The following is a 121,896-nucleotide window of genomic DNA, read 5'->3' on the forward strand; positions in this document are numbered from 1 at the left end:
TGGAAAATAATTGCACACCCTAGAACATCTGTCAACCAATCAGAATCAAGAATTCAACAGACAAACTATACAACTATAAAAACTATACAAACTATATTTACTTGAATACATGATACTGCTGTGAAAATCTTAAAGCACTTTTGTCTTAATTTGTATTTCTTTGTTCTGTTGTTTTTAATTTGTTTCTAATGCTTGTGATTTGTTTTTGTTTTTTTTGTTGCCATTTTATTACAACTGTTTTGTCTTTAATAATTACTTTAGAACTTGAAACAATGTTTACTTAATTAGTATTCGTTTTTGTTGTGTCAAAAATGGTTTAGAGAATCGTTACATTTAACTGGTATTGGTATCGACTACTGACATTTTAGTATTGTGATAATAATGCTTACAATGTAGGCCTTTTTACATTTTGCTTGGTTGATCTTCTTATAATAACATGATGAAAAAGTAGATCTACAGTGTTGAATGTCAAAAATTTACAATTATTGACACCCAACCATTCAATAATTTTCAAACCAAGGTTATGGCCATGTTCAGAATGACATTACTGTGTGTAATTTTTTGAGCAGATGGATGAATTCAATTAAATTCATGATTAATATTCATTCAGTATTTATTATTATCATTATTATTAATACTGTTTTTATAGTTATTATTATTATTATTATGATAATTAACAACAGCAACAACAACCATAATTAGGCAAATAGGAAGTAGAAATTCTTAGTGATTTTAAATATAAATAGATAAATATAAAAAAATAAAAAAATAAATGACACGTACACATATACTGTAATTACAAAAACCTTTTGTGATATATTTGCAACGTAAATTATATTTCTGACTTACATATTCATAATCGTCCAATATACAGATGTAGCAGGCATTAAGAATAAAGTTTAGGACAACATTTTTTGATATTTCTCACTTTGCACAGATTTGAATGAATACGAATGTCAGCCAGAAGTACCTTTCAAAATAAAAGAAGTGGGAGGAGCTTGTGGCTGGGAGCCGCCAATCGCTAGCATCACTAACGGAAGTTGTTCTTCCTTCTTCATTATAAAAAGGATAATATCCATTTAATATGACGTATTTATGTGTCACTGAAATTGCTAACAATAAGGTAAAACTGAACGTATCATAAATAAAATTATGCTTCTGGATTGAACTCATCTTTGGTTTCTTCAGTTATTTTCTTTTTTATAAAATCACAACGGGATCGTCATTTGACTCACATAACAGATAATACTGAGGGCTAGTTTAACGCTAGTAGTTCAAAATGTATCTTATTTATGGAAAGTGTTGGCAAAATTTCTATATGTCTTATAAATGGTTAATTTTTGTGCCCATCATTGACAGTTCTTAGCTATTCACTATCAAACATATACAGTAAATGCTTTGTTTCAGTGGGTAATTTAATAAGCAGACCTTGGTTCAGTAAAAAGTCATAATGCACAACAATAATAACATTTGATGAACAATCTCTTAATCTCAAATTTCTTCACTTCCTGCTGCCAGCTGCCGTTTTTCACTGAACCCCCTCTCTCAGAATCCCATGCAGCCCCAGCGCGACTCTTCTTTGGAAATGAATGACTAACCCTATTGTCTGTCAGTTGAAGTGAAAAGGAGGCCTAACGATTTTTCCTACTTAACCCCTAACCCAAGTCCCAAACCTAAACCTAACCATAAAATCTAAACTCTTACCCAAACCTAACCCTGATTTTAAAAGGAAAATCACTGTTGTGTACCATGGAAGAGAGGCTAGCTAAATTTTGTTGCCTGTATTGTATCGATTTGAAATTCTGTTTGTTGATTGGTTGCTGTATGTATGGTGATAAAAGTCATAAATTTTCTTGCAAGTCAATTTGTATTATATCTTACAATTTCACCATCTCGTACAAATTATTATACAAACTATAATAATCGTCAAGAGACTATGCTGAATTCAAAATATTGCTTGCTGTATTATCTAGTTGTATGTTGATTTTGAAATGTTGATTTTCATTACATTTGATTTCCAAAAACCCACTCAGTCGCTCTGTACAGACACCAGCTGCTTGTGTGGAAAATGTGAAATGTAACTAATCAGCAGAAACATGCATCTCATGGTGAAATAGAATAGCACAGGACAGAAATTGTTAGATTTTTTAATTTGTATGCCTCCTTTTCTCAATAATGCTTTTCAAACAAGTCTAAATGTTCCTAAAAGAGTTTGGTCAGTGCAATTCAGCTGAGACACACCCCCCTGCATTAACTGACTCACTGGAAGGGGAAAAGAAGTGTTGGTAGTGCCATTCCACACTTAAATTTGATCATATAATGTGTTAAAGTTTGGTTAGATTAGTGAACGGGACCAGTCAACAAGTCATGTCCCAGTCAGGCCTCTGGGACCATTGTACAATTAATCATTTTTGTATTTATTTATGTATTCATTGATCCTTTGATAATGCGTTTTCAGGCATTGTGAAACATACAGTACATGTCTTTCTTTTTATGTCAAAACTTTAAATTGATATCAGCATCACTGATGGAGAACAGATTCTAAAGAAAAAGCAAGTATTTCTAAAGAATAGATAAAGATAAGAAATTAATATGACACTGCTTATTTTGAAGTTAGCATTTTCAAATGGCAAGACTTTCGTAATACTTGTTTTGATACCTGAAATATATGTGATAAGTTCATAGCTAATTGTGAGATATATATCATACTTTCTCAGTTAAAGATTCTGTACTTTGTTATATGGCTTTTGCTTAGCAAACTTCTAGTAAAATATTAGCATAATGCTAATTGATGTTATGATACGTTACTGTGACATTTAGAGTATAGTTCAACCAAAAATGTAAATGTTATTATAATTTATTCATCTTCAAACCCGTAGTACTTTTTTCTTCCGCTGAACACAAAGTGCTATTTTAGGTAGAATGTTATTTATTTCTTCTATGGGGTGAATGAACCTTTAACCTTTTCTTTATTCTTTTGATTCAATGGTTTCAATTTTAGGCCACATCCACCATCTGGACAAGACATTTAGTCATCCAGTGTTTGGTGACTGTGTTGACATCTGCTTACAGCAGAATGCCATACCCTGAGATTGCTTACCCACAGCTCAACCTCCAGTAACAATTAATGAAGCATTGTGGTTTCCCAGTAACATGATGTACAAACAATGCTTTAAAGTAACCCAAATATTTTAATACATATTAAAATAATGACATCATGGAAAAGGAGAAAGTTCAGACTTTAATATGACATGTTTTTATTTTGCATTTCAATCATTGGGCAAAAGCATACAACAATAATGGTAACAATAATTACAAAGTGCAAAAAACAGTGTTGTTTGTAATTTTAATTACTTTGTCTTCTGCTGTTTATTTGAGTGGTCTGACTTGTCAACCTCTGGCTCAACCAAAGGTATGATTTTGGGGCGGTACTACCTGTCTGCCAAAAGAATGGCAGATTGAGTGTTTGGAAACAGTAGTTTTTCTAATTTAATTTGGTACTACCAGTGGCACAGTATTTACACGTCACCTTCAAAGATAGAGAACAGAAACAATCTGGTAAGGTTACAGCATACAAAATCATACACAATACAAAATAACACAAAATCTCCAGAGCATTTTGAGGTTTGTCATTGATCCAGTGTTTTGGCAGTAGCAAAATCATACTGTCACAGAAAAGGCATTATGGTCTATAGGCACCATCTTTGATGACATCCCAGTACCATTTGTTAAGGTTTACAAAAACCTGATAATCTTTATTGTTACGTAAATAATGACAAGCGCGGCATGCGTGCTCTATAGGATAATCAACATGCTTTACATCAAAGTGTTTTCGCCAATGAAAATACTTTTTGTATTCTTCAACATTTTTGTCCAATGACAGCAGGTGTTCAGCTAGTTCTTTAGGGCTGGAGAAATCGTCTATGTGAATGAAAGCATCTTTTGGCACAAAGCGTTCATATATGTATCTTGGAACCCCAAGAGCCACTGGGACTGATCCTAGTGTGAGCGGATTGAACAGCTTTTCAGTCATGTAGTCATAGTGACCTTCTGTGTTCTCAAATGATAGATAGAACTTACATCTGGTCAATGTTTTCTTGTATTCTTCATCACCTATTGCTTTTCCAAAATGCCGCCCAAGAGCATAAATGTCAATGTGCTTTTTTAGCTCATTATAATATTTTACCCTTTTGTGGTTGTCATTCCAGTTGCTCACAATCCAGCAAACTAACTTGTCCTTTTTGTCCAGAACTTGTGGGAATATCTCATCTTCAGAACCATCAGTTTTAAACATAATTTGCTCACGAAGGACAATGTCAGCATCCCGCCGGTAATTTAATGTCACATTAAACAAGTTCTCCAGACCCTCAAGTCGTCTCGTGTTTTGTGGGGACTCGAAGTGCATCCATATCCATTTCTGGAAGAAAGGCCGTGGTTGTGTGGGTAAATTAGACAGATCGTCTTTAATGTCTCTGTGATTAATAAGTACTCCATGGGCCTCACTGTAGAGTTCTCTATCTACAGTTAAGTAGCAGCCATCAATATTAAATTTGGAACTGCAGGAATTTAGGTCAAATTTATTTTTAAATGGCCCCAACCATATTAGCAGGATAGTGTCATTTTCCAGAGGCTTCTCTTTAAGTACTTTGGGAATTATGGCTTTTGGTGATTCTTTTTCATGATTTAATATGAAATCACGTACTAAAAATATGTTAAATCCAAAAGAGATAATGAGTAGTACAGTAATACAGTTGCTCATAATCCACCGAACTAACTTGTCCTTTTTGTCCAGAACTTGTGGGAATATCTCATCTTCAGAACTATCAGTTTCAGTGGACTTGCAAGATATTTTCTCATAACCTGTGGAGAAGGAAAATAAAGATTATTATTAAAACACTTTAGAATAGTTTTATAAATATCACTCTTTAAAAATAAAGTTTGTGGATACAGCTTGCTTCCTTATGAAAGAGAGAGAGAGAAAGAGAGATAGAAAGCAAAACATACATAGAAAACCCAACTCTGCACCATATCAACAACACAAAATCCTAGAGGGCTGTAACACCCCCACCCCTAAAAATAAACGTATACATTGGTCAACTTTTTTTTAAAAAAGGGAACGTGACAGAGCATCTGACAATACATTGTCTTTTACATTCTTGTGACAAATTTCAAGATTGAAATCCTAAACAGACAAAGACCATCTTGTTCCTTTTTGTTAAACAGCTGACCAACATATACGTTTATTTTTAGGGGTGGGGGTGTTACGTCCCTATAGGATTTCGTGTTGTTGATATGGTGCAGAGTTGGGTGTTCTGTGTATGTTTTGCTTCCTCTCTCTATCTCTCTCTCTCTCTCTCTTTCATTAGGTGCAGATGATCTTGAGCGACGTCCACATGATTTGAATTTGTCAACACAGGGTATCTGCAGGTTCGAAGGAATGAAATGTAAGACTTTTTAAGACTTTTTGAGGCCAAGTAAAAGACAAATTTATGACCACTTTTGCAACAATAAAAAAAAAAAAAAAAAAATGAATTAGCTGGTAAATACAAAACCACTGAGGCTACTTGGTTGTCTCTAGACATGTTTTTTATATTTTATTGTGCATTTATGTTTTCTTTTATTAAATAAGTTAATACAACATTAAAACTTTAAATGAATTCATTAAGAATGCATGTAGCCTAAAGTATGTAGCCTACAGTTACAATCAAAGTTATTTAACGCCCCTGACCTGCAATACATTCTAGTGATGTGAATTAAAACACATCAACTAAAAACCTCAGTAAACAGTCAAAATAAGTTTTAATACACATTTGAGTGATTTTGAGACCAAACAGTTCAGTTTTCCCAAATTTTAAAATAAAAAATAACTAATTCTCTCCACAAATATCATGTCAAAAATATTCAACCCCCAAAGTCAGTCATTTGTGGAGCATCCAAAAACAGCAAATAAATGTTTCAGGTAAGTGTTCTCAGGCTTCGGACACCTCTCTATTAGAATTTGCACACATTTCTCATGAGCAAAAGCTTCCAGCTCATTGACATTCTTTGGTTTCTGTGCTGCCACTGCTTCCTTGAAATCCCAACAAAGGTTTGCAATGGGATTTTAATTATGGACCGAAAGGGCCATTTAAGGACATTCCACGACCTATCCCTGAACCAGATTTTGGACAACTTGGATATATCCTTGTGTTATTGCCTTGCTGGAAAGTCCAGTGATCACCGAGCTTCAATTTACACACTGAAGGCATCACATTTTTCATGCCAAAATGGCCTGATATCTGAAAGAATCCATGGTGTCAGTCACATAGTCAGGATAGCCGTTTCCTGCAGCTGTAAAACCCCCCCATTACAGGACTGACCCACCTCCATGCTTGACTGTGGGGATGGTGTCGTTCTTGTCATCACCTTGTCATCTTACTCCAGACGTACTGCTGACCCATGGGTCTAAAACTCATTTTCAGTTTAGTGTCATACGTCTATAAAACCTTCTTCCAGGACGCTACAGGTCTTTCCTAATTACTTCTTGAATATTCAAGTCAACATTTCCCTTGGTGAAGTTTTGCTTTCTTCCACACCCCAAGAAGGTTGCTGTTGTACCATATTTTTAAAATGTATGAATGGTGCTGCCAACTTTGTCTATTGGAATTTGAAGTGCCTTGGAAATGTACTTTTTGCCATGACCTTTCTTGTGTAATGAAATAATCTCCTCTATTAGCTTTTGAGACAGCTTATTTTAATTGCACTTTTTGCATAGAAATACATTTTTGCTTACAACGCTAAACTTAAATTTTAAAACTTAAATAAGTGCCATTGCAGATTGATGACTTAATTTTGTTTTAAAACAATTACTTACATATTTAAGAAACAGCTACAAGCAATAGGGGTTGAATAATTATGACATAAAAATCCTGCTTTTTAGAAATATTAGGTTATATATTCACAATATGACTTTGAATATGTCACTCAACTGATATAGATGTAAAGTTTAAAAATTCCGGGTCATCAGAAAAGCTTACCTTTGTAAATCCTTACTGTTTTGGGGGGTTGAATAATTTCGATTGCAACTACATAGTGTGACCTTTCACTTTAGTCACTTGCTTTCCAACAAGACGTGACGCAATAGACCAATGCTTTGGCAACGTCACCGCTTATGCCAAACACGGAAGTGGTGGCAAAAAACATGCATAAAAAGTAAACGTTCATCAGATGTTGAAAAATGATTCCGAGGGCTCTTGTTAACTGCTGTGGCTTCAAGCCATCAACAGAGCTGACTGGACTGAGGAGACCATTTCAACTCACAACTTTGCAGCAAAAATTTATAGTGAACATGATTACATGTTTGTTATTATCTCAATTCATTATAGTAATTGCATCGCTAAGAATATGATGGTTTTGTGTCATAATTTCATTTAATCATCTAATATTTCACAACAGTCAATGGGCTTTCTGCCACCACTTACTGAGCATGCCCTGACATTTTTGTAAATAAGGGGATTGGTCTATAGACCTTATTCACAGTAGCGCCACGTTTGATTTTTAAAGGGAATGGAAACGAGGCTGTGAGGGATAGACTTACAGTCTCTTCAATGGCTTACATGGTATAAAGCTGTAAAAAGCTCCTAGATCACATGTGATTTTCCACAACTCATGTTGTCTGGAGTTTTTTCTACCGAGTGTCCTTGAAAATATATTTTTCCAATGTTTTGTACGCGGAACGATCCAAAAACATTTTAAACTGCAATACAGCCCATTGAAGAGACTGTACGTCTATCCCTCACAGCCTTGTTGTCATTCACATCAAAAAACAAAGATGGCACTGCTGTGAATAAGGTCTAGCATGTGCTGAATAACATTTATATATTTTTTCTTGGCAGAAAATTTTAACAAATACTTTAACTGGCAGTTAAAGCGCAGTTCATTAAAAAATTAAATTTCTGTCATCATTGCTCACCCTTGAGTCTGTATACATTTTTCTCTGCCGTGGAACAAAAAAGGAGATGTTAAGCAAAACGCTTAGTCTCATTCACTGTCACTGCATCTTTTTTTTCATTCAGTGAAAGTGAATGGTGACTGAAACTCCCTAATATCTCCTTCTGATATCCACTGAAATAAGAAAGTCATACAGGTTTGCAACAGCATGAAGGTAAGTGATGACAATTTTCATTTTTGTGTGAAACATCTCAAGTAAAAGCCAAAACTCGTCAGTTACCTTAAAAATGGCTGTTTAAAGTTAACAAGATGTACTGAAAATGTTAACAGATTTCATTATGAAAGAGAACTGCTGCATAATTAGTTATGATGTGTATATTGAAAACAGATAATGTACAAATATTAAATATAGATAATATATATTATGTATATTATTAATATTATAATATTTATATAATTATATTATTATTGTTTTTTATATTATTACAAAAAAATTAAATTGATAGATTCAGATGGCAGAGAAAAAAACTGTATATGTCAGATGGAGCTTTAGAAAGATGAGAGATGTAACAGGTGTAACTCTGCAGCTGAGTAGTTCTGTTAGCTTTACAATTATTGTCAAAGGTGATGTAAAATAAGGATGAGCCACGATCTGAAAGGCGTCAAAAGACACTCCAACCTCACGTGCTAGCAAATTGCAATGCTGACAGCTTGGTCGTTTATAAATAGGAGCGATAGTGTTAGCACCATGCTCGCTTACAGAGACGCAGAATAACGCCATTTGTATTTCGGATTAACAGGTTTATCCATGTGTAACATCGTAAATTCAGTAAAAATGCGCCTCCCTGAACGCGCTCACATTAAACTCAAGCGTCAGCTGCTAAATGATGGATGCACGAGAGAGAGAGAGAGAGAGAGAGAGATGATTTTGACTCACGCAGATTCTGCTGTTTTATGCGTCTCCTCTATTCATGCCCCAAAATTTAAGACCTCAGCAAATTAAATTTAAGACTTCTTGTAATTTAAGATATTTAAGACTTTTTATGGCCTTAAATTTGAAAAAGTAAATGTAAGACTTTTTAAGGACCCTCGGGTACCCTGCAACAGGATGTCGGGGAGCTCATTCTAGAGTGGATCGCATTCTGCGAGAGCTCTAGTTTAAGACAGCTTGAGAGAGCTTTACACATCCAGTTAAACAGAGCTTGTATTTTGACAGAACTTTTATTTTGACGGATCTTTGAGTTTCTCTGTATGTTTTTGACGGTAGTTTTTAATCCAACTTTTTCCTAAATGCGGAAGTGTTCCATGATTCGCCTGTTTTCATTTTCCTGTCTCTAGTGTTTTCACCAGCATCAGCATTTATTCTTAGCGGGTAAAGTATAACATATGCAGAAATTTAAAAAAAAAAACAAAAAAAAAAAACATGTTGCTCTATAGTGCCGAAACTTCACAGAGTTGAGATGACCATTTTTTTTTCAGTGCCTCACCGAAGTATGTAGATGAAATGAAATGACGGTCCGAGGTTAGTTTCGTTGATATCATTCACTACTTTAAGTTAATATTATGACAGCCAACAACTGTACAAGTTGAGTGTGAACTTCATTTTTACTCTAAATAACACTTAAATGGTTGTTGTTCTCCATCTGGATCGCTCGTTTTGGTTAGTTTTACGTTGCATCTCAAGAAGAAAGAGAGCATGGTGGCACCTCTCGTTCATTCTGAAGCGCGCAGCACATGCAGACTGTTTATTTTTTAATAAAATGGCTCACCAGTGCTAGAACGAGTTTTGAGGTTGGGGGGGCGAGAGCAAACTGGACGTCATCTCAACAACATTCCAGTCAATATTGCCAATATATATGTATATATTTAATATGGCCAATTTATACCACACCAGCTTCCAAGATTGTCAAAATCATGGTGACTGACTAGTTATTTATCAATATATACAGTGATTCAAATCTGCTTCTGCGCTGAAACAGAGACTGGCTATACACTTGTCATTGCACAGTTCACACATATCTTTGATGAGGCAGCTCTCTTCAGTTTCAGATACTTCTGGAACACTGTACTGGTTAAACTGCACGTTCTTGTGTATAGGTCCCTCTTTTTTTACATGTCTATTCAATCGTTTGACCGTCATTTTATTGTTTGTGTCTGCATTTAGATCAGCAGTTACAGTAATACTCAAACCAGACCATCTGGCACCAACAATCATCCATGCGATTATCTAATCAGCCAATCGTGTGGCAGCAGTGAGGTGCATAAAATCATGCAGATACGGGTCAGGAACTTCAGTTAATGTTCACATCAACCATCAGAATGGGGATAAAATGTGATCTCAGTGATTTGGAGCGTGGCATGATTGTTGGTGCCAGATGGGCTGGTCTGAGTATTTCTGTAACTGCTGATCTTCTGGGCCAAAATACACAGGGGACTCTTATTTTGAAATGTCTGTGCTCCCAGTTGTGAGTTCACTGATGGCTGATTCGCTGAGAAAGTGAATCTGATTCAAACTGCTAACCTGAGCTCCTGAGTTCAAACCCTCAGTTCTTTTCGGGTGATTCATGAAAAAGATCCTGTTCAAAAGAGTCATTTGTTCACGATTATCTCGCACTGGGTTTGTTGTTGCGCAGCGAGCTCATCAGAAACAGAATGGGTGAAAAGCGTCTCGAGACACACTGGTGGTGCGCACTCTAAATATGTACTCAATAACCCACAAGATGATATCTGCCGAAACCGCATATGAGCGCACATAACCCGACTGTCGCCAATGACGACTAGATTTTAAATGATTGTCGCAATCAGTTATTTTTGGTTGCATTTGCGTCAATTTTAGTCACAGTGAACCCTGCATACCATTTTTTAATTTTTGGTACTATTTCGTTATACTGCGCAACCCTAAAATATTCTAAATCATAAACGTCTCAAAGACATCTGCTGAATGTCTTATTGACATCCGAGACATATTGACACACAACGACACAATGTAATAAACATTTATTTTAGATGTCAACACACACATCAAATGCTATCAGGATCAAAGGCAGATTAAAGCTCAATAAGTAATCACTCAATAAAGAATTCATGTTAAAAAAGGACATATTAGTGATGTTAATTTTTCTATTCCATAATAATGACAATTAAAACATTTAAAAATATATAATAACAGAACATTGTCAGACATATAACATTTTAAATATCTTTATAATAATAAATAAATAATTTTGTATTGAAAATAAATTCACGTTAGAGTCGCGTGAAGACTTTCAAACACAAAATATTACACTATTGACAGATATTTGTTAGAATATAAAGTAAAGGGTGTCCTGAAATTTAGTTTGGTTGAAAAAGTAGTCTATATTTATTCAACCTGGAAGCTGTGTGCACGGAAACTACACGTCAGTATCTCAATTTGAATGATTATTTCCTTCATTTAACGGTGGTGGATCAGACTGCTGTGTTAACTTAACACAAGGATGTAGATAGTAGGCCTAATTTAGTTTTGTCATGTTTCTTATTTTTGCCCCTAAAATACGAGTAACAATTACTTCAAACAATAATTCGATTATAACCACTTTGTCTGGACATTTTTATACCATTGAATTTGAGATTTTAGGCGAATCCCAAGTTGCTGTAAAATGTGCGGTGAACTTTCACTTTCACTTTCCGATGGTGGGTGTCGTCTCTGCGAAGATGTTTGGTGACCTTATATTTGTGAAATAAAGATGTTCGTTTTTATAAGGTCGACACTAATCTTACAGACAAGTAATTGTAAGAGGAAAGGCGCTGTATGGGGTACATGTTTCAAAAATAAATACGTCACTAGCGTTCAACACAACTACTGCACATCTGAATTGTGGATGCCAGTTATTCACTCTTATTAGGCGACTGACTGAGCAACATTCACCGTATTCAGTGGCTGCGACTCAAGTTAAAGATGATGTTGCTGTAACAGTTATTTGGTTCTTCTGAAATGGGTAAAGGCGAACAGACTATTAGCCGGAAGTTAACGTTAATTTTGTGCTATGGGTTTCACGTGTGAGTCTTTAAGTAATTCTTCAAAGTCTAAAAGAAATGGTCTCAACCATTTCTGCAGAGGAAAGAGAAAACAACATGAGAACTTACGTGACATTGGTCGGTGCAGATGTGCTGTTCAAGCAGAGGATCTTGTTGTATACAGTCACCAGTCTACACACACACACGCACGCACAGGCTGTCTTGTTTGGAAGGATGCGTCCTCCGGTCCGGAGGTCGAGGCTGTCTCGTTTAATTTTAATTTTTAATTTTATTTTTATTTTTTATTGGGAATGCAAAAAGGTTAACAACTGAATAAATGTAAGTGCATATACATAAAAGGCTTTGACAATAGATTAAAAAAAAATAAGAAGGAAAAAAATAAAAATAGAGACAGCCTCGATGACGTTTAAGGCCGACAAACGCAGCCTTCCAAACGACACGCACGCACAGACAGACACAGTTGGGCGGTTACACGTAATCGAGCAGTTATTTTAACAGTAGCTCAGAGGAGGAGTCTATCAAGGAGTTACATGTTAAGTGTCTATTGAGGACACAGCTCAGCACACATTTATTTTTGGGGAAAATAAATTAATATATATTTAGACTGCACAGAATGTCACAGCTGTTCCCTCATAATTGTTGGTGTTCATATAAGACTGTAAATATGTAATATATTATGTAATATTGTGGTTCAGTAATTCTGTTGCAGATAGCTTGCAAATTGTAAGCTAACTCAAAAATACAGAGAACAAGAAATGTTTAATTTCACGATCTATAGCTTTGGTAATACATTCATATGTGTAACATATGATTTAAAAGTCATTAAATGTCACATTTACAAAGTTATATTGACATACATCACAAAAGGTTTTTGTATGATTTCTGCTCAGGCAGTGAATACAGTACCCATTCAAAGTTCTATGAGCCAGTGGTATCACTATGATGTCAGATGGGGACTTGTTTTCACTGTGGACTTATTTGATCACGACACCTGTTGATACTTCTGTGATGAACCTTCGCCGTAGGCCATCAGCTGTAGTCTGACGTGCACATCTTTCAAAAAATTTAACAACACGTGTGTTAGGGCCTGGGTAGCTCAGCGAGTATTGACGCTGACTATCACCCCTGGAGTCGCGAGTTCGAATCAAGGGCGTGCTGAGTGACTCCAACCAGGTCTCCTAAGCAACCAAAGTGGCCCAGTTGCTAGGGAGGGTAGAGTCACATGGGCCTCCCCGTGGTCGCTATAATGTGGTTCTCACTCTCGGTGGGGCGCGTGGTGAGTTGTGCGTGGATGCAGCGGAGAATGGCGTGGGACTCCACACGCGCTACGTCTCGGTGGTAACGTGCACAACAAGCCACGTGATAAGATGCGCGGATTGAAGCTCTCAGATGTGGAGGCAACTGAGATTCATCCTCCGCCACCCGGATTGAGGCAAGTCATTATGCCATCACGAGGACTTAGAGTGCATTGGGAATTGGGCATAACAAATTGGGGAGAAAAGGGGAGAAAAAAACAACATGTGCGTTGACGCAGACCACGACAGCTGTGATTGGTCCGCTTTGTAACCAGAGACTGCCCCCCAGCATGACAAGAAATTTTAGGCTACTTTGAGTGTAGTAATACTTCGAGGCTACTTCACAAATGATAAAATCTGTGCTTTTTTCTCGTGTCTTTTACCCGATATACAGTATATTTGGTTTGTGAGTAAAACAATATCATGTTACAGTAAATAATCATATTTCATAAGTTATGAAAATGAAACACCTCTAATTTGTCAGCAGATTAAAAAAGCACCTGTTAAGAGTTGGTTATTTTGCCTAAATGCATAGTAAAGATTATAAGCTTTAAAACGAAACCCATTGTATGCTGGTCAAGCAAGCAGTTATTTATTAATTTGATTAATTTCAGCACGGATCGTCAAAGTATGCCACAATATTTATTTATTATTATTTAAGTGACTCAAAAGCAAGCATACAGTCTATGCCTAATTTATAATCTCTCTGCATAGCAGGCAACATGTATAATAAATAATATGTACCTAAATACTGCATACTTTGATGTACTCGTTTTTAATACTTCAATAATTTAATAAAAACTTTTGAATCCACGAATTGCATTGCCTTTGTTTATTTATGAAATGTACAGATATTTCAGAAATAAAGGAAGTTTCTCTCAATACTATAGCATTTTGGCTTACTCACAGAACAAAGCAGACACACCAACACAGAATTATAAATGCAAACCAACGCGTTGGCCACTACACGGAGCCTACTGCGTAGGTTTGATGCAGAAATATAAACTGGTCTTTAGCCGGATCGGATGTTGAGGCCGATTTACACTTTAAAAATATTTATAAAATTATTGTAGCATTTAAAATGAGTTCATCAAAATATGTACATGTTGAGATATAGGTACATATTTATATATTATACATGTTATTGTATAATATTATACATATTATACATATAATATTTATTATTATACATGTTGCCTGCCATGCAGAGAGAAAATAAATGATATACTCTATGATTGCTTTTTAGTTGCTTAAATAATAATAAATATATATTTTTTTCCAATTAAGTTTTTTTTAATTTATTCATATAGAAGACAGAGAAAAACAAAACATATATACACTGAATCAACATTTAACTCCCACTACTACCCCTCCCCAACCACCCTACCCCCAACGAACATCCCCGTGGTCACAAAAGTATACACACACACAAAAATAATAATAATAATTTAAAAAAAAGTAATAATAATCATACAAAACCACACCTCTCTCTCCACAGCTGCTCCCCAAGAGTACCCCAAAAATGCAACATAACTGCCGCATTTCCCATCAAATGAATCCCAGATCCCCAGCCTTCTAAATGACACCTCCTCGAAAGCTGCCACCCTCCCCATCTCCACGCACCACTCCTGAAATGAGGGCGCTCCAGCCAACTTCCATCCCCTTAAAACAATCTGTCTGCCTGTCATAACACTGGTCAGCACCCAATTTTTTATGTGTTTATCCATTCACATTTACATTTATGCATTTGGCAGACACTTTTATCCAAAGTGACTTACAGTGCACTTATTACAAGGACAATCCCCCTGGAGCAACCTGGAGTTAAGTGCCTTGCTCAAGGACACAATGGTGGTGGCTGTGGGGATCGTACCAGCAACCTTCTGATTACATTCCGATAACCAGATCAGTGCTTTAGCCCACTACGCCACCACCACACCTTATCCCCTATATCGATGACCGCCCCATCACCCAAAACACAGAGTCTGGGGCAAAACGAAACCTGAGTGCCCAACACGTCACACACAAAACTCTGAACCTTCAACTAAAATTCCTGGATCTCTACACACCACCAAATAACATGGGCTGTGTCTCCATCCTCTGATTGGCATCGCCAGCAGTTGGGTGTCTTTAAGACCAAGCCTATCCAATCTAGAGGGGGTCCAATAGAATCTATTTAAAATCTTGAATTGCATTAGGCGCACCCTTGCATCTCTAGATACAGACTTGACGTTTTTTTAGAATCCTAGCCCACACTCCCTCCTCTAATACCAAGTTTAAATCTTTCTCCCATAATCTCTTGATAGAAGTTAAAGCTCCATCCCCCAGACTCTGAATTAGCAGGAAGTAATACACTGATGCCTCATGACCTTTTCCAAAAGCAGTAATCATCAGTAAGCCACGCCACAGAGGATAATGAGGACCAGTTGGTCTCCATATAAACATTGATTTCAGCCTTTAACATTTGTTGGAATTCAGGATTTTGCAAAAGGAATACTTTAAAGTGCCAACTATATGATTTATTTTTCTCTGTATGTGGCAACATCTCTAAACTCTCCAGGGCGTGATATGAGACTAAGATGTTTCCATGTGGGCAATCAACAACAGATGAAATGAGGGACTATATATATATATATATATATAAATCTATTCTACAATAAATCTTATGGACTGATGAAACAAATTTATAGTTCCTAACAGATGGGTTCAAAAGTCTCCAAATATCTGTAAGACCAAGATTTTTACACATCCTGTGAAGTGTCAATCATGCTCTAGGGGGCTTACACACTTTTGCTTCACTATGATAAAGGACTGAGTGCATCAAAAGATTAAAGTCTCCTCCCAATATTATATCATGAGGGGTGCCAGCGGCTTGCAACATCCCTTTAAGATCTATAAAAAAGCCCTGATCATCAGCATTAGGTGCGTAAATATTAGCCAAAATCAACCTTTGCCCCTGAATTTCTGCTAAAACAATAATGATTCTTCCTAATTTATCTTTAATCTGTTTGATACATTTGAATTGTAGATGCTTACTTATCAGTGTAATGACTCCCCTGCTCCTACTTGAGCCAGCACTATGGAAAACATGTCCACCCCATATCTTCCCAAATTTTTCAGCTTCCTGCAGGGAAAGATGCATTTCTTGTAGAAACACTATCATATTTCTTACGTTTAATAAGAGAAATAACCCTTCTTTTAATGGGGTGCCCCAACCCATTCACATTTCACGTGGAGAGAGACAATCCACTCATTTTAACATTTGATATTTTGACATATTAGAAAAAATAGTCAAACACAAACGGTCCATGTATGCCTACGAGAGCCCCCGCGATAACTTTGCCGTCGGATTGCTCAAGTTCGGTGTTTCTATACAAATTTTGTGAGACAGAATTATACAACAGAAGATAATCTATAAAACAAACTCAAGCCAATAGGTGGAATAAACACAAAGAACGTGTAGATTCACAAAAGCAAGCTCCAGCCTCTAGCGGAACAAGCACCAAAAAAAAGAAGCCGTTCAGTTTCCTCGGGCAGTCAAACGAATGAGCCGGCCCATTCGACTGCCACATGATTGCAACAAATGACCCAATCACTCCAATGTCCTGCAAGAAATACTCCACAAAACAAACTCCAACCAATAGGAGGCATAAGCACATAGGATGTGCAGATTCATCCACAACACTGTCCCAAAGGAGTGCTACTACACAAAACAAACTCCAGCCGCTAGTCGGAACAAGCACAAAAAGAAACAAAAAAGGCGCTCAGCTTTCTCGGACAGTCAAGTGAATGTTCAGTGAGTCGGACCACTTGGCTGCAATGTGAGTACCACAAAATAACTTAATCAGTCCACTGACTTTATGAAGGACATCGCTTGCTGGGGACATGTAAATATTTTGCGGCCATCCTTAGCATCTATTCTCAATTTTGCTGAGAACATCAGTGCAAAAGTGAACTTCCGTTGATGTAAGAGTTTCTTGCATTCCTTGAATCAATCACGTTTCTCTCTTTTCGAATTCGCATAGTCTGGGAACAAGAAAATGCTGTGGTTCTTCCAAGAAAGCCTTCCTTTACTCCTCGCCTCACGTAACATGAGATCTTTATCGGATGATCTCAGAAATTTGGCCAGACTTGATCGGACCTGTCTCCCTGAGCGGATTGCCGAGCCGGAACCCAGTGAGCTCGCTCAATTTCCAGCTTATGGACTGTTATGTCGAGCAGACTCGGGAAGAGACTGTCCAGGAATTTCACCATTTCTTGACCTTCTTCATCCTCAGAAATTCCAACAATTCGGATGTTATTCTGCCGTTACGATTCTCCAAGTCTTCCAATTTCTCCCAGACATGCTCCAAATCCACCTTGGTTGCTAGTGGATTAGCAGCTAATTCCCTCTCCAATGACTCCAGATAATCGATCTTTTTCTCGACATCCCCCACTCTTGTAACCACCTCAGTGAATTTAGTCTCCATAGCAGTGATCGATCGACGTATTACAGCAAGATCCTCCAAGTCAGCAACGACCTTTGTCAGCATTGCTGACACGTTCAACAATTCTTGCCAAATTTCCTTCACTTCTCCGGCCAAATCGGCTCCCGGGCTTGTGGCCTGCTGCTCAGGGGCGTCAGCTTGAGCACGTAAGTGTCTTTTAATGTCTCCAGAGCCTGAGGAATTTGAATTCTTTGACATATTGTCTTCCTAGAACAGTTAAGGATCAGGGTGTATCGAATCTCATCGGTTTATGACATAAAAAGTATTAAAAGTAGCAAAGTGCGCAAAGCTTGCCGCTCACACGTCACGTGACTCTCCAATAATAAATAAATATTCTGGTATACTTTGATGCTCCATGCTGAAAAAATAAATCTAATTAATAAATAACACTCACTTGACCCAAAAAAAAAAAAAAAAAAAAAATGTGTGAATTTTTTTTTCATTTATGTGTAAATTGTGAGCTTTTAAATTTGAGTATAAAAAATTGCAGGCAGCAGCCCAAACATGCCCCAGAGTTTAATGGGTTCTTAGAGACTGACTGAGCCGTTGAATTAGACACGCCCCCTCTTTCAAAACACTGCCCTCCAAAGATAGTATTGTGACCATCTCCTTTACTGTTGTGAAACACAACAGTATCAAAACACAGCTCTTAGCTGACATTAAACCTAAATGTTCTGCTTCAGTTAAAATGTCTGATCCAGTAGCTCTATCTGTGTTGCCTCTTGTGGACATCTGGCATTTCTTTTTTGTGGGAGAAAAAAGTGTATGGAGTGATTTAACGGAAATAAATACATAACACTCAATAAAATGTGACCATGAATAAATGATGGAGCTCTCCAGTTCTTTTGCTGTTTTTGTTTGTTTGTCCTGTGTTTAGTCATTTATATCCAATCAGTTTTACCAGAGACAAGCTGCTGAATATTCGGCAGCACACGCCAGACAATCTTTTATGGGTTTTTGATTATTTGGAAGTTCTGTTGGACATTTTAGTCAGAGGAGCAGTGGTGCTGTACAAGCGCATTAAAAGACGCAAACGTGGGAAGCGAGCCGGCACGCTGGTTAAGCTCCGACAGTGTGGCTTTCAAACCGTGCTGCCAAGCATCCATCTAGCGAATCTCCACTCTCTCCTAACAAAACTGACAAATTACTACTCCTCACTCGCAAAAATACTTTGCAAATTCTGCTGCATTGTGCTTCACAGAAACCTGGCTGAATGAAGCCATTCTGGACAGCACGTTACATCTACCGGGCTTCCAGCTGTTCAGACCAGATCGCACCGCGGAGGTAACGGGAAAATGAGGGACGGTGGAACGTGTTTTTACATCAACGAATGTTGGTGTACAGATGTAACGACCTTGAAGAAGATGTGCTGTCCTAATTTAGAGGTGCTCTTCATAAACTGTAAGCCTTTTAACTCACTGTGGGAGTTTTCCTCGTTAATTCTGGTGAGTGTTTATATTCCTCCACACGCGTGTGTGAGCGCAGCGCTGCAGCAGCTGGCTGATCACACCACAGACACGGAACAACAACACTCACTTACTATTATTCTTGAAGGCAAATTTTTAACAAGGCAAGTCTCACACATGAACTGCTCAAATACAGACAGCACATTACATGCCCCACCAGAGACAGAAATACACTGGATCATTTCTACACAACAATAAAGGATGCATATCGCTCTGTCCCTTGAGCAGCTTTGGGACTCTCTGATCACTGTCTGGTTCATCTTCTTCCAATCTACAGGCAGAAACTAAAATCTGCTAAACCTGTAGTAAGGATTTTAAAGAGACGGACCAATGAAGCAGAGCTGGAACTACAAGCCTGCTTTGACTGCACTGATTGGAGTGTTTTTGAAGCTGCAGACACCAATCTGGACGAGCTCACAGATACTGTGACATCATATATCAGTTTGTGTGAGGATATGTGCTTTCCCACTAGAACTTATTTAACATACAACAATGACAAACCATGTGTGAGGGAAGGAGGTCACTGGGACAGGAAGGTTCAGGTCTCAGGTGAGCTTTTAATCACAGACCTAGGGGTAACACAGTCACAACTGATACAGTAACTTCTTCAGCTTCACAAACTCTTTAGCGTCACAGGCTCCTAGTCACAGCTTCTTAATCATCACAAAGTCTTTATCACAACTCTTTAGCATCACAAACTCAGTAGCTTCACCGTGAGATTCTCGTGCCAGACTCTCTCTCTCTCTTCTGGCAGTGGCTTGGCTGTTTATATGCTGCTCTTCCCAAGCTCACTGGAATTAGAGACAGGTGATAGACATAATTTAGCTCAGGTGTAAGCGCCCTTACCGCTTTCTCTCTCTCCGGATGGGTGCTCGAACATGCCCCCACTGCCAAATACCCCCACCGCCCGACTCAGGCCAGGGAGCCATCTTGTCTGTCTACCCCCCCCCCCCCCCCCCCCCCACCATTTCTGGAAAGGAAGTCGGCGACAGCCATCTGCGCCCCCGGTCTGTGGACCACCTTGAATTTAAAGGGCTGGAGAGCCAGATACCAACGGGTGATCCATGCGTTAGTATCCTTCATGCGGTGGAGCCATTGGAGTGGGGCATGGTCCGAGCAGAGGGTGAAGGCCCGCCCAAGCAGGCCCCCCCAGTCCTCTGTCTGAAGCGTCCGTCTGCAATAGGAAAGGGAGAGAGAAATTAGGTGCATGCAATAGCAGCCCCCGCGAAGTGCGGCTTTAATTTGCGTGAACGCTTGTTGGCACTGCTCCGTCCACTTGACCGGGTCTGGAGCCCCCTTTTTAGTGAGATCAGTCAGCGGGCTGGTGACATCCGAATAATTAGGCACAAACCTCCTGTAATAGCCAGCCAGCCCCAGGAACTGTCTCACCCCCTTTTTGGGTCTTGGGTCGCGGGCAGGTCGCAATCGCCACTGTCTTGTCAATTTGGGGATGCACCTGCCCATGACCCAAGTGAAACCCCAGATACCATACCTCCACCCGCCCAATCACACACATCTTGGGGTTTGCTGTGAGTCCCGCCCTCCGCAGCGATCTCAGAACCGCCCTCAGATGCTTCATGTGCCACTGCCAATCATTACTGTAAATGATAATGTCGTCTAGATGGGCAGCAGTGTAAGCCTGAAGATTCGGTCCATGAGACGCTGAAACATAGCCGGGGCCCCAAACAAACTGAACGGAAGCATCACAAATTGGTGCAATCCAAACGGCGCGGAGAAGCTGTTTTCTCGCGGGAAATTGGTGTCAAGGAATCTGCCAATAACCCTTTGTCAAATCAAATGTCAAATAAAATCGAGCAGTACCTAACCGATCGAGCAACTCATCAATGCGGGGCATCGGGTATGCATCAAATTTAGACACCGCATTGACTTTCCTATAATCCACACAGAATTGTACAGACCAGTCGCTCTTAGGCACTAGAACAACCGGGCTGGACCAATCGCAGTGGGATTCCTCTATTACCCCCATATCAAGCATCGCATCCAATTCTTCCTGAACTATTTTCTTTTTGTGTTCGGGCAAGCGATAGGGAGGGCTACGTACCACCACTCCTGGTTCGGTCTCGATGTGGTGCTGGATGTGGTTCGTACAACCTGGTAGAGGGGAGAACACGTCTGCAAATTCTTGTTGCAACTTGGCAACCCCTGCGAGCTGATACGGTGAGAGGTGGTCTCCACAAGTGACCGGGGTGCTATGATTAGGTTTTATATTCACCTCCGGCCCGAGCTCCGCCCTCTCCGGAACTACCATAGTCAACGTCACAGGGACCGCCTCCCTCCACAATTTCAGGAGGTTGAGGTGATATATTTGACTCTATCGGTTCGCTTTACCTCATAATCGAGATCCCCCACTCACCGTGTGACCTCAAAGGGTCCTTGCCACTTGGCGAGTAATTTGGAGCTCGATGTGGGTAGTAATACAAGTATCTTATCTCCTGGTGCGAATTCCCGCAGCCGAGAACCCCTGTTATACAGTCGGCTCTGTCGTTCTTGAGCTTGAAGAAAATTCTCCTGTGTTAGTTGTCCCAAGATGTGGAGTTTTGTTCTAAGATCAAGAACGTACTGAATTTCATTCTTGCTATCTGAAGGTCTCTCCTCCCAAGCTTCGCAGATGACGTCAAGCACCCCGCACGGGTGCCGCCCATACAGCAGCTTGAATGGGGAAAAGCCAGTGGAGGCTTGCAGGACCTCTCGTACTGCAAATAACAGGGGGTCGAGCCATTTATCCCAATTCCTAGCATCCTCGTGCACAAACTTAAGAATCATGTTCTTAAAGGTTTTATTAAAATGCTCAACCAGGCCGTCTGTCTGTGGGTGGTAGACACTGGTGCGTATCGCCTTAATGCCCAATTATTCGTAAAGCTCGCGTAGTGCCCGTGACATAAATGTTGTGCCCTGGTCGGTGAGGATTTCTTTCGGAATCCCCACCCAGGAGATTATTTTGAAGAGTGCCTCCGCCACACTGCATGCTGAGATGCTGCACAGAGGCACTGCTTCCGGATATCGCGCTGCATAATCCACTAGGACTAATACAAAGCGATGTCCACATGCTGACCGCTCTAATGGCCCGACGAGGTCCATGCCAATTCTCTTGAAGGGGACCTCAATCAATGGAAGGGGGCGCAATGGGGCTTTTGGGGTGGCCAGTGGATTCACCAGCTGACATTCACGGCACACCGCACACCACCTGCAGACATCACCGCCAATGCCCAGCCAATAAAAACGGGCTATTAAGTAGTTCAGTGTCTTCCTTTCCCCTAGGTGTCCCGCCATCGGATTACAGTGAGCCGCCTGGAATAGCATTTCCCGGCGGCTCCGCAGTATTAAGAGCTGGGTTGTATTTTCTTTTGTTTGAGTGTCCTGCGTCACTCTATACAACCGCTCATTTATAATCGTAAAATAGGGATATGAAAGTGCGACACTTGGCCGGAGTGGTTGACCATCAATTACTCTCACTTGGTCGAAGGCGTGCTTGAGGGCCTCGTCTCGCAAATGCTCCAGAGGGAAATCCCCTTTGGGAAATCCCCTGCGGATCCCCGCAACCCCAGCAGACCGGCCCAGATGCCACGCCCGCACCTGCGTCCGCGGGCACTTCCACCTGAGGGGGAGAGCGACGGGGCACTGTAGAGGTAGGGGGCGGTGTCGACCTCCTCAGGCGAGGAACTGGCCTTGGTGGCGGAGCTCCCCACCTCCGTGGGGCAGGAACGGGCTCTGGGGAGAGATCAGAGTGAGAGGGATGGCGGGAACACACAGAGGGAGGGGGTAGAGAAGGAGAGAGAGAATAGGGCTCCTCCGCCCTCAGGTACACCACCAAGTGGTCCTCCGTAAGCTGGATGGCTTCCTCCAGTGACGCTGGGCATTGGCACTGGACCCACTCCGCTGTCCCCTGTGGCAGTCGATGAATCAGCTGTTCCAGTACCACCTGGTCGATCACTCCCCCGATGTCACAATTCCCGCCAGTAGTCATTTCCGGCACGTGACTCAGAGCCGTTGGGAAAAGGTAAACGGGCGGTCAGTCTTCCCTGGCTTCAAGGTCAGTATCGCCAACTGTTCCAGGCTACGACCCACCCGCTGCAGGATAGACTTTTTTAGGTCATCATAGGCCAGGAGACTAGCCACCGGCAACTGTTGGGCCGCAAGCTGGGCTTTCCTGGACAGTACTGGGAGGAGCCTGGCCACCCACTGGTCACGCGGCCAGCCACAGATCTCCGCGGTAAATCGAGGAAGGCCTCGGCATTGTCCTCCACAGCCATCTTCAGGAGTGTGGGGGGAGGCAGTTGGCTGTGGTGGTCCGGGGTCGCTGCTTGCTCTCTCTCCTGGCCAAGGAGGCACCAGATCGCGAGCCGAACCTCTGCAGGATCTCAAAAAAAAAACCTGTCGTTCCTGGTATTGGCGTAGCTCAAGCAGGGATTGCTGGTTGGACTGATGCAGGCTGGCGTGGGACTGGAGGATTTCGGCCACCTGGGAGGACTCCATGGGGCGTACTTCGATTCCCGGGTTTCGGCACCAGTGTGAGGGAAGGAGTTCACTGGGACAGGAAGCTTCAGGTCTCAGGTGAGCTTTTAATCACAAACCTAGGGGTAACACAGTCACAACTGGCACAGTAACTTCATCAGCTTCACAAACTCTTTAGCGTCACAGGCTCCTAGTCACTACCTCTTAATCATCACAAAGTCATCACAACTCTTTAGCATCACAAACTCAGTAGCTTCACCGTGAGACTCTCATGCCAGACTCTCTCTCTCTCTCTTCTGGCGGTGGCGTGGCTGTTTATATGCCGCTCTCCCCAAGCTCACTGGGAATAGAGACAGGTGTTAGAAATAATTTAGCTCAGGTATAAGCGCCTGCTTTCTCTCTCTCCAGACAGGCGCTCGACCACGCCCCCGCTACCACACCATGGTTTACAGCAAAACTCAGGCAGCTTCATCAGGATTGAAAATTTGATATGCACATGAAAGCGGCACTGAAACGCCCCTTTTATCTGATTGGTCAACCCGCCCCGTCTTCTGTACTACCTTAATCCTTTCAGCCAGAATTAGAGTTGGGATTTGTCTCAATTTTCATTAAATATTGTCCCGACCAACGTTGTTGCTGCTTGGCACATCATGGTGTTGTTGCCTCTTAATGGACGACGCGTGAGAGATCGCAAGCCACATCATTTAGCCATATGCTGACTGGGAGTTGGTCTATTATATATTATTTTCATTTTTAATAACATTGTATGATTTAGTAGTACCTGTGTATTCATGTCCCATTGGTAAAAGTAATTAAAAAAAGAGTTCTGTTGCTTTGGATAAAAGCGAATGCTAAATTAATGTTCAGGAATCATGAACATGGATTGGAGTGGACATAAAATTCTGATAGCTAAGATTCAGACACAAGGCGTCCCGACTGGTCCATTGGGACATGGTGTGTAAATCAGGACTGTCCCTGTTATTGGGATGTCTATTCACCCTATCTCCATAAGTGCAATGTTAATTTCTGCAAGCCATAGATTGCTGATAGGATGTGCTGCTGACGTAATTGCCTCAGCCTGGATGAACATTTAGTAAATATATTATTAAATGTAAAAAATTAATTAACTTGTTTTAACTCATATTAACTCGTGGGGCTTTTATACAAAGTGACGCAACTTTTTAAAATTACATTTATCAATGGGACGCGGCACTACAGTCACTACAAAAATCATACAATGTTATTAAAAATAAAAATTATATATAGTAAACCAACTCCCAGTCAGCATACGGCCAAGTGATGTGGCTTGCGATATCTCACGTGTCGTCCATTAGAGGCACCACGCAACAACACCATGATGTGCCAAGCTGCAAGATTCTAATACATATGGCATGCATAGTTTACAGTTAGTGGTGGTTCGGGACAATATTTAATGAAAATTGAGACAAATTTGCAGCACATTCCCAACTCTAATTCTAGCTGAAGGCTAGATACAGAATACAGAAGACAGGGCAAGTTGACCAATCAGATGAAAGGGGTGTTTCAGCACCGCTCACATGTGCCTATCAAATATTCAAGGAGTAAATAAATGTTTTAAACACTGAAGGAAAACAAATATTTAGCCTTTCCCCCCAATCTCGTTTTATTCCTTTTTAAATAGAAAATGAAATGGTCAACAGAAAATGAGTTTGTATCTGCTTATTTTATTTATCAGTGTTAAAACCAATAAATAAAAAAAAATAATTTTAGCTTTTCATTTTTGGGCTAAAAAAAGAAAAAGGAACGGACACAAAAGTATACCGACCATTTACACTTGCAAGTCAAATTTTGGTTTTAAAAATAGGCAAAAAGAAACACATTTCTCCTGAAATTCTGTTTTCTCTTAATATCTATTGTTTTAGAGAGATGAAGGCTATTCCATGCATTACTGTTTTGAAAAAAAGAATCTCTAACCAGGATAGAGAGGGAAGTGGATGGCCAGATGCACAACAAAAAGACAAGTAACAGACTCCTCACTGTCATAGGAGGATTCGTTCTGCTGATTTGTTTCTGTGTGTCTCCCTCGTGTTGTTGCTGGTGAGGAGTTAATCACGCGGCAGCGTTCCAGCCGCTGCTTGATTTGCTCGGCACCTGCACGCTATCTTCCCTCTCCCTTATAAGCAGCCCTTTTGTGTGAGTTCAGTATCAGATCATTCTCTTGTTGGGTGCTTTGTTACTCCTGTTCTCACACTGTTCTCTTTATTTTTTAGTCTGGATATTTTTGCCTATTTTCCTGTGCTCCAGCCATTACCATCAGCTCCATTCACCAGGATTTCTCACCTCTGTTTCTCTCTGCTCCAGTCATTGCCATCTCACACTACCTCTACTCTCTCCCCGCTGCAGCTGCCGCCGTCAGAGTCCTGCACCTTCATCTTCTTCCACCTCTTCTCTGGACTGTTCCGTTGTTTGTGCTACTTCATATTTTTTCATCATATACCTGAACTTTTCACTCATTAAACATTGTTATATTTTTACTCCTGCGTCTGGGTCCTATTTATATTCGGACACTCACAGGTCCTAAACTAGCAGCTTCTAAATGCCAAAGACCTGCATTGCTGCAAGAGATTCTTGAACAAACAGAAGATTTTAATACAACATTTATTTAAATAGAAATAGCCATTTGTAACATTCTAAATGTATCTAAATCATCTCTAAACTACATAATGTGCATTGTGACTGAAACACATTCCTATTTCAGGTTTATTCTAATTCACGTATGTCCAAGTATTTTGGCTAATAAATTAACATACTGTACAAAACTAATATAATGCAATATCACAGAGGAGGACATTTATCCTTTATGATATTGCAGCAATTATCCAGATATGGAATGAGATTATTAAGCAAACTGTTATCAACTCTTACATGCCAACTGAACAAAATAAGGCAAAAATAAACATTTCACACAGTGTTTAGTGAGAGATATGATTGATTCAAACACTAAAAATGGTTGTTCTGTATATGTATTATTGTATTACAGTTGTAATAATAAAGTCTTAATTAACATTATGGTTATTTAACATATTGAGATACCATTATTAAGTCAATTGTAGCATTTGGTTGCATTATGTTTTGTGATTTCTCAGACCTATCTTAATATAACATCCATCCCTTGCACACTTTTGGCCTCTAGCGGGTGAGGCTTTTCAGACAGATAAACAGCAGCACAGGGCAGGAAAGTACAGTACAGCACCGTGAGCGAGAGTGTTACCCGCTAGGACAGTTTATTTTGAAGAAGAGGGTCAAACGGTTACAGAATTAAATGTGGGAGTACAATACCGAACTGATGCGGATTGGAAGAAGCGGAGAGAACATCTGTGCGCGTGATGGTGCGAGGAACCGGCAGCGAGGAAAAAAGTAATGTTCCATGAAAAGTCAAAAAAAGATTGCAATGCATGTCATTGTAACTATATCAGATATTATTAATAAAACACAGGAACTCGTTGCGTGGGCATTTTTGCCCCGAGTCCCGTTAATTTCCGACACTCTTGACATTGTATCTTTCTAAGGTATATAAAAAGTTTGTTTTAGACATATAGTAGCAAGTAAACAAGATATCCCCACATATATGTCAAACTACATTGTGTTAATGTTTGACAGTTAAAACATTGCCTACCTGAAAAACAAGTGAAGTTTGATCAGTGGTTAAACATGTTCAGACGGTCCCCTCGTACCTGAATGAACGGCTCCTTTCCAGAATAAAATGAAATATGCAGAAAATCACAGTATTACAGTTCTTGTAGAGTGACAGGGCAGAAAGTCTTGAAGAAGCTAGAAAAGAGAGGACACCGGTGGCAGTTTATGCAAGCTGCTGTGATCATGATGCTGTGACCTGCGGGCTTCCGTCGTGCCGCGCACAGCGCGTTTTAATTTATAAACAGATTTAGTGCTTATAACTTTCTTTTTCCCAGAAATTCAGAAATATTATGGTTTATTTTTATTTATTTATTTTTTTTTGGTACTTTGTAATTGTGGTGAAATATAATTGAAGTTGAATACTTCATTTTTAATCAACTCAAGTAAAAGTACTATTATTTATTTATACTTAAAAAAAGTTGAAAAATGTGAAAAATTTACTGATGTACTGTAACGAGCAGTGGCGGCTGGTCAATAGGGGGCGCTGGGGCACCGCCCCCTTCAAGTTATCCAGAGAAGAAGTGTACTTGGCATGTTAAACAAATGTTAATTATATATTGCAAAATAATTATGAAATACAATTTAGTCATACTATGCGACTAAATGTGCAGGAAAGATTTTTTGAGTTTATCCCTCTGCAGTCAGCTACAGCTGATTCCACTGCTACAGCACTAAAAGAGCTTCTTGCTGCCATCCTTCCTGAGGATCAGAAGAGTAAGCTCATCTGCCAGGCATATGGAGCCAGCGTGAGGGGGGTGCCACTGCAGGTGTTCAGAGGAAGATACAAGATGTGTACCCAAATGCCCACTACATCCACTGCTATGCACATCAGCTCAATCTGATAATCCAACAGGCCTCTTCTCACATAGCCAAAGTGAAATCTTTTTTTTTTCTCTCTCTCTCTCTCACCTTGGTGGATTTGGCAACTTTTTTTCCAGATCACCCAAGCGCACGTGTTCATGATAAAGTAGTGGCCCATAGACTACGAACATCCAGCAACGTTAAATGGAACTTTCACAGCCGTGCCATCAGTGCCGTGTTTGAGCACAGAGAGGATCTCATCCACTGTTTTGAAAGCATACGAGACTCGGGTAAATTTGACCCCATTACTATCAGAGAGGCAGGAGCCTTCACCATGCAAAGGATTTTAAGTTTTTTCTGCAACTTTTCCACCACATCATGCCGCATGTGGACCTCCTCTATGCCAAACTCCAGGAAAGGGACATAGATTCGGTCCATATCAAGGGGAGCATCCACACTGTAAAAAATTTTCACCTACTTCAATTTAAAAATTTAAGTTTAACTGCTACCTTAAAATTCTAAGTCAAATCAAATGATCTGTTCAAGTCATTTAAACTCATTATTTTAAGTCTTGTCAAGCTTTGGATTGCTCTTTCTAAGTGGAAATGACTTAACAGTGTTAGCTGTTACAACTTAGCAAAGTAAGTTAAAAAAGAGATTAATTACTAATGTGCATTCTGTTAACTTGTCCTTATAAGTGGTTTCAACTTATCTATTTCAGTTAAAAGTTAGTCTTAACACTTTTTTTTTTTAGTTATGATAACAAACTTTTTAGTGTTTTAAAGTTAAGATCATAGTTATAAAATCAATAACACCACTGAAACATCAAGATATTATTTTCCTTTAAAAGTTCATACAGCTTTTTAAAAAGAATGGTACAAAGCCTGCCAGTGCGTGTGTTAATGAGTGAATGTATGTTTGACGTTAGTATGTGTGGGGGTGTGTGTGTTTGAGTATGTGAGTGTTTTATTATCTGTATATGCTTATAAATTGTTGATAACAAGAGCACAACAGTAGCAACTTTCATAAAAAACAGGCATAAAAATGTGTTTGAACATATTCATAAACTTCCCTCATGGAAAATAAACTGGAGACAAGTTAAAAACATTTCTTAAATGTCTGTGTTAGTCCTAGGTTCTTTCTTGCAGATTTTAATGCGTAAATGTGCATCTGAGTAAGTGCGTTTAACTGAGTGTGTTTATGTTTTTGAGTTAGTGCAATATCTGTATCTCCTTATAATTGTTGATAATGAGGGCACAACATAAGAAATTTTCATAAGAAACAGTCATAAAAATGTGTCTGCACATATCAGGGAGACTTTAATCATGGAAAATTGTAAACAAGCTTAAAAAACATTTAAGAAATTTAGATTTTAGTCCTTTGGTCCTTCTGGCAAATGTTAAGTGTTTGAATGTTTATGAGTGATTAAGTTTAAAAGAACAGTTCACCCAAAAAATGAAAATTCTATATTATTTACTCACCCACAAAAGAATATCTGAGCTCCTTAGCTCCTTACAATGCAAGTGAATGACTGCCAAAAGCAGCATAAAAGTAATCCAAACAACTCCAGTGGTTTAATAAAACTTCTTCTGAAGTGATCCAATCAGTTTTGGGAGAGAACAGACCAAAACGTAACTCCTATTTCACTGACCATCTTGCTATTGCATTCTACAGGCACTATCATGATTTCAAGCTTGATTACATTTCCTAGCTCCATCTAGTGGCTCAGTGCTTGTGTCAAGCACTAGGAAGTGTAATCAAGCTTGAAATGATGATTGTGCCTGTAGAATGCAATGGCAAGGTGTTTAGTAAAATAAGAGTTACATCTGGAGTTGTTTGGATTACTTTTCCGCTACATTTATGTCAAAGTTTTGGCACCCATTCACTTGCATTGTAAGGAGGTACAGAGCTGAAATATTCTTCTGTGTTCTGCAGAAGAAATAAAGTCATACACATCTGGGATGGCAAGTGAATTTTTATTTTTGGGTGAACTATTCCTTTAAGTGAGTGTTAATGTGTGTGTTTAAGTGAGATTGTGTGTGTATGTGTTTGAGTAAATGCAGTAAGTGTGTTTTGCTTACATGTGTTGAGTGCATAGAGAAAATCTAAAAACTTTTTACACAGCAGGAACTATTCCAAGATGGGAAACTGAATATAAACAACAACAACAACAACAACAACAACAACAATAATAATAATAGACAGAGGGTGTGTTAGTTTGTGTGTGAGTGTTTGACAACACATATGAAATAACAGATTTAGGCCAACATAAGCCTGATAACATTCAAAAATAAAAGCTCGAAACATACAGTATATTCCCAATACCAAGACATATTGACTACTCCAGTACATGCTTGTTCTAGAAGTTGTACCTCAAGAGTTTGTCTCTTAAACTGTGTACCCATGCAGAAGCTTGGTCTGGTTTGATCTTCATCACCACTCTCTGTAAAAACTCTAGAGTACTTCATACATGCTGGGTACTCAAGGTTTACACAATAGGTGATGCCCATAAGCATGGCAAAGCTGCATGATACATCACTGATGTTGTGTAAAACAATGGTCTCCTCCACCACAAATGCCACATTGAAAACATCCTCCGGAAGGTCGTCCTCCAGTGCACCTTCATAGCCTTTTAGGATGCCGACTTGCATTCCCTTAATGGCCACATCTAGTGTCGAACCATGAGCCTTCAAAATCAGGAAAAACCAACCAAACAAACACACACACACACACACACAAAAAACAGTATGTCGGTGACTATTTTTTGTGTTTACAGAAGTTATTCTATAAGGTGAATTTCATTTTTTGTCATTAGTCACAGACAGTAATTTGACACATTAATCTCCAATGAGTTCATTGGAAACATCAACAAATTTAAGACTACTAATCCTAATCCTAACGATTTAATCACCATCCTTCCAGTTGTAAACATTAGGGGTGTAAAATTAAGGCAAAATTATTAGAATTGTTATAGAAAAAGTACAGCAGTTGTGCATTACTAAAATAGATGAGGTCTTACATCACACATCCTGATGACATTTGATGGGTCTTCAGACAAGATGTATGACAGACCAAGCAAGGCAGCCGTCCTTCTCTCACTTGTGTCCTACAAGATTGGTGTAAATTATGCAGTAAGAGATGGAAATTAGGAATGCACAGATATGGAATTTATAGGCCAATACCAATAACTCACAGCTCGCTGTGGCAGAAACTGATAAGGAATAATTTCATTTTTTGCATTTGAGACAAATGTCCCCTAATGAGACAAAAATGCCCCCCTTAAGAACAGGTAAAAAATAAATAAATAAATAAATAAAAAATATATTTTATAATATATATATATATATACACTATATTGACAAAAGTATTCACTCACCTGCCTTTAGACGCATATGAACTTAAGTGACATCCCATTCTTAATCCATAGGGTTTAATATGACGTCGGCCCACCCTTTGCAGCTATAACAGCTTCAACTATTCTGGGAAGGCTTTCCACAAGGTTTAGGAGTGTGTTTATGGGAATTTTTGACCATTCTTCCAGAAGCGCATTTGTGAGGTCAGACACTGATGTTGGACGAGAAGGCCTGGCTCGCAGTCTTCGCTCTAATTCATCCCAAAGGTGCTCTATCGGGTTTAGGTCAGGACTTTGTGCAGGCCAGTCAAGTTCTTCCACACCAAACTCGCTCATCCATGTCTTTATGGACCTTGCTTTGTGCACTGGTGCACAGTCATGTTGGAACAGGAAGGGGCCATCCCCAAACTGTTCCCACAAAGTTGGGAGCATGGAATTGTCCAAAATCTCTTGGTATGCTGAAGCATTCAGAGTTCCTTTCACTGGAACTAAGGGGCCAAGCCCAGCTCCTGAAAAACAACCCCACACCATAATCCCCCCTCCACCAAACTTCACAGTCGGCACAATGCAGTCAGACAAGTACCGTTCTCCTGGCAACTGCCAAACCCAGACTCGTCCATCAGATAGCCAGATGGAGAAGCGTGATTCGTCACTCCAGAGAATGCGTGTCCACTGCTCTAAAGTCCAGAGGCGGTGTGCTTTACACCACTGCATCCGACGCTTTGCATTGCACTTGGTGATGTATGGCTTGGATGCAGCTGCTCGGCCATGGAAACCCATTCCATGAAGCTCTCTATGCACTGTTCTTGAGCTAATCTGAAGGCCACATGAACTTTGGAGGTCTGTAGCGATTGACTCTGCAGAAAGTTGGCGACCTCTGCGCACTATGCGCCTCAGCATCCGCTGACCCCGCTCTGTCATTTTACGTGGCCTACCACTTCGTGGCTGAGTTGCTGTCATTCCCAATCACTTCCACTTTGTTATAATACCACTGACAGTTGACTGTGGAATATTTAGTAGCAAGGAAATTTCACGACTGGACTTGTTGCACAGGTGGCATCCTATCACAGTACCACGCTGGAATTCACTGAGCTCCTGAGAGCGGCCCATTCTTTCACAAATATTTGTAGAAGCAGTCTGCATGCCTAGGTGCTTCATTTTATACACCTGTGGCCATGGAAGTGATTGGAACACCTGAATTCAATTACTTGGATGGGTGAGCGAATACTTTTGGCAATATAGTGTATATATATATATATATATATATATATATACACACATTTTTGCTTATTACTTCATGGCATTTAATCAGAATTTGGAAAAAAGCATATTGTTACATACAACAGATGATCCTGATTAAAACAATGCAACAAATAGTAATCCTCACAGAGAAACATGACTTGGCCAAAAATCTTCTGTGGTCAACACATGCATGCACATTGACACTAAGACTGTGCGACAAGGAAATAAACTGCAAGCAGTCAGTGACAGGTCATAAGACAAAAAAAAAAAAATTACTAGGGAGCAATTGGCTCCTAAAATGAAACATTTACTGTAGAAATTTTTTTTTAGTTGACAAATTACAGAATCGCTTGATGAAGATGGTTGTTCAAAAGTGCTTAAAGGAATTGTTCACCCAAAAATAACAATTATCTTATTCACTTACCCTGATGTCATCCCAGAAGTGTTTGGCTGTCTTTCTTCAGCAGAACACAAATTAAAATATGTAGAAGTTAGCTCTGTCAGGTCCTTATAATGCAAGCAGATGAAGGCAGCATTAAAGTAATCCATGCGACTTCAGTCGAACATTTAATGTCTTCCGAAGCAAATCGATAGGTTTGTGTAAAAAATAAATCGATAATTAAAATGTTATTAACTTCTAAATCCACGCTTCCGGCCAGGGCTCTGATGCAATTTGAAATGGCCGGACTCTCACATTACGTTCGTTCTTCTGTTGTAATCGAAGCAGCGCTTCCAACTTCTCACGTGAACATGCCGTTGCGCTTACGTCACACGACAGCTACGTGATGCATCAAGTGCTGGCAGGAAGCGATTTTTTTTAAAGTTATAAAGTTTTAATTATCGATTTGTTTCTTACATAAACCTATCGAATCACTTCAGAAGACATTCATTGATCAACTGGAGTCATGTGGATTACTTTTATGCTGCCTTTATCTGCTTTTTGGACTCTCAAAGTGCTGGCACCTATTCACTTGCATTGTCTGCACCTACAGACCAAGGCTTTCCTTCTAAAAATCTTCATTTGTGTTCTGCTGAAGAAAAACAGTCATACACATTTGGGATAGCATCAGGGTAAGTAAATAATAATAGAAGTTTTATTTTTGGGTGTACTAATCCTTTAATATTCTTGACGCAACGTAACGCTTGCTAGCCCCAGTCTGCTGCACACTTTCTACACTGCGCAGTTGAATGAGGTTGGTATGAAACGAAAGGGACCCCACCACACACAAATACATGCACAAACTCACAGTGACATCACCGTATAGAAGTTCAACAAAGGCTGTTCACGAGTGTGTGTGCACAACAGAGCAGAATATCTAACATTAACTGTTGTATACAAACAATATCACACTCGCAATCATTCTGTTGTCCTGAATATCAGCATGGCTGTGATTACCTACAGCACTCAGACTGTTGCCGAATCAAACATACTGATATTTAGAACAATAACCTGATTTTGAGTATGAAATTGCTTAATAACATTTTCCCAGTTATATTTGGATAAAAGCATCTGCCAAATGCATAAAAAATATTAATAATACAGTATATTGACACCTCTAATGGAAATGTTTTCATAAACCTAAACAATGACATATTTTGCTCTCATAGTTTTTCCACTTACATCTTTGTCAACACACTTAAAAATGCTTTTGAGTGCCAGCCTTCTCCCAGACACTACTGCAGATTTGTACTCATCCAGCTGTCTTGGGACCAGGCCATCAAGTCCATAAAAAAAACTGCATAAGGTCTGTGGTGATGATCCTCTTGAACTCTGTGATAATCTAAAGAAACAGAAGCATGTCACAGCTGAACATGTTATACAGTAAATTTCACATGCAGTGTTGGGGAAGCTACAATGAAACAGTAGACGTTCAAGCTATAACCTATTCATGATTTATATTAGTTGAGCTACAGCCAAGCCACTCTCTTCAAAAAATACTTAATCTACAATTGAGTCCATGACTGTCTTTGTAATGAGAAACTATTTTTTTCATTATATGTGACAAAATTGCAAAACTTACAAGTCAGCTTCATCCAGTCACAGCCAAACAATGTGTGCCTGTAAAAAGAGAAAGTTAATTATCAGAACTTGCTACGAGGTACCTTACTTTAATCTGCAAGCAATAATATCTGAGCTACCTAGCCAATTAAAATATTTGGTGATATTCACTATAATGGGTATAGACTACAAATGGAGGTAAATATGACAAGCTTGTTGGTTAGTACCCAAGTTTACACAATTTTCTACCATCAGAAGTGCTTCTCTTAAGCGTCGTCTTTAGTTTTATATGACCTCATGTTGAGATTAAACGACTATTCGACAACGGAGGTTTGTGTATACAATTATTTTATAGTCTACTATTCCGTTAACGTTGCCCACTACAAAGAAGCTTCACTGACTGGTGATGTCTAGCTAACTAATCTTAACCTAGCTAGGCAGCCATACACGGTTGATAAACTGGACGGGCCTGTTAAAATTACCTGAACTTCGGTACCAAGTCAATATTAAAAGTAAAGACATGTTAAGATACCAGTATTTATTTAGTTAGGAGTACCAACTCACCCGTACGCTGTCTGACTGACCAACGGCTTCTTTCAAAGGGCGCGAAAATCTTTGCGCATGCTCAGTAGAACCCATGCGGATGCGCGCTTTAACGGTCAACTGAACATTAATGTGTCAGAATATGTGATCTGTGCATTAGGATTTGCAGTGTAAATGCAGCAAAACAGACCTACCACTGTCTTATTTGCTAAACTACAATAAAATACGTTACTCAAAGGGAAAACACACTTCTACAAAATACAAATGAAATAATGTCACTGAACGGAAATTAATGAATATCTCTCTAAACTGCTGTAAGATAAGCATGCACTCACCTCATTCACGTTCTTCCCCAAGCAGGTCCTCTGTGTCACGTTGATCGCTGTGTCATGAGTTGTTCGTGAACAATTATGTATTCGTCCACCAGTTAGATTAGTTCGTTGTCGTCTGTCTGTTGGTCCTCGTTTGGTGAGGCGCTCTCCACGTATTAAACTCCGAAAATGACAGTCCGCAGATGGCCGGAGCTCAACAGCCCCCGCACGACTCTCCATGTCGGATGCAGTGAAAATGCGGCTTTAATGCCAGTAAGAGGACTTAAATTGTTAAGTTCATGACACTTTGTTGGGCCCCCTTAAATTTCAATTATATTAAACTTACTTAAAAAATCAAGTTGCATCTCGTACAATTTATAAAATCAAGTTCAAATTGTTCAAATTATTTTTATAAGTTAAAGCAATGAAAACAAATAAGTTGACATGACTTATTGATCATATAATTTTATACAGTGCAACAGTTACAGCAGGACATACAAAAGATCAGGAAGTAGCTGTATTCCTTCTTTTTGTATTGTTGTTGTTGTTATTGTTATTATTATTATGCTAAATTCTCTTTATCCTTTGCAGAAATGATCTCCATTCCATGGTTGACCAAAGCAGTGTAGGTGGTTCTCAGCCAGCGAAGAGGATCGGTCACTAAGTCCAATATTTTAAAATCATCAAAGACAAACACGTGAGAAGAAATGTACAAATGCCCATAGAAGGTAAAATAGGACAATGCAGTTTAACTGGAGGCATTTTCATCAGAAATAACAACCTCATTTGTTTTTTCCCACAATTTATTGTCTTTTTGATGTAGCATTGTTAGCTTAATCTGTTCTTCGGCAAGGTATTTTTATTATTCTGGTTGCACTGCACTTTATAGGTGTGAAGTGTGAATAAAAATATTTTCTAAAATGTGTATAAAGTTGTCCCAAAAAACATCCCAAAATGTTGTAACACATTTTGTCCTGAAGATGGCAGCAAAGGCTCTATAAATGCCCTCAGAGTTGGCTAATTATTGATTTTTTTTCCTAATCTCTTTATGACTTCATTAACTGTAACAGTGGCAGTAAAAAATAACTTTAGTTCTTCCATATTTAGAACGAATACTTTTTGGTTGGTAATTTTAAATGTTGCATGTGAAATTGACATTTTGCCATCACTACATAATTTTTATGTTTTTACCCTTCTCTCTGTAGGTCTGTGATACCATACTGGGACACACCAGGGAACGGTTCTCCTTCACAAACCACCTTGTTAGTGCCACACTGCTTCAAGAGGACAGGTCTGAACAGTACAAGATGGCATTTCCTGAAGATGCACTGAGCAACATCTTGAAGGCTTATCCAGTGCTCAATGGAAGTAAGCTGAAGACAGAGCTTAGTCTTATTTACAGCAAGGAAGACTTCAGAGCCTGTTGTGGTGCTGTAGACCTACTCCAGCTGTTTATGGAGAACAATCTTGAAGAAGTCTTTTCAGAGATTGTCACTCTCCTAAAGATCCTCATCACCACACCCATGACCACAGCAGAAGCTGAGAGGAGCTTCTCAACCTTGAAAAGAATGAAGACTTTTCTGAGAAACAACATGACCCAGGAGAGGCTGAATGCATTGGCCATGCTGTCAAGGGAAAAGAGTCTGGTGACTAAGATGACTGACTTTAACCAGAAAGTCACTGAAAAATTTGCAGGCCAGAAGGAAAGGAGGGCAACATTTTATGTTTAAGTAGTGCTACTGGCCAGTGTTTAGTCAATATTATAGTGTGTTTTGTTTTTTGGTTTATATTGTTTGCTATTACAGGTCATTCAAATGTATGTAATTAATATATTAATAGACATTAAATTGATTTAGCAAAAAAATTATGTTTTGGCATTAAAAAGTCTTAAATTTGATGCACTGCACTGGCATTAAATGTTTTCCTTTGAGTTTTCAAAATATACATTCCAACTGATAATTTGATTGATTTACATTTAATTCAGTTCTTTAAATGCAATTATTTTCTAAGGTTTCATATATTGTTGGTGCTTTTAAATGGGTTAAATACTGCTTTGAGTTGGTTTGGTGGCGTTGGAAAGAATTTTCCATTTTTTCTCCTGATTTGGAATGCCCAAATCCCAATACTTAGTAGGTCCTCGTGATGGCGCGGTTACTCACCTCAGTCCGGGTGGCGGAGGACAAGTCTCAGTTGCCTCCGCTTCTGAGACCATCAATATGCGTATCTTATCACGTTGGTCGTTGTGCATGACACCGCGGAGACTCCGCATGTGGAGGCTCATGCTACTCTCCGCGATTCACACGCAACTTACCACACGCCCCACTGAGAGCGAGAACCACTAATCGCGACCACACGGAGGTTACTCCATATGATTCTACCCTCCCTAGCAACCGGGCCAATTTGGTTGCTTAGGAGACCTGGCTGGAGTCACTCTGCACAACCTGGATTCGAACTCGCGACTCCAGGGGTGGTAGTCAGCGTTAATACTTGCTGAGCTATCCAGGCCCAGAATTTTCAATTTTTTAGTTTTTTAATTAATTTTCAGTTTGTTTTCAGTCAATTGTTTTAGCATCAGCCGCCACTGGTATAAGTAGTTGTAATTCATTACATTCCACTTCTGATGACTACAGACCTGTCGTTCTGACATCTGTGGTCATGAAGTAATTTGAGAGACTGGTGTTGACCCACCTGAAGAACATCACTGAACCCTTCCTGGATCCCCTGCAGTTTGTCTATCGAGCAAACAGGTCTGTGGATGATGCAGTCAATATGGGACTGCATTACATCCTTCAACATCTAGACAGACCAGGGAAATATGCAAGGATACTATTTGTTGACTTCAGTTCGGCTTTTAACACCATCAAACCCGCTCTCTTATGGACTAAATTAACCCAGCTCTCTATTCCTGCCTCTATTTGTCAGTGGATCACCAGCTTTCTGACGGACAGGCAGCAGTTAGTGAGGAGGGGGAAATTCACCTCCAGCACATGTACAATCAACACTGGTGCCCCCCAGGGATGTGTGCTTTCCCCACTACTCTTCTCCCTGTACACAAATGACTGCACCGCCAAGGACCCCTTTGTCAAGCTCCTGAAGTTCGCAGACAACACTACAGTCAACTGCCCCATCCAAGATGACAATGAGTCTGCATACAGAAGGGAAATTGAACAGCTGGCCATCTGGTGCAGTCAAAACAACCTGGAGCTGAACACGCTCAAAACAGTGGAGATGATAGTGGACTTTAGGAGGAACGCCCCAACACTGACCCCCCTCACCATTCTAAACAGCACTGTGGCAGCAGTGGAGTCATTCAGGTTCCTGGGCACTACCATCTCACAGGACCTGAAGTGGGAGACACACATTGACTCCATTGTGAAAAAGGCCCAGCAGAGGTTGTACTTCCTTCGCCAGCTGATGAAGTTCAACCTGCCACAGGCGCTGCTGATACAGTTCTACTCAGCAGTCATTGAGTCTGTCCTCTGCACTTCTATAACTGTCTGATTTGGTTCAGTTACCAAGTCAGAAATCAGAAGACTTCAAAGGATAGTTTGGACTGCTGAGTAGATTATTGGCGCCCCCCCTACCCATGACACTAGAACAGTACACATCCAAAGGAACAAAAAGGGCTGGTAAAATCACTCTGGACCCCACTCATCCAGCCCACTTCCTTTTTGAACTGTTGCCCTCTGGCTGGTGCTACAGAGCACTGAGCACCAGAACAGCCAGGCACAGGAACAGTTTTTTCCCTCAGGCCATCCACCTGATGTACAGTTAAAACTGCCCCTAAATACATTCCTTTTATCAATACAACCATGTGCAATATTCAATCCATCCATTTCTGCTTATATTTAATTGATTTTTTTTTTTACATATTCTACCTCTTCTTCAATACATCACCTGCACATAACTGCATATCTGTACATAAAATATTCGAACAACTTTATTGCTCCATTGTATATTTCTCTTGTTTTCTGTTTTTATATATTTTAATTTTTATGTCACTATATGTATATATGTTTAAATGTATATGTTTGTACAGTTGAAGTCAGAAGTTCAGCATACACTTAGGTTGAAGTAATTAAAACTAATTTTTTATCTACTCCACAGATTTAATATTAGCAAACTATAGTTTTGGTAAGTCATTTAGGACATTTACTTTGTGCATGACATGAGTAATTTTTCCAGCAATTGTTTACAGACAGATTGTTTCACTTTTAATTGACTATATAACAATTCCAGTGGGTCAGAAGTTTACATACACTAAGTTAACTGTTCCTTTAAGCAGCTTGGAAAATTCCAGAAAATGATGTCAAGCCTTTAGGCAAATAGTCAGTTAGCTTCTGATAGAAGGTGTACTGAATTTGAGGTGAACCTGTGGATGTATTTTAAGGTCTACCTTCAAACTCAGTGCCTCTTTGCTTGACATCATGGGAAAATCAAAAGAAATTAGCCAAGACCTCATAAAAAAAAATTGTGGACCTCCACAAGTCTGGTTCATCCTTGGGAGCAATTTCCAAACGCCCGAAGGTACCACGTTCATCTGTACAAACAATAGTACGCAAGCATCAACACCATGGGACCACGCAGCCATCATACCACTCAGGAAGGAGACACATTCTGTCTCTTAGAGATGAACGTAGTTTTGTGCAAAAGGGGCAAATCAATCCCAGAACAACAGCAATGGACCTTGTGAAGATGCTGAAGGAAACAGGTAGACATGTATCTATATCCACAGTAAAACGAGTCCTATATTGACATAACCTGAAAGGCTGCTCAGCAAGGAAGAAGCCACTGCTCCAAATCTGCCATAAAAAAGCCAGACTACAGTTTGCAAGTGCACATGGGGACAAAGATCTTACTTTCTGGAGTAAAAAATGTAACTGTTTGGCCATAATGAGCATTGTTATGTTTGGAGGAAAAAGGGTGAGGCTTGCAAGCCGAAGAACACCATCCCAACCGTGAACCATGTGGCAGCATCATGTTGTGGGGGTGCTACAGGAGGGACTGGTGCACTTCACTAAATAGATGGCATCATGAGGAAGGAAGATTATGTGGATATATTGAAGCAACTTCTCAAGAAATCAGCCAGGAAGTTAAAGCTCGGTCGCAAATGGGCTTCCAAATGGACAATGACCCCAAGCATACCTCCAAAGTTGTGGCAAAATGGCTTACGGCCAACAAAGTCAAGGTATTGGAGTGGCCATCACAAAGCCCTGACCTCAATCCGATAGAAAATTTGTGGACAGAACTGAAAATGCATGTGCGAGCAAGGAGGCCTACGAACCTGACACAGTTACACCAGTTCTGTCTGGAGGAATGGGCCCAAATTCCAGCAATTTATTGAGAGAAGTTTGTGGAAGGCAAAGTGTTTGACCCAAGTTAAACAATTTAAAGGCAATACTACCAAATACTAACAAAGTGTATGTAAACTTCTGATACACTGGAAATGTGATGAAAGAAATAAAAGCTGAAATAAATCATTCTCTCTACTATTATTCTGACATTTCACATTCTTAAAATAAAGTAGTGCTCCTAACTGACCTAAGACAGGGAGTGTTTTCTACAATTAAATGTCAAGAATTGTTAAAAACTGAGTTTAAATGTATTTGGCTAAGGTGTATGTAAACTTCTGACTTCAAGTGTACATATGTATATATGGTTGCATTCTCTTTGCACTGGAAGCTTCTTTCACCATGACAAACTCCTTGTGTGTGTTAGCATACTTGGCAATAAAGCTAATTCTGTTTCTGATAAGGCACAAAATATAAATTTTAAAGTTGTTTTCTGCTGCCCTCCTGTGAAGATTTTAAGGAAATACAAGTGTTATTATCAAGGGAATAGCACACGGCCATTTTTTTATATATATATTACTCATTGGACAAATAAATAAAAAATGGTATGATAATACAACTATGTTGCAGTCTATGGAGTTAACTCAAGGTCTAAAAATTCACTAAGTGAAAAGGGTTTGCTGGATATGCAGGGCTGTCGCTAAAGTTCACTGGGTCCAGGACAAATTTGTTACGAGTGTGCTCCTTCTCCAGGACCAAAAAGTATACATAAAAGAGCAGACTAGGCTTTCAAACTGGGGTATGGGGACCCCAAGCAGGCCACAAAGGGGAGATAGGGGGTCCGCAGAAAATTTAAAAGAAAAAAGCATTTTAAAAAAACTGTGGCGGCATGGTTAAGCGTTCATCCGGAGAGAGAGAATGCGGTAAGGGTGCACACACCTGAGAGCTAGAATGTCTTACACCTTTCCTGACTGCAGTAGCACTGGGGAAAGCAATATGAGGAACCATGCCAGAGAGAGACAGAGGGCACGTTCAATCTCAAAATGGTGTGCACCGTTTTGCTATGGTTTTCTGGGTTGAAAGACATATTTCCTCGAAACGGTGTGAAACGGTGTGCAATGGGCTTTGAGGTATGTTTTCTCTCATTTGGTGGGTGTGTCAGAGGTGTTACCCAATCAGCAGCGACATGTATATAAACCCCGCCGTATTAAAAAGACAGTGCGCACAGTGGATCCAAATAAAGTCCTTTACAAATGTGTCCACTGCAGCTTGGTGTATGCAACAACTGAAGACATTAGAAGAAATGTTTGCCTTGTCATCCTGAAATGCGAAGCAAATGTTGGATCACCATAATTAGGAACCACAGTTTCCACATATCTCTTCACTCGATTGGGATGTTCTCTGCTATTCTGGACGGCAAGGGCAGTGACTGTAACATCGAGCATATTTTGTAGTATTAAACACGTTTTTAAACCGATTTCATCAGGCTCCGAAAATTCTTCGAAAAGAACGCAAAGAATGGCCTCAGCTGCCATAGTTGCAACGCTTGCGTAACACAACAGGGCGTTCAATGCAACACCGTTTCCATTTAAATAAAGTTTTGCTACATTTTGTCGGGGCCAAATGTGCCTAGAGAGTCACTTCAACCAACGAAAAGCTACCTGACATTGTTATTGCTGAAAAGCTATTTTGAATTTTGTCAAATAAAAGTTCTACCTTTTGAGTTGAAATCCCACGTTTTCCGTTTCCTCCTTCCCCATACACTGTATTAAATACAGTTTTGAAATATAAAACATATTTCAAGATCCTTTCAGCTGTCCTTTCAGCTTGCTCACTGGGGATCATAAAGCAATTGGAACAATAATTACACCTAACATTACTCTAAAAGTGAAAAAAAGATAAAAAGAGGAAAAAATTACAAATTCAATGACACTATAAAAAAGGGGGTTTTATGCATAAAAATAAAACGCTGCCTTTATATTTTAGGAAGGAGGTCCCTTGCAATGGGATAATCATATTTGGGGGGTCTCCTTGGCATAGAGGACCTTAGTGGGCTGCCCCTCAGCACAATTGTCAGGATGGGACAATGTTCCTGGTTGTCCCACCCTGACAAAGGCCCTTTGGATCCATTGAGGTGGATATGCGTTAGATAGAAAAAACATATTTGCATGTTCATGGTCAGCATGATATTGCAGGATATTTATCAGTTTCTCTAGCAGAAGTGAATTCACTGTTAAATTAATTTAAATGTTTTCCTCGAATTTTTATCAAATAAAAAGCCAAAAATTATCAATCAAGAAAAGAATGGACACCATAGAATGTTGATCAATTTATATAATATATATAAAATCTCTGACAGTACTTGAATGGTTAGATCACCCAAAAATTAAAATTCTGTCATCATTACATTGATGTTCAAAACTTGCATGAATGCTTAAAAGAGAGTAAATGATGACAGAACTTTATTTTTGGTGTAACTAACCCTTTAAAGGGATTTCACTACAAAAAAAAAAAAAAAAAAATATCCTATTGTTATCAAGTGTATTTGTCTTTTTTCCATTTATAATTGTCTAAAAAATCCTTAAAACAAGATACATTTACTTGAGAAGCAACATATAAGATATTTAGACTTGCTTTAAGAGAATGTATCTTAAATAAGTATATTTTGTATATAAGTGTATTTTTTCACTTGGTTATAATTCTGCGAGTGCAGTAAAGACAAATATACTTATATTCAAGACCTGTTCTCTAAAAGCAAGTCTAAATATCTTATATGCTACTTCTCAGGTGAATGTATCTTTTTTTAAAGGATTTTTAGATATTTTAAATATTTGTATTTTTAATATTATATTCAACATTCTCAGATAACAATTGTTTCTTCTGCTGTATAGCGGCTAAAGTAAATGTACGAGTTTTAGATATTTATATTGGAAAACAAGCCAAAACAAATAAAAAATGTATTTTGTTGCTTTGTATAATGGGGAGAAGACTACCCTCTCTCACCTTTTTGTTCACTTCAATCCATCTTTAACTCTCAGAAAAAAAAAAAAAACTCTCTAATAAAGCTGCGTTTTGCCCGTTTTCTTCACGATAAGAAATGCACAGTGACATATATATTATGATTCAGTAAGTTGCCATCGCATTATAATCTATCTGCATTAAGTGCATGCACTCGAGGGATGAGTGTCCCCGCAACAGAGTGTACCTCAGCCGGGTGCAGTTTCAATCTCTCCCCCTTAGATCAGGACACACAGCACAACTCATAGAGGAGGCGCTGACTGCACAGAGAAATGCCAGTTTCCTTATTATTTTAACTTTAATAAAGCTATAACGCATTAAATAGAACTGCATTAAAGATGTAACGCCAGGGTATTTCCTTTAAAGAGCTCCTGCTCCACTTATTCCACAATGAGTGTGCTTCTGTATTTACTTATTTTGTATTTTTGCATTACAATTCCCTCATACTTTATGATTTACATCACCTGAAGCTGTTTGGAAAGTTTAGAGTGCGTCTGGACTGTGAGCTGTGTTTTCTTCCTCTCCTCAGTCAGGCGCGAGCTGCAGTGTTGCTCTTGTGTGTAATCATTAGAGTTTCATATGATCTTATGTTACGTTAACATCAAATGACTATTCGACAACGTAAATTTTTGTAGACAATTTTTTATTGTCGACGTTGTCGATAACGTCGACTAATTGTTTCAGCCCTACTATAAATCATCGCTTCCGGTCAGCAGCAGTATGCGCGTGTGATGTAATCGCGTTGACATATTCACGCGAGAACAGATGCAAGTGCGACACAATCGGAAGAGCAGCACTATTTAAAACTGAGCAGGAGGAACACTGTACAGAAGCTTCGTTAGTTTTGGTTTAGATCTGTTACGTCAATGGACGTATTTAAGTGTATTATGTTTGTTTTTTACTTGTTTAATTACATGCACTGTATGTGTGAAATCCTACTGCAATCGTGGAGTTCTGCTTGCCTTGTGTGTGTTCCTGTTTTTTCCCCTTTTTCATTCTCTTTGCAGACTGACCAACACCAGGTGTCTGCAATAATGACTGCTAATCAGTTCTCTGTTAGTTGGTGGGGAGAGAAGCAAGAGGATACAAATTCCAGCAGAACCACACTCCATTGGCTCTTTCCCTTCTTCTGTGTCAGACCTGCTATACTGCACTAGTTGCTTGTTGACTGTAGTTGGTTTTACTAGGTAACTGTTGGTACTACCAATTTGACTGTGGTTGATTCCAGTCCTTCAGGGTTGTTGTTAAACACTTAATCTTTTTATTTAGAAACTGTTGTAAATATTGTAAATAGATTTAAAATAAGGAAGTATTAGAGAGGTGCCATTTTGTTTAATCTTTTGTCTTTTCTCCTGTTTTTAGTTAGAGGGAGTAAGAGTAATTTATGTTGTTTATTTGCATTTTAATTGTAGGCAAGTTTTGACTCCCCTTTAGCAAGTGGTGGTGTTTTGTTTGTTGTTTTGGCCTTCCCCCTACTGAAGCCTTTGAGACTTCCATTTTTTCTGTTTTTGATTAAAGTATTGTTTTACTTTTAAAGTTGACTGCTTTTTCAATGCTGGGACAGGAGAAGGGAAATCCCATACCTTTTTGTTACTCCTCCCCAATCCTAGACTGGGGTGGGTTGTAACATCTGTATTTGTATCAGTTTGTTTACTCACAATGGTTCTGGATTCTGGATTTGAATTTTTGCTTTATTTAAATTAATAAATAATAAACCTTGTATTCCAAGCTGGAAAATTCTTGGAGGAAAGTACTTCTAGCTCTAGTTGGTTAAAAATGTGTACAGATGACAGTGAATGCTATTTATCTTACCATGAGATGGGTGACTGTCACTTCATCCAGAAAAAAAAAAAAAAAAAAAAAAGAGATATTTAAAAGAAATTAAGTTATATTGACAACTATGGTAATGGATATACAGTCGGCTACTTAATGTATAGCTGACTCTCAATGTTGGTAAGCGCTCCATTTCTCTCTGGAACCACACAGCATTGAAAAACAAAACAAATTAATTTCCACTCTCAGTGTGGCCACATCCTGTCTTAGAGCGTCTCCTGGTGGCGAATATTTTCCTAAAAGAATAAATACGTCTGACATTTTATTCTGATAATTTACAAAGAGGGAAAATGCAGATGGCTAATACGCCTGGTCATGAAGAGATGTATGTCTTGTGATGATTCACCCAGCGGATAAGACGGTAAAACCTCAGCTGAGTAATGGACGGCATCTCCCCAGCTTCAACAGCTGGTGTCTGTTAAGGACTATTCGTCATTTGTATATCACTGTACAAACACTTAATGTAATTCAGGAAGTTCACATTGTACATATTTAAACTTCTTGGAGCTAATTACCAAGATCACTTTTAAACTTATATTAACCCTAAAAAGGGCAAGCATATAAAGTTACCTCTGAAAATTCATTAATTGCAACTGACTTATTTTCAATTTTAAAGCTGGTAGAAACCATGAAAATAACATTGAAATATAGGAGCATTTGCCTCGAGGTCAGCTGCCTTCTCAAAAAATGCTGCCTTTTTACTTTAGATAAAGACTGAGTTGATGCCTGACTTTATATACAAGTCCTCAGTATTTGCAGGGGACTCCCTTTTCAATAATTTTCCAAAAAATAAAAAATAAAAAAAAATTGAGCGACTCATTCATTGCACCTCTCCCCAGCCTCTTAAATGTTTGGATCCTCCAGGATACAAAAACCTTTTTAGAGTTAAATAATATTACATTTGTTTTTATCAATCAAATATTAGTGCCCCTTATTAATCGATCTGCGCATGCGCAACGAGTTTCCCGCCTTAAAGTCATCAATTCTGAAGCCCCACCTAAAAAACTGAGCCAAATTCATTATTACACAAGAACAACGGTCGAAAACCATTATTAAAGCGGTGTTTTTAAGTAAAAGTATGATTGTCATTGCATAAATTATTACATGAAATTATAAACAACAATACCTGACGCATAATATCATATGTGATTATCATTCCTGTTATTACGTATTTGCGCTGTCCACCAATGTGGCAGAGCCTACTTTGTTTTAGGGTTAGTGTTGCATGTCAAGATATGTTCCCTTTTAAAAAATAAAAAATAAAAACATTATATTGCAGTGGTAGTAGGGGGAAACGTAGATTTTTAGAAAAATATTTCACCTCTTTAGGTTCATATGATGCAAGTGAATGGTGACTAGACATTTTAAGCTCCAAAAATCACATAAAGGCAGCATAAAAGTAATCCATAAAACCCGAGTGGTTTAATCCACATCTTCAGAAGCAATATGACAGGTGTAGGGGAGAAACAGATCAATATTTACATCGTTTTTTACTATACATTTCCACTTTCATTTTCAGAAAGTGAAAGTGGAGATAAGTGGTAAAAAAGGACGTAAATATTAATCGGTTTTGTCATTTTTACTATAAATCTCCACTTTCACTTTCAGTCTGTGAAAGAATGTGAAAGTGAAAGTGGAGATATATAGTAAAAACAAAACAAAACAATATATATATATATATATATATATATATATATATATATATATATATATATATATATATATATATATATATATTGATCTGTTTCTCACCCACACCTTTCATATTGCTTCTGAAGACATGGATTTAACCACTGGTGTCGTATGGATTACTTTTATGCTGGAAAAGGTCTGGTCACCATTCACTTACATTGTATGGGCCTACAGAGCTGAAATATTCTTCTAAAAATATTTATGTTCAGCTGAAGAAATTCGTATGGCATGGCATGAAGGTGAGTAAATGATTTTTGGGTGAACTATCCCTTTAAGGTGTGCCTTTAGCCCGTTGTACCCTGCATCATAATAGGCTTCCTGATTTGAAAAAAAAAAAAAAAAAAAAAGAAAAAAAAAAAGACTACATTATGCCAGCCTGACCCACCTCAGCACCTACAGTATAAAGGCAGTTCTGATGCTGCTTTGGTTCTGTGTAAATAAAATGCAGCATCAGAGCAGCTTTAATCTTTGTTGTTGTCATGATAAAGCATTAAAAATACAAATTCAAATTTTCATTAATTTCATATTTCTTTATTCACATTTTTTATATTTAAAACGTTAATCTCATAACATTATTTATGCAATTGTAACTGATGTGTAAATGCATTTATAACACCACTGAGCAGAGATTGTTAGGTCATCTTGAGTGGATTTGGTCAGATTTTAAAAACTAACTGACTGAGCTGTTTCTGTGGTGGTGGTGTTGTTGTTGATGATGATGATGTTTCTTTATCATTCCTCTCACAGCTGCGAGACGGCGCTCTACCTGTCGTTGCCGCTGCCGCACTATCTATCCCTCTCCCCCATCCCCTTCATCATAAACGCCGTAACAAACTGACTGTAGGGCGGTGATGATGAATCGCGGGTGTTAAATCCTCCTATACTGCGTGTCCGAAGGGCACAGCTGCAGGCAGAGCAAAACATTTGCAGGAATGATTCTGAATCTGGACACCTGCCAAACACCAAAATCTTGGTGCATAGCCTACACATGGAGTAAAAGCGACATTGATAGGTGGTCTACCCCGAGAGCCATCCAGCAAACAGCCTGATGGACGAGGACACACCGCGCTGTTTTGACACCGAAACGCTCTAAATGCAGAACAGAGACGAGCGGAAATGTTTCTGAATACGACGCATTTGATGTGAGGCGGAACGACGCGACGCCCGCTCAGTGTTTCATGATGAATTTGACCACCCTCATGTCTGATATTCTTTTCGACTCGATTTTTCTTTTTTTTATTATTTATATTCGCGTTGCCCTGCAGTAAATCTGAAGCCCTAAGAGGAGGATGAAAGCGTCGGTATTTGTCGTGGTCATGTCCTCCGTTTTTTATCATCCCAGTTTTGCCTTCAGTTCGCATTTCGACCCAGGTGAGTACAAACATTGGATATTCATAGACATATTCGGACCTCGCAGCCGTTTATTCATTGAATGTGCACTGATATTTATTTATACCAATGAAGTTGACATTGCTTCAAACTGTAAAAAAAAATGTCATCTGATTTTTTTAAGCAATCACAAAAATAGCAAAAAAAAAAAAGCCATTATTGTTTATGTAAATAATATATATGATCGTTTTTGTAGACTTACATTTGTTGTAAATAATGTGTTTGTCTAAAGACGTGTGTGTATTTGTGCACTTGCACACCTTGTGCATTAATGAAGGGGGAGTGTATGTGTGTGTGTGTGTGTGTGCAGTCAGACAGAGCTGACTAATGCCAAGTCAGCCAGAACTGTTGTGTTCCTCTTCTTCTGTGTCCTGTGTTCCCAAGGCATTTCCATTGCACAACATCTGTATATTTGAGATATCAGAAGTCAGCAGTCTGTGGTGTCTCTGCAGGCAAAACTCGGCTGTTGAGGGATGATCTATGACAGAGATTCATGTGCACAGTGCATACTGAGGAATCAAGCAGCTTAGAGCATCAAGCATGCAAACCTGCAGCCCAGTGACAGAGGTCCAGCCAAGCAGAGTGCGGTGGTGGGGGGATCTTGGCTGCATGTCTGCAGTCGGATCACACTGATCATTAATAGCAATGCTGTGCTGTACATGAACAGTGTGCAATTCACATGGAGAGACCAACTAAAAGCCACATAAACGTCATGAGTGCTATCATTTCGGTGGTGCCATAAAACAGTGAAAAGCGTCCCTGGCCAAAGTGACGCACGGCATAATAATGAATCAGCTACTATTCAGCAGCCTCTGAATCTGGGGTGCGGAGGGGCTCAACTTCTTTTGCTGCTTCATTCTCACTCTCTCTCTGTGTTTTTACTAGGGTTTTTAAACTGGTGCACACAGTGAGCTGCACTTCGCATGCAGATTGGAGTGAATGGCTCACTGATTGGGAAGCAGTAACAAACTATTATGTAAAGCTTACCACTGTAATTAGGTTGAGGGCCACAGACACTCCCAATCACGATGGAAGAATTGCGACTGAAAGGCCGTGTTGATGGCACACAGTCCTGTGCTTGATTCAATTGTACACTTGCATTCCTGCTTTCAGAAGGAAGTGCTGCCAACCATAACAGGGCTTCCCTCATCTCTCTCTTGTGTTTGTAAATACAGTCAATAAGAACCAGTTCAAATGCACTTAAAGATGTTGCAGCAACGATATTGGGGAATTTGCTAATTGCTGTAAACATGGTCAGAAATTAAGTTAAGCTAAGGATCTGAGTTATTTACTGGCCAAAAATATTTCTTACTTGACATGAAAATGTATTTTGGTTCGCTTTTATTAAAAATATACACTCACAGAGCACTTTAGGAACACCTGTACACCTACTTATTCATGCAATTATCTAATCAGCCAATCATGTGGCAGCAGTGCAGTGCAGAAAATCATGCAGATATGGGTCAGGAGCTAAAGTTAATGTTCACATCAACCATCAGAAAGGGGTAAAATGTGATCTCAGAGATTTCGACCATGGATGATTGTTGGTGCCAGTCGGGCTGGTTTGAGTATTTCTGTAACTGCTGATCTTCTGGGATTTTCACACACAACAGTCTCTAGAATTTACTCAGAATGGTGCCAAAACAAAAAGCATCCAATGAGCGGCAGTTCCGCGGACCGTAATGCCTTGTTGATGAGAGAGGTCAACAGAGAATGGCCAGACTGGTTCAAGCTGACAGAAAGGCTACAGTAACTCGGATAAACACTCTGTACAATTGTAGTGAACAGAATAGCATCTCAGAATGCACAACACGTCGAATCTTGAGGTGAATGGGCTACAACAGCAGAAGACCATGACCACGTCGATCATAGTGTTTCTAATAAAGTGCTTAGTGAGTGCATTTTTATGTTTGTGTGACAATAGGTTTATTTAGCTGTTGCTTTCCTTGTATATTTGCAACAAAGAGTGCGGATCATTGTGTCAATTGCAGCATCATATTCGAGATTCTAGTCTCCGTTTCCCAGTAAAATAGCACCTGTCACAAAAAAACATGTTTTTAATATTTTCATTTTTGTGAATAAATGTAAGGAATATTCCACATATTTGCCACCACACAACATAGAGTTGTGACGAAAAATAACTTAAAGGCATCTTAGACTTCTAATAAACCAAAAATTGTAAATTTTCCTGGTGTAGTTGTTAGAGGATGTGACGTGTTTTCTTTAGAATATGTTTTTTATGTATTTGATTTAAATTGCTCATGTTCCAGTATGACTGTTCTGTGAGTGTGAACTCTGCAACAGAAGGTCAAAAGTTCTTCAGCTGACATCAATATCGACATTGACTGTGCTTATCGAAATTCAAACCACTGCCCCTAGTGGCCGAAGCTGGAGCTGTTCTTGAATGTTTGGGTATGTTTGAGCCCCCCTTTTTCGGTGAAATGTCCACAGAGTTGAAAACAAGTTGAATTTGTATTTGTAAATTATGTAATTTTAGAGTGAAAATGCATACTCCGAATCACACTCACCATTGATTATGTGATTTCAACGTGATTTTTTCCCTGGTTTCCATGGGACCAGAGTCCATGTCTCAGAAGGTGCTCTTTGCAGGCTATTTGGAGCTCCAGAGCTAAAACACAAATGAATTGATGCAAAAATGTATGATGGGGGATGGCGCCTGCTCACATTAGCGAGAATCACACACAGAATCATTCTTACAGTTAGACTTAATTTATTTTGCTGCAGTTCCTAATAAAGTAAGCATCCTCTGGCTATTCTGTATTTTTAGTTACTCGCCAAAGACAATTCGCATTTGGCATTTGTGTTAAGTTTGGATCATGGCTATAAAGAGTCCTGTTTGCTTTATGAGGGAATTTTTAGGGTGACTGTAGGCTCCCTTCCTCTGCCAGGGTGATATACATGCTCTATAACAGCCTGGAGTCAGCAGCAATCTGTTACTTTGACTGGCCAAGTAATGGAATTGAGAATCAATGTTTCAGTGCCAATGGATGGTGTGGCGTGTGACAGGAGGCTAATCAGTCTCCCACCCTCAGTATCTTGGTCATGAACAAGGATGTGGCAAAGTCATCTGGACTATAATTGGACCATGCATTTTCCTTCATCACATTACAGCAGTGTTAATGTAAAGTGCTGCTTTAGGGTTAGGTCAATATTAATATGATGTCTAGGGTTGTCACATTGAGGCTTTTCATGTGTAAATTGTGAGTGTTGAAATGAGGTGAATATAGAAACAGGATGACTAAGGACATCATAGAATTCAAAAGTGGTGGACAGGTTGTCCTCTAAGGGCAAGGGTGTAGATTTGGCTTGAACATTGGGTGGGTTGCAGCATGAAGCATTTATCCATGTTTCCATTGATAATGGTATAAATAATGTACTTATTTTACTTGCTTGATTATTGGGAGGGTTACCTCCCCTCGATCCCCCCTGGAATCTACACATCTGGCCTTCTTGCTTGTGTTAAAATCTGTAGACATGCTGCATGCCATTGGCTATTTACAGTGCTGGGTTCTCAAGGCCAGAATCTGTTCAAGTGTCCTGTAAAGACATATGGATCAAGGATGTGGTTAGCCTCAAACTGTCTGTGAACTGGGTTTTATTTCTCCCTAGTTAGGCAGAACAGAATCCTCCTTAGAATCATTGCAAAAAATTTTAAGGCATGCCTGTAACTTTACCCCCCTTTTATGTAGGTTTATGATAATTTTTGTATTGCCCTTTATATTCTCTCTGACTCTAATTCACCCTCAAGTGTTTCTTTTTTAGGCAGAATAATCTCAATGTAAATTCGGCAACAGTAGGTCGAAACTTCTTCAGCCAAATTCGTTGCGCTTTTCTGAAATCGAACCACTGCCCCCAGTGGCTGAAGCTGGAAGTGTTGTTTGAACGTATGGGCATGTGTGAGCACCAGTTTTTGTGTATAATTTCCACAGAGTTGTAAAGCAAGTTGTTTTTGGTTTTAATTATGTAATACAGTAACAGGAATGCATGTTTGTTTTTAACAATATGCCTTAACCCAAACCCCAACCCTAATCCTTATCCTTAAAATTACTTAAAAATCTAATCTTAGGGTGAAAATGCTACCTCTGAAACGTGCTCATCATTGATTATGTGAATGCTATTACTTTCTTGTTTTCATGGGACATGAACCCTTGTCTCTGAGGTTGCTCAGTAGTGCCACAGGAAAAGGTGAACACATTTGAATTACAGTAAGTAATTACAGTGAGCTTAGATGTCTAATGGGAGATGCCAATTGTCAGTAACTCGGCACAATGGGGACGATGTCATTGTACTTGGCATTCAGTATTTTTTTCTGAGATCCACTTATAATGTTAGAAAGGTTTTTTTATGTTGTTTTCATGACCATTTTCTACCCTCTTTCTGACCTTTAGATTTAAATGTTCCTGTCAGTGCTTTTAAGAAAGCAACAGCATTTAAGGGCTTAGTTAAATTTTTTACTTCTCCGGCCTCTTTGCAAAGTCTGCATTACACTACTAAAATGTGCAGCATAAATGGTTAAAGTCAGACTGAAATGATCACAGACCTTGTTAAAAATAAATGTTAGCCAAGCTTTCTTAATGTTGGGGTACCGCAGAAGGGAATACAGAGTTCTAGGTGCTACACACAGCCAGAAATTGAACAATGTTTGTCTGATTTTTACTCTTATATTTATTCTGGTGTTTAGGAGGAATAATAGTATTTATACTGCTTTCTCCGAATTACCTCACCATGACTAGATGGGACGAATTTCTTATCACCCAGTAGGCATCACTGATGTGTAAAAGTGGATGGTCATGTGTTGATGTGTGTATTACTATTCATACAGTATGTCTGAATGTTGTGGAAGTTCAGAACATGTCATTTTTTTGTAATATCACAAAAGATCAAGGAAAAGTTAATTCCTCTTAATATGAATCCTTTAATCAGTTAAAACTGGAATTTCATCATTTAAAGAGCATGTCAATGTAACCAAATATACTGTGAGAATGAGAGAAAAATATCTTCATGTATATAACTGATAACTGATCATATTTGAACAGTTTTAGAAATTAAATCATTTTGGTCAATTCACCAGCCTCAGTACAACATCCACAAACTTTAAAAATGTTCTTTCAGTTCAGTATCAAGTGATACATCTGTGGTTTAAGGAAATCATTGTGGTGCTGAATCAATGTATACAGTAGTTTACTGGTGTATCTGCAGAACCAACATAGAGAAAGCTCCAAAATTACATCTACCAAACCACTTGCTTGCCTTTCTTCTATCCCTTCACATTTCCATCTGACAAAAGCTCTTGTGCAGAGTGAGAAAAAGATAGATAAGTAATTCTACAACCATACACAGGCAATCAGTTTCAACAAAATAACACTTAAGAGGTGTCTCAGTAAGCAGACAGGATATAGGCTTGTCATAAATAAATGATGCCGATTTCTCTTTTATGATGATATTTTTGTTTGATTGTTGTCTGTTACGAAGATACTGTTTCTGTCAACAGATCAATACTTAGTCGATAGACCTATTAATCCTCTGTGTGGCCGTCATGCGACTGTTCGAGCGAACTCTTTAGACTGCAGTCTACATCCTCTGTTGTGATGTTCTGCTGTTCTGTTTTGCTGAAGAAATACCCATGTAGGAATTCAGTAACATGGCGAGTGAAGGTTTTGTTGGCACTCTGCACCTGTGCACATAATCAGCACCATGGACAGGATCGTTTGAATAAGATTATTATTGAAAGTCACATGGCAAATTGCAGATGTACAGAGAGTCAGAGGTATGCAATGCAAGAGCCCAGATGTATGTTTTGACTTCTTCAGAATTTTCAGAGTTTTGAAGAAAATTCCAAACAACTGCTTTGTTCGGGACAAAAAATACCCAGTGCAGTAGAAATACATCCCCTACCTTTTGATTATAAACATAAACAATGCCACAGGCTTGTTTTTCATACTAACCACAATTTGTTTTAAATAGCATTTCATCTGGAAAGAATGCCAATATAAATGGGGGTTCTATTGTTTTACAGTAGATACACAGTAAACCATTTTGAGTAGAAGAGATTATTTGAATACTTACTAATTATATCCATTTGTTTCTATTTGGAACAAATTAAAAAAAATATATTTAAATATATAAATGTCTGCCTGGTGGATGAAAAATGAGCGAAAAATCCAGTAGACTTCAATTGAAAAGGTCTCCACACATATCTAGGGATCAGGATATCACAGAGACTTGGGTATGGTCTCTTTTCACTTAGGCAAGGAAGCAACCACCTTCCAACCATTTAGTAATACTACCATCATTCCACCATTTAGTTTTTTACTGTCTTTAACACTTAAAAAGGTCAAATGGTATATGGTTCTTTGGAAATGTAAAAGGTTCTTGATGTTACATTAGGTTCTTCAGATTAGTGAATTGGTTGTTATAGTAAGAAGAAAAGTGAAGCCCTCCTGTGTTCTTTGAAGCACCAGTGCAAAATGTAAAAATTTTCTCCTATAGGAACATAAAAAGGTTTTCCTGTGGTATCAGGCTTTAAAGGGTCATGAAACCCCAAAACATATTTTTTGAGATGTTAACAGATGTTTTTTTATAACTGAAATACTGTTAGCATCCTGCTGAAAAAAGTGTCTTTTGATAATGTTTTTGAGTGATTGTGTGTTTGTTTGTGTTTTATTAACGTGAATGTGAGTCTTAGTTTTAAATTTAATTTTGTGGTTGTTCTTGTCTCTGGATGTTGTTCTCTTATCTGTGTCACACATGTTGTTCCCGGGAAGGAACAGTTACAAAAACACATTGCTTCCCTCCTTCCTGAATGTCTGTCACAGAATCTCAACACACATACTGAGAAAGAAAGTTCCCATAAGTGTTTCAGCAGGGGCACTAAACAGTACTGCAAAGATACTCTTCACTTAAAATAAATGACTTTGAGTAATTAATTATGATTCATACAGTGATGAGGACAACCCAAGCAAGCTGGGAGTCTGGTCAAAGAGTCCTACATAGACCGCATTTGAAGGCAACATAGGTACAGTACAGTCCTGATGTGAAGGCTGTTCTAAAATGTGAACAGTGTAATTATACCAAAGATACCTTAGTCTATTATCTACAACAAGGCAGCTCACGAGGTTCTGGAAGAGAACCAAGGAGTCACAAACATCTACAAGATGAAATCTAATTGTGTCTTTGTATTTATATCTTTTTAATGGTTGTTTGGCTCTCATATTCAAAAATTCATTTCCAACTAGTAGATGTAAACAGCTCCAGAAATAAAGCTTCTGAGAATGGATGCTAATGATTGCTCGGACCCCATCACCCGTGACAACCCAGAGGATTACTGTGGTTATGAAAAGCATGGGCTGCCATCTGTGCCGAACTAGTGGTTAGGGGCTTTGCATGCCACGGAAAAAAGCCAAATGTTGTTTACTTCTATTTTTTAACTAGAACAAAGAAACATTCCTTCTCTGAATCATCATGTGGCTCGATGTCTTCATTTACTCATCCGCTTGAACACCCAGTAGCAATTAGGCAATATAGCTCTCTCTGTTTGTGTCTTTCTTTTCAATCTCACTCACTCAGTGGTTGACAGAAGGCTGCTGTCAGCATCAATCCATCTCTAGCGCAGTGAACAGAGGAAGACCAGAGCACTTTTACACTGATTCAGCACTGGCTGTTTAATGAAAGGAATAATTTTTGTTTGTCAGTGTGTTTGTGTGTACTTCTGCATAAGGGATCATTAGGCCCATATGAAATTTGCACACTTTTTCATATTTCTGCACTGATGTAGGAGAACATCTGCAGAACTTTGTGGATTTAAATATAGTAAAATGTGTTAAATAGAGCCTAGAGTACTACACTCATTGGTATTTTATTGGTAACACTCAATGGGTTGGAGATGTATAGAACTTTCTGAATGATGAATGTTTGAATTCTACAGAAATCTGTGGCTTACACCTGATTCACACATATTCTGTGAGTGGGGCATTAACACGTGGTCGCTTTGGGCTTTCAGTGGCCATGTCTCTTCTGCGAGACAGAGCTGTGGCTGTGCACAGAAAAAAAAGTTATCTCTAGGTTCCTTAGGCCAATATTTTTTTAAATAAGGCCAGAAATTATAATTTTTTGAGAGGGAGTAATTGATACCTCCACAATCAGTTGGGTATCATCCATGGTTGTGGTCTTGCAAATCCAAATGGAGTTTCATAACAAAGTTCGGGAGGAGCATGTTCATTTAATCTGACCAATCTCATCGCCAGAGTAAGCATATATAAACAGCTGCTTACCTCCATGGTGGTGACGATTCTTCCAGCATTTGGCCTCACCCTAACCTGAAGATGTCCCTCAAACTTTTCACCTCTGATGAGGAATTCTCAACTGTCCCTGAATCTTCACAATAGCCCGACGAGTCCGGGATCATCTCTCCTTCTTCCAATGCGGTTTCTCATCCTCCGGACGCGAATCGGGGTCGCCAAGCTATGCGCTTGGAATCATCCCCCCCAGCGCCACCACAGGAACACATCATCTCCTCTTCCCTCGAGATCTTCTCAAACATCCACGACTGCTGCCTCCAACATGTCCAAATACCCAGCTATTCCCCACATTTCCAAGTGGACCGTTAATGACTTGCAACATGCTTTAGCAGCTGCAGACATCCTGTTCTCTTCCTATTCAAACACAACGCAGCTCTACGATCTGTACGTCAAAGCTAAACGCAGCGATTCACTCCATCAACACCTACTTCATCTGCTAATCCCCCCTAAATGCTCCAAGTGCTCCAAATCGGCTGCTCCCAGCCAAAAAACATCCAAAGCACCCTCAATCCTTCTGTCTCAACCAACCAGTGCCAGTGGAAATCATATTTCTCCTATTGTAACACGGAAGTGCGGCACCTGTAAAGACTCTCCAGTCGGGGATCCCCGATCCCGCCAAGCTCCCTCCTCCCTCTAGTGACGAAACATTTGACACTGAAGCTTCAAAGCCTGTATCGAGTATGAGCACAATGTTCAGTGAAGCCCTGTATCAGAGCATGTATTGTTTTCAGAGAATCACATGATCAATGAAAAACAAAGCATCACTTTCTGTCCAGTCACGTGTGTGCTTCACTTTGAGTGTCGGAATGTTAGAATCCAGACATCTATGGGTTTATGGAAGTTTAAGTCCATTTACAAATATATTTAAAATTACACTGGCGGCCAAAAGTTTGGAATAATGTGCAGATTTTGCTGTTTCGGAAGGAAATTGGTACTTTAATTCACCAAAGCGGCATTCAACTGATCACAGAGTATAGTCAGTACAGCACCATCACTATTTGAAAAAAGTCATTTTTGATCAAATCTAGACAGGCCCCATTTCCATCAGCCATCACTCTAACACCTTATCCTTGAGTAATCATGCTAAATTGCTAATTTGGTACTAGAAAATTTTGTAATAGAAACATATATATCAGGCACAGTTGAAAGCTAGTTGGTTCATTAAATGAAGCTTAACGTTGTCTTTATGTTTTTGAGTTGCCACAGTATGCAATAAACTGGCACGTCTTAAGATCAATATTAGGTCAAAAATGACAAAAAACAAACAGCTTTCTCTAGAAACTCATCAGTCAATCATTGTTTTGAGGAATGAAGGCTATACAATGCTTGAAATTGCCAAAAAAACTGAAGATTTCATCCAAAGGTGTACATTACAGTCTTCAAAGACAAAGGACAACTGCATCTAACAAGGACAGAAAGAGATGTGGAAGGCCAGATGTACAACTAAACAAGAGGATGAGTACATCAGAGTATCTAGTTTGAGAAATTGATGTCTCACATGTCCTCAGCTGAAAGCTTCATTGAATTCTACCTGCTCAACACCAGTTTCATGTACAACAGTAAAGAAAAGACTCAGGGGTGCAGGCCTTGTGGGAAGAATAGCAAAGAAAAAGCCACTTTTGAAACAGAAAAACAAAAAGAAAAGGTTAGAGTGGGCAAAGAAACACAGACATTGAACGTCAGATAATTGGAAAAGAGTGTTATGGATCTTAACCCCGTTGAGCTTTTGTGGGATCAGCTAGACTGTAAGGTGCATGAGAAGTGCCGACAAGGCAGCCACATCTATGGCAAGTGCTACAGGAAGTGTGGGGTGAAATGTCACCTGAGTATCTGGACAAACTGACAGCTAGAATGCCAAGGATCTGCAAAGCTATCATTGCTGCACGTTGAGGATTTTTTGATGAGAACTCTTTGAAGTAGTTTAAGAAGTTCTGAATTGTAATAGTAATTTTTCACATTATTAATATCCTGACTATAAATTGTGATCAGTTGAATGCCACTTTGGTGAATAAAAGTACCAATTTCTTTCCATAAGAGCAAAATCTGTACATTATTCCAAACTTTTGGCCACCAGTGTACATTATGATATATCCTGCAATACAAGTATTATTAAAAATAATAAGAGCACCAAATACTTGCCTCATACAACTTTGTAAGTCATTTTTTATGTTCATTAATATTATTATCACATGGAATCATACTGACTCATATTGGCATTTATTGCCACAAATTAATAAGCTAATAACATTATCAGAAGGTGAAAATCAACACACTTAGCATTGTTAGGCTTTTATTTGTGCACACTGGATCAAAACTACATCAGGTGCTTCTTATAACGGAGCTGCATACCCGGGATTATGGCTGCTTTAAATTTGACCAAACACCAGATGGCACTGTTTCCGACACTCCCGAGGCTTTGAATCTTTTCCCGGAGCAATTGGGGAAAAGCATTAGAGCTTCACAAGGCCTCATTTGCCCATCCCTACCTCCCTCCCTCTCCAACCTCCCAGTGCAAATCCTCGCTCAACAGCAGGGCTTTCAGCAAACTTTTCAGCAATCAGATCATCCTCCGTTTCCAGGATTTTCCACTGCACATACCGGCCATCCTCCCTCTCTTCTATTACAGCTTTTCCAAATATCTCTGCTTATTCTGTGCAACCTGCTCTCTCTACCAATGTTCCTTTTTCTATCTCTCCCTATCCATGGGCTTCTGGATCGGAATCCCACGTGAGGCTGCCTCTGCAGGGGACTACCGCTCCCGACCCATTCTCCTCTACCCTATACCCCCTTCTAACTACCAAGCCAACTTTCCACTCTTCGGAACCGATCCTGGCGTGAGGCTGCCTCCGCAGACGACTGTGTTTCCGAATTCTTTCCCCCCTAACACTCCTCTTCCAGCTCGTCCTCCCACATTTACATTTCAAACAGCCATACCTCTTGCAATTCCCTCAAATGCTTCTGTTACTATGCCTCCACCACTCTCCAATCACCTTCGCACTCAGATCCTAACAGGTGCAGAGAGATCTCTCTTCTCTCCTTTCAGCAGTCTCTCACAGTAATGCAGTCTGATCCAATAGACTGCGGCAAGTCTTCTGTTACACTCAAAAACCCCTTGCCCAGATCTTCTCGCAAGCTCACTCTCGTTGAATTCTGCATTGCGTTCGGATGCTACACTGATGCCATTTTCTCAATGTTTCCAAACAGACGCAGCGAGCAGAATGAGTAATGTAATCCTGTCAATAATCACAGAACTCTCAGTCTCTTTCGGTGGTAGCCATTTATTTATTCTCAGAAATATGTGCTGCGAAAGTAGCGCAGTGGAATCAGTGTCAGTACTGGGGAGCACTAGATCTAGATTTACACAACAGGGGGTTCCTGGAATGCAGGAGCATCTCGTGTGCAGTTTTCAGGTCTAGCGAACACAAAACCAAGTCCTGCTTCACGATTACACCCCCTTGCTCCAACATCCCAGATATGAGCAAACCAACAAATTATGTCCCTCAACCCAGCAGTGGCCATTCGGCTTCCTCCTTCAAAGATTTCAAAGGTAGAACAGTGAACTACTCAGCAGGTAAACAAATCAGTAACAATTTTAATGACTGCAGCTGCGCCAAAGATCAGTGCCGTTTCCTGCACATCTGCAGTTTCTGTGGAGGTGCACACGCTCGCTCCATATGCCCTGCTCAAATAGTACCTCAGCACTCCCGTAATTATTTCTGTCCTAGCCAAAGAACTGGCCTACTATCCTGATACTTCTTTCACCCAATTTTTATTGACTGGGCTAAAGGCCGCCCTTTCAGTTCTCATCTCCTCTCAGTAGCCTTATCCATCAATTCACTAAACGACCCCGTAACCCTAGACAAATGATGCTGTGCAGACTTACATCTATGGCTAAATTTTCTCAACCACTGGAACAGTCTCACCTTCTTTTATGATGATTTCATTTCCTTCCCCAATGACATCCATTTGTATCGGACGCAGTCCCGTCCATCGGATTTGAAGGATTCAACCAGGGCCGCTGTTCACGTCAACCTGGCCCTCCGATCTAATTAACTTACCTCCTCACTCTGTTTTCTCCACCCTGTTCGAACTTTACCCCATCGTGGAAGCGGCCTCCCTGTGGGGGCCGGAATGGACCGCTAAAAGCATTTTAGTCCATTGTGACAACCTAACCACTGTCCAGTGTGTTAACAAAGGCAGATCTCCTCCTTCAAGCATCTCTGGACTCCATATTCTAAGTCATATCTCAGCTAACCCTCCAAACATACTGGACAGTCTGGAAATTTTCTGCCCTTCCCAGATTTCTTTCTACTTTCCATCTCTTCCTTCATCTCACATCTCAACCAATCCAAAAGTCTTTATACCAGAACTATCTAAGGGCACCTGAGCGGCATCCATTTTTCCTTAAAATAATATTCTGCAAAAAACTCCTCTTCAGTAAACCACCCTCAAATCTCACTCCAAGTCAAGGGCATCCAAAAAGCCCAACCCACCAGAATCGACATCAGACAGCCTTTAATCATTGATCTCTTAGCCAGATGCCGAACCGCACTCCATCAGGGTTACATTTCAGAAAACACCACCAAAACTCTCGATGCCATGTTCATTCTCACTTTTTTCGGTCTCCTCCGCTGTTCTGAATTCACCACCACAGAAAATTCGATTCCAATATTCATCCCACTATCTCTGATTTCCACATCTTCGACAAAGATACCATCAGATACCACATTAAACAGAGCAAAACAAATCAAACAAGAAAAAGGGCATTCAACTTATTTTCAACCTGCCAACCCCCATCCAGCCCTTTCGATCACTCGCCCACTACCTGCATTTCAGAGGTTCCCAAGTCAAAACCCCTCACGACCCACTCTTCGTGGATGACAACAACCAGGCAGCATCACGATTTTGGTTCCAAAAACACCTAGAATTGGTCCTCCTCAAATCTGGCATCCCAGCAAATTTATACTCAACCCATTCATTTCACATTGGTGCCATGACCACCGCAGCCCAAAAAGGTCTACCTGAACAGCAAATGTGTTCATTGAGGCCGGTAGTCATCTGACGCTTTCAATAGCTACATCTCCATATCAAAAAATCCCAACAACACTCACCACACACAATCCACCACCGCACCATTGTCTGCTGAAAGATGCTCTGATGTTTACCTTTCAATCTGCTACATTACTGACTGCACTGATAAACTATAGCTGGCTAACAGCAAACAGATGTGATAAACATGAGTGACATGGTTATCAGGGACAGGGTTAACGTTATATTAGTTATATTAAAATGATGGGGTCATTTTTTATTAACTATCCAGTTATGTATTTCACAAACTAGTTAGCAATTTAATGAGAAGAGACTGCTCAAATTCGCACCGTTTAACTCCGCCCTGTCTGCAGAACCACTGTCAGCTCAGAGTCAGCTCTGTAAACAATGGAGTCGGAGCGTGCTCTGCTGGACAAACTATGCTATGACACCAATTCTAAAGCATTGTTTTCTGCATTATATGTTATAATATCATCCGATATATCGGTCGGGCACTAATCCTTACTACAGGATTACATTAACCTGCGAACTACTGAAATTAAGTGAATTGATGCTTGACACTTGTTTATCAGCATACTTGGTCATGATGGGTTACTGTTGTAAAGCTTATATACAGCTATAAATACATAACACAGGCAAAAGTCCTCCAGTTTATTTATTAATGCTTTTCTTTATTTAGTTATTATGTGTTAAATTGTATGCAGACCTATACATTTTAGTTGTAGGTTCGGTTTTTATTTTTAGCCGCGCGGCAAAAAATAGGCTCAACGCCGAAATTATATGCTCACTGCCGCGTATGGGACGCTTCTGGGACGCAACACCACGCAGCTCACGTTCGCAATGTAAAGGTTGTAATCTTATAATTTTTTCACCAAAACTAAAACACGCTGCTCACGGAGTATGTGTGAATCGTGCGTTATTCTGCGGAATTCTGCCATCACAGATTCTGTACAGGCTTATGATGTCCAGACTTCAGATATCTCCCATAACACTCTTTTTAAACCAATTTAAACATTATATGCTCTGTTCAAAAACTATGTAAGCTGCTTTGCTGTCTGCTATGATTTGAAAAGCTCTGCATAGGCAACAACTCACAAATAGTGCTCCTCACACAAGGTGCACAGAAGACTCCTCTCATTGATTTCAACAGAGTTTGGCACTAGCATGATGTAGTTAGGCTAATGTAGCTATACTCTAACAAGCATAAAATTACATAGCACACACAAATATGTGTAAAATAGTCTATTTTAAATAGAATGAACTATTCTCTATGGATATTTTTCGGTATGAAATGAATTCTAAGTATATTTTGGGACACTCCCCCCAAAAATCTAGAGGTCTGGCAAACTAGCTGCAAACTTGCCACAAATTTGCCATGCATTATCACATGCAAATGAGCTTGTGATGTGCTGCAAATGTTTGCCAGAAGATTGTATCTCTTCACAGGTAGCAGTGAACCTGCAGCAAACCTTTAGCAACAATGGACAATTTGCCACAAGCTTGCGGCAAATTTGCTATGAACTCTTGATTTTTGTAAGGGTAATTTTTTATCCAGATCTATGAAGTTGTTCAAAAATACAAGAATAATATTTTATTATCATTTCCTAAAAAAAATAGCAGTGATTTTCTTTTAAAATGTTATTCATATTTGAAAAATATTTGTCTACCAAATCAAAGTCAGGTGGTGTAACCAACATGCAGGTAGCCATTCTGTTGTTGTTATTATATAAGTTAGATATTTGGACTTTTTTGTTGTTGTTTTAAGAAAAGGCACATTGTGTTGAGGTCAAATGAGTAACCCTAAGAAAACTTCTTAATATTCATGAATTAAAAATCCATGACATTTGAAAAAAATAATAATATATTTTTCACTTTGAAAAGTGTGTTTGAATACTTTTTTGAAATTAATAATTAAGTTACTCTCACAAGTCTTCAAGGTGCAAGAAAAGTATTTTATTACCTTTTACTTAATGGTTAGACCACTTGACATTTTTAAAGTCATTAAAAAAAAAAATTTTTTAAGAAAATGCAATAAATGTTTTTTTTTTTTCTTTTTTCTTTTTTAAGTTTATGAAACCAACATGGAAACAAATATTACATTTCAATGAACTTGACAAATGTGTTTTAAAATAGATTTGTAAATTAAAAAAAATAATAATTCACCTCAGTCTATTTGTCAATGGCCCGTTTAACTTTTTGTAACAGCCTTAACACAGAAAGCATGTCCATGATGTTTTAAAATGCTATCTACATACAGTAGGTAGCTCACTATGGTTTAGAACAGAGCCTATATTTTATCAGGATTATACCCTCTAACAATGTTCCTTATGGATTAGTAAGGTCAAAGAGGGCAAAACTGGGAAAAATGTTGTCCTGCAGAATTGTGAAAGAATTACTCCCCCCATCCCACCCCTTACTAGGCCTAGTATTTTTCTCTAAATGTCACTTGTCCTGCTATACTTGTCGTCTCAACCAGTGTCTGATGCATTCTGCTCTATATCAGTGTGTAAAGGTCAAGACTGTCGGGGTTCTGAATAAGTACCTCCATCGACATTCCAGTGCTCATTGTTTATACTCTGATTCCAACTGATACAGGCTTATCCACTTAGGCAAATGGGGCTGAATGTTGTTCTTTAGAAAGGGGGGATGTGCTGCCCATCCAGATGAGCTCAAAGCAGAAGAGTCTGTTGTGTAATGTTCCCTGTCTGGAAGAATGCATGCCCCATGCGCTCTTCATCTCTCCCTTAAGTCAAGCACACACTTCAAAACTCAAGCTCATCGTCTTTGATGTTTTAAAGCTGAAGGGTGTTATTTCTGCAACACTTGCGTCACCAAACGGAATTGAAAAAAAAAAATACCTTAACAATCTTTAATCAGATCCAACTCCAAAATTGTGTCAGGCTTGTTGTGCCACTCAAACAAACAGAGGAATTTTTTAACAATGCCAAAGTGTTACACTTTTAGGTGAAATCAACCTACACATAGTTTAATTATAGCTGACTCTGCATAGGATACGAGAAAGAATTTTAACATTGAAAAAACTTCACACATCAGCTGTAAGTCCTTTGACTAGTCTGCGACAAGAAGTCCCAGATCGCAGCGCATGCCCAATGCCTTTGCTCATCTAGTCTGTAGTAAGACTGTGAGACTTATGTTTGCACAGGGCGACGATATTGAGTCATGTATTATGCGCTTGGCTAAATTGGAGATTTTGTTGCATTTGTGTTAAGGTTAGCACAGTGCCAGCTCTGCAGAGCTGTCAGCACATGGTCATGGAGCAAAAGGGACCGTGGGTATGTGTGCTAACGCTTGCATGTTTTTAAGGTGTATAAACAATGGGAAAAGAACAGCTCAGCTGGATAACTCATGCCGTGCTTAGGCAGGGGAAGGAAAAAATGTGTGCACATGAAAAAGAAAAGAGAAATGGAGGCTATAAAAAGGAACAAATGTGGCATCCTCTTCCCTCTTTGCTTCCTTCCTATCAGGAATCAACACGATTAGGATCTTGTGTTGTGAAAATACACTTTCTCAGAGAGCATATTCACCACTAGCAGAGGACGAAGTGACAACTCATTGAAGCAACAACGATCTTGTGCAACGGTTTTATAATGCCAAGCATACTGCCCAGCTTCATAGCTGATGGACTTTGGAATTAATGTTTATGTCTGAAGTTCTCTGGGGACTTGTATGTCTTTTTGACAAAAGCTCTGCTACAGAGTTACAAGGTTGTTATTGGTAGATTGTGTAATACTCCTTTAGAGAGTGATACCACAGCCCATAGAGATGATGTGACAGTAAGTGATGCAAATGTCTAGACTAGTTTTTGTAAATAACTAAAGATACAAGACAGTTGTCTTAAAGAGGTCATATCATGAAGGATACAATTTTCCTTGATCTTTTGGTATACAAGAGCTCAATGTAATATGAAAACTGTACGTTTCAGAATCCAAAATGTTTCTAATTTTTATTGACAGTGCTGCAAAAATGACTCGTTCTGCACTTCTTTAAGCTTGTGACATAATAGACATTAATGACCGCACCACACATCCACGCCTCCATTTAAAATTCATTGCCCTGTCACTGTGTAGTAATAGTGAGGTAAAAGTAGAAATACTGTTATTAGAGTTGTCATCTATCTAACAATAAACATAAGATGTTGGGGAAAATTTTGCTGTTCCTGGCTGTCAGAAAACTGCAACCCTGCTTGGACTTCACAATATGAATAAGGCTTTGCCGGGATACTACAATTATAACAGTGGTGATTTACATTGAATTTTTAAAGGTAAAGTAATAAGCCCTTATAATGGCTCGCTTTTTATCTGGTGTTCAGACAGAGGGGGGAGCATAAAACAAAATTATGACATGTATTTGGTGCAAAAAATTATAAAAACTTGGACCTCAGAGTAAAATGATAAGCCTTTTACAGTAAATTATTTTAAAAATAAACTTTTTAAAAACAATTAAATTTAAAATAATACATTTTAACTTAATAAAAATCATACAAATGTATGATATGACTATGGGGTGCCGTTTGTAAAATAAAACGTGTTACAAAAAGATTAAACGCTTATTTACGTAAATCTGGCCAAATTGAGCAGATTTTGTTGTTAAATCTGACAAAATTGAACCAGTTTTTGTAAGATGTTTTATTTTACCCCATGCATGAACACTTTTAAGAGTTGGTAAAATGAATTTGTTCTGTGAGACAAATAATGGTGATGAAATGAAGTACAACTTTTGCTATACTTATGTTGCCTTTAAAAAATAAGCCTTTATAAATAATTTATTGTAAATTATTTTAAATTAAACACTTGATTGTTATAATAAAAAAGAATAATTGTATAAAACATTTAATTAATTACATAAAAATAATTACATTTAAAATAATAATTTTTGGACCTCATTATAAAAATGATAAAAAGGTATGGCATGACCCATTTAATGGTTGATTAAATGAATTTGGTCTGTGAGACAATGGTGATAAAATGAATTACAACCTTTGCAATACTTATTTTGTTAATAGAAAAATTAAGCCTTTATAGATAATTTAATGTGATAATTAAACCATAATTATATAAAAATAAGTAAATGAATTACATTTAAATAATTTAATTTAAAATAATTATAAGTGGACCTCATAATAAAATGATAAAAATGTATGACATGACCCCTTTAATAGTTGATAAAATGAATTTGATCTGTTAGACAAAAAATGGTGATGAAATTCAATCAACCTTTGTAAAATGTATTTTGTAAAAAGTAAATAAATAAGCCTTTATAAATAATTTATAAATAATGTACAGTAATTTTTTATATTAAAATTTTAAATGTAATAATTAAAAAATAGTTACATTAAAAACAATGTAATTAGCTACATTTAAATAATTACATTTAAAAATAATTAAATTATAATTACATTATAAAAAAGGTATGAAAATACCCCTTTAAGAGTTGGTCAAATGAATTTTAAATATTAAATGTAATAATTAAAAAATAGTTATATGATTATAAGGAAAATCACAGGCTTAAACCCTCATATGCAAAGTAAGGCATTACAACAACACTGCAATCCTGACCTAGAGGGCACTGCTCCATCAACTTTCTCATACACACTCTTTACTCAGCACACATTCATATTTAACCATTCAATTCTCTGTCCCCGTTTCATTCGTACCACTGCATCACCAGCTAACCTCCCTATAACCTCTTCTTAAAGCCTACATGTTCTGAAAAAAATGAATTATGTAACTTTATCACAGTCTACCTTTCTTTCCTGTTTTTTGATTTGCTGTCTTGTACTCTGTAAGCTAAAATCCAAAATGTTTAAATAAGTCAGTGTTTTGGAAACTTGCAAGCATTCAGATACCCAAAGCAACCCAATTTCCTCTTTTTTCTTCTTGTTTTTCATCTCACACAACATTTTTCTCTGTTATGCGACTACAGATGGGCACTTAATTCCACAAACATGGTGCTGGTTTGCAGATTCCCCTACACAAGTTTGCAGAGAACCAGCACAATTATTGGTGGAAAAGATGAACCCTCTTTGGAGAACCAGAGGAGTGTGGGCCCTTATGCTGGGGTTAAATTGGGGGTTTTGTAGGTGGGGGAATCCTAATCTGAAGAACTGTTGGTGGTCCTGTAGCCTTAGTAGCATAAGCACTCTTTTAAATTAAGACATTTCACAAAAAGAAGTTTGTTAGGTGTAAAAATTATAAATCAATGGATGTGTAGGACAAAGTATTTGGACACTTTCTGGTTGTCAGACTTTGAGAAACATTTTCAAAGTTATTGTGAAGAACTACACCTGTGGTTACTCTGTTAAGACACCATGAATTTGAGGGGAACTAACTTCATACATCCAGAGAATCACCATGACACCAGTTTGTTAAAAGTATTTGCAAAAATGGCTCAGAAAATTGAAATTAGTTTGAGAAAATGCCCAGCATCATTTATTTGCAAATGATGCAAATAGATGCACATGCAATGACAGTCACAAATTTTGAAGTGTGACTTAAATGCCCAAATGCTTTTTTGGTCCACTGTAAATATCACGACTATGCCCTTATATGCATATAATCCGTATTGTTTGAATGATAGATTAGATCTTACGAATAGCCACACTGCACCACTGTGAGTCTCCTTTGTAGTTTGCATGTAGAGGACATTCAAACAGCACAGGTTAAGCTGAGCTGCACCTGGGTCTCTCTGCAGTCAAGAGTGTGTTAATAGTATCATCTATTGCATTGTCTTTCATCAGAATGCAGCCGTGACATCCACACACTCCACATTCCTCTCCTCTAGGCATCTAGGTGTGAGACTCCCACGTATGCTGTGAGTTCACTATAGAGGCAGGGACGTCCAAGGTTGTCTCTGACATTGGGGTATTAAGGACAGCTGAAGATTTAATATCTATTTTCTTTCTTACTCTATTATTTGCCCTCGCATCCTCCTAGTGCCCCATTTCCATATCGAAGAATGCTGAACTGGCACTATGCAACCTTGAGAAGAAGAAATATCTCCAACTTGCCTCAAAATGTGATCTCAGTGATTTCAACTTTGGCATGATTGTTAGTGCCCGACGGGCTGGTTTGAGTAATTCTGTAACTGCTGATCTCCTGGGATTTTCACACAACAGTCTCTAGAGTTTTCTCAGAATGGAGATGGAAATGCCTTGTTGATGAGAGAGGTCAACGGAGAATGGCCAGACTGGTTTGAGTTGATAGAAAGGCTATCATCCAGTAGCATCTTAAACGTTGCTCTGGTTATTCTGAAATGCCAAAGCCTGGCATCAAAATAACTGGCTACTATTTCCTCCCAGAACTACCTGACATGCATTTGCTCCCAGACATTAGGCTAAATGATAGCAAACATGTTTGTCAAAGCGTTTTGTCTTTATTTTGTCTTTATTTGCAAATTGTTTTCACAATATTCTGATTTTTCACTCAAATTAAATTTGCAACATGGATGAAAACAAAGCAGTTGAGATGAATGGGAATGCAACCAAATAGCTTTCTCCAGATATTATGGACTTTCTTCTTGACAATGGCCATCAAATACAACATTTTTGGAAGGATAAAATCTTCTAAGATCTCCCAGAAGTGTTTCTGTGTAAAACAAAATGATGCTGGTTTAATTAAATAATTATAATTATAATTATATTTATTTATCACACATTATACATTTGCACATATACAGTGAAATTCTTTTTTTTCACATATCCCAGCTAAGCTGGGGTCAGAGTGCAGGGTCAGTAGAACTACTTTCTAGTGTCATTGCATAAAGATTGTAATCTGTTCACAATAAGTGAACTTACAAGCACACTAGTACACTGATAACTACCAAAAATCTGCTTAATAAAAAAATCAGATAATGCCAAAAAAAAAAAAAAACCAAAAAAAAAAAAAATGCTGGTAGAGCATGGCAATGGCAAGATCATGGGTTTGATTCACAGGGAACCCAAACTGAAAAAATGTATACCTTGAATGCACTGTAAGTCACTTAGGATAAAATAAAATTGCCAAAATGCTTAAATGTAATTTAGATATTACTCAATAATATTAAAAAAAAATGTTTGTTTAGAGTCCTTAATAGGCATGCACATGAGATTATCATCTTGGATTCAGTTGGCAGGCTGTACTTTTTGGTTTATAACTTTTTGGTGTGTGTGGTTTTCTTTCGAAAAATCTATTGAATTTTTCTCTTCAGTTTCTTCCTAGAACTATCATAACCAAAATCTGTTTTCACATGTTAAACCACCCCCAGTTTACGATGGTTATGGGATTTTATGGGAGCATTTTTATTGTTTGCATTCTCAAGCATCTTATTGTTGAACATTAGTATTTTTGTCCTGCCTGGAAGCCCAGCCTCTCTATACACCGATCAGTTTGAGTATTTCTGTAACTGCTGATCTCCTGGGATTTTCACGCACAACAGTCTCTAGAATTTACTCAGAATGGTGCCAAAAACAAAAAACATCCAGTGAGGGGCAGTTCTGTGGATGGAAATGCCTTGTTGATGAGAGAGGTCAACAGAGAATGGCCAGAGTGGATCGAACTGACAAAGTCTACGGTAACTCAGATAACCGCTCTGTACAATTGTGGTGAGAAGAATATCATCTCAGAATGCTATTCTGAGATGCGAGTTGGCACTGTTTTGGCAGCACGAAGGGGACCTACACAATATAATAGGCAGGTGGTTTTAATGTTGTGGCTGATTGGTGTATGATTGGGCAAGCTCTCAAATGGGCTGGAATTTGCACAAAATTGGCCAATAATTGAAACAGTGATGTACGCAACTGATAGATGAAATATAAAACCACTGCTGTCAAACACAGAGTGCTTGGCAGTCAGAGAAACAGATGTAGTTATTTTTAATCTGTCATTAAACATTCATTTTAGCTTCGATAATCCTAGCTTTTGACTGTTGAAATTTTTGAATATTACTAAAACAGTTTTGAGTGAACTCCAAAAAATAAAAAAGTCTGTGCTTCCCTTCACTGTAAAAAAAAAAAAAAAACAAAACAAAAAAAAAAACTGCCAGCTGTGGTTGCTAGTATAATTATGTAAACAACACAGAAAAAAACTTTACTGAACAACCTGTCAATTTTAGTTTAAAACTGTTGTTTTACAGTATATTTTACAGTGCAGTACCATTGTTTATATTGTTAAATGATAAACTTAATATATTAATCTTTGAAACTGTATAATAGTCTTATAATAGAGCCCGACCATTATGGGATTTATGAGACCGATACCGGTTTTAAAGAGGGAAAATTCACCGATTACCGATATGGTGACCGATATAGTTAATTTTTGAGCTGGAATGAAAACAGACCTTTTCTGCGTGGATTTTTCACCGATTTTGCACCGATATGACTATGCAAAGGTACTTAGAAGGCTGCTTTCTTAAACAAATATTTTTATCAAAGAATATTTGACATTATTATTATACATTGTCTACAAATTATAGAAATGAACACTGAGAAAATAAAGAATAATTAAAAATACAATAAATAGCTTAAAAAACATCAGTACTGTTAGTATAAGTCAATTGCTGACCATTTAAATAAATAATTTATATAAATAAAATAAATAGCTAAATAAACATTAGTATTACTGTTTAGTATCAGTCAAATGCTGACCATTAAAATAAATAAAAATAAAATAAATTACTAAATATACATCAGTACTATATGTTTAGTATGTCAATTGCTGACCATCTAAATAAATAAAAATAAAATAAATTAGTAAATATTCATCAGTACTGTTTAGTATCAGTCAAATGCTGACCATTAAAATAAAATTAAATAAAAATACAATAAATAGCTAAATAAACATCAGTATTACTGTTTAGTATCAGTCAAATGCTGACCATTTAAATAAAGAATAAATAAAAAATACAATAAATAGCTTAATAAACATCAGTACTCTATGTTTAGTATGAGTCAAATGCTGACCATTAAAATAAAGAATTAATAAAAATAAAATAAATAGCTTAATTAACATCAGTACTGTATGTTTAGTATCAGTCAAATGCTGACCATTAAAATAAAGAATAAATAAAAATAAAATAAATAGCTAAATAAACATCAGTACTGTTTAGTATCAGTCAAATGCTGACCATTAAAATAAAGAATAAATAAAAATAAAATAAATAGCTAAATAAACATCAGTACTGTATGTTTAGTATCAGTCAAATGCTGACCATTAAAATAAAGAATAAATAAAAATAAAATATATAGCTAAATATACATCAGTACTGTATGTTTATTATAAGTCAATTACTGACCATTAAAATAAAGAATAAATAAAAATAAAATAAATAGCTAAATATACATCAGTAATGTATGTTTAGTATCAGTCAAATGCTGACCATTAAAATAAATAAAAATAAAATAAATTACTAAATATACATCAGTACTGTTTAGTATCAGTCAAATGCTGACCATTAAAATAAAGAATAAATAAAAATACAATAAATAGCTAAATAAACATCAGTACTGTTTAGTATCAGTCAAATGCTGACCATTAAAATAAAGAATAAATAAAAATAAAATAAATAGCTAAATAAACATCAGTACTGTATGTTTAGTATCAGTCAAATGCTGACCATTAAAATAAATAAAAATAAAATAAATTACTAAATATACATCAGTACTGTTTAGTATCAGTCAAATGCTGACCATTAAAATAAAGAATAAATAAAAATACAATAAATAGCTAAATAAACATCAGTACTGTTTAGTATCAGTCAAATGCTGACCATTAAAATAAAGAATAAATAAAAATAAAATAAATAGCTAAATAAACATCAGTACTGTATGTTTAGTATCAGTCAAATGCTGACCATTAAAATAAATAAAAATAAAATAAATTACTAAATATACATCAGTACTGTTTAGTATCAGTCAAATGCTGACCATTAAAATAAAGAATAAATAAAAATAAAATAAATAGCTAAATAAACATTAGTACTGTTTATTATCAGTCAAATGCTGACCATAAAAATAAAGAATAAATAAAAATAAAATATATAGCTAAATATACATCAGTACTGTATGTTTATTATAAGTCAATTACTGACCATTAAAATAAAGAATAAATAAAAATAAAATAAATAGCTAAATATACATCAGTACTGTATGTTTAGTATCAGTCAAATGCTGACCATTAAAATAAAGAATAAATAAAAATAAAATAAATAGCTAAATAAACATTAGTACTGTTTATTATCAGTCAAATGCTGACCATAAAAATAAAGAATAAATAAAAATAAAATATATAGCTAAATATACATCAGTACTGTATGTTTATAAGTCAATTACTGACCATTAAAATAAAGAATAAATAAAAATAAAATAAATAGCTAAATATACATCAGTACTGTATGTTTAGTATCAGTCAAATGCTGACCATTAAAATAAATAAAAATAAAATAAATTACTAAATATACATCAGTACTGTTTAGTATCTGTCAAATGCTGACCATTTAAAAAAAGAATAAATAAAAATAAAATAAATAGCTAAATAAACATCAGTATTACTGTTTAGTATCAGTCAAATGCTGACCATTTAAATAAAGAATAAATAAAAATAAAACAAATAGCTAAATAAACATCAGTACTGTATGTTTAGTATCAGTCAAATGCTGACCATTTAAATAAAGAATAAATTAAAATAAAATAAATAGCTTAATAAACAACAGTACTCTATGTTTAGTATCAGTCAAATGCTGACCATTAAAATAAAGAATTAATAAAAATAAAATAAATAGCTAAATAAACATTAGCACTGTTTAGTAACAGTCAAATGCTGACTATATTAATACTGCCGAGTCAAGATAAACAGATAAGCAGCGGTGTTACACTGTATTCTGCTATACAAGTTCAGGAGAAACTTTCAACGGTGGAAAACCAGACTTTTAAATATTACATTTTATAAATGACATGACTGAAATTGTTCGGTTGAAGGGGGTATCAAACTGTGAATTCTGAACAAAACAGTTTGGTGAATATATGTTTACACATAAGCTTCCACTCAGCAGACAAGCAATTAAAGTAGCTACGTGGTTAGCTATAAGCTCGTTGTCACGGCGAGTAAAAGATGGACCAACATTGCGTCTCACCAACTAGGTAACAGCGTAGCGTGAAATCAACACTCAACAGACACAATCCACCACCGCACTGTTGTCTACTGAGCTGCAAAAAGATGCTCTGATGTTTACCTTTCAATCTGTTACATTACTTACTGCACTGACAAACTATAGCTGGCTAACAGCAAACAGACATGAGTGACATGGTTGCCAGGGACAGGGTTAACGTTATATTAGGTATATTGAAAAGGGAAAATGATGGGGTCATTGTTTATTAACTTTCCAATATGTATTTCACAAACTAGTTAGCAACTTACCATGAAGACACCGCTTAACTCCACCCTGTCTTGCAGAGCCACCGTCAGCTCAGCTCTGTAAACAATGGAGTCAGAGCGTGCTCTGCTGGACAAACTACGTAATGACACCAATTCTAAAGCATTATTTTCTGCATTATATGTTCTGAAAAAAAGTTTTCATGTTTGCGCATATCGGTAAACATATATGCCGATACTGATATATCAGTGAAAAGCTAATATTGTCCGACCGATATATCGGTCGGGCACTACTTTATAATGCATTGTTAATCACCATAGTAATTACAGAAAGGCACATGATAACATGAAGTTCATCACTAGAAAAAAACATGTAGAGACAGTGCTCAGTGTTACGCACACAAACACTAAACACCACCAGGGTAACACATTTGAAATTAAAATTATGCAATAAACAATAACTAAACTACATCAAATATATACTGAACACCCCAATGTAGATAAGTGATATTAAAAATAAAAAGAAGCATAACTATTCCCATAAAATATAATTGAAATGTAATAGGTCACAGGGAATACTGGGAATGCCCGATTACAGTTTTTTACTGTAATTTTTACAATAATTTACCACAAAAAGTACATGTACTCTCTTGTTAAACATAATATATATTTTTACCGTTAATTAAAAATGTAACGGTAAAATTATGGACATTTTTACAGTGTATGCTTGAAAAGCACCAGCCACCATTGATGTCAACATAGTACATAACCTCTTTTATTGTAAAAGAGCAATCATATTTTATTGCCCCTTTAATTCCGTATCTCTCTGTCCTGCTGCTATAGTCATCTCAGCTCTGATCTTCTGTGTACTCTTACACTGCAGGTGAGACAAACTGTGTGTTTAGCAGACAGTGAGATGGTTGAATCTGAAGGGGAAACCTGATGTTAAAGCATCAGTAGAACTGTGATGTCATTATGAAAGGCGGAGGCTGAGGAGAGATTTCACAAAAAGCAATGTGCATTTCCAACATGACAGGTCAGCCAGCCAGGCTGTTACCATGGAGATGCAGGAGTGGGTTGGAGAAATGCCTTCGTACACTCAACATGTTGCTGTGTCTTTGCATTTGTGGTGTTTTGTATACATGCTCCAGTGCTCCTAGTCCTGGGTGACATTGGCTCTGTTCCCTAGGAGGCAGCTGCCCACTGTATGTAAGCAATAGTAAGTAAGACTTGCTAGGTTTTGGAACAGAGCCCTTCAGATGTTTTGTTTTCCTGTATTTGTGTGTTTATACCTTTTGTCACATGTCTTTTTCTGCTCAGAGGCATTGACCTAACAATCTTCATGACCCCTCTCAGACATCATGTGTGGAAAATGGTGTTCAAAGCCACATGTGTCAGCATATCAGAAGAAAAGAGACTTCCTGCATTTCAGGACATATGGCCATTGTGTTAAAGTGTTATGTTTTGCTGATCAGGATGTGCGGTGTTGCCATGTCCTCTTATTGTAAATGACTTTGGGCTGTTTTTTTTAATAAAGTCGCTTATAAATATAATATGTGGTTATGAGTTGCTTTTTTCCAGAATACAGTCGTGTATTTGTGCTTGCTAGTGCTTGGCACCCATAAGACAATAAATTATGGTTGATTACTTTAGCGGTTGTCAAATATCCTGACCTGCATTTCGAGCTGCACTTTACTGTACATTCATTAACCGTGCATATGCAAGTACTTGTGCGTAAAAACCTGTGTGAACGTTTTTTAATGCAGAAATCATGATTCATTGGTAAGTTTACACTTACCATATTTTCCAGAAATTAAGTCCCACCTGGTTAAAATTGCATTGTTGAAAGAAAAAAAAGCACAGATAAGTCACACCCATGTAAAAGTCGCACTGACAGCCTGACAGAGGTTTCATGAAGTCCCTTTCAAGGCAAGTCAGTCCACCCGCCGACCATCTTGGGAATGCTCCCGGGCAGCTATTTTCTATTGACACAAGTGGCATAAAAGTACAGCTCCTAACTACTTGAATGGGGAAAGACCGAAATCTCCATAACGGTTGGTCAAGGTTATGATCAAAGAACATATTTCAAATCAGCAGTTAAATCTGACTACAATGGTTACAAATTGTGCTTCTTTAGTTCAGATCACCCTAGAAAGCACTATTTTTCAGGCTGGTCCAGCTAATGCGCATTGATAATCAATTGGTAATTGAATCTTTTACACATAAGACAGGTCTTCCGTTTCTGCGTCCACCATATTGACCATTCCAATTTCTCCCAATAAATTTGATAAAGTGCTCTGTCTCAACCTGAACAGTTTTTGGCGGCAGCCATTAGGACTAAGGAGTTGCCAAATTCCCTTCAGCCACTCAGCATATAAAGCCGTTCCATGAAGATTACCTCAAGAGAGCATCATATCACGTTGTATTTTGGCTCGTTTTAATCAGAGCATCTGCTGTTGATCAAGGAAATTTCTGAAATTTGCATATTTTTGCTATGCACTAATTGTCCGGTTCACTGAATGAATGTTTTTACTGATGAAACATCATTTTGTGGGGATGTGAGGAGTTGATTCAGAGACTATTTAACAGAGACAGGTCACTTCTATTAAAATGAATGGGAGAAATTGGAACGCCCAACGGTCAACGGATGAAGAAAGGAAGTCCCGCCTTACAGGTAAAAGAGCCAATCACCTTTTAGATACAGACATCACCTGTCAATCAACTCAAAAACATGCATTAGCTATACAAGCCAAGATTGTTTTTTTTGTTTTTTGTTTTTTTTTAACGTAATCTGAGGCAAAGAAGCACAATGTATAATTTAAGTGTTGTCAGATTTTACTGTGGATTTGAAATATGTTTTTTGATCGTAATCTTGACCAACCATTTTTGAAATTTCCCCATTCAAGTAGATAGAAGCTGTACTTTCTGTACTGTACTTGGCTAGAAATAGCTTCCCAAGAGCGTTCCAAAGATGGCCACCAGTGGACTGACTTGCTAGAAAGACTTTGGTTGTGTGTGGCAGCGGTACAGAGTACTGGTAATCCTGTTTGTTTGCACAGTTATGTTATTGTGGACAGAATATTTAAACTGGTTGCATAAAATATTTTGTATAGGCAAAATACTCTTAAAACTACCGTCTCTTTGACTGATTTTTTCATCTGTCTGTGTGTAAGCATGTGTTTTGGTGTGCAGTGTATTGAATTATGTATAAATTAGTATATGTCACTCTGCACTAAAAGTCACAGGGCATTTTGGATGACAAAAAACCAACAAATAAAAAAACTGTAAATGTACTCTATAAAACGAGAACAAACAATGTTTTTATTGATCACCATTGGTAGTTTCCTTTTTGTCCCATCATTTTTGCCTTTTTCAGCCTCTCCCCTTTTCCAATGATGCACAATGCTCTCAGTGCACACTTTTTTCTTTTACCACTTAGATGTGTGCGTATGAGAAAGATATTTATTCATTGATTTAGACTGCCAATTGTATACGTGAAATGTTTTTTAAAAATAATATAATAATAATAAATAAAATCTTTGCAGCAACATGCGATTTAGCCATGTTTAATTTGTTTTATGTAGAGTTATGCTACTATAAATCCGATAAATTATGAAATCAGTGGCAAGTGGCTTATTATGGACTTGTTTTGTCTAGCATGATCTGGCAACACTCGTGCATGCTCTTTTCAGTGCTTGCATGACAGAACTAAGAGAGAGCATATGCTAAACATGTGTCTTTGTGTAAGCGCTCTTTCACATTGGCCCTCTCCCTTGCTGACAGGAGATTTTCAGTGAAAGTCAGATTAAATCTCAGAAAATGTGACACCTGGCACTTCGGTGTCCTCGACATCCGTAATGACACAGTGTGAAAAGGCCTAAATGCTGCTGGCTTGAGTCCCATCGATTCTGCCTTCACTCATTAGCATACAGCCAATCAAACTGCTGAGAGTCAATCTAAAAGTGGGTAGTTGATGAATAACATGTCCATGGACATTTTTCTATTTATTAACATCAACATTTTAGGTTAAAATTATGTTGTAACACGGTTCAAATGGGCAAGGAGGAGGCAGGAACCGGCTGAACAGTCAAAGTAATATTTAATGAAACAAAAAGACACAAACACACACAGCAGCTGTGTGTGGGTCTCTCTCATGAACTGACGCATCCGGCTATATTTAACCCTCTCCTCGGCTGATTAGCCCCTCCTTTCCTCCTCATCGCACTCCTCCCTCCTTTGCCTCAGGCGGCATGACATATATCCCCCCCCTCCCACCTCCTTTCTGGGGGGGGGGGGCATTGCCCTCTAGAGCTGGGGAGGGGGACAAGGGGAGAGGGAAAAGGCAAGGCGGAGCGACAGTGAGAGAGAGAGGGGAGAGAGAGAGAAAAAAACTTGCTCATCGGTTCCCAGACACGCCGTCACCTGTTCCTCGACCACTCCTCCACCCTCTGGTGGACAACAGCCACTCCTCCCCGGGTGGACCGGAGCGAGTCCTCAGACCTCTGGCGGATGGAACGCCCCTCCGCGTTCTGGTGGCCGGTAGCGAGCCCCTCCTCCCCTCGCAGACGGCGGCCGTTCCCCCGCATCTAGGCGACCGGCAGCGACTCCTCCGTGCCCTTTGGGCGGACGGCAGTGGCGAGGACTCCACGACAGCGCATCCCTCCTCCTTCCCGGGCTTCGGCACCAATGTAACAAGGTTTCAAATGGGCAAGGAGGAGGTGGGAACTGGCTGAGCAGTCATAGTAATATAATAATGAAACAAAAAGACACAAAACACAAACACACACATGGCAGCTGCGTGTGGCTCTCTCTCTCTCGAACTGCCGCATCCGGCTGCATTTATCCCTCCTCCTCATCACATAGGTGTTTTATTTTTAATCACATTTTTGCTGTCACTGTTTAAATGGTGAAAGTAGAGGTGGGTAGTATGACCAAAAAATAATTGTTTCTTCATATTCATTAGCAAACAGCCAATCAAACTGCAGAGCTCATTTGCATAGCCACACATTTCCTGAATTTTTTTATATGGCTCTTATCTTTTACTTCATTAACTGATAAAAGTTTGCAATTTAATTTAATCAAAACAAGCGAGTTAAGGCTTGTTGTTGTGGGGTTTTTAAACCTACATTGCCAGACAAAATTCATCATGCAGATTGTGTCTTTGTGATTCACTGCAACAAGTAAAGCAGATTTAGCTTTCATTAGGACACATTTCATCATGTTCCTTCACGGGCAAGTGATCTTTTCAAATCTGATGTTCAAATTACTGACAACAGTCACATTCACTGTGTGTTATTAAACATTTAAATAACCTGTCTTATTGTCTTATCAACTGCTAATGGCTTACAATAATCTCTCCCTTCATAAAGACGAAGGCTGAGCTCGGAATGGCATACTACCATACTACTCTGACTATTCCTGCCATGTAAAGATATGTTCAGAATAACGTACTATCAGGGTCGTATAGGCATAAGCAGTATAAACAGCTTAGGACACCCAAGCCACCAGGGAGCCTCGGGGGGCTTTCAAATGTTTTTTATTGACTCAGTATTGAGACTGCCAGTATCTATTTTGATTTCCAAGATGATAACTGAATTAAACATGCAACATGGTGAGGTCATGTGACAAAAATTTAGCATACTACTGTTTGCAATTCCCTAACAAAAAGTCTAAACTAGCTGCAAATAAAAAAACTCTTTATTTTCACATGCAAATGAGCTTTTGATTCGCCGCAAAGTTTGCAGCTCTTTGCCAGTAGTGGTGAACCTCCGGCAAACCTTTGGCAACAATGGAAAATTTGCTGCAAGTTTGCAAAGAGAATAATGTATAATCTTTTCTCTGTAATGCTCATGCGTTTATTTTAAATGCTTATTTTAGGCAAATCTGCCTTCATTTTCCTTAAATTGGTAAGAGACCCTTATACGGTGATGTCTGAGGTTTGGAGTCCAGTAACAGTCAGTTTTTGATAATGATTGTCTGTCTATGCACTGCAGGTGGCTCCCCACTGAGTGAACTGTCATGGCCGTCCTCTCTGGCAGTAGTGGCTGTCTCCTTCTCTGGTCTTTTTACATTCGTCTTCCTCATGCTGGCCTGCCTGTGCTGCAAGAAGGGGGACATCAGCTTCAAGGTGAGCGCTCATTCCTCATTAGTTATTTCATCCATCAAAACAACCTTCCAAATTAGAGGATGATGAGAAAAGAATATCTTCTGTGCCTCACCCTAATTTTTTATAGGCTCATCACTCAGTTTACTGTGTTTTTACCACAACCTGTTATCAGCTTTGTTTGATGTCACCTGTTTTAATTACTTAGAAGTATCATGTCAATCAGCCTGTTAAGTTTGATTTGTCCGTATAGTCATGTATGAATGTACCCAGAGGAACATTTTATTGCTTAAAGTTTGTTCTCTCATAGCTCAGTCTGTAATTTCAGCGCAACTAGCGTCACCAAATGGAATTGCAAAAATAATGGACATTTTGAAATAGTTTTCCCAGGGGGCCTGGGTAGCTCAGCAAGTAAAGATGCTGACTAGCACACCTGGAGTCGTAAGTTCAAATCCAGGGCGTGCTGAGTGACTCCACTCAGGCTTCCTAAGCAACCAATTAGCCCGGTTGCTAGGGTGGGTAGAGTTGGGTTAACCTCCTCATGGTCGCTATAATGTGGTTCTAGCTTTCGGTGGGGCATGTGGTGAGTTGTGCATGGATGCCACAGAGAATAGCGTGAAGCCTCCACACGCTCTAGGTCTCCGCGGTAACGCGCTCAACAAACCACGTGATAAGGTGCGTGGATTGACGGTCTCAGACGCAGAGACAACTGCAATCCTTCCTTCACCACCCAGATTGAGGCGAGTCACTATGCCACCACGAGGACTTAGAGCACATTGGGAATTAGGCATTCCAAGTTGGGGAGAAAAGGGGAGAAAATCCCCTCCAAAAAAAGAAATAGGTTTCCCAAACACTTCCGCCATCTTCCATTGGATAACAAACAGATAGTGCCGCCCCAAATTCACACCATTAGTTGAACCATTGTTAATGGTCAGGATGCTCAAACAAACAGAGCAATATTTAGATAGTGCCACAGAGCCCCGGTGTTTACACCTTTAGGGGAAATTAATCTAGAAATGGCTTTTTTACAGTAATTGTCATAGCATATTCAGCTGGGACAGTTGAAAATATTTTAACCTAGAAAATAATATTAGCATTTCAATGATACTTAAAGTATCAACTCTGATGTTTCTCCTACAATTCAGTAGGATGAATAAAAATAGACACACATTAGACAGTTGTTGGCTTACATTTAGGGTATAACTTCTGAGAGGTTTGAGACATTGTTGAGATCTCTTCTGAAATTCTAGAGGAGACCAATGTGAGAAGATTACTAGGGTCTTTTTAACAAAAAACAAAAAACAAAAAAATCAAAGCAAAAATCTCCTTTTGTTCTGTAAGTAGTCTTATTTATGTCTAAGAGAAACAAATGAGTTAATAAAGAGATTTCATTTGTGAATTTCAATTGTGGATTTATTTATGATTTTGTTTGTAGGATAAACCAAGTCTACAACTGAGTTGTAACACAGAATATTTACCTTCTCATTCAAGTTTAATCTGTCATAAAAATAAATAAAAATAATTGTATTAAATGAATGAAAGAAATTGGATCACCCAATATGGCGGATTTAAAAAAAGATCAGTATGCATATTCATATTAGCATCCTGTCTCTGTTTGGGAAATTTGAAGGACGTAGTCCACATTGATGAGAAATTATTAAAGAGCATCAGTTTTGGGGGGTAATTTTTCATTTTCTTACTCCTCTTTCATGGTAAATAAATAATTATTCCTGACTGACCTATTTGGGACATGCTAGGATGTAAGGTCACTGAGAAAATCAGGCAAACATGCAAGATGGTCAAAGGGGGACAGATGTAACACTGTGTTAAAACTTTAAGAAAAATGGTAGCAAATGCTCCTAGAGTTTTGTTAGCTTTTATTCATTTAGAAAGCTTAGATTAGTAAGCCAGACAAATAAATGAATGAATTAAGTGATAGAAAGCCAAACAGACAGACATACATGATAGATAGGTAGGTAGGTAGGTAGGTAAGTAGGTAGAAACAGAGAGACAGACAGACAGACAGACAGAAAGGTATCACTTTGTATTCAAATAAATGGGAGAAATTGAAACACCCAATATGGCAGGTATAGGAAAGGAAGTCCATCCTTACAAGTTAAAAAGCCAATCATCCTTTAAGATACATGTTTTTGGTTACTGTATAAAATGAAATACTCTCAACAAGTGGGTCTACTAAATGTGATAATTAAGAAACTAACTGTTCTGCATTAGATGGCTTTTAATTTTCATAGAATTTCTTTATAAAGAATGGCAGAGTAAACACTGCACATGTCTGGGACATGGGGATTTTCTGCTTAGGTGGTCTTTCCTGTTTGCACAGCAAGAACAAAAATTAGAGGGAACATTTGATGTTTGACAGAAAATATGAACAGATGGGAACATAAGGAAAAGTCATTATCAAATTTTGTTTTGCCGCACACAGTTGAGGATTAATGTATCAGAATAAGCAGACTGTGTGGTGCAGTGTGCCTCCACATTCACAGCAGCAGTGGAAGTGTGACACACAATAAAAAAACACTGCAGCACACATACCCTCAGCACACAGTCACTTAATATACCCCCTATAATGCAAAGCCTTTTTACTGTTTGCTTTTAATAGGATTGTCTGCTCCAAGTGAGTGTGTTTGAGTGGGTAGATGGTTTGTCTATGTCTGTCTCACACTGGGCTGTTTGTGGCAGACTGTGAAGGTGGTTCTAGTCCAAGGTGTCACCGTGGTGCAGATAATTACAATGTCATTTGGTATTCTGTAGATATCACAGGGATGCCATCCTGTGGAAAGTCTGTCCATGTTTTTATGAGCGTTCAGACAAAAAAACAAAGCTGACCACTGCAGACTGATCTGGAGAAAACACAGGCTTTTGTGGAGTCTTGTGAAGAAAAGATATACAGGTAGAGTCTGTTCCAAAACCTAGCGTGCTGTCTCGCTGCCTACATAGCCACCTTCTATGGCAGCATCCTAACTGAAATAGAACCTCATTATGGGGAGATTTGGAATGCTCTACAAAGGCAGCAAATCCACATGCCGTTCAATTAAAGCTCCTTACGTGCAGTGCATGTAAGACTATACTCGCTGATTTCAATACAGGTGATGCAAGATGAATGGCACTAATACACTCACACCTACTATTCGTGTGATTATTTAATCAGCCAATTGTGTAGCAGCAGTGCAATGCATAAAATCATGCATATACAGATCAGGAGCTTCAGTTAATGTTAACATCAACCATCAGAATGGTGAAAAAATGTGATCTCAGTGATTTCGACCGTGGCAAGATTGTTGGTGCCAGACAGGCTAGTTTGAGTATTTCTGTAACTGCTGATCTCATGGGATTTTCACACACAACAGTCTATAGAATTTACTCAGAATGGTGCCAAAAACAAAAAACATCCAGTGAACGGCAGTTCTGTTGACGGAAACACCTTGTTGATGAGAGAGGTCAATGGAGAATGGCCAGACTGATTGGAGCTGACAGAAAGGCTACGGTAACTCAGATAACCTTTCTGTACAATTGTAGTGAGCAGAATAGCATCCCAGAATGCATAACACGTCAAACCTTGAGGCGGATGGGCTACAACAGCAAAAGACCATGTCAGGCACTTATTAGGACCATAGTGTGCTAAAAAAGTGCTCAGTGAGTGTATATTGGGTACAGTACTTTGTTTTGTATAATTTCAAACCATTTTTATCTTCACTTCTTGGCACTGGATGGGTTACATACTGTAAGTGTATGTATAAGCACCATTTCTCTCACTTTGTCCACTATTTTTTCACTGAGATCATCATTACATCATTTTAAGCTCTTATACTCGGTGCGGCCCAGTATCGGGCCGAGAGAGGGTATATATATATATATATACACACACACACACACACACACACACACACACGTACCGTATATATACAGTTGTGCTCAAAAGTTTGCATAACCTGGCAGAAATTGTGAAATTTTGGCATGGATTTTGAAAATATGACTGGTCATGCAAAAAACTGTCTTTTATTTAAGGATAGTGATCATATGAAGCCATTTATTATCACATAGTTGTTTGGCTCCTTTTTAAATCATAATGATAACAGAAATCACCCAAATGGCAAAAGTTTACATACCCTTGAATGTCTGGCCTTGTTACAGACACACAAGGTGACACACACAGGTTTAAATGACAATTAAAGGTTAATTTCCCACACCTGTGGCTTGTTAAATTGCAATTAGTGTCTGTGTATAAATAGTCAATGAGTTTGTTAGCTCTCACGTGGATGCACTGAGCAGGCTAGATACTGAGCCATGAGGAGCAGAAAAGAACTGTCAAAAAATTGCCAATTCTCCAAGGGTATGCAAACTTTTGAGCACAACTGTAAATATATATAAATACGTATACCGTAATATATATATATATATATATATATATATATATATATATATATATATATATATATATTATGGTATTACTCAACAACCACTTGCTTGATCTGCACAAAATAGGTGTAGTTTTAAAGCATAGACTCTCATCTTTACAATGAATATAGCTGATCTGACCAATTCTCAATGAGACTGAACTGTTTCATTTTCATAATTCACAAATTTGCAATAACAACAATCATATTTAGAACCAGTAAAAAGATCAAAAGATCACACAGCCATCTTGAGGTCTTGATTAGTTGAATATAACAAGCAAATTTGTTTCACTCAGAGACTGAACTACAGTGAGTATTAGCTTGTGAAATGCACATATGATAAACAGAAAAAAAACAGAGTCATCGTCACATTTTGGTTTATAACTTCACAAAAAATTAATATGATATAAAAAGTGGCATATCACAAATTACAGCAAACGGCTCCGACTGAAACAAACCCACACTCGATGTAATAGGGTAAGTAGATCCTGAAATATTCCTCAGAGAGTGTCATAACAAGCTATGGTGGCTAATCGCTAATGCCGTCTTTGTGGCGACGGTTTCTCTTGGATTGATTCACTGAAACACGATACTTCATGTCATAGATGTGCCAGATTGTCCTCATTGGCTGTATAGAAAGTGTTAGAATACATATTTGGAATGTCCCCTTGTCCCACGTGTGGTAAACAGACCCAGAGCGCACATACACAGACTGTGCACAAGAGGGTGCTCAATGCACATTTTTCAGAGTTGGAATAGGAAGCCAAAGTGATCTGAAATGTATGATTATGGACTTAGTTCACATAATTTTAAGTATTTTTATATTTTTTGAGATTGTTATTCTGCTTTATTGTTCAATAAAACTTGCTTGGAGATGTTTTTTGGACACTTTGATAAATAAAAGTCCACCGTGGGAACCTTGATTCCATATTCAATATCTTTGGATTGCATTGTACTATTAAAAAAATTTTTTTTCCTGGTATAGTTGACATGTTGGAGAAAAACACCCAAGTTAATTTAATGACCTTCCATACATACTGCTAAAAGATATAATGTCAAACAAAAAGTGTATTTTTAGTGTTCATGTTTTGTTTTGTTTTTCTCAGCAGTGTTATATCATGAAAGTCTCTGAGCATGATCAAAATATATTTTCTTCAAATTTTGAAAGGTTTCCTAAAAAATTGTTTATTTATTTTTTTATTATTATTATTATTTTTTTTTTTTTTTGAGTTATAAACTCTTACTTTTGAGTATGCCATTTAAGCATTAAATCCTTAAAAATGCCTTCAGGGTGTAAGGGGTTAAATCAATGCCAAATCTCATTTGTGTTGAGATCTTTGGACTGACATCAAAACATCATTGGTTCTTATGCATGTCATAACCAAATGTGATGCACCAGTTGAAATATGCTGAATAGAGAGTGAGATTTAAGATCTGGCAACAGATTTTCAGAGTAATGACTTAAATTTTGGTGAATCATATGGCGAGCTGGACAGGCGTAATAACTATGAGCTGCATGAATATAATAACAAATTCTGTTTTTGTGTTTTCTGTTGAATGGATGTGGCTTAATGGATTAGTGATGTCCAACATTGAGAGCATCATATCTAAGTTCAAAAATCTGTCTAGTTTGTGCTAACAGGTTTGTGATTGATGCCATGTCTCTTATAGACACAATGACAGAGTGAACAAGATGGACAGGAAATCTATGAGCTCCAAGTATAGAATAGAGAGGAGCAGGCCAGCTTCTTATCTTATTTTCTTCTCCTAACCATGCAGAAAGAACAAGAGGAACCAACAGCTGACTTAGCCTGCCTTAGAAAAAAAAACAAAAAAAACATAAAACTGCCTAAACTGGTTTGCTGGTCTCCCAGCAATGTCAAACTTGTCTGTTTCCTGGTTTTAGAGTGGTTTTGGACACTTACAGCTGTCTGACCAGCTAATCCCAATCTTGTCTAAGATTAGAAGACCAGCTAGACCAGAAAAAAAAAAAAAAAAAAAATTTCAGTAGTGTAATAATCTAATTCCACTTTCAATGATGCCTAACAACAAAGTTTTGATAGGCCCCTTGTGAATAAAAAGATACTACGGTCTCCTCTCTTTCAAATATGTCCTGTAAGCACTTCAGTATTGCATCCATAATGCATGAATAACAGATATGAAATACTTAAAGCACTATGGGAATTAGGAAAATAAATTACTCTGCACCCTCAGGTGGTACTAAGTGATATTGCATTGATTTGTCTCAGGGCCAAGCCTTTCGTATTGTTAAACTCCCTATTAGCAGGATTTCAGCATAGATTTTTTTTTTAAATTGGAAAATTAGATTACATTTTACAGGTGGAAACTTATGCAACTTCATACTCAACCTTTCTGTTGGAGTACCTTTTGAAAATATACAGTGGCCTTTATAAAGTATTTGGATGCTTAAGCCACACTTAAACACGTATTAATGACTGTATCATATAACAAAATATCAAATCGAGAAGCCCTCTTTTAAAGCAAAATATTTCACAATATGTGATTAAGTTAGGTTTAAAATGATAAAACAGTGGTTCTAATGTTCACTTTCTGGTCACCAGTACTCTGTTAGGACATCTATGTGAACCTGAGGAGAATTGACTTCAAACATCCACTGAAAATCACATTGTTGGTTAAAAGAAATTGCAAAAATGGCTCCAAAAATTAAGTTAGTTCTGAGCACTGAGAAAAGTGCTACCAAGAGTTTGCAGATGCCACTTGGTTTAATATTTTGTTATTATTGCAGTGAAATTCAGACATTTGTAAGTGGCCTAAAGGCGCAGTTCACCCAAAAATGAAAATTCTCTCATCATTTACTCTCCTGCCATCCAAGATGTGTACGACTTTCTTTCTTCTGCAGAACACAAATGAAGATTTTTAGAAGAATATTTCAGCTCTGTAGGTCCATATAATGCAAGTGAATGGTGACCAAAACTTTAAAGCTCCAAAATGCACATAAAGCAGTGTAAAAGTAATCCATATTACTTCAGTGGTTAAATCCATGTCTTCAGAAATTATTTGATAGGTGTGGGTGAGAAACAGATCCATATTTAAGTCCTTTTTTACTATAAATTCTCCTCCTTGCCCAGTAGGAGGCAATATACACAAAGAATGTGAATCACCAAAAACCAAAAAATAATGTGAAATTGAAAACTAATGCGGAGATTTATAGGAATAAAATACCTAAATACTGATCTGTTTCGCACCCACACCCATCATATCACTTTTGAAAATATGGAGTCTTATGGATTATTTTTGTGCTGCCTTTATGTGCTTTGTGGACCTTCAAAAGTTTGGTACTATTAGCTTGTTTTGTGAGGACCTACAGAGTTTAAATATTCTTCTAAAAATCTTTGTGTTCTGCTGAAAAAAAACAAAAAAAAAAACAAAAACAAGTCATACACATTTGGGATGCCTTTAGGGTGAGTAAATGATGAGAGAATTTTCATTTTTGGGTGAAGTGTCCAAATATGTTTGGTGCCACTCCTGTTTTCTTCAGAGAACAATTGTGACATAAAAAAATAAAATAAAAATAGTTACGAGAGGTTTTAATACCACTAGAGCAGATAAGAGATGTTGTCCATTGTATTCAGGCATATGAAGAAGATGAATATATAGATGCAGACTGAAATATACCTGTATACAGTTGAAGTCAGAAGTTTACATACACTTAGGTTGAAGTAATTAAAACTCATTTTTAACCACTCCACAGATATTAGCAAACTATAGTTTTGGCAAGTCATTTAGGACATCTACTTTGTGCATGACATGAGAAATTTTTCCAACAATTGTTTACAGACAGATTGTTTCACTTTTAATTGACTATATCTCAGTTCCAATGGGTCAGAAGTTTACATACACTAAGTTAACTGTGCCTTTATGCAGCTTGGAAAAATCCAGAAAATAATGTCAAGACTTTAGACAATTAGTCAATTAGCTTCTGATAGGAGGTGTACTGAATTGGAGGTGTACCTGTGGATGTATTTTAAGGCCTACCTTCAAAATCAGTGTCTCTTTGCTTGACATCATGGGAAAATCAAAAGAAATCAGCCAAGACCTCAAAGTCTGGTTCATCCTTGGGAGCAATTTCCAAACGCCTGAATGTTCCACGTTCATCTGTACAAACAATAGTACACAACTATAAACACCATGGGACCATGCAGCCATCATACCGCTCAGGAAGGAGACACATTCTGTCTCCTAGAGATGAACGTAGTTTGGTGTGAAAAGTGCAAATCAATCCCAGAACAACAGCAAAGGACCTTGTGAAGAAGCTGGAGGAAACAGGTACACAAGTATCTATATCCACAGTAAAATGAGTCGAATAGATGGCATCATGAGGAAGGAAAATGATGTGGATATATTGAAGCAAAATCTCAAGACATCAGCCAGGAAGCTTGGTCGCAAATGGATCTTCCAAATAGACAGTCACCCCATGCATACCTCCAAAGTTGTGGCAAAATGGCTTGAGGACAACAAAGTATTGGAGTGGCCATCACAAAGCCCTGACCTCAATCTGATAGAAAATTTGTGGGCAGAACTGAAAAAGCATGTGCGAGCAAGGAGGCCTACAAACCTGACTCAGTTACACCAGTTCTGTCTGGAGGAATGGGCCGAAATTCCAGCAATTTATTGTGAGAAGCTTGTGGACCTAAAACGTTTGACCCAAGTGAAACAATTTAAAGGCAATGTTACCAAATACTAATAAAGTGTATGTAAACTTCTGATCCACTGGGAATGTGATTAAAGAAATAAAAGCTGAAATAAATAATTCTCTCTACTATTATTCTGACATTTCGCATTCTTAAAATAAAGTAGTGATCCTAACTGACCTAAGACAGGGAATGTTTTCTACAATTAAATGTCAGGAACTATGAAAAACTGAGTTAAAATGTATTTGGCTAAGATGTATGTAAACTTCTGACTTCAACTGTAGGTAAAGAATTAAAGAATTTGCTCCATTTTAATTCATGAGTTGACATTTGATTTGATTTGATTTGACCACGGTCAACTGAATTCTGAATTGGAATGACAGGACAGGGAAATTACTGAATACTACAGATCCCCAAAACAGATGCTCAAGTCCCAAACAATAGTAGTCAGAATGTGGCCATACAGGACAACATCTGGATGAGCTATGGGAATGGAAAAAGTTATGGGTCGAAGCAGATGGATTCAAGTACAGTAAATCTACATCAAGAAAACAGTGACATCCAAGGGACATAAAGTGATATATTGTAAATATATTATCCAGCATTAAACAAATGGAAATCTAAACAAAGTGTGGGCTAAATTAAAAAGCTACAATGACTTCTCAAATTAGACTAATTATTTGGAGAATGGAGCATTAGCCCCACTTTCTGCTTTGCAACTCCCCTCACTCCCACATAATCTTTTCTCATATTGCCATCACAAATCAGTTATCTTTGCAGTTATACTAGCATCTTAAAATCCTGCACCTCTAATCCAAGCTATTAGACAGTCATTCAAATTCAAAGCTGTCTTCCTAAAGATTGTGCTTGCCAGCCGTAAAAGCAGAATCCATTGGGGCGCATGCAAAACTCAATTCATTTTTTTTTACTCCGACTTGACTGTTTTTTTTTTTGTTTTTTTTTACTTACTTGCTTTTTATTATTTTTAAGGGTTAGACCTAATATACAAATGGAAATTTGCCCTTACAATCTCCAGAAATTGATTAAAAAAATATTTATGCAGTAATCACAAGCGACTGAGATTGGTGCATCCTGAACAGTCCTGGGAAAAGTGACTGCCATTTATATTCAGCTTCCAGACCGGTCGGACAATATTTTATACCTGAATAATGAAACTGAGAAACTTTAATGGTCATTAAAATGAAAATAAAAACATAGTATAAAGTAAAAGTAGTTTTTATGAGGTAAAATTGCCCAAATGTTGGTCGGGACATATCCGATTTTCTGAAAGTTGGTAGAGACATTTACCTATCATCCCTATTTCAACTGTGAAATAGAAACTGTATACCTTTGGTTGTACACTATTATGCATAGTGTGTACTGTGTATGTGCATATTGCATTTTTGTATTTTTTATATAATCTTTTTGCTTTGCTGGTGTTGCACCATATTTTCCCTCGAGGCATCAATAAACTTACTTAAGTTTTATCTGCAAACATGCATTGACAAAAGAAACCATCACAGGGATTTTTATTTTATTCGATATACAGTATATTATGTGTAAAGCAATAGTGCATGAAGTAATAACTCTACATGGTACATCTGAATTTTCTTGCTTGTGTCTGAATTGTTTCATTGATTCTCAATGCTTTTGTTCCTTGCAGGAGTTTGAAAATACAGAGGGGGAAGAGTGCCAAGCTGACCTTTCCACTTTAGCCTCTCCCAGCTCTCAGAACGACCCTGAGGTTTACATCCTGCCCCTCACAGAGGTCTCACACCCTCTGTCCAAGCAGCCACGCAAATCATGTAAGAATCTTCCCTTAGACCTTCTATTAATGTGCTTTTATATCCAAGTATGCAGTGATTATAGAAATTTTCTAAGCAAAAGGTTCACCCAAAAATGAAAATTGCGTTTCATAATTTACTCCGTTCCAAACCTGTAAGATTTACTTTCTTCTGTAGGACAAAAAAAGAGAGGTTTTGAAGAATGTGCCTACTGCTCTTTCACCTGAAATGAAAGTCAATGGGGACTGGTGATGTCGGGTTCCAGAATGACAAAAAAGCACCAAAAAAGCGCCAAAAAAGCATCATAACAGAAGTGGACAGTATATAATTTGTGTGTTATATTCCAAGTCTTGAAATCTGAAGCCATATAATGACTTGAGCGTGTGAGCAACAAGCTGAAATGTAAATCTTTATTTACTAATTATAAGTATATTGATAGTGCTACATATCTACCTCAGAAATATTGAGCTACACCCAATTAAAGCTACTGTAAGTGTAAGTGTATTTTTTTCCAAATAATAGGTAGGTTACCAATATAAAGTAAGCAGTTTTCGGCTGGTCATGTGATATCAACATGGCGGCATCAACTTTTTTACAATGGGTTCTTTTTTAACTGTAAAAAAGCACCTACAGCATGCCTGTTCCCTAATGAACATACATGAACATAGTTGTGTTAACAGTGGTGGATATACAGTTGAAGTCAGAAGTTTACACCTTAGCCAAATACATTTAAACTCAGATTTTCACAATTCCTGACATTTAATCGTAGAAAACATTCCCTGTCTTAGGTCAGTTGGATCACTACTTTATTTTAAGAATGTGAAATATCAGAATAATAGTAGAGAGAATGATTTATTTCAGCTTTTATTTCTTTCATCACATTTTCAGTGGGTCAGAAGTTTACATACAATTTGTTAGTATTTGGTAGCATTGACTTTAAATTGTTTAACTTGGGTCAAACATTTTGGGTAGCCTTCCACAAGCTTCTCACAATAAGTTGCTGGTTTTGGCTTATTCCTCCAGACCGAACTGGTGTAACTGGGTCAGGATTGTAAGGCCTCCTTGCTTGCACACGCTTTTTCAGTTCTGCCCACAAAGTTTGAGGTCAGGGCTTTGTGATGGCCACTCCAATACCCTGATTTTGTTGTCCTTAAGCCATTTTGCCACAACTTTGGAGGTATGCTTGGGGTCATTGTCCATTTGGAAGACCCATTTGCGACCAGCCTTTAACTTCCTGGCTGATGTCTTGAGATGTTGCTTCAATATATCCACATAATTTCCCTTCCTCATGATGCCATCTATTTTGTGAAGTGCACCAGTCCTGCCTGCAAGCACCCCCACAACATGATGCTTCCACCCCCATGCTTCACAGATGGGTTGGTGTTCTTCGGCTTGCAAGCCTCACCTTTTTTCCTCTAAACATAATGATGGTCATTATGGCCAAAAAGTTCAATTTTTGTTTCATCAGACCAGAGGAAATTTCTCCAAAAAGTAAGATCTTTGTCCCCATGTGCACATGCAAACTGTAGTCTGGCTTTTTTATGGTGATTTTGGAGCAGTGGCGTCTTCCTTGCTGAGCAGCCTTTCAGGTTATGTCAATATAGGACTTGTTTTACTGTGGATATAGATACGTGTCTACCTGTTTCCTCAAGAATCTTCACAAGGTCCTTTGCTGTTGTTCTGGGATTGATTTTCACTTTTCGCACCAAACTACGTTCATCTCTAGGAGACAGAATGTGTCTCCTTCCTGAGCGGTATGATGGCTACATGGTCCCATGGTGTTTATACTTGCGTGCTATTGTTTGTACAGATGAACGTGGTACCTTCAGGCATTAGGAAATTGCTCCCAAGGATGAATCAGGCTTGTGGAGGTCCACAATTTTTGTCTTGGCTGATTTCTTTTGATTTTCCCATGATGTCAAGAGTTTGAAGGTAGGCCTTAAAATACATCCACAGGTACACCTCCAATTCAGTACACCTCCTATCAGAAGCTAATTGGCTAATTGTCTAAAGGCTTGACGTCATTTTCTGGAATTTTCCAAGCTGCTTAAAGGCACAGTTAACTTATTGTATGTAAACGTCTGACCCACTGGAATTGTGATATAGTCAATTCCAAGTGAAACAATCTGTCTGTAAACAATTGCTGGAAAAATTACTCGTGTCATGCACAAAGTAGATGTCCTAAACGACTTGCCAAAACTATAGTTTGCTAATATTAAATCTGTGGAGTGGTTAAAAATGAGTTTAAATGACTTCAACCTAAGTGTATGTAAACTTCTGACTTCAGCTGTAGCTCATTGTGTGTACAAAGTTAAGGACACCATAGCTATTGTGCTCCCACACACTGCAGTCATATATCTGGTTACATTCCTCATTAAAAAAAATAAAAATTCTGCTGCTCATGGGAGTGGTGCCACAGTACACTGATATCCATCACTTAAATTTGTAATGGCCTTGTGACAGGAAGGCTAAAGAACAGGACATTTCTCTGTGCCCATTGTGAATGGATGGTTCCGGAAAAAAAGAGTAGTGGTCTTGTTTGTTTTCTCACAGTGGGGGGAGAGCGAGCCATCTCTGGCAGCCGAACACACATCTGTCAATTGCATAATGCGGCGTGAGGCCGGCCCACAGGACTCTCTTCTGTGGCATGATGCATGCATGTGAACTGTGCTGTAGAAAGGAATAGAAAGTCTGTTACTAATACATGGAGCACTTAAAAGTACAGATAGTAAAAAAACTGTTTAACAATAATGTAAAAAGAACAGTTCAGCCAAAAATGAAATTCACGTTCTTCCAAACTCATGTGACTTTCTTTCTTCAGTATAACACAAAAGAAGATGTTAGGTGGAATGTAATGTCTCAGTCACCATCCACTTTGATTGTATGGAAAGAAGGAAGGGCCCAATCTATTTCTAGGGACCAGTATATCATAGAGACCTGAAGGACTGTTTTCACTTAGGGCAGTTAGCAACCACCCAGGATGGCCACTTAGCTACCACCCAGAATAATCTAGCAACCGTATAGCAATGCACTAAAAAACACACAGAACACCTTAGCAAATGCATAGCAAAGCCCTGACAGCCACCCACAAAACCATACTGTAGCATCATGGCAGTGACAAGCACCACTTAGCAACCATTGTATATTGTTATTACATGCTTGTAATATGTTATTTTGCATTACAGTTGAGACAATAGCTCAATGACTATCTGTGTGGAAGCTCTGTGTGAAGCTGTGCGAGTCAGATTTTCTCCCTATGACTCACCCAGTCAGTCCAAGTAGAGCATCAGGGAAAGGTGGGGGAGACGGCAGTATGCTGGATTGAAACGCATGCAGTGATTGGACAAGAGAGTTTTAGGCACCAGCCAATAAGCTCTCAACTGTTTGTTGCCATTGGTTACGGCTGTGTGATTGGTCCAGGTGTTGCAGAGCGATAGGGTATCACCGAGTCCCTCTTGATATTGAGAAGGGCTCGGTCATGGTCAGGCTAAATCCTGCCCCTCTTCATCCTCCCACTCTTCCTCCTCTTCATCCCAGTGCCTGCATATTGCATTAATGCAAAGAACTGGAAATTAACACTTGACTGAATGCAACAATGTAAAACCCCCTCACTTGAATGTCCTTGCCGTATATCTGTATTAGTTTTTCACTCTAAGCTACATTTGCAGGTTTTCATGGCCTTAACAGACTGTGACACAGGAAGAGCTCGGGCACAAATCAGAGTAAGCATGCTTCTGCATTTTGAGTTTGTGGAGGGTCTCACAGTTATCTGAACAATAAGGCCTGTTTCACACATAAGCACATGCAAGCATATTTCTTCTGGGGCCCATATTAACAGGTTACAGCATTCACACACTGTGCGTAAGCAGTGCGGCACTGTGAAACTGAAGCAACACTTTAAGGTTGGTCACTTTGCAGCATGTAAGAAAAATACATATTCTAGAAAATATTATCAAAATGCACTAAATACCTATTTATCAGCCCATGTTTTTGCAAAGATGCTTTTATGAAGCAACATATATACATACATATACCAGGGACATGCCGTCCATATAAGCAAGGTAAACAGTGCTTACCTAATAGTAGGGTGAAAAGAAAAATGACACTATGAAATATTTAAAAATAATTGTTAATATAAACTATGTTTTCGCTCTAATTCGTCATCTTTCATCTCAGTTGAGCAGCACAGACAGTTATTCATTTATTAGCTTTGGTGCCACCCTCAGGTATAAGCACTTTATGTTATGCTTTCTTTGATTCAAAGCATTGTTTACTGGCATTTCATTTAAAACTGTGCATTCACGGCCACTACCTCAAATGGCCAAGGCAAGCATGCTTACCAAAATGAGTAAGCCATTCAGAATGCTCCTTCCTTCAGTCACGCTATCTGATAGGCTAGATTTTTTTTTTGCGTCAACACGTTCAAGTTCACATAACTAATACGTTAAGCGCTAAAATGGATATAGTGTAAGCATCTGCGACCTACTGGAATTTCGTAAAATTGATTTCAATGGAATTGAGAAAGGGAGGCTATCAACACTTCAACAAGCGGTCAACTTTTACAACAAAGTGAAGGAGATGTTCATTCGCAAGGAGAGACGCATGGATTCTGTGTTCCAGTAAAGGTAAGTTACTATATTTATTAAAAGGAAGTGGTGATCTGGTAATCATATACTTCTTGTGCTATGTCTGTTTTATAGTTCTAACGTTAGGGCGCAGTGTCTGTTTAAAAAAAATATATATTAAGGTATGTAGACTGCCGTGTTTACGTAACATTTGCCTTGTGCATTCAGGTTAAGATTCTTGCCTTTGGTGTCCATTCCAGTTGTTCTGAACTGTGGGAAGAGTGACGTGTGAGGCCTATGATGAAACTAGTAACTGGCAATCTTTTCTTTTTCTTTTTGTTGTATGTCAAAACAAGCTCTTCTGGCACTATGGTTCATTGTATGATTTAATGGACATAAACATGATCAATATATGACAACCTTTAAATTGTGATATGACCAGTATTACTGTCCTGAATTTAAAACAATTTGGTCATGAAGATCGCCACTGTGACATTGTTTCCATTGACTGGTGGGTTCTAAGGCAACAATTTACATCAATAACATTTCCACGACATTACACTCACCCATACTGAACTGTATGTGTTTTGAGTACAGCGTTTAATAATGTGTATTAAAAATCTTTGATACTTGCCTAGTCTCAGCCTGATATATACTATACACTGAGCTAACAGAAAGGCTACGGTAACTCCGATAACCCCTCTGTTCAATTGTAGTGAGCAGAAAAGCATCTCAGAATGCACAACATGTAGAACCCAGGGTCGGATGGGTTACAACAGCAGAAGACCATGTCGGGCACTTTAGTAGGATCATAGTGTTCCTAATAAAGTGCTCAGTGAGTATGTATTTACACTACCGGTCAAAAGTTTTGAAACACTCATTCTTTATTTTTATGATTTTTTTTTTCCACATTTTAGAATAATAGTAAAGTCATTAAAACTATGGAATAACATAAATGGAACTATGGGAATTATGTTGTGACTAAACAAAATCCAAAATAAATCAAAACTGTGTTATATTTTAGCATCTTCAAAGTAGTCACCCTTTACCTAGAATTTGCAGACATGTACTCTTGACATTTTCTCAATCAACTTCTCGAGGTATCACCCTGGGATGCTTTTTAAACAGTATTGAAGGAGTTCCCATCTATGTTGGGCACTTATTGGCTGCTTTTCTTTATGATATATATATGGCTGGCTGGCTTGGAACAAGTTCCAGACACAGTGACAGGTACTCAAACAGCACTTTCTGTTTAGTAAATATGACTGAATCCAGATGAGCCAAGCAGTTAATAGTCTACACTTTGGGGTTTGGGTTCTGTTTTGTGTTAATTAAATTCCATTTAGATGTAAATGTGTTCCCTGTCCTCACAAAGATTACATTTCATGACAATCAAGTTTGTACTATTACTCACTGAGCACATTTAGATGCATGATCTTACACCAATTAATAATCCGACAAAGTATAAGGTCATGTAGGTCATCTAAATGGCATTACTTTATCAGAGAAAGATCATAAACCGATAGGCACGTAGATTTTTGTTCATTACCCCGATTTTGCGTTGCATGTAAACACCTTTACCGGTGTTCTTACCAGCTTATCCAATGTGCACAAGTGTTGTGCACATGCCTGTTTTTCATTTGTATGTCAAAAGCAGAGAGTAATGTTCTGTCAGTGTGAAAGCATTACATGGCCTGCTGTTGCAGTTATGCTGCTTACTGCTTTACCCATTACCTTGGCATTAATAGCAAGAGGCTGGTAGAACACATCAGCATACATACATCAACAAATCTGATGTATACAGGGCTCAAGAGGATGCAGAGAACTTTATTAATAATGTGATTATCTGATCAGCCAATCGTGTGGCAGCAGTGCAGTGTATAAAGGCAAGACAAGGCAAGTTTATTTATATAGCACATTTCATACACAATGGCATTTCAAAGTGCTTTACATACAAATTATAAAAGAAAATGCAAGATACATAATAAAATACTTTTAAAACCAATTAAGAAAAAGAAATAAGAATAAAAAGTTGTAAAATACATTAAAAAAAATTACAAATTATTGAAATGAATAAAAAAGAAAAAGAATACAGAAATAAAATTATTTTTGCACTTGTAATCAGTAAGTGCAGCTCAGTAAATAAATGCACAGCTAAACAGATGTGTTTTCAGTCTGGACTTGAAACTTGCTACTGTCGGAGCACACCTGACCTCTTCTGGAAGCTGGTTCCAGCTGCAGAGAGCATAGTAGCTGAACGCTGTCACACCTTGTTTTGAGTGAACCCTTGGTATTTCTAACTGACTTGATCCTAATGATCTGTGAGGTCTGTTAGGTTTATTTTCAACAAGAATATCTGCAAATGTTTAGAGCCTAGGTCATTGAGTGATTTATAAATGAGTAATTGTACTTTAAAATCAATTCTAAATGTAAATGGAAGCCAGTGTAAAAACCTGAGGACTGGAGAAATATTCTCAGATTTTTTGGTTCGGGTGAGAATCCTGGCAGTGGCAGCTGTCTAATGGTCTTTTTGGGAAGGCCGGTGAGGAGTCCATTACAGTAATTCAGCCTGCTGGTAATGAATGCATGATTACGTTTCTCTAAGTCTTGACTGGATACAAAACATCTAATTCTCGCTAATTTTTGAGATTATAGTAGGCTGATTTAGTTATTGCTTTGATGTGACTACTGCAACTAAGGTCTGCAACTAAGGACTACTTTTTTTTTGTCTTTAGACCTTTGGAGTCAAGGTATGTGTTCATCATGGGAATTTCACCTTTGTTGCCAAATAGAATGACCTCTTTCTTGCCGTTGTATAATTGAAGGAAGTTTTGGCACATCCAACTGTTAATTTCATCAATGCACTGGCACAGAGAGTCTATGGGGCTGTAGTCCACATGGCTAGGTAAATCTGGGTGTCGTCTGCATAGCTATGTTACGCAGTTTGGTTCCTTTACATAATTTGGCGTAGTGGGAGCATATAAAGGTTGAACAGGAGCGGTGCAAGAAGTGAGCCTTGTAGTCATGGATGTCCACTCAGACTCATAGTTGCCTGTGTTCACATAGTAACCCCTCCCTACTAGATATGGCCTAAACCAGCTGATGACCATCACAGAGAGCCCTACCCAGTTTTCTAGTCTGTCTTGGAGAATGTTGTGGTCAACAGTGTCAAAGCCAGCATTGAGATCTAATAAAACCAGCACTGATATTTTGTCTGAATCAGTATTTAGCAGAATATCATTGTCACGGTCTCTGTAAGTCCACTGGTTTGTTCCATTTGTGTTTCCGTTCTCTTCATGTGTTTCAGGTGCCGTTGGCTCGCAGAATCAGTGTTGTCATGGGAACCCTGATCATTTCCATGGGAACGCTGGTCATGCCAACTTTCAGCGGACAAGCGGCACCTGATCTTGATTTGTTTTCTGCCTATATTTACCCCACTCTGTTTCATGTTCTTTGCTAGATTGTTGTTGTGTGTTAGTTACTCACCACTCTCTCTCTCTCTCTGCCCTAGTCGGTCCTGTTGCGTGTTTTATGTATTGGTTGCCAGTCTTTGCTGTAGTGCCTGCATTTGTGGTTACCATCCTGTTGGTTGTTTCACTCACCTTGATGCTTCACCTGAGTATTCCTCATTGGTTACCTCTCTGCACTGGATCTGCTCTCGCTCACCTTGATACTTCACCTGAGTATTCTTCATCGGTTACCTCTCTGCACTGGATCTGCTCTTCACACTACCACGACACACACAGACCTACGAACACACTATCCTCCAGAGGATTCCTCGTGGATCTGCACTCTACACTACCACAAAGCACACAAGCCTACGAACACTCTCCATCTCCATGCTGCAGTCTGTGCTGTGTTCCCCTTTATGACCACTCTCTGTACTGTGATGCCATCGGAAACCAGACTAGAAGTAGCCATTCGAGTTTAAGAATTTGTTTAGCTGAATGAAAATTACCTTTTCAATGATCTTGCCAATGAAAGGCAGACTTGAGGCTGGTTTGTAGTTGTTTAATATAGAGTTATCCAGATTTTCTTTAGAAGGGGCTTGACAACTGCAGTTTTGAGAGACTTCAGAAACATGCCTGAAAGGAGTGAGGCATTGACTATTTCTAACAAATCTTTTTTAAAGATTTTTAAAACAGTTAAACACGTTTTTGAAAAATGATAAAATCATGCATATATGGTCAGGAGCTTCAGTTAATGTTCACATCAACCATCAGAATGGGGAAATCAGAATTATATTTCAGTGATTATTATCATCATTATAATTATTATTTTTACATTTAGAATTGTTTTTATGTCTTAATTTGTGTAAGTAATTTTCCGCCATGATGGATACCTTAATGGAAAGGCATATATATATATATATACAGGTGCATCTCAATAAATTAGAATGTCGTGGAAAAGTTCATTTAATTCAGTAAATTGTGAAACTCGTGTATTAAATAAATTAAATGCACACAGACTGAAGTAGTTTAAGTCTTTGGTTCTTTTAATTGTGATGATTTTGGCTCACATTTAACAAAAACCCAGCAATTCACTATCTCAAAAAATTTGAATACATCATAAGACCAATAAAAAAAACATTTTTAGTGAATTGTTGGCCTTCTGGAAAGTATGTTCATTTACTGTATATGTACTCAATACTTGGTAGGGGCTCCTTTTGCTTTAATTACTGCCTCAATTTGTCATGGCATGGAGGTGATCAGTTTGTGGCACTGCTGAGGTGGTATGGAAGCCCAGGTTTCTTTGACAGTGGCCTTCAGCTCATCTGCATTTTTTGGTCTCTTGTTTCTCATTTTCCTCTTGACAATACCCCATAGATTCTCTATGGGGTTCAGGTCTGGTGAGTTTGCTGGCCAGTCAAGCACACCAACACCATGGTCATTTAACCAACTTTTGGTGCTTTTGGCAGTGTGGGCAGGTGCCAAATCCTGCTGGAAAATGAAATCAGCATCTTTAAAAAGCTGGTCAGCAGAAGGAAGCATGAAGTGCTCCAAAATTTCTTGGTAAACGGGTGCAGTGACTTTGGTTTTCAAAAAACACAATGGACCAACACCAGCAGATGACATTGCACCCCAAATCATCACAGACTGTGGAAACTTAACACTGGACTTCAAGCAACTTGGGCTATGAGCTTCTCCACCCTTCCTCCAGACTCTAGGACCTTGGTTTCCAAATGAAATACAAAACTTGCTCTCATCTGAAAAGAGGACTTTGGAACACTGGGCAACAGTCCAGTTCTTCTTCTCCTTAGCCCAGGTAAGACGCCTCTGACGTTGTCTGTGGTTCAGGAGTGGCTTAACAAGAGGAATACGACAACTGTAGCCAAATTCCTTGACATGTCTGTGTGTGGTGGCTCTTGATGCCTTGACCCCAGCCTCAGTCCATTCCTTGTGAAGTTCACCCAAATTCTTGAATCGATTTTGCTTGACAATCCTCATAAGGCTGCGGTTCTCTCAGTTGGTTGTGCATCTTTTTCTTCCACAGTTTTTCCTTCCACTCAACTTTCTGTTAACATGCTTGGATACAGCACTCTGTGAACAGCCAGCTTCTTTGGCAATGAATGTTTGTGGCTTACCCTCCTTGTGAAGGGTGTCAATGATTGTCTTCTGGACAACTGTCAAATCAGCAGTCTTCCCCATGATTGTGTAGCCTAGTGAACCAAACTGAGAGACCATTTTGAAGGCTCAGGAAACCTTTGCAGGTGTTTTGAGTTGATTAGCTGATTGGCATGTCACCATATTTTAATTTTTTGAGATAGTGAATTGGTGGGTTTTTGTTAAATGTGAGCCAAAATCATCACAATTAAAAGAACCAAAGACTTAAACTACTTCAATCTGTGTGCATTGAATTTATTTAATACACGAGTTTCACAATTTGAGTTGAATTACTGAAATAAATGAACTTTTCATGACATTCTAATTTATTGAGATGCACCTGTATATTATTCTTTTATCACTTCATTATTTTAATTGCTTTTTCATTTAGGTCTGGAGTGCAATTTGAATTTAGAAATGTATTTGATTTAAGTTTTTCATTTTTTCAATAAAATAATTACATTTTCAATGCAAAATCACTAAAGCAAGAATATTCACCGATCCCTCAGCCCAGGGGTTGCTGATGTGATTGGATATATATATATATATATTGTGAAGGAGGGAACAAAACAAATTTATTCACACACATGATGTATTTTCCCAGATAACGAAATACCCGACCGGTAGAGAATGCACAGATGAAGTAGGTTCTTTGCCAGAGAGATGTTGACAACTGTTGTAAAACCATCTTTCAAAAAGTTGAACAACACACATTTTTTTTTTTTTTTTTTCAGTTTCATTTGAATTTTCTGTTAGAATAGATAAAAAATAAAGTTCTAAGTTTGAAATCAAGGTGTCTTGCTTTATTGTGTAGGCTTAACCCTAACCCTGCTTAACGGAAATTACCCCATAGTAACACCTAGCGTCCAACCAGTGGTAATACCGGTGTTTGTCGTTTTTATGTAGAGTTTTTTCTGCGACAAACCGACCAATCAAAACTTGGTCGACCAAGACTCTTCTCATTGACTAACCTTTGGTCGACTATCAGGGGGCAGCCCTAGTTTTTAAGCAATAAAAGCTGGAAATTATACAGCTTTAATGTAGCTCCATGACAGCTATCATAAAGGCTTTTTCTGAAAACTGATGGCATACAGTGATATGCTTTTAATTTTTTAACTGATTCTAACCAATGCTTCCAAAAATATCACAAATCATTCTCGCAATTTGACAGTATCAGGCATATCATGTCAGGCAGTTATGCAGAATAACGTTCCCTTGGTGGTGTAAACAGCAGAATTCAGAACTACTATATTTAATACATCACAGAAAATCAAATGTTTAACTTTGCTTGAGTTAAAAATACATACACTTGATCAGCAAACATAAGACATTGTTACAATACAGCACTGGCCCGACAGGGCAAGTGACGGTTCCGCCAACTGGCCAAAAACTCTCTCACACTGGCCATCCTTATTGTTGAGCCCTGGTATATATAATATTTTCATATTATAGTATATATAATATTTTCACTTTAGAAATCCCTTTGTCCAGTTAATCTTACTATTTTACTTAATCTGAAATGTTTTGTTGGCAGATTAAGTTGAATTTCCCTTTTAAACCATTTGTAATCGTAGGCCAGCCTGTCTTTTCACTTGCAGTTGTGCTGCGTTTTAATAAATTTTTAACATGGCCTAGGGCTGCTCTGGGAATGCCAGGAGTGGGATGGTAATGCACAACTCTCAGATTCCACAGAAATTATATAAAAGACCAGTTCAAGTCTGTGGAAGAAAAGAGAGAGATAGTTGTGTGTTACAAGTGGGGTGGGTGTGGTTTGGGGTGAGGGGGGGGGGGCATTTATTGCTGTAACAATCCTCGCTCTGAGCAGCAGAGAATGGGCCTTGTGTCTGGGCTGGGACTTGGGTACCAGGCGCTGCTGCTCTGTGGACAAAAGCCACAATTTAAGTGTGGCAGGGAGTGTGAGGGACTGGAATTAGTGGCTTCTGGAACTCTGCAGAGGAGGGGAACAGTATAGTGCATTAAAACAAAATGGGTTTGTGAGAGCACACACACACACACTGCAAGACCTGATATTGCAGGAGGAGGTGTGTGGGGGGCTTGTGTTAATGACAGAGGGCTTTCTGCTTCTCACAGTACTTTATCTGTTTACAATTGCCCCCATAGTCTTGCTCAGACCCAGAGATAGGGAAGGGGACAGAGGAGAGAGGGTTATTATGTGCTTATGTCATTGCTGGTGCGTGCAGAAGCATTTGGCTTGTGCAAAGTTCCACAGCAGGACTATTACATCCAGATCTTGGTGGGACTAAGGAGATACTTAGCACTTTAAACATTGACCTCACAGTTAGAGCTGCTAGTTTGAGTTGAGCTTAACGCTGGGTCCCGAGACGTCCAGTTTAGAGTGCATTGTGGAAATGTTGTGGAAAGGCATATCTCAGCAAGAGGAGATGTGCTCTGTTGCTGGGATGGAAGAAAGCGAGCACTGCTTTCTCAGCTGTGTGAGGGCATGGAGGGTTAAACCCCTGGAGTGTAGATGGAGACATGGAGAATCAGAGAAGAGCTGGACCTTCATCTTATGGTTTCCTTCTCGACAAGGAGAGCTGCTCATCATCTCCACTATTCGTTTCACTACTATCATCATCTTCTCTTATCTTCTGAATCATGAGGATGGGTTGAGGTATTTGCCACTTAAGAGTCTGACATTTGGTCTTGACGGCAAGCTCGTGCAAAATGCAGTAACTACGGAAAAACTGAAACTGAGGGAAATGTCTTCTAAGTTACTTTGTTTTAGTGTGGATTTCTTGTTACTGCAAGTTTTCTCTGAATGTGAGTGTAGTTGAGCCAAACCTTTCGGTTTCAGGACAAATCATAGTCTGAGATCAATTTTCGGTCATAACTCAATTTTGACAAAATTTTAATACTTTGCAGGACAGTATTGCTTTTGAGGCTGTCTGAGCAGATAACCACAGTTCTTGTGGCTATGCTTGCCTATTAAAAAACATTTTGGAGGTCCGTGGGTCAATTTCAATGTCCCTTGAGAGGTTGCTTGGGCTGAAGTTATCTTCCATCTGCATAAATGATGTTGAATTGACTGTCTCTTTAAAATCACCCGTTCTTATTGACAAATGGCGATTTGTTCATTTAGCAACTCTAATGTACAATTTGTATGTGTCTGCTATCTCTAAATGCATATTTTCCTTCTTTTTGTTCAGTTCAGCTGCTGAAGTCTGTCGATCTTGGATGCCACAGCCTACTCTACATAAAAGAAATCGGACAAGGCTGGTTTGGCAAAGTGAGACTTTTTAAATAAAGTGATAATGTGGTCATTAGAAAATATCAATGTTTTTCTGTACCCTCCTCATGAGGTTGATATAATAAGCTACTTTTTAATGTTCTTGGCATGTTGTCATATGAGGTGTATGATCAGTTTGCTCAAAATAGCATGTGCAGTCTACATGCTCTGTTAATTTCTGCTGCCAGTTTCACATGGTGGTAGGTGTGAACCAATTCTCTGTGTTTATGTGTGTTTGGGCTGTCTTCAGGTTTTACTAGGGGAGGTGAATGCTGGACTCAGTACCACACAGGTTGTGGTTAAGGAGCTAAAGTCTAGTGCCAGTGTACAGGAGCAGATGCAGTTCCTTGAAGAGGTCCAACCTTACCGGTATACAATTATCCTCACGTCTCTCTCTTTTCTTTTCTTTTCTATTCCTTACACCTTATCCTCATATGCTCTATTTAATTACATTTTAGTGAATACATAATGTTTACATTTCACAAGGAAGCAAAAAATCAAATATAATTAATGATAGATCTAATTTGCAATGGATAACAGTGTATCTGAATCTCACAGGGTTCTCCAGCATCCTGCCCTGTTGCAGTGTTTGGCCCAGTGTTCAGAAGTCATGCCCTATCTGCTGGTTATGGAACACTGCCCCTTGGTAAGTCACTGAGTGTCACCTGGTTGCCTCACCATATTTAGAACATACTTGAAGCTGGTCTGACCACTTATAGTACTGTTTCCTTTTTACCATGGGCAAGCAACCCATTCCCATAAATTGCAATTTTTAAGTTTTCTTTGTAATCAATGTGTATCCATTAGAGCTGTTCGATTCCAGAAATTTTGGACTCCGATACCGATTCCTGGTTTCGGAATGGATTCCAAGGGTCGATTCCAGACTAATTTTCTCAATTCTTTTTCGATTCCCAAAAAAACTGTTAAATCTCATAATAAACAGCGCAATATAAAGCGTTCTTTGCACTATTTATGATAGATGATTGACAGAAGATCTTGACATTTTCTTAAAATCGGTCTAGTCTAAAAAGAAATATGTGCCTATATATGCACATCCTCAATGTGTGATGCTTCAGTCTTATAGCATGAATCTGAGGGAAGTTTAGCTGAGCAGATGCGCCTGTATTTCGAAGAGCTCACACAATAAATGTTAAAAGCAACATTTTGCATACAGTGAAATTACCTGTTACCAATCATCAGTTGTACATGTTCAGAAAGAGTTTTATTAATGTATGTTATTGTCCACTACCTTTTGTACACTGAATTAAATGTCCAAACAATACACTTTAGTTGTAAGATTTAGCTATTAAAAAAATCCAGGTTGTATGTAGAACATACTATGTTTATTTGATACAATGTAAAAATATTTTTCATAACGTGTATTTAAATGTGATGGCCTATCGCATCTGCATTTATGTAACTGCGTATAGTATCAGCCTTTAGAATCTCGCTTTATAAGTGCAATACATTTGTCATTTGAATTTTAACCTACCAGTTTACTGATGTGAACTGGGGAGCTAACTCACTGTCACGGGATCCTCCTTTGTCATCTCCTGGACAGGTGTTGTAACATCAGGGAAGATGTTATTGTAGGCCAATTTTTGGTCACAAAATTGGCATTTTACTTGATTATTCATTTAATCCAAAGTAAAACACTGGCAGACTATATCGGTCTGGAAAGCAACTTGATGGACTCCAAACTTTGGAGTCAATTCTCGATTCCCAGCTCCTCAGAATCAAAGACTCGATTGTTTTTGGAATCGATTTCCAGCCCTAGCAACCAGTGGTATGTCTAGTGGTTATGAGTCCAGAGTGCAAAGGCCAAGTCCAATGGTTCTCACTGTGTGGTTCATTGCATGTTTTGTTTTTTTTCTTCACATTTTTTAAATGTTTGACTTCCCATATACCTTATAATTAAATAAGACAACCTGCATGGCTATGAAGAATAATTGCAGCAAGATGTGGTTTTCATGCAGATTTGATTGACTTTATTTATAAAATAAATAACTAGCCTAAATAAAATGATCAACATATAATTTTCCTTATTGCTGCTATATATCAGTGTCTATGCCTATGCATCCCAGTGGTGACATGTGCGCCTAATATTGCAGACCTTATTCACAGTAGCGCCATGTTAGATTTTTGATGTGAATGAAAATGAGGCTGTGAGGGATAGACTTACAGTCTCTTCAATTGCAGGCACCGTATAAAGCTGTTTAAAGCTCCTAGATCACATCTAATTTTCCACAACTCATGTTTACTGAAGTTTTTGTCTTCTGAAATGTAAAGGATATTTTTTTAATGACCCAAAACGCTTTAAACAACAGTACAACCCATTAAAGAGGCCATAAATGTACGCTTCCACTGGCATGTTTTAAACAGAGTTGAACGGGCGCTTTCAATTAATTCCAATGGAAGTCAAGCGACACGCTCGCACGGGAAATTGTGGGGTTGACAGCGAAACAGATCAAGCCTGGAGAATGGCCAAGGGTGTAAAAAAGTTGAGAAATGCTTGACGTTATGCAAATGAGAAGTTGAAAGCACCAGGCGGCAGCCAATCACTACGAGTGATGTATTTCATAAGCGCTTCATAAGATTTGGATTCAGTGGTTTAATCAAATAATTATGTGACTTCAAAAGGTCCATATTGTGCTGTGAAATACAGCAAGATCCCTCTGCTGGTTACAGTAGGACTTATCCATTTGCACAGTTACAAACTGACAGTCTAAAAAGTAGTGATTTTTCACTTATAAAATACATTAGTTAACCAAAATTGTTACACACAGTTACCTTAGAGTATGATAGGTGCTTGGTTTTCATAGGGAGATGTTAAGGGATACCTGCGCAGCTGTCGGGCGGCAGACACAGTGACCCCTGATCCTTTGATTCTTCAGCGAATGGCATGTGAGATTGCATCTGGCCTTCTGTACCTGCACAAACACAATTACATTCACAGGTAAGGATGTTTTGGCCTTTGGCCCTTTCACCCCATGTTGATTCTCTTGGTTATTTTTCACCCAGCAGGTCACTGGACCTCTGGATGTGGTGTCTCCTGGCAACAATATCCTGGTGCTGCCTGAGTGCATGTCACAGACTCCAGCATCAGTGATTTTGTTGCTGGGGGAAAACCCCTTGCTCATCGAACACCATCAATTATTTGTAAGCGACCCATGAAGAAAATGTGAGATGACACTGCAGACTTCCTTTGACACTCTCTCATGAAAGTTTGCCAATGACAGGAAAGAGTGTTTCCTACAGAATTTTGTTTTACTGAGGGAGAGCTGTCCACTCCTGCAACTCCCCTCCCCAACCTTATTTTGAGTGCAGTCAGTGTTGTTGCATTAGACAATGCATTAGATAGACAGATTATCTTTCTATAGCCAATAAATGATACAAACATTGCTCCATTTTTCCCTGTTCACAGTGACCTGGCTCTCAGGAATTGTTTGTTGACCTCAGAGATGGCAGTGAAAGTTGGAGACTATGGTCTTAGCCACAGCAAGTACAAGGTAAGTCTGTAAAGATTTTTGGGATTGTTCACAACTCATGCTGATCCTATTGTTGTGACAGCTTGCCTCTGTATTTCTTCTCTGTTTTCCTGCTTATTTAATATCAATACTTCCTCTTCCTCTGTTAGGATGACTATTATGTGACAGCAGATCAAATATGGGTTCCACTTCGCTGGATTGCACCAGAACTTATTGACGAAGTCCATGGCAATCTCTTAGTAGTGGACCAAACCAAGGCCAGCAATGTCTGGTGAGAAATTATTCAGAGGAATTAAAACATGACATTCAGTGCCTATACTTGAAATAAAGATTGCTGCCGACCAACAGATTCTTTGCTATGTTTTTTTTTATTGGTTCTCTGACCCTGCAGGTCACTGGGTGTAACGATATGGGAGCTGTTTGAACTGGGTAACCAGCCTTACAGGCACTATTCTGATAGGCAGGTTTTAACATACGCTGTGAAGGAACAGCAGGTCAAACTGCCAAAGCCCCTGCTGAAAGTGCCTCTGTCTGAGCGCTGGTGAGTCATCTCGTTAGTCATAATCATCATGATAAGCTGCCTATCCCCTCATGTCAGCCAGTCAGAACTCCCCATTCACAACATCCAAACCAATCATGTTTCTCACTACAGGCACACCCACCAATCGCTTTTCTTCAAATACACATACTGCAATCAATGTTAACCAACCACAGGAGCCTCCACCAATCATTACCTTTTCCCCAGGCAGGACCAACAAATAAATACAGCTCACATCCTGTGTGGTCAATCATTAATTCTTCTCCTCTGTAAGCCTATCAATCATAAATTCATCCAGTCCTGAAAACACACAGTCATTAATTATACACCCACACACTATCAACCATTGTCCATTTAATAATGAGCACTCATGCATACAATTATACCACTCCCTCCCCAAGAAGATTCTAAATTATGAATGAACCTACTTCAAGCCTGCAAGGCTACTTTCCTGCTAAACTGCATTTCAAGCAGACCATAAAACAATAAAATAATAGAGCACCATTACAGTGCTATTAAATTCTACATCAAGTGCCAACAAAAAAAGAAATGTTGATATCTGAGTTTTTAGGGTTTAAGACCACATGAAATGGCTTGACAAGCACAGTTCTCTGCCGTGTCGATATACACTGGCGGCCAAAAGTTTGGGATAATGTACAAATTTTGCTGTTTTGGAAGGAAATTGGTACTTTAATTCACCAAAGTGGCATTCAACTGATCACAAAGTATAGTCAGGACATTACTGATGTAAAAAACAGCACCATCACTATTTGAAAAAAGTAATTTTTGATCAAATCTAGACAGGCCCCATTTCCAGCAGCCATCACTCCAACACCTTATCCTTGAGTAATCATGCTAAATTGCTAATTTGGTACTAATCACTCGGCATTATATCAAACACAGTTGAAAGCTATTTGGTTCGTTAAATGAAGCTTGTTTTTGAGTTGCCACAGTATGCAACAGACTGGCATGTCTTAAGGTCAATATTAGGTGACAAATGGCAATAAAGAAACAGCTTTCTCTAGAAACTCATCAGTCAATCAATGTTTTGAGGAATGAAGGCTATACGATACTTGAAATTGCCAAAAAACTGAAGATTTCATACAAAGGTGTACACTACAGTCTTCGAAGACAAAGGACAACTGGCTCTAACAAGGACAGAAAGAGATGCGGAAAGCCAGATGTACAACTGAACAAGAGGATAAGTACATCAGAGTTTCTAGATTGAGAAATAGACGCCTCAGCTGAGAGCTTCATTGAATTCTACCTGCTCAACACCAGTTTCATGAACAACAATAAAGAGAACACTCAGGGGTGCAGGCTTTATGTGAAGAATTGCAAAGAAAAATCCACTTTTGAAACAGAAAAACAAAAAGAAAAGTTTAGAGTGGTCAAAGAAACACAGACATTGGACAATAGATAAATGGAAAAGAGTGTTATGGATCTTAACCCCATTGACCCCTTTTGTGGGATCAGCTAGACTGTAAGGTGCGTGAGAAGTGCCTGACAAGACAGCCACATCTATGGCAAATGCTACAGGAAGTGTGGGGTGAAATGTCACCTGAGTATCTGGAGAAACTGACAGCCAGAATGCCAAGGATCTGCAAAGCTGCCATTGCTGCACATAGAGAATTTTTTGATGAGAACCCTTTGAAGTAGTTTAAGAAGTTTTGAAAAAATAAATCTAATTGTAATAGTAATTTTTCACGTTATCAATGTCTTGACTATACATTGTGATCAGTTGAATGCCACTTTGGTGAATAAAAGTACCAATTTCTTTCCATAAGAGCAAAATCTGTACATTATTCCAAACTTTTGGCCACCAGTGTAATTCCTGTTGAAACAAGAAGTTTGTGTGGGACATACTGAAGGGCTCATCGCATTGTTTTAAATAGCCTATAGGCATTAGTTTAGTTACAGTCATGAACAATAATTTGATACTTGCTGGTTTGTTGCGAGGAGGGGCATTCTCATTCTAGAGCACATTGATTGGACAAAAATCTGTGTAATGCATGATTCATTATTATATTTGGTCTGTTTTTTCAGAAGACAAAGACTGAAAAAAATAAATAAAAATTGTCTAATAAAAGGGAATTTTGTCAATGTTTAGGAGTACATTAGCACAGGGGTCTTCAACAATTTTCGGACCAAGGACCTCTTGGTCTGTAGAGAGATGGAGCATATTTTTACATATTGTAGAAAATTGAGTGTTGCATTTTATACCTATAAAAATGTATATGGTAGCTATCATACAATTGCATGTTCATACTTTATGATGTTTATATTGCAAAGCTATTGAAATAATCATTAAATAATGTACAGCAGGTGTCTGCAACATTATTGACATGAAGTGAATTTTCCTTGTAAATCACTGTTCCATACCCCTTCCTTAATAAAAAGAAAAAGACAGACAGGCAGACAGACAGACAGATAGACACATAGATAGATACTGCAGATAGATAGATAGACAGACAGACAGACAGACAACCCCTGTCCATGTAGAATAAAGCAAATTTTATAAGGTTAATAATATGGAGTCTTCATCTCATGTGAGTGAAACATTTTATACATATATTTAACATTTCATTTCATTTGGAGTAAAATTTGCAAAGAGGAAAACAAAGACTGAGTGCACCTTTAATGATGTTGATTTGAGAGTCACCTTCTTGTGTGTGTGGAAAGTTAAGGACTGTGTATGCCAGCTTGATAATCTCAGTGGTTACTATTTATTTACACCAGGCAAGTAAGCTATTGTTCTGAAAGCAAAAAGCAACTAATAATAAAAGAAACTGTAGGCTGTCATCTGCTCAACCACACAGCCCGACCAACGCAATGCAGATGCGTTTACTCATGCAACCCTCTACTGCAGCATCGCTAAACCTGATGTGTGTCGCTCTTTGAGCGGCTCGTGATGAGCAGTGGTCGCACAAATGGTTTGTCTGGGCTACGCGCTTCTGCTGACTAGCGCAGTTTCATGACACTTTAATAATGTTTAGCATTCCAATCAGTTCGTAACTAAATACAAAAGGATGCGCAAATATGAGCAAGGATTAAAAAGAAAGAGGAAGATTTGGCATGCAGGTGCAAGGACTGTCAATTAAAATACATACTCCTCTCTGTTGCTATCGCTCACGTGTGAGTGATTATTACGAGTGCCAGTGGTGGATCAAACAGTAATTTGCAGAACCCCTACGGTACCACCGTGGACCCCCTGTTGAAGACCCTTGCACTAGCATATAGATGACCTCAAAGCATACACACATGGACTAAGGTCACGTTCAGAATCTTTTGAAAATTCATTGATTTTGCTACATTTACGCCTCTCATTCACACTAGAACGTTGTTTTCCTCCACTGAAAACAATGACTTTCAAAAATGCTCTCAATAACCACATACTTTGGAAAACGATGACGTTGAAACTGAAAATGAAGTTTTCAAACTGAAATGGATTAGTGTGAATGTGGCCTAAAAGCCACTAAACTAAATTTTTGTAATTTTGATTTCATTGGGTCTAGAGTGAACAGAACCAGAATTGCATATTTACAAAAAAAAAAAAAAAAATGTGTTGTTTATCGTAAGATTATAAACACAAAAAATATTATTTATAAATAATTTGAGTCTTTTTCTGCAATCAAACATTTCTGGTTCTGACAAATATTACTTTTTGGTCTGAAATGGCTTTTTCTGTCACTTGATTGTGAGCAGGTTTGAGGTAATGCAGTTCTGTTGGCTACAGCCTGAGCAGAGGCCTGTGGTGGAGGAGGTTTATCTACTGCTGAGCTACCTGTGTGCTAAAGGTGCCACTGAGGCTGATGAAGAATTTGAGAAACGCTGGAACTCTCTCAGGCCGAGTCTGGGCTTCAGCAGCTCTCACAGAACCCGTGCACCTGAGGCAGCCTCTTCCAATTCCTCCTCATTTCCTCTACTTGAACACTTCTCGATGGCAGACAGCTTCCAGTCTGAGAGTGGGGATGACATATTGACTGTAACTGAGACCAGCCAGGGGCTCAACTTTGAGTATAAATGGGAGCAGGCCCGAGCTGAGCAGCCCTACTGCTCCTCTTCAGCTAATGGACCACTGGGAAAAATTAATTCACATTACCAAGATGTCTATTACCCTCTTAGCAATTCCACAGGTAGCTGCAAGGGTGGGAGCCTCCCTCTTGGGGTCTCTCCATCCTACTATGAGTCAGACCATCCTGGGGTGGTTCCAGTGTTGAGTGCACACAGCCCCTCAGTAAGTAGTGAGTATTACATCCGCATTGAGGAGCCAGCTGAGTGTAATATCAACTTAGAGGACAGCACTCTCAATTACAGTCCAAGAGTTGATGCCAGCAACAGCTTGTCCATTATGAGCAGGAGGAGCCCAATTGGGGCTCAGCCAAATACCTACTGGTCAGCTGCTAAAGAGCCCATCAGTAATGATTATGATTCAGATAGTAGCCCAACCATAGAGCCACTCCAAAGAAGAGTGCCAAACTCTGAAGAGACAGACCAGTCTGAGTATTTCTCTTCCAATGACAGGCAAAATTTCCAGGGTGAACAGTCACCACAAGATGTTCGTTTGACTGGAGGTCATGGTTCAGACTCTCATCAGCAGAGAAGAGAGTCGGAAGGCCTCTGCCATCAATTGGAGGTGGTACAGGATGGCCAACTTGGCGTTTCTGTCTCTTTTAGCAGTCCCAGCTTGGCACGCTGTGACCCCTACATTGAGTCTAACCAGAGAGCTGCAGAAAAGAGTATAGCCAACGAGGCCTACTATGACATGATGGGCCCCCTACAAAAGAATGTACCCAGACCCCACTACATGAGTATTGATATTGATGCTGGGGATGGCCTTCTTCTGGGCAGTGTGAGTGCCAATCCAGAAGACGAGGATGATCTTTTCTCTCAGAATGGGTTAACTAACTGGAACTCAAACCACTCGGCAAACAACAACAGTTTAAGTGATCGTATGAAAGCTGTTGGTTTTCAAGATGCATACTTTGATTTACGTCACCCCACACCCTCCACTTATGTCGAGAAACTGAAATCAAGTGTACTGGAAACAAGCAACAGTTGTACCTATAATTACAGTGATTCTCTCAAAGTTCACTCATACATGGAAGCCACACATAGTACACCCATCATTAGCAATTCTCACTCAGACTCTGAGGGTGGAGATTACCTACATCTGTGCCCTGAAATTAGTCAGGATGTTGAATCAACTTCCAAATGTCATCCTGTCACAGAAAGTCAGCATATTCATACACAGCAGAAGAACATTGGTCATAAACATATCAAAGACAACACATCAGGCCTCCTTGTAAGTGGTCACAGTGGAATTAATCCATCGACTCTTCCAATGGAGATTGTAGTGACTAAAGAAAACATGTTATTTGAAACAAGGATATCACCTGCACAAAAACTGAAACTTGGATCAGTTGGTTCCACTGGAGTGCGTGTAAAGATGGTATCATGCCCTAAGAATCTCTCTGAGACTGTCTCAGAGTGTAGCAATTTAACAGATGGCACAATGGGGCCCCTCAACTCCAGTATCAGCTTGGTGGAAATGAACGACTGCAGTGATGATGTCACTGACATCACCTCTGGGGTCTTTGCAGATTATCCCTTGGACTATGCAGAGGTGGGCAATATTGATGTGACTCATAGACCATTTCAGAGGGAAACTGGGTCTAGACACCACGAGGACACAATTAACCTTGCCTCTAGCAGCAGTCCATGTGAGGCCTTCAGCCCCGACAGTTACCACACAACCATTCAGCCTAAATCCCTAGATAGTGGATATGACACTGAGAACAATGAATCCCCAGAATTTATCATAAAAGACCTTGAAGGCAATCCAGGCCTTAGCACCAGTGTGGAATCAGAAGAGTGTGACATTGTCCTCCAGATGGATTTAGATGAAGATGTTAATGTTATGCTCTTAGATTCATCCAGTAGCAATCATATACAGCTGATCGGCCTTTGTGAGAGAAACCAGTACAGAGACTCTGCTTATTTTTCTGACTATGACACAGAAAACGACAAGAGCCCTAGTAAAGGGGGTCGAAACTTTGTTTGCCAAGACGAGGATGATGTTTTTGAGCTCAAAGCCGAAAAAGAGGGCTCAGGAAAGACAGTTGGGAGAAATAGACGTAGTGCAGAAAGAGAGGATGGATTTGACATTTCTGCATCAAAGGACAACAGTGTTGTGCTTCATGCTAAACAATTGTGTCTTAAAAGAGCAAATCAAGATGTACCAGCGATTTCCATGCTTTCCCCCTTTCCTCCAGAAATGGGAGGATGCTTGACCAAGGAGTCCACCCCAGATGATGGTATTGGGCTCGAATCTGATCACTCTGGAGATGACCCTAACTCTGAATGCTACTCCTCCACCGTGTACGAAGGGTCCACTTCAACGCAAGAGGCCACAGGAATGGAGCACCAGGCTAATGGAGATTATTTGTCGGCAGAATCACTAGGCTCGGACTCCACCATTGTGGAGTTCAGTGGGGAGATAATCCAAGCAGAGGAGCAGGAGGCCTGTAATAACAAAGGAGACAATCCAGAGCTTCCAAATGAAGGGAATAACAAGGAAAGGGAAGATATAGTCAATGCAGTGGAAGATAACGGCATAGGCCAGGCACTTTCAAGACTAAAGCGAGATGAGTCCCTGGAAAACATTCTTCCTGCTTTGCCAGAAGATATAGATGTTCCAGCTCCATTGGGAAATGGGGAGGAGGCAGATGAGGAGGATTCGGGGGATAGTGATGAGTCTGACGAAGAACTTCGTTGCTACAACATACAGGAGCAGAGTGATGAGAGTGATGAAGAGTTCCCCATGGTGCCTGTCATTGTGAGTGACCGTAGCAGTGCACGTCATCTGCGCAGCCTCCTCAAAATACCCTCTATACTTACACAGTCCTTCTGCGATGAGCTGGAGAGCAAGAAAAAAGCTGTGTCATTCTTTGATGACGTCACTGTTTTTCTGTTTGACCAGGTTTGTAGAATTATCTCTTGAAATATTGAGTAATGCATTAGGTAACTTGTTTCTTAACTCGTTTATTTTAAATTCTTTCCTTTAAATAAATAAATGTATTTGTGAAGTACTGATATGACTCACAGTGTTTTGCTGTCTGTTGCCTCAGGAGAGCCCCACTGGTGATCTTGGAGACTACAATTTTCCTGTGGAAGCAGAATCCAATTGTCAAATTTCAGAGATAGAGTCACCACAATCCCAGGATAGGGTCAATGCCACTGAGGATTCATCAGGCAGGAATGTCCCTCAAAGAAGTAAGTGTTCAATAGCAATTTGTACATTTAAGACTTTTATACATAGATTTTTAGCATAGGAGCTACCTTTCTCTCAGTGTTTCATAAAACTCTCATACTAAGCAGGTGGGGCATTTGGGTGGCAAGATGATTTTTCATTGATGACAAGCCCCTCAACATCAGAACCTGGATCTGAAGAAATCACAACACCCCCCAACTCTCCAGTCAAATCTCCAGATGAAAAACCAGCACAGCCACTCTCCCGATTTAATGTCTCTCGTTTCTCCATCACGCATGTGTCTGACTCCCACATGAACTCCATGGGAGGTCAGTTCTAAAAGATAAAAGATAAATGTAGAAAGACTACATGGCCAAAAGTATGTTGATATTCCCTTTTGATTATGGTTTGTCCAAGGTGGTAACCAAATACAGAAGACTGGAGGGGACTAAATGTATAAGTTTAAGATTTGGTCATTGAGCAACCCATATTGATAGAATGCTAAGACCCTGGGTTCCGCCATTCCAATACAAATCTTAATGATTTAGCGTATAATGACATTTTAGAAAATTTCTTATGTGGAATAACTTGACTGGCCTGCACAAATTCATACCTAAACCCCACTGAACATTTTAGGGATGAATTGAAACACAGACTGTGCGTCAGGCCCCATCAACCAACATCAGCACCTGACCTCACTGATGCGCTTGTGTCTGAATGGGAGCAAATCCCTACAGCCATGTAACAATATCTAGTTGAAAGCAGAAGAGTGGAAGGTGTTATAGCAGCAGTGGGGGGAATAAATGCCTATGGTTTTGAAATGACGTGATCAGCAATACACATGGGTTTGGCATTCGGATGTCCACATACATTAGTCCTAGTAGTGTATACAGTATGACAGGTCTAGCAAGATCTGCGCTAACTCTAATGTTTTACATTAAAGCTTGTTGCTCTATGCATGGTTTAAAAATTGCAATATTAACTGGCGCTCTCTTTTTTTTTGTCCTACAGGTAACAGTGAAAATGGAGACCAGGAGTGAAGGGGTCATTTTAACCTATTAAATGATGTGTTTAAAACCTCTTTGGTTTGATTTGGCCTGATCAGGCTATGGGTTCTCCTGTATTGCTTTTTTATTTTTATTTTTTTAACGTGCTGGACGAAAGGGTCCTGTGAACCTGATATGCTGTTTGGACAGAGTGCCTCATATTGTAGTGGATTGACAGTAGCCTTCTTTGTGTTCCTAGACATATGGTGGTTAAGTGACAGTCTTTTGAGGACAACCGTTATAAGAACAGAACATAAATCTATGTATCAGAACATATTTATTATCTATGTATTACAATCATGATGTATGTAAATGATAACTTGTTTGCACAATTCAATATCATTACCATGTTTAAACCATACTTTTTACACACACACACACACACACATACACACACACACACACTCACTGTAGGAAACAAAATAGGTGCAAGGCTGCTCTCCTCATTTGCTTGTCATATGTCCCATGTTGTCAATCTGTGGTTAGAGCCCCAAAGATCTTAGTGCTTTAAATGTTTCAGGTCGAGGGCCAATGAGCCCCTAACCACACACCCCCCCTCCCCCCGCCCCCACACACATGGAAAAAACATTGATGGTGCAGAATCACATCCTATACTGTAAACCCTAATGTTGACATTACTGGAAAAATCATGTTGTCTTAATTTAAAACATTACTTGAAATGTCAAGTTTTGGGCTCATAAGTCACATATCTATGTTCCTTGAACTTATTTTTCTTAAAAATCCATAGATTTTAAGAGTCAATAACTCAAACTGTTGAGTCTTGGTCAATGGGAACATATTAGAGCATTTAAATAGTATTATGTTGTTTTGTTGCAAATAGTGATGTCACCATTACGGGGATCTGTGTCCCCTTTGGTCAATTTGGACCCTGTTAACACTATCTCAGTTCTCCTTGTACATGTGCAACTGAGTTACAGGTGTCTATACATAACTGTGGAGAAATAAGTTTATTTTATGATTGACCTAAAATCAGTTATAATATTCTTTATTTAAGCTTATTGTATGATCTAAATTTGAGTCCATTCAATTGATATTATTAAGCAGAAACAACATTTACATAGAAAATCTGTGTTACGTCTACATGCATCTAGTTTCCTTGACTTAAATAGTTAAGTTCATTCTATATGATCACCAAGTTAAATGAACAAGTTTTGGAAACGCCATCACAATTTAATTGAGGGAACAAATTTACTCAATCAGTTGAGTAGTCAGCTTATTAGGGTTTTAAGTATATACAAAATTGCAAGCTGCTCAAATAATTATTGAAATATTTTCTATTTTTGATTACTTTTAGCTCAAATATTTTAGCTCTGGGGTGTTAAGGGTGTTACAACAGTAGATATTGAAGATATAAACAATCAAGCTTCAAAGTATTTACACATTCTGCTGTTTTTTTAATGACAAACAACTTTATTTACTATGAACAAGTAAAAGCAATTTGTTTGTTTGAACTGAGAAATGTTCTATAAATCTCTTTCTTTATAATTTACTACTCCACACAAATCAAGAGCATATTTATATCTTAATAAATGTGCAGTTAGTTCCTCTCTGGCTAGATATTCATTTCTCTTATAACATAGATAACTCCTCTCTACATACATAAAACCTTTTACAAACTACATTTATACACTAGAGGACTTGTTATCTCTGAGAAGTAATGAAAGTACTGCAGAAGAATAGGCACTAAAAAAGTAAATGGCAACAGATGGTACTTGTGAGACATTTAATGGTGCTTATCAAGATAAAATGTTTAGGAAGGAGTGATGCCTAGCAAACAGTCTCGGGCATGAATAATATTTGCTTTGAATACGAGAGCTACAAGGAATGAGCGAATAAACAGGGCTACTGAAGTTCTGCACTTTAAAGTAAACATTAATCAAAATTGAGCTTATTTACTTAATGCACTTTCCTTGTCTTACTGTGCACAATTTGTTTGTCTTCATAATCTTTATTCAAAATGTAATTTCAATCCAAACAATTCTGATGAATAAAGTCAAGTTCCGTCTTACATTTTTTTATTAAATGTCCTCTCTCATTCGGAAATACATCAGATAGCATTGAATGGATTGTGAACTGCGTTTCATGTTGAATTTGTGGTTTTCCAAAGCAAGAAGCATAACCTCAAGTTAAAGAAGGAAGAATGACCATTGCGTCTGTGAATAAAATCTGTTATTAACAATGGCAGCTCCTGCAGATCTTATCCTCCATCTGTGATTGCACTATGTAACACAATTTTTATTCCTGGGTAGCAAGTGTTATTTCCTAATTGCTTATGCCTCAAAAGTATAGAAAATGGCTATTATTCCCCACAAACTTTTCTTTTGTGACCAGGACAGTGATATTTTGAAATGTATCTATTTCCAATGAGAAAACGGGTGAATTTGTGTCTTTTCGTTCACATAAAGTCAGAAAAAAACAACATATGAATCCAAATTAACGTATTTATACTAAAGTAACACAAAAATGTCTACAAAAGATTTAGGAGTAGTTTTTCAAGGTTTATGATTATACTGTAAATCACATTCACGAATCAGCCCCCAAATGTAGTCTCCCATCATGTTCTCGTTATACTGTCCTTGGTAGCAGCATTCAAAGTCCAGTATATCCTGATGGAAGCGCTCGCCTTGCTCCTCCGAGTATGCTCAAATGTTCTCCTTGAATTTATCAAGATGAGCATCAAGTATATGGACTTTGAGGGACATCTTACAGCCCATTGTGCCGTAGTTCTTCACCAGAGCCTCAACCAGTTCCACACAGTTTTCGGCCTTGTGATTGCCCAGGAAGCCCCGTACCACTGCGACAAAGCTGTTCCAAGCCGCTTTCTCTTTACTGGTGAGCTTCTTGGGGAATTCATTGCAATCCAGGATCTTCTTTATCTGTGGTCCGACGAAGACACCGGCTTTGACCTTTGCCTCAGACAGCTTAGGGAAGAAGTCTTGAAGGTACTTGAAGGCTGCCGACTCCTTATCTAGAGCGCTGACAAATTGTTTTATAAGGCCCAATTTGATGTGCAGTGGTGGCATCAGCACCTTCCGGGGGTCCACCAGTGGCTCCCACTTGATGTTGTTGCTCCCCACAGAGAACTGTGGCCAGTCCCGCCTGTGGTAGTGTGCCTTTGTGTCCCTGTTGTCCCAAAGGCAAAGATAGCAGGGAAACTTGTTAAAACCACCTTGGAGACCCATCAGGAATGCCACCATTTTGAAGTCTCCTATGACTTCCCAGCCATACTCATCATACTTCAAGGCATCAAGCAAGGTCTTGATGCTGTTGTAATCCTCTTTGAGGTACACTGAGTGAACCAGGGGAAGAGACGGGTACTTGTTACCATTATGGAGTAGCACGGCTTTGTGGCTCCCGGATGAGCTGTCAATGAAGAGGCGCCACTCACTCTGGTTACAGGCGATTCCGATTGCCTCGAACAGACTGGTCACATTGTGGCAGAAGCAGAGCCCATCTTGACGGGTGAAGAACCTGGAAAAAGGTTGGTTATGCTTCCTCTGATCTGCGACTTGCACACTTTCATCCAACAAGTTCCACTGCTTGAGCCTATATGTCAAAAGCTCGGCATTGGACTTGGTGAGACCAAGATCTCTAATCAAGTCGTTGAGGTCTTTTTGGTTGGGATAGTATGGGTTTCTCTCCTCAGCTCTACCTCTGAAATCCCTCAAAGTCCATATCCTTGATGCTCATCTTGATAAATTCAAGGAGAACATGGGAGCGTATTTGGAGGAGCAAGGCAAACGCTTCCATCAGGATATACTGGACTTTGAACGCCGCTACCAAGGACAGTATAACGAGAACATGATGGGAGACTACATTTGGGGGCTGATTCGTGAAAGTGATTTACAGTATAATCGTAAATCTCGAAAAACTACTCACTTCTAAATCTTTTGTAGTCATTTTTGTATTACTTTAGTATAAATACATGTTAATTTGGATTCATATGTTGTTTTTTTCTGACTTTATGTGAACGAAAAGACACAAATTCGCCTGTTTTCTCATTGGAAATAGATACATTTCAAAATATCACACTCCTAGTCACAAAAGCAAAGTTTGTGGGGAATAATAGCCATTTTCTATACTTTTGAGGCATAAGCAATTAGGAAATAACACTTACTACCCAGGAACCAAAAAATATAATACAAAAATTGTTACACAGTCTTATGCTTTGCCTCATTACAGAAATTTTATTTCTATTACCTCCAATAACAAAAAATACTAGAAATATTACAGATGGTCCAGATGGCATGTGGACCCCATCTGTTTCCACAAAGTTCTCAGTATATTATGTCTTTTGCCCCTATATGATCTGATGTGTTACACAGAAAAAAGTACACGGTTTACATGATAAACTATTTAAATGTAATGTGCAGCTGTACCTGTCATGCTCTGCCTTGAATTACTGGAGCCCATACACATTAGTGCCAATACTGTAAGCGTCACAATCACTGCACTGTAACCTCGCTTTATGTATGCCTTTCAATAGTTTTATACTGTGCTAAAACTTGCAGAAGTAGGTTCTTTATCACATTCAAAACATCAGTGTTTCTTTTGGGTGGTTATGGTCAAAGTGAGGTAAAATGAAAAAGTTAACTGAATTATTCTTGAATGTAGGGGTGAGA

The 121,896-nt window shown here is 38.5% G+C and overlaps 2 protein-coding genes and 1 long non-coding RNA gene across 6 annotated transcripts; 1 reads left to right on the plus strand and 2 right to left on the minus strand.

Moving 5' to 3' along the window:
• Window positions 1–3,233: 3,233 nt before the first annotated feature.
• On the minus strand, window positions 3,234–12,398 carry LOC127451725 (4-galactosyl-N-acetylglucosaminide 3-alpha-L-fucosyltransferase 9-like). Its single transcript, XM_051716630.1, has 2 exons — window positions 12,055–12,398; window positions 3,234–4,860 (listed from the first exon to the last, which is right to left on the minus strand). The coding sequence occupies exons 1-2, from the start codon at window positions 12,059–12,061 to the stop codon at window positions 3,683–3,685; spliced, it is 1,185 nt and encodes a 394-aa protein (XP_051572590.1). The 5' UTR covers window positions 12,062–12,398; the 3' UTR covers window positions 3,234–3,682.
• A 17,040-nt stretch (window positions 12,399–29,438) lies between these two features.
• Window positions 29,439–35,398, minus strand: LOC127451735 (uncharacterized). Its single transcript, XR_007899136.1, has 5 exons — window positions 35,298–35,398; window positions 34,756–34,793; window positions 34,356–34,515; window positions 31,160–31,246; window positions 29,439–30,827 (listed from the first exon to the last, which is right to left on the minus strand). It is a non-coding gene; the product is annotated as an uncharacterized LOC127451735 (long non-coding RNA).
• Window positions 35,399–48,186: 12,788 nt separating this feature from the next.
• Window positions 48,187–119,282, plus strand: LOC127451709 (serine/threonine-protein kinase LMTK1-like). Of its 4 annotated transcripts, none has more exons than XM_051716600.1 (14): window positions 48,187–48,792; window positions 80,533–80,666; window positions 91,394–91,535; window positions 104,850–104,929; window positions 105,180–105,298; window positions 105,488–105,575; window positions 107,752–107,885; window positions 108,354–108,438; window positions 108,567–108,688; window positions 108,809–108,958; window positions 112,661–115,937; window positions 116,086–116,230; window positions 116,333–116,536; window positions 117,219–119,282. In XM_051716600.1, the coding sequence occupies exons 1-14, from the start codon at window positions 48,711–48,713 to the stop codon at window positions 117,245–117,247; spliced, it is 4,791 nt and encodes a 1,596-aa protein (XP_051572560.1). In that variant the 5' UTR covers window positions 48,187–48,710; the 3' UTR covers window positions 117,248–119,282. The 4 variants fall into 4 exon arrangements, with proteins under 4 accessions (XP_051572560.1, XP_051572561.1, XP_051572562.1 ...); XM_051716601.1 differs by having other exon boundaries at window positions 48,188–48,792; window positions 116,336–116,536; XM_051716602.1 differs by lacking the exon at window positions 48,187–48,792 and adding an exon at window positions 66,441–66,459.
• Window positions 119,283–121,896: the final 2,614 nt, after the last annotated feature.

Source organism: Myxocyprinus asiaticus, chromosome 14 (assembly GCF_019703515.2).
Source record: "Myxocyprinus asiaticus isolate MX2 ecotype Aquarium Trade chromosome 14, UBuf_Myxa_2, whole genome shotgun sequence".
Taxonomy (NCBI): Eukaryota; Metazoa; Chordata; class Actinopteri; order Cypriniformes; family Catostomidae; genus Myxocyprinus; species Myxocyprinus asiaticus.

Coding starts and splice junctions, on each gene's coding strand:
- LOC127451709 (XM_051716600.1), top strand. CDS start 48,711: ATGAAAGCGTCGGTATTTGTCGTGGTCATGTCCTCCGTTTTTTATCAT. Junction 104,930..105,179: donor GACAAGGCTGGTTTGGCAAA/GTGAGACTTTTT, acceptor GGCTGTCTTCAG/GTTTTACTAGGGGAGGTGAA. Junction 116,231..116,332: donor CAGGAATGTCCCTCAAAGAA/GTAAGTGTTCAA, acceptor TCTCATACTAAG/CAGGTGGGGCATTTGGGTGG.